The following is a 126061-nucleotide window of genomic DNA, read 5'->3' as shown; positions in this document are numbered from 1 at the left end:
TCACTGTAGGAATAAGTGTAAGCAAGAGCCTTTCTCCATCCCAGTCCCACGCAGTAACTGTAAACATCAGGTGTTATCACTGCCAGTAGCACACACGGTCTGCAAAAACATGCTGTGAACTTCAGAAAGTGCAGCCTTTTAGAAGAAACTAAACTGGAAAGTAAAAATCACTAAACAGAATTGGGTTTTTTAGCTAAACCCAGCACAATCCCAAATCTGAAACAAAGTCTGAAGCAAAACCTGGAAAACTGCTTCACTTGTGTATGTTTGTTCCAATGCTGCAGTTGTTTCCTGTGTATCTTTTAAGAGTTTCACAGATTTCCTGGTCAAACAGAAGTTTGCCTACAAAGAGTTACTCCTTAGACAACCTTGATGCTAGTAGATGAATTTTTTCATAAGTCATGAATAAAACCTTTGTTTTCAAGAGAAGTTCCCTTGCTTTTTTAATGTGCTTTGGCTTCAGAAATCTACAGACAAATGAGGGATATGCCAGAGAGCTGCTTTGTTGAGTGAATATTTTGTGTTTCTTCAGGCTGAATGAGGAATTTTGTGCTGTTTGTGGCCAAATACCTGATTCTAGTCACCTCTGCCCGTTGTGCTTTAATATCTAAGCAGGTGCTGAATTTTGAGCTCTTGGACATGCAGGTATTGGGATCCTTATGCATGGTCTAGAGTGGTTGCCTCCTATAAACAATCACCACAATGATTTTACCTTCTGCTCATTTTCTTCTCCGCTTGGGCACTTAATACTTACTCTGTAAGCATGAGTAGTTCGACTTGAGAGCTCACATTTACAGCTTTCTCAGCACACCGATATGCAAACTGGCTGCAACACAACGGGCTTTTCTGGAGATGGAGCAGTGAGAAGCGCTGAAATGCTGCTCGGAGGTCCCGCCTTTGGCACATCAATGGACACTTGTAGTGATGACAGTACCTGGAGGAAAAGCTTGCAAACCTTCTTTTCTGACAGCAGTTGTGGAGTCTTGTCAGAAAGTTTTACTTGGCTAGCCTGCTTTAACAGTTTATTAAAAAATGCAGTGTTGAACCTGGAACTTCAACATTTTGCTGTTTTTCACTCGCTAAATGTTTCTCTACTAAAGGTACTTTTGTCTCCCTTTTTGTATGAAAAGCTACTGGTTGGTTTGTTTATAGCAAAGCTGAAATAAGAAGGTGGTTTTACTCTTACAAATATGTCTTACCATTCCATTTCACTGCTAGTTTTCAATGCTGCCGAAACCGTAATTTGTTTGTCTTCTTGTCTTTTCTCCTCCAGTTCTTTTAAGACTTGGAGCTCTCCTCAGACCTCAAATATTTTCACGTTGGAAAAAGAAAGTGTTACATTGTTTGAGCTAAGCTACAAAAAATAATAAAAATATGTGACTGAAACACAGTCACACCCTTGAGGAGAGGATGAGATGTTGTCTTTCAATAAACTCTTCCTCATCAGCAGTTCACTGAATTTACTTTGTTTCTTTTTAAAAAAACATTTTCAGTTATTAATGGACTACGAAACTTTTAGGACAGTTTTCTTTTGTCAAGAATGTCTTGAAGTTCTTCAAAGCCAATTTGTAAGTTACTGTAGGGATTAAACAGACTCATGTTGACATAACTAGGCTTTTCTGTTTATTAGGTTTTATTGTAGACATCAAAAATGTGTATGTGCATATGCCTCTGCATGTTTTATTATAGTGCTGCAGGACCATGAGGAGAAAGATGTTGCAACACTAAGTTTTTTGTTCAAAGCATGAGCTGATCTGCTGCCAGCAGGCACTCAAAAGCTGTCATGCAACGCCTTGCTGAAGGAGAAATTGGATGTGGTTTCCTTAGTGCAGCTTTTTATTGACACATGCCAGCCCTGAAACAACAGAGGTGGTAACAAATACCTGCAGAGTTAATGCTTTCCAAAAATGTTCAGCACAGCGCTATTACCAATATCTTCAGGAGCAGCATGTATTTATATACAGCTAAGCATTACTGTTCAGTTTGAGGCATTTCAATTTCTGCAAGCAGCCGCCGCAACCCTTGGTCCAGGATCAAAAACTTGCTCCCAGGAAAAACAATATCTCTGCTGGCACCTTCCTGGGGAAGGTGTGGCTCAGGCAATGTCCTGTAGGGCAGCTTCATTCATGCAGTGGTTTGATATGGCCTGAGCCATCTCCTATCTGGTAGCACTGCAAAAAATGGTATTTGCTAGGTTATGCTTGATTTGACTGTGAAAACTAACCTGGTTTGTGTGTTTTCAAGCCCCTTCCCTCACTGGGGTCTCAAATGAGAAGAACTGAGTTTCGTTGTCAAATTAAGTACCACTTAGACCAAATTAAGTACTACTTAGAAATGAGTACTAAGTACTACTTAGAAATTAGTTTCTATTTATATAATAGTTATATTAACTATCTATAACTATATTTTATAATGTAGTAGTTGTATTCTACACACCTGCTGAAAGCACAGTGTTTGTTATCTACCACGTGAAGCAGCAGTGGTCTGCAATGTTCCAGTTCTTCGTGCAATGTTTTCTCGTTGCCCTTTAACGTGCAGTTTGGGTGCAGGTAGTGCCATTGCAATAGGACAGCCTGTCCCTCGTCCTGCTGGACCCGGGTTTCTGTGCAGCATGACACGTGCACGACATGGGTACAGACATCCCAACCCTCCAGGCACAGCACTGGCCCCCTCCTTCCCCCGTCTCTTCTGATCTCTTGCATTTTCTTGTATTGCTGCCTGAGGCTGGCCCTAGAAAAGCACCCAAGCCCCTCGGGTTTTTTGCTAGGTGTACTTCAGGTGGGTACACAGATGCTTTTCTTACTTCTGCGTCAGAAGGCGGCTGTTGTGCACATTTGGAAAGCAGTGGAGGCTGAAGCTGTAAATTAGACGGCGAGTCTGTAAATCTCAGTTAAGTTCAGTTGCTCGCTCAGTTTGTTTCACTTATTCACTGTGTTACCTCTGTTCAATCTGAGACCCTTTGTGGAGTGCCTGTGGCATTTTTCACTGCACATCCAGATTTGGGGGAATCATTAAATAAATCCCACAGCTCTTAATGCTAGAGCCATGGCCCTCTGCCTGTCTGCTCTGTTTCACCAGAGCACTGGAGATGAAACTAAAGGTTCATTATAAAGCCGAGCTGTAACATAATCTATAGGCAGTGTAATAAAGTGACGTGCTGGCTCGATGTGCTGTGGTTTTAAATAACCTGCATTCATCTCCCCTGAGTACTAGATGAATGTTTAGACCCTTGCTGAGCAGCCCATGCCACAGTTGGAGCTTGCTGTTCAGCACGTAGGCTCTGGGGTGCCTGTGTCCATTTTGGAGGCTTCCCCCTATCACTTGCCATTCCATTTCTTTTTTTAGTCAGACTTTTGTTTTTTTTAAAAGCAAATTCAAGTGACAACTCTGGAGAGAAAGCTCTCGTTTCCTATACCATAGCTGTCTGTAGATAAATGATTGTAAGCCTTTTCATTTCCTTACTGCCCTACTGTCTTTGGTAGCGCTAAATTGGGCTAGAGTGATTTTATTTTTACTTCCAGATGTTTCCTATAGGAGGAACAGAGTTTGACCAAAGTTTTTTGACCAACCAGATGTCTTAACTGTATGATATTTAAAAATTGAAAACAGTATTTAAAAGTATTTATTTGTGCATGATTAAACCAGAAGACTTTTATGCCAGTAAAATTCTTGTTCCATCAACCAAAAAAGATTTGATTAGTTGAAAAAAATAATGTTTTTCTTTGGGGAACATTGTCGATGAGCTGTGTGACTAGTACTAATTCATCAGGTGATGTATTCCAGAAACAAAGAGGAACTTGCTTGAGGTTGCCTTTATAACAATGTGGATTTATGTGGTTCACGTTACTCAAAATTCTTTTCTGATCTTGTTTCTTCTGGCATTGCAAGTTTTGTCTTTGTGGTTCAGTGAGCTCCTCAGCCCCATCTCCAATAACTTTCAGTAGGAAGACACACTTAAGTCAGTATTGCCTCAAACCTGCCGTTCTCTTGACCCTTTTTACCACCCTCAGCCCATATGCTATCATCACTGTTCATCCATTTGTGTGCTGTGCTAAAAGAGCAGAAAAATATACTTTTTTTTTCCATTTTTGATGAGTAATACTATCAGCTTTTCAGTTCGTGTTAAGAGATGTGTATCCTAAAATCTTAGTTTTCAGAACTGCTTGTAACTGCAGGGCATTATTAAAGTGTCAAGTTTAATTTACAGAAACTGGAAATTAGAGGGCATTCTTGTTTTGTTTTGGTGAGGTTTGCCTAATCCAACCCCAGGGACATGAGTTTACCCACCTGTGCTGGGAAATTAACTTTCACTTTTTTACTGACCTATGTTAGATTCTGTGATGTAAAGGGAGATGCAGCTTATCTGACAGGTTACACTTCACTTAAAGAATATTTATTTCCATCAATATATTCTTTATCTTCTTGTGCACCCTTTAGATCTGCGTAGTCTTCTTCTCTAAGCTGTAATTAGCAGACTCTGAAGAATGTGACGAGTTACTTTGTTTTCCAGCAGATTGAACTTGATCGCTGTTGTTCCAACCTGCCTTGTCTGCTGCTGAGTTGCTACCTCAGTCTTGTACTCCTCAGGGTGATGAAAACCAGCCTGCCTGTGTCTTCTCTGCATGAGGGGGAGGACTGACAGCTATTATGTTCAGCGAGCACCATGGTTAGTGTTTAGGAAGCATATGTGACAGTAACAGAGAAGCGGGGAGGTCTGGGGTAACCTCAGGCAGGTTAATCATGGTGATCATTCAGATGTCGACATTTGAATGCAAACTTTCATCTGCCTGGTATTTCTTTTTTATATTTTGTTTGCAGTAGTATCTTCGTCTAGGCTGAAAGAAGAGAGAAAGATCATGTCCTGCTTTAGGCTTTGTTTATTCAGAAAAGGCTTTTCTTTATAATTTTTTTCCCTTCAATTTAAAAAGAATGTGGAAGAAACTCTTTCTCCCCTGGTATAAATCTAGTGCTGCAATAACTTTTATTTGAATTTTATATGCTTTCAATTCTCAAAGGCTTAGGCTCACTCATTCTACTTAAGCACTGTGGGTTGAAGAATTGAATTCTGTCTGCTTGCGCATCTGAAGGGCTTGAAATGTCACTTCTTCAGCAGCTGACGTAGTGGTATCATGATTGTATCGAGTTTGCATGGCCAGGTTTTGGTAGTGGGGAGGCTATAAGGGCAACTTCTGCGAAGAGCTGCTAGAAGCTTCTCCTAGGTCCTACAGAGCCAATGCCAGCTGGCTCAGAATATGGACCAGCCACTGGCCAACGTCAACACCTATGTGGTAACATATTTAGGAAGCAGGGAAAAACTACTGCATTTGGAGAGAAGGAGAAGAGCTAGAATGTGAAGACACCAAGGTGGGTGAAGAAGGAGGAGGACGAAGTGTTCCAGGTGCCAGAGCAGAGATTCCCCTGAGTTGTGGTGAAAACCATGGTGAGGCAGGCTGTCCCCGCGCAGCCTGTAGAGGTGATGGGGCTGTAGATGTCCACCTGTGGCCTGTGGAGGACACCAAACTGGAGCAGGTGGATACTGTGGAAAGCCTGTCCTGGAGCAGGATTCTGACAGGGCCCATGGAGAGAGGAGCCCACATGGGAGCAGGTTTGCTGGCAGAAATTGAGACCACGTGGTGGGCTCATGTTGGAGCAGTCAGTTCTTGAAGGACTTGCACTCCATGGAAAGGATTTACATTGGGGCAATTTGTGAAGAATGGTCTCTTACTAGAAAGACTTATGTTGGAGAAAGTTTGTAAAGAATGGTCTCCCATGGGAGGGACCCCAGGTTGGAACAGAGGAAGAGTGAGGAGTCTTCCCACTGAGGAAGAAGGAGCAGCAGAGACAACATCAAATGAACTGACCACAACCCCCATTTCTCATCCCCCTGCACTGCTCAGGGGGGAGGAGATGTGGGAGTCGGGAGTAAAGTTAAGCCCGGGAAGAAGGAGAGCTTGAGGGGAAGGTGTTATTTTTAAGATTTGCTTTTATTTCTCATTGCCCTTCTCTAATTTGGTAATAAATTCAGTTCATTTCCTCAAGTCGAGTCCATTTCGCCCATGATGGTAATTCTGAGTGATCTCCCTGTCCTTATCTTGACCTGTGAGCCCTTTGTTGTGTTTTCTCTCCCCTGTCTAGTTGAGAAGGGGGAGTGATAGAGCATCTGTGGTGGGCATCTGTCCTCCAGCCAGGGTCAAACCGCTACAATATTCTTCAATATGAGTCATTGTACAGTGCTGCCAGTGCTGGCCTTTCTGTTGGCACGTTTAGTTTGTTTAGTTAATGAGAGAAGCACTTCAGAGGTAAGTAAATGCTTTGTGAAGTTTATGTTAGTAAGAAGCTCCTACAAATGGGAGACTGAGGTCCTTCAGGTGCCCCAAGGCAGCAAAATACCCAGAGGCTCTGAGAGTTGCTGGGCTGTTGGCTCCCATGGACGAATGAGGGCCTGTCCTTTTGGGAAGGCTGCTCTCCTGAAGACACTATCCACATCTGGGAGATAGTGGTGCAAACATCTGGGATGGAGACTTTGAAGTCACTGGGTAAGCAGTCCTAATGTGAGATGGGAACTATCTTTGTGACTCTGACAGGGAGTTGCATTTGGCCAGTAAATTTTGTTTACACTAATGTATAATTTTTCACTGGTGCATAAGTAACTTCTTACACTAGTAATAATAGGGGAAACTCACACATATACACTTACAGACAAGGGAGGGTAGGACTGACACTGTTACTGCTGCTCCAGGCAATGAGCATCCTACTGAGAGTGCTGAAGTACTTTTATCTGCCATTCTCCGTGTCTGCTTACTGTGTTCATGTGTTTATTTGGAAACACTTGCAAGACTCTGATTTCTCCCCTCCCCATTCCCACAAGTCCTGGTTTGGATGCTGCTGTTTCCCAGTCTTTGGGAATATGTGCAGCAACATGCTGTGCTCAGTGTGTGGCCCTGGAGGAGACTGTGCTGCCTTCTGCTTTGCTGGTGTGAACACTGAGCCTTTTGTATTGAACTCTTTAGAAGCATGGTCAGTAATGCAGTCACTGTCTCTAGGCTACAGTGTGAGGTAAAAGGGTTTTGGAGGGGTCTTCCACACTGTGAGGGAGGATTAAGTATAAAATTAATTGGTTGATACAGGATCTGTAAGTGTATGTCGTCACCCAGCTGTTTTGCTAATAGCTGGCCCAAACTTTGCCGAGAACTCTAGCTGATGCTGTACAGAAATCTGCAGTTTGGTATCACAGCCTTGTGGAGGGTGCTCAGACCTGTGCACTCTGTGTTTCTGTAATGACTTACTCCCTCAAACAATTCCCTTGGAAAAGAGACTGCCAGCTGCGTGAGTTTTCTTGCGATAAGGAACTTCAGGGGAAAACTGCAAATGCCATGTCAGTTCGTGCTCCAAGGAATACACGTGTTTGTAAGAAGAAACTTCAATGTCTTCATTTGACCTAATCATCCTGCCAGGTCACAAGTATCCTGTGAATAGGAAAAGAAAAAAAACTGTAAAGCCATGCTAGCCTAGCATTCCCCTCACCTTGTTTGTAAGTGGGAATGAAAGTATGTTTCTGAGAAGATGTTTTAGTTCCAAGGTTTCCAGCTTCATTCATTTTCCTGCTTTGAATATGGTTGTTGTCCCCTCTCACTTGTATGATTTGCTTTTGTTCTTTATCTCTGCAGTCAACAAGCAGTGCAAGATGGTACTTCTGTAATCTACAAGAAGAATCGGATAACAAGTCTTTTCTGAGAGGGGCTGTATTTTATCTAAGGTGAAATACTGGCCCTGTTGAAATAATAAATACTAGCATTCTTAATTTTTTATCAAGAAGAGATTGTGGAAGGTGTTTGTCCTCCAGTTCTCTTGCCTATGTGACTGTTGTTTGAGGTGGTGACTTTTATCACACTGCACAGAGATCAGAATACTGTGGTGCACAAAAAGCTATTACCTTCTCCAGTTAGTGCCTGAAGAGATTTAAGGATGATCTTGTTGGAAACCTGGAGGAAAAAGTAGAGACATCTCCAGCAATATTGAGGCCCTCTCTTGTTTGGGATTCATTTCTTACTATAACCAATTGCAAGACTCGTACTGATATTAATAGAAGTTTAGCTTGCATGTGATTGTTCCAGGTCAATTTGGATTTTTTTATGTGAGTGAAGTGAGAATTCATGTATATTAAAATAATTTTAGTATCAGATTCAAGTAAGGATAGATATTAGTATTTTTAATAGCAATGGCAGTGGTAATGCTTTTCTTTGAAATTCTTATCATAATGTGCTCTTATTCTTATTTATGTATGAAAATGCTGTATTCTCAGCATACCTAAACATACTTTGGATGCTATAATTGTGCTAAGTTGCCATTTAAATCTAGCAGCTTAGAAGATAGAGAAGACATCCTTGTGCTCCCTGGAAAAGCAAACCTTTTAGTGGATTAGAGGTATGGGCTGAAACTGAATACTAGTGAGATGTATGAAACGCCTCCAGACTGTTCAGTCTCCAGAAGAGCTGCTCAGGGACATATGCTGTAAATCTAGGGCCTCCCCTTTGGTAGCTTGCGTAATTTTAAGATATCTGATGCCTTCTAGTAGGTGGCCCGAGAGGAATGTTATGAAGCTGTTAATTTCAGGAAAGGCATGATGAATGGCTGTGTGAAGAGCTCCGATCCTTCTGCAGCTTTTTCATTGTCCCACTGAACCCTTTTGGCTTTTAGAAACTGGTCGAATAAAAATAATGTATTTACAAGTAAAAAGCTTTTCCCTAAAAATGGTTTGTTAAGCAGGCAGTAAATATGCAAACGGTGCATTTTAAAATTGGGGGAACGTGAACTCCTGATGTCACCAGCTCATATGACATGAGGACATCGCTTGCCAAAGGTCACTGGCTGCACATTAAGTCTCACTTTCTGCTTTCATGTGTGTGGTTATTCCTGCCTTCCAACTGCAGAAGCAGGACCAGGGATGCTATTGCTCTTTGGTGATTTATGAAGTGTGCCTTGAATGGTGGTCTTGGGTTGGAAACCATCAGACCTTCTAGTTCTGGTGGCCAGCCTGATTATAATTCTACGATGGCCTTTGAATAACACATATTATCCTGCCTGGTGATGTTTTTGATGTTTGAGAGGGGAGAATGGACAGGACTGAACTGTTTCTACCTGTATTTATTTATTTATTTATCTATCTATTTATTTATTTATCCTCACAAAGTAAAGGTGGAGCATAAACTGTTTTGGAAACTATTTGCGTTCCCTGTCTCACCTCAGTATAAGGAGATGGTTTTGCTTGGTTGGGTTCTTCTACCATCCCAAGTTTTGCAGCCCAAAGTTGACTTCTTTAGGCTGGAAGACCGCAAACCTGCAATGCACCACTGCTCAACAAAACCCCGTGTCCCACTGAAGTGAGTTATACCGTTGTGTCTTGCTAAATTACGAGTTTAAACATTAGTCACAGCTGACGAGCGCATCTTGCTTTTAGTTGTGAGGAAGGAGTGGATGCTGTAGAGGCTTACAGTGAAGGCTTGCTCTGCCATCTCTCCCACCTTGAGCAGTAGGCACTGGCATCTCCTGTGTGGTGGCACTGGCCGTGCCAGCAGTCCCGGCTGTGGTAAGTCTCCAGGTGGGAAGAAGCATGAAGGCAGAGTCACCCTGCCAGGACAGTTCTCCTGCCCTACTTTCCAAGATGTTTCCTGGATATTCTCACTTCCTTTTTTGTTTGTTTCCTAGGTAGATGAAGAGATTTTCATTGCTTTCGAGAGGCTGTGTTAATTGCGTAATTTTTGTTGGATTCAGATTAGTATGGAGAATTTCTTTTGAGAATAAACTCTCGGCAGTGAGCATCCCTGACAATTTATTCAGAATACCTTTTCAATCTGAAAATACCTTTCTCATCTTTCTTCTGCCAAAGGGTGTATAATCACTCATGCTCCTAGCTTTCACAAGAGCCTTGCTCATGAGTGACCTACACAAACTTGAGGTATACAAAATTCAGCAATGTTCAGGGTAGTACAGTGACACAGAAAGAAAAATTCGTTGTGTCTGCTGCCAAAATAGTGGTCAAAAAGGGCATTATTATAAGGTCCAGAAACTTTACTCTTCATTTGGTGTAGTTGATGCAGAACTCAAGCAAAAGCAAGCTGAAAAAAACCAATTGGAGTACTGATTTTTATTTACTTATTTATAATACTCTTTCAAAGTGTTATTTCCAGCAGTTCTCTAGAAATTATTTGAAATCTAGCATGTGTCTTCCTACAGTAAATTTTGTTGTTGTTGTTGGATACTCAGTGAAAAAAAAAATGAAGTGACATGCTTAAAAAGAAATTGCGTGGATTTAGCAGGCATAAAATAGGGTTTAGCCTCACATTTATAAACAGCCTTCTGCTTCTGTGATGGTTGGACTTTTATTCTTAAATAGCTTCAGAGGCATTCAAGAGGCTGCATGTAAGTCTTTGAGGTTATGAGAAGAGTGTAAATCCCATGGTAAATGACTTATATTTTTATTTCCTTTAGATATAACAATGAAGTAGAGTTTACAATTAATATTTAAGGTATATTTCTTCTTCTGCATCTTAGCTTTGAAATGTCCTGGTTTTAGTTTTGGTAATATAGAGGTAAGAGATCATGACATCTAAATGGAGGAGGGAGGCAGGTAAAATAACACACTACACCCCACTACACCCCACTACACCCCACTACACCCCACTACACCCCACTACACCCCTACACCACTGCATGACTACCAGGCTTTATTTTACAGAATTCCTTCATGAGTCCAGGCCTTTAAAGGGCAGTTGCTTTCAGCTGCACAGTGATAGGCTGAAAGCAAGCAATACTGTTACAGAGAGTAAATCTGAAGGGCTGAATTCTCTTCATGGGTTTTTCAGAACTGTTTGAAAACCAACACAATTGTTTAGTTGTGTGTGTAACTTCTGGATTGCCAAATATCCAAGTAAGAAAAAACCCATGTTTCAGTGTAACTCAACTTTAGGTTGTTATGATGTGCAACCATCAGCAGCGAAGCTCAGAAGACTCTTTAAAACACAGCAGCAAGAAATTTAAGCAAAGTTCGCAGTAGCAACATGTATGCTAGTGTTTTCCTCTCTGGAGCTTTAGTAAGGAGGTTTTGCATGAGTTTATGCTGAGTCTTCAGTATCTGCAGTGCATTTGGCAATCAAACAGTAAGGAGAATTTGCTTAAAATAAGGGTCTTCATCCTGCAGTCAGTATTTGCCCTGAATAGCTTCCTATTTACTCTGGACGACTGCTTTTTGTCATGTGCTGCCTAGAAAAAAGAAAAAGCTGGTAATTTTCATGGGATCTTCTCACACAGGTCCCCAGCAGAGAGCATAAAGGCCTTTTTATTTATATAGATGTGTATGTGTATAAAATACTTTACACGTAAGTATTTACTTAAAGAATACATGTGTGTAACACCATCTGTAGTAATATATCTGATGTTTTACATACATATATAAATAAATGTGTATATATAAAAACACCACACCTGGAACTGTATAAACAAATCATGTAAAAGTGATGTATAAAGTCAAGTAAACTAGAACAGTGGTGTGTTTGTGTATGTGTGTATATATGTAATTTCAAAATAGAAAATTAAATTTGAAATTGTTATATGTTCTCATGAGCTTTATTAACCTGTGATCCAGATTTTTGTATTTTAGCTATAAACAGCTGGTATGAATTTATTCAACAATGTGCAACTCTTTAAAAATATGTTTCTTGTTTTCTGAGAGTGTTTTATTGGACTGTTTTCTTCAGTGTTTTATACTTTGGGGGTTTAGCCAATAAGTTTCTGCCTTAAATAAATGCCTGCTATAATATTCCCTTGACAAGATACCCACTAGGATTTACGGATGTCTCCTATTTCTGTTTTCTTTGTGCTAGAAGTCTGTACTGGACTAATCTTGATGAGTTCTCTCTCCAGTCACTTAAATAAATACACATATAAGATTGTGCTTTTGTTGATCTGGAGTAGATCTCAGCACCATCAGCATATTAGCCATAATTGGTTTAATTGTTACTTTCTATACACTTCTGAGTATGCTTATTTATTTGGAATGAGTAGTTGTCTTTCATTTATTCAAGGTTACCTTTTTCTTCCACATTACCAAAGGAAGGTGCAATAAGCATTACTACCTTAAATGTGAACTTAAAATATGAACCCTCTATTGATGTAGCATGGCTGAGGTGGAGAAGTTTCTGAACCTTTATGCTTCTCTTCTGCATTTTCTCCTTAGGTGCTGACCCGCATACTTAAAGGAGACCTGACAGAAATGTAGATCTGAGTGTCCAGCCTTTTCAAGCAGCTGGTCATAGTGCTGACAGAATTTACTCTTTTTTAAAATATATTTTATTTTTCTTGTAATATATAACTTGTAAATGTGGCAAAACTTTCTGTGCAGAGTTTCTGTGGTGGCTTTCATTGCTGTGCTTGGATTTCACCTAGAAAGTGGAATTCTACATGTTTTGCAGAGCACCAGTTTGGGATGGTGTCCAGGTGAGCTGTGCTCCCTGGACAGGCAATTGGTGCCAATAAGCAGTGCTTGCAGTGTCTGAACTTGCCTCCGTTTTCCTCATTACTTAATTGGTGCAGCTTATCATTATCTCGGTTCTTTGAAGCAAGCAGGTTGTGTCCTGCATGTTCATGCATGCCTGGTTTGTTTCTGGGTAGGAGAAAGTGAAACAAGGGCTAGTGTGTCATGAGGGATTCAATCTGTAGTTGTGTTTTCTTGCCACTGGCTGTTAGCTTTTGTCAGATGGGGTTTTGGTTCCTGGCTTCCCCCCTTTACTCTTTTTCTACTTTACTTTAGCATGTGGGATTGCTTCATTGGTTGCATTTCCTTCTCACTGCTGCCATGTACAAGGTTCTTCCTTTTTCCAGTGAGAGAGACTCCAGCAGAAAAAAAAATCAGAATATATTTAAATTGCACAGTATAACATATTATTCTATTTGTATTTCTAAATTGGAGGTTCTGGAAAGCATGGGGTGATTGCGTTATGTTTGATGCAGGAAAAATATAGCCCATTAAGAGCGACTAAATCATAGACCATGAAAACCTCATGAAAACAAGATGACACATATTGGGCTACTAAGGTTATTAAGAAGATGAATGTTCAGTTAGCTGAACTAATTTTATCATCTGTAAGTGAATAAAAAGAATCCAGCTTGGGAAGGGAGGGAGTTTACATTTTTATGCTCTGCAGACCTCTTCACATGTACGGAAGAAGCTGAGCTCAGTGCCTTTTTGCCAGGTCGTGCTTAAGCTCCTTTAGAGAAACTAACTCTGCTTTGTTTTGGTTTTGTTCAGGAGGCCCCAGCAATAAGACTTAGTGAGTAACTTTCCAAACTGTTTACTCCACACGAGGCAGGGACTCAACTTCTGTTCTGACACAAATCATGCAGCTCCTAAGGTGATGCCTAGTCAGCAGTCCCAAGTAATGGTAGGCTTTGGTTGTAGAGTTAATTTGTGTTGACCCTCCAAAAAACCAAAACACAACCCCACAACTCGGGGAGAGGCTACAGACTTGGAACTCCCAAAAGCTTAAGCAGTCATACAAAGTTATGCTACTTTTCTAGCTACATTTTCATTCTATTTCCTCTTTCTGTCTCTCCAAGAAATTAAGTAGTCTGTAATTTTTACCCACTGGCATATAGTCTCCCAGGGAGAAACCTGGATTAGTTCTGTAAACTCTCTGAATGGAAGAAAATCTTCAGAGATAAGACAGCCGGTTAAAATAAATAGGGCTCTAAGGCACACCGGCAGCATGAGAACATGACTGAGCTCCTTGAGAGAAGACTTAGTGAAAGCTACTAATTTAGGGTCTTAAATATCTGCAGACATTCTGGCACTTGACTGTAAATCATTTTCCATTCCTTAAGTATTTGGAAAGCATATGTTTTTTGGAATTGCCCACGTTCTTGCAGATATGTTTTTTTTGCTGTGATGTCTGAATTATTTTGTCTTGGTCCTTTCGGCACAGTGTCGTTATTTCTTCTCCAAATCAGAACATTACCCGTCTCCTGTTATTCAGGATGGTATTGCCTGTCCCATCTCGGTGACAATCTTTTCACCTCTTTGCTCTCCAAGTGTGCTGGAAAAGCAAGACCAGGCGCTTAGTCTTGTTAGATGCCAATAGAGCTACACTTGCCCAGCGTAGTTTCATTATTCCTTGTGCAAGGTGAATAGGAATTTTGACTTAGTTTAATAATCCTTTGAATTCTGATGGGTATACTTCCACATTAACACATACGTCAGCACCTGAATAAAATGTTCAAGCTGTGTGTAAAATACATGGACTGTACCAGAATTTATTGCTCTATGCATAGTTAACTGCTTCCCTTTCACACTGGCAAGTTCAAACGCAGGGATCAATCATCCTTTCTAATGACTGCTCCTGAACTTGCAGTAGTAGTGAGGTAGTGGTGTTCTGTCAAAAGCTGAAGGCACCCTTTGTGAAATTATTTCTGCTTCCTTCCATCCTGCAGCAGTTGGGCTGTCCTAAGGGAAGGGGCAGAGGTAACAAAGCTGAAGGCTGCTCGTAGAAGAGCAGTGCTGCAAAGAAGCTGTGATCAGTCAAGCCGTGACAAGTGAGAAAAGCTAATGATCCTTCTGGCGTCGGCAGGTGGAAACTGTTCCTGCTTATTAACAGCCTGCTCTGGGGCAAGCGGCAGAAGCTGGGGGCTGCTGCTTCTGCTTTGCCCCCTGGCATTCGAGTTGGTCAGTTTAGTGTTAGTTGATTGAAAACTAAAAAAAGCACACACCCCAAAGGCCTATGCACTGTGGTTATCCTGTTTTGTAAACCCAATTTATACTTTTGGTTCCTTTTCTGCATCAACCCAATTGTGTGTAAGAGTAATTTACACTGCGTGGGGCATCTTCTGTTTTTAACAGCTAACGTGTTCTTGTGCTCCTCTGTAGGTGTGTAGCTTATGTTAAGATAGGCTGTTGAAACCATTTGTCTTTTTGCTAAAATGTGAATCCACTGGCATGTTCAGACATATTTGTGCAGGGGGAACACTCAAACTTTGTGTTAGTTTTTGTTGGTTTTTGAATTTGGGACTACAGGGATACACAGCTTAATCACATTAAAATATAAGTTGTTGTCAGGGCTACTGCTGAGGATAAGTAGCAGAACTGAGAATGAAATGCAAGAGATGGTTTTGCAGGTTCTTTGCTGGCAAAATGGCTGAATGCCTGTGGGCTCACCCCATCCTTTTCCTGTGAGCTGTGATGAGTCGAAGAGCTGGTTTGGGTCTGCTTGAGCCAAGCCACTGCCGCATCACAGCGAGTGAGCCACTGTGTGTGGAGGGAAAGGGATGAAGCGAAGCTGGGAGGACAGACCAGGAGGTGTGGGTGGCCCTCTCTCCAGCACTGGGGTGTCTCCTACTGTTGGCATCCAGAGCTAGATCAAGAAGCACAGTTGGGAATTTGCCCTATACTTTTTTCCTTGCAATAATGATTATTGGTGTGCTGCGCTTTATAAATCAATCTAGAAGCACCTTCAAAGTTCCAGGAGGCATAAAGGAGGGTAAACAAAATGGGCAGAAGGAAAATGGAGTACAGCCTTGTGGCGTGAGGTGAGGGCTGGATTTCCTGGCAGTGATATATAGCAAAATTCTATGGTAACCAAAAGGATTTTTTGACCTCTGCTAATTTTGATCCCTGCTTGATTTGGGGAAAACCTTTAGCTTATTTGCAGAACTACTTCATAACTCCTTTTATAGCTCGTTGTGTCAGCGGTTTCCACTGCAAACCCTGCATTAGGGTTCTTATAACTCAGCTGTATAAATTTGATCTGGATTTTAAAATTGGCATGTACGTTCTTGATTTGGAAGCAAGTATCGAGGCTGGTTGGCTAATCTGTTGGCTATGCGAATAATATTGCTGTAGTAAAGGCTGTGAGGAATATGATACAGCTCTCAGTTTCCATTGAGTGCAGAGGAAGTTTATTTGCCACAAAGAGCAGGTGCTCCCATGGCTTCCCCACCTCCTCTTTCCATGTAGAAGTGGTAATCTGGACCCTAATTGTAGTGAACCTGTCAGGGGGGGGTCTGGAGTGTAAGTCGGGTTTTGCTTCCTTCACAGCAGGGAAGGAGGTGAGGAAGGGTTTTGGCGAGCTGCCCTATTACATGGGGCATGCTGGAGCACAGCAATACCCTATTTGTACTCCTGGTGTTGGGGTGTCAGACCCAGGTATGTTGAGCTGTTGCTCCTGTGGGTCCCATGGTGCTGGTGCCACCCACCAGGAGTCATGTTGGACATGTGAGTCAGGACCACCCATCAGGAGGCATGTTATGTGAGGGAGCTGGGGCAGCTACAGACCACGAGTGTGACCCCCTCTTCATGTTTTGGGGCAAGCTTGTGGTCTCCAGAAATACAGTAACGGAATCATCCTCTTGCAGCAATTCACTGAAGACGTGCTTTCTAGCACACTTTGAGCTTTCTGTATGTTTGAGAGCCTGCCATTAAAATGCTGGTGCAAGGTGGTACTTTGGTCAAGTGAAGCGAAGCTTAGGGATAAACAAGGTAATAACAGGTGATGACTGTTAATGTTAGCATAAAAAGAGTATTATAGTGGAGCAATAAAGCCCCTGTGGTTTGAATGCCTGTGCAGAGTATTACTTGATATAAGAGAAGTTGCTCGAATGCTTATTTTGTGATTCTGCAAAGTTCTCCTGTAATGTTCTTTCCGTATGCGGTTTTGTTGTGTTTTGTTTTTTTACTTATTTTAAAATTGTAAGGAAGGATGTAGGCTGAAAGAGAGACAAGAGTGGTAATGATACAAAGATTATTGTCTGGTTGATTTCTGCTTTGATTATGCATGTCTTTAAACTGAATTGCTATAGCCAGCCACGTATCAGAAATGCGCAAGGGCTAAAAATCAACCTGGAGGGGTGTCAGATAGCCCAGGGAGTCTTAAATTGGGAGCAATGAGTTACATTCTGACAGAAAGTTGCAGGTGACATTGATGGATGTTTTTGTGATGGGGGAACATTTATTTACTGTCAGACCATGAAATAGTTTCTTTGGGAAAGCAGTCGTGAGGCGCTGTCACGCAAGCTGGTTGCAGCTAGGATTGAGTCGAGGCAGGCAGTGTGGAAAAGATGAAAGGCAGCTTCCATCTCTAGTCACATTGACCTTTGTCTTATGAGTAACCAAATCTTGATAGTTCCGTTTATTACCGCATAAAAGCTAAATAACGACAGTTCAAAAAAGAGATGCTTGTCAAGTTTTCTTACTCGTATGAGGAAAAACAGGTGGTTATATGTTAATTAAGCTGTAAATTACATTGATTCAGAGATAGATGCACATGTATGTGCACACGTGCAACTTTCCTGGAAAGCATCTTCAAAATATCTTGTTAAAGATTGAAAGTGGAAAAGCTATTTTTCTTGCTAAAATTCTTACTGCAAAACAGAATAATAAAATGGCTAAAATTTAGCTGGAGAGAACAGTTGTATTCTAGTGTGTCTTGGGCTGCTTAATTCTAAAAACCTGAGGCATATGACTGTGCTGAAATCGCTTTTTGTAGTGTTGCTTTTGAAGTTCATCCTGGATGAAGAACTGCCTTTCTGTTTTATCTCCATTTGGAGTGTGTTTTAGGACAATATTTGCAGATGTTTGAAACAACAAGGACAACAACAGAATTTTATTTTTTAAAATTATTTTTGTCAAACAAAATTGAAATCTAATACTGGATGGGTGATTTCATTTATGTTTATTAGAAAGCGTCCGGAATATCTCTGGATGGCAGAGGCTGGCTTTTGGCCATGAAGCTGATTGCTGCCGAGGGGCTGAAAAGAGATTTTGCTGCTGGGGGCTGCGGCAGTGATTGCCCTCAGCAGGTGCCTGATCATGGAATGTCTCTCCCGCTTGCCTCCCCTTCTGTCTCCAAATGAGCTTTCCAGAGTACACAGACTTTGGACTTCGTAGGAGGAAACATATCTAGCTTGGCAATTTTGTAGCTCTACAGTCTGCTGTGTAACATTAAAAAAAGAAAAAAGGCAATTAAAAAGCCCCCTTTTTGTGGCTGTAATTCATGCCTGATTTTAAAAGCTGGCCTCATACTGTATATACAAAATTAAAACAGATCCATCAAGGATTTGAAGAATATTTGTGGTGCTTAGAAGTCAGTTTGATTCATAGGTAATGAGTTTTATAATTTTAATGCTGTACTCTTCTGTGCATATGTCTTGTTGCATGGATTCCATTTGTGTTACATGATGTACGTGTAATAAAAATATGTTTTAAGGATACGCTTTATTCCCCACTAGGAATTAAGCATTAGGTTTTTTTTACTCTTGTCTGTCAGTTTACTCTTCCTTTGGTATTTAAGCATAGATAATACTGTAGTTCACCAGTGACTGATGCCAGCTAATTTCACTAAGCCAAAGTTATATTTCCAGTTTAAGAATAAAATTGTAGTTCATCGGTGACTGATGCCAGCTAATTTTACGAAGCCAAGGTCAAATTTGCAGTTTAAGAATAAAATCACTCTTACAGAACAAAAAAAAAGAAGCAGCACAAAAGCAGTAATGATTCATAAATACCACTTCAAAATTACCTATATGTTAATGCCTGCATCTTTTCACGTCTTCTCTATCTGTTGAATTTTTCAAAATCTGGGAAAAAAAGTGAAATAAACAGAATTAGTTTCCACTGTGACATGGAATATGTGGAATGCTTCTTTTAGTTTTTAGCTTGAATATGTACACATTTTTGCATACATAATCCCCTATATGTATATGAATTTATTGTCTGTAGTGTGAATGCACAGTTACAGAGTCTAAGAAATATCAAACTGAGGCTCCTGGAGTATAGGTCTGCAGTCTGGAAGAGATCCTTAATTATTTAAGATATTTTAATTCCTCCTTTGTCCAGTGCAGATTTTTATTTTTATATACCTGCTCTTGTGGTAATATTCTTCTTGCATCGATGGTAAAACTCTGCCTTTGTACCTTCAGTCCCACTTCATTATAAGCCCTCCCCAAGCAGAGGATGCTGCCTGGTAGACTTGTGCCCTGACTGAGATTTTTCTAGAAGGATCAAGCTTGCCTTTCTTGGATAGTCACATCTCTTGTCTGCCATCAGTAGGTGTTACTTGAGAGCCTTATCTGCTGTATCTAGATGAGGAGATTGCTGCTCTGGCAATCCCTCTGCACGTGCGCTTCTTCACGCGTTTTTCCCGTAGCGTGTTCATTCAGACGTGTCTGTGACAGCCTCGCTTGGAAGGTGCGTTCAGTCCCCCGTCTGCACGGCACATCTCAGGGACATAGCCAGGTGCCCAGCAGGACTCTCAGGACCTGTCTGGTTTGTTCCTCATCTCCAGGGTGCACTTCCCACATGCATTTTAAAGGGATTTTCAGCCTGGGGTTTTGCTGAATTGATTTTATAGCTGTCTCCTGTGTGTGCTTAGAAAGAGTTTCGTCCCCAGTAGGCAACAGTTCTAAGAGTGAGCTCTTGAAAGTCAGGTGATTAATTGTGGGTTGTTGTGTGTTGGCCACCAGAATCAAACAAAAAGGTGGTGGCTGTATTTTTTGTTTTGCTTTTAAAATTTATTAAATATTTTACACTTCTGTGGATGGTAAGGCCCCCCACCCATCCATGAAAATAGTTACCTTGAAGCCTGCTTTTGAAGTCTTGCTGCTGGATGTGTGTAGGTTGCTTTTTTTTTTTTTCCCAGTCACAAATTACAACTTGTGAGCGTCATTCACATTTGCGTAGGTTTGGAGAAAGCTGGATTTTAGACACTTGGGGAGTCCAATCACAACACAGAGCAATCTGTTTGACCTTTATCTCTTAGTGCTTGTACGCTCCTTTCCCTTTTTCAGACATTGCTGACAAATGTCAGCGTGCTGTAATGTATCGGTTTAGGGATCTGTTTATGGCAGGTTCCACTCCTCGCCCAAAGGTTTGAGGAGCTTCCCTATAAATAGGTATGTTGGTCATAGCTTTCTATATGCTTGTGGAGTTCCCTGATCTGTGTTTTTTTAGTAACCAGGTCTCTTAGTTCGGAATTTGGCTATGAACACTGAATTTTAGCGGAATCTTGGCTTTTATATTGAAGCCTTCTGTAAAAGGATGCACTAAGCAAGTTGTAATGTTTATGAATTTAGCAAGACAAAAAGTTTTTCTGAAATCAGTGAATTACCTTTTTTTTTTTTTCCCTTCTATTTTTCTTCCTTGCATGGGGCTCGCTCTGCAAACTTCCCTTGTTAGCACCCTTAGATTTCAGCTTTCGGTAAAATCGCAGTGTTGACCCATAATGCTGAAAGACTGGCTGCTATTTTGAATCTGAAGAGATGACAAATTTTCCTACATCTCTGGCTTCTCCTTTCACTAGAATAATGTATTTGTTATCATAGGACTAACACCAAATGGAGGGATTTTTCTGGTTTTGTTTGGTTTTTTTAGCTACTGTTTTTAGCTGCTAAAGATTGCTACTGCAAGTGTCTGCGGGACACAGACTGATGTTGAAAAATGTCAGGTTTAATCTACTGACCATGAAATTTCCTGCTCTCAGTCCATATGTCCTCAAATGATACATTTTTTGGAGTATGACATTTGCATTTGTCTTGCACCATTAGGCAATGTGTTGGGTTTTGTAGGTTTTTTTTTGTCAGTCAAAGTGTTTGCCTTCTGATGCCGTCCAATACACGTGTCACAGCTGTCATGTATTACCGTCCCTGAGATTTTAGGAAAGCCTTAACCACATAAGGCTGATGGAACACATATTTTTCCACAGGTTTACCTGGCAGGTGACTGTTCACACACAAATGCAAAGACTGAGTCCCTAGTATTTCATGTGTTACTACCCCTTTGCCACAGACAGTTTTTAAGACCTAGCTTCACTTCTCCTGTGGGACAAGTGAATGATATGGAGACTGGTGCCTGTACTTTGTGGTTGATTGTCCAAAGGAACCAAAACTTCTTGGTCCTTAAGAAGGGACTGAATGCACTAAACTAGAGGTAGTTAAAAAACAATAGAGGTGAAAGCCTTCCTTCTGCCTCCCTTTGAGAAGTCACTTGCTGAACTGCAATTGTGGCCCAAGGTGAACTGCACTTTTGGAAGTAAAGATGAAGTAATTCTGCTTTTTGCAGCACCTCCGTAAAAACAACAGTCTCTTCAAGGAACAGACTCATTCTTGGCAGGGAGAGGAAAGAGTTGTGAAGCTTTGCATGCATAGCATAAGCAGCTGCAACTTCTGTGCTGTAAGGTAGGAAATCTATGGAAATAAAAGCGAATTTGCACCAGCCAGGACTGTTCTTTGCAGCCAGCTATAAAATGATAAGCAGACTGAGGACCAGGGTTATAAATCAGTGCGTAGATCTTGCCATGTGTTGCTTTATTTCTGTTTCTATTCTTGGGAATGAAGCTAGTTGAAATTTGGTGGCATCAGATGAAAAGATGAATTTATTGTTCAATCGGGGTCCATAATGTGAACTTTACAAAGGTTTCCGTCACAAGACTGTTTCATTCAAGTGGACTGAAGGCAGTTGAGCTGAACTTTGGCAGTGACCTTGATCAAAGAGGCAGACTGCTCAAGAGGCCTTTCTTATTCTGGTCTGAATATCCTGTGGGTTTCTGGGGACTCTAAACCTACTGAGAGAGAGGCAAAACAAAGTCCGGTAACTGGTCTGTCTGTGATGTTGAACTTTTGACTTTCTAGTCGTTGAAGCTGGGGAAAAGTCAGCCTCACTATTAATGAAGTCTTCTATGCACGTGACTAGTCATTGACAAATACATAAACTTTGAAGAGATTGTTTAGATGAAAAATTTAGAATAGGAAAAGCTGGTTTACAGCCTTCCTCTCTCCACTTGTGAGAAAAAAAATTCATATATGAAGAGAGAAGAGGCTGGAACTCAGTATCTAGGAAACTGTGTGCCTGTCCCTGCTTGTGTTAATGAATGTGCTCAGCTTCCATGCAGTAAAGTAGAAGTGAGGTTTGATTTTGACAAATAGGCAATACTGTGCAATACTTTCCCTGTCATTCAGGCGAAATGAGAACAAGAACCTATAAACATTGCTTCACCAGAAATAAAGATAGTGCAGCAGCTTTCACAGAGGCATACTCGCAAAGAAGAAAAGAATTTTTTTTTTCTTTCTGTGAAGCAGGACTGTGAATAAGATACTGGGATCCTTTGTTCAGAGGATATAAACATAAACCATTCCTCATTTACCGTTCTTGTGATATTTTAGCTTAACGACGGTGGCAAGGCAGCCCAAGCACATGTGGGGATAGGCGATGTGGTTCTCACCATTGATGGGATAAGCACGGATGGGATGACTCATCTAGAAGCACAAAACAAGATCAAGGCATGTACAGGCAATTTGAACATGACTCTGCAAAGGTAAGTGGCCTATTTTTTTTTTTTTTAAAAAAGAGAATTAATCTTCAACTTAGCTCTTGTTCGGAGGATAAAACATGTAAGTGGTTGCACAGAGTTAAGTGGCCATGATTGAAAGATACGCTGCTGTAGCCTGAAATGCATCTTGGTTTATAACGTTTTAGAAAACTTAATTATGTGAGTCAACAAAGACTTTTCCAACATTCTGTTACCTTCTCTATATTGAATAAAGTCTAGTTCCTACTATTTGTGAGATTCAGTTTTGTTAACACGTGTTTAATTAAAAACAGGTCTTATCCAGGTTCTTTTTCCTTCCCCTGACTGAGTAAGGACAATTTTTTGTGTCAAGTCATGTTGTTAGCTCAAACCAGGACAATTGTCACTTTAAATCCACATCGTTTGCCAATAAAACTGTTAATCCCTGAGTTACACAGATGAAAATACTGCAGCTCAGCTCAGTATCTCTCTCAGGGAGAGATATTTTCCTAAGCCATACTACTGTTTCAAAAAGTAGCAGCTTCCCTTTCCTAATTGTGTGTCTACTCTGAAAGTTACAGCTCGGTCCAGTCTCATTCCTCATGAAATACGCAGTTCATTGAATCTCAGCATACCTCTGTTTGCCTGGGACTATTTTTTGGGATTGGCTGGAAGAAGGGAGCAGAATGCTCACATGCACGTTATTGGAACTGAAGCAGGCAGAGCAGCAGCACAAGCAAGAAATTCCTTCAGGCTCTCAAAAGTCTCCCAGGGCTAAGTACTGGCTTTTACTGAAAGACTGCTATTTTTATTTAATGATGTGAGTGAGCATCTTGGAGGAGGATTGGCCTCTGAAGCCATCACATAATGAGAACCATCTTTCCTTGTTATCAAAGAAAACAATGTGATTACTGTTCATGCCTTCCTTCAGCTGTGCAGGATTCCTCTGTTGGTTGAGGTCCACAACAGTATCTCTTCACCACTTGCTACCTTTTTTGTCAAATTATCCTGCCCTTAACTAAAGTATCACCTCTCTCTAAGAGTTCATTGGTGTGAGAATAAGAGATGGTATGGTTGTAGGTGTGACAGTGTCCAGCTCCCCATGGTGGTGGTGCAGCCCTAAGTCACATGGAGTTGGAATGGTTGTGTGAGGACCTTCTTCTCTAAGAGCCTACACTTCAGCCCTAGTTGCTTTGTAGTTTCTTGTTTTTCCTTTTGTCCTTCTGTACTTTTGTCCTTAGCTACCTTTAAGGGATTCGTTTTGTTCAGTCTCAGAGGAAAGGGAGCATCTTGTGGTGTGGTTCATGCCTAGGGCATCTTCTCAAGTGAAACTGGTAGAGGTGACATTAAAAAAGTCTTGATTAAATAAAGGCATTATATCAGCTTATCAGAAGAATCACGTGTTGTATCTCATGTGTCACTTGCTTTTCTGTCTTCCAACAAGCCAGGCAGGTCATTTAGAAATGTACTTTCCAGGAGCTACCTGAGTCACTGAAGCAGGCAGCTAGGAGTGTGGGGGTTTGGTCCACTTTCTCCAATCACCATAAATTGATGGGCAGGGTTAATATCAGATATAGGAAAGGAAAAGCAGGTGTGTCTCAGTCAGGCAATAACTTGTCTGAGGCTGCTTCTGGTTGGGTGCAGGGATGAGTAGTTTGAAAATCAAATTAATCGTGAGTAAGCCCAGTCCCCTCCCGTTCTCACCCTTCCTACCCAGTGTAGCATCTGACTCATCAGCCATCTGCTACCTCACAGCTGAAGGCTAAGCCAGGATCAGACTAGCAGAGATCAAAGGAGCAGCCTCTGTCCCATCATCTGGGGCTGGGACAGATGACCTCTCTTGCAGGTCTGCAGTCCCATGGCCTCAGCTGTTTCACATTCTGCCTGGATCTGGTGAAACCAAAGCCATAGACAGTGCTCTCCCAGCTCCTCTGCCTGTGAAAACTTCCTTGCTCGGTTTAGCAGGAAATTTGCTTTAGTGGTTTATTTGTTTTTTATAGCCTGGAAGAAAGTGCTTTTGGGAGTCAGACTGGCTAGCTGCAAATGCTGACTGCCCGTGGGTTGGGAGTAAAAAAAGGGTGCCGATATAAGCCGTTTTAATATTGATGGATCTCCATAATGATATTCTTCTGTTCCTGCCTCTTCTCTCAAAACAAAGCTAAGCTAAATAAAATATTTTGAGCTGTTACTGTTCACGTGCAAAATTAAAGAGAGTCAATGTGAAACAATGTTGACTGTCAAAATATGAGTTGGTGCCACAGATAGGAAAATCTAAGACATATCTTAATTAAAAGAAGTAAACCCAAAATATCTTCAGGGGTTTTTACATGCCTCTGAGCTTTTATCTACTTCCATGTAGACTGCTGATAGTTTGAACTACAATGCAAGAATGTTGAGGTTAGTGTTGAAAGAGCGTATAAATTCTTAGATACTGCCCTAGTTTGCTGCTGCTTTAAAAGAACACAATGATCAGTTGGTTAGTGGTGTTACTTTGAGGTCCAAGCGTATTGGAAGAGCATTAGAGCTTGAGCCAATGGCTTTTGCACCATGAGAATGTCCATGTGGTGTTTTGTGAAAGATGTGAAAAAACTCAGTTTGATCAAATTAGTCATAGGAACAAGAATATATTTTCTGAGTTCAGTTTGATACTCTTCTGGTGGTAGCACCAAGTGACCTTTATTCATGATAACTTGTAAGGAGTACTGTGCACTCGTTTGTGGATGCCTGCTTTACTCTCGATCAGTTATGTTTTGAAAGAGATTTGCCTGGAATATGTGGAAATTAGTACAATGGTGCAGACTCAGGTGTAATGTAGGAAAACAGCAAGATGGAGTAAAAACGACTGGATGTGCCACCAGCCAGTACGGATGACCCTACTCTTTGCTAGGGAGGGACTAAGCACAGTAATCAGTAGTTTTTTGAAAGAGAAGCCAGTGTTTTGCTCTGGCTTTTCAGGGACTTTGTGTGTGTGTGTGTTATGAGGATCAAAATTACAGCTGGTAGAAGAAGCAGTGATACACCCTAGGTATTAGTAGGCTGGTGAACCCTAGTGGGTCACATCTGAGGTTGGTGGGATTCAGCATCCCAGTTTGCACGGTGGCTGGGGCATGGTGACAGCTTGTCTTTTAAAAGCTATGAAGGAAGATTTGTGAGTCTATGTGGGAAAAGTGAGAGGAAATTCTTTATGATCAGGTGCTTTATCGCAGATATTTTAACTGGATATGCTTTTGTACTGCTGGCCAGGCTTTCACTTGATTTCCTCTACACTTGATGTGTAGAGTGGAAAACCACAAAATTAAGAGAAACAAAATAAGGAACAAGAAGTAGTTTTCATAGGAGGTTGGAAGGGATATTTAAAGCATTGCCTTTTGAAACTTTATTTACAAATTTAAAGCAGTCTATCAATGGAGGCAAATATGCATGTACTTCTTGTGGGAAAATAATTTAGAAGTTTTAATGTTGTGAATGAATGTTGGCAAAATATTTGAAGGGACAGTAAAAGCTCCCTTTTCTCCCCGTGTAGTGCAATATCACAGCTTATTTTTTTTTGAATATGGAATTGTTCTGTGCCTCTGAAAGGAACTGGAATTGCAGCTGTCACAGCTGCAAGTCTGCTTGGAGATTGCTTGAATACAGATAGGTAAAACTGTGCTTGGCAGCCTTTTACAGTATTAGGTGCCAAACATTGACATGTGTTGGCAAGTATTTTCAGGTGTGTGCCTTTAAAACTAATTAGTTCTGTAAACAAGTCTCTCTTCATAGTGTGACGTTTATATTTTTTTTTAAACTGTGAAATAAAATCCTAATTATTCATATTATTTGCTCATTTTTCATACTAGATATGGTTTAAAAATATAGGGTGTGTTTTTCTTTTTTCATTTTCATTTTGTGATCTGTAGTTTTAGCTTCTCAATAGGTTTTGTGGTTTTCTTTTTGTAGGTTATTTAAGTTGTAACTGTCTCTCCCTTCCTGAGATCTTGCTCTTTTGTACCCCAATATTTTATTTAGAGTTAAAGCTCTTTCCTGGTTCCCATGAGAACAGATGGAAACCAGATGCTTGCTTTTTTGGATATATTTTCAAGTTCAGTAACTTAGCATGGACTTCCATAAATAAATCTCTTAAGTTGCAGAACAGCTAAGAGTCACCACCTATTTTTTAAATATTATTTTCTCCAGATTCCTGCCTTAATGATTTTCTGGAAGCATGAAAGATAAAGAACTGTATGTTTCTACTTTTGTGCGAGATCATTATACACATGAAACTTCTGGAAACAGTGTTAGTGAGAAATACAAGGATTAAAATAATACAGAAAAGCCTGGACAGTTTGGGGTTTGTTTTTTTGGGGAGGGGCGGGGGTGGGGTTTTTTTTTTTGCTTTTATAACAAAGAACTTATTTACCTCTCTATGATGTAAAATGGATTTGCACACCTATCATGTGCTTTGCACAGGAATTTCTTTCACCTCTAGCTATGAATTTAGTCATTTAGGTCAAAAGGCATTGGGGTTGCTTGGCTTGGGAAGTGAAAGCAGTATTCTCAAGGTTTACCCCTCCCTTGCTATATTACAATGCTTCAGAAATCTTTTTGGATATAGTAGGTCAGCAGTGAGCTGTTACTACAGTTCTGCTTCCAGTTCTTCGATGGATGACTTGGTTTTGGGGGAGTTCTTTGCTGGTTTCCCCCCCCCCCCAAATGAACATGGGTGCTAGAAAGGAAAAGATGAATTTCAGTGATGGCTGTGTTTTCTTTTTTTCCCGTTAACCTTTTAAAACCACAGGGTTGTTCAAGTGTCACAGGTGAGACTAGGGCCTGCTGGGTGTTTCTGATGTCCATGTTGACAGAACTCGGAGCTAAAATTCAGAAGAGTCTTAAACCTGAGTTCTGCGGTTATTGAACTGAAGTGTTAAAACCTGTGGCACTTACTTTATCTGCCTGCTCAAGTATTAATCTGTACCATACCATTCTGCCTCATCTTTTCAGTTTTTCATTCAGGAAACATGAAGTCTAGACTTCCAGCTTAAGAACAGCTGAAATTCGCATGATTTGAGGTGGGGTAACAGGGAAAAAATGTTATGGACCATTCGATTTCTATTTTCTAAGGTCATTTTTTAAGTTATCCAAATCAGAGAGGGTTTTCTGCAGTCAGACAAGCTCAGTATGCTTTTTACTTACTGTTTTTATTATTCCCAGTCTTGCTTTTATTAGAAAACAATATAATGATATTACCATTTATTGTGTTGAGAGTCCTGCTCCGCTTTGGAAATGTGGAAGAATAACAGCATTTTGCTGTTCTGACAAACTATATGGACAAAACGGATGCTCTTGTTCCAATTCTGAAGATGAGGAAGTGAAGTACCTTGATGTAGACCAGGTTTTAAGAGACTTGAGTCCTTATTCACCTAGTATAGGTTAGCTCTAATCTATTCAAATTTCTCAAAAATGAAATCCAGTGGTGTGAGGAATTGCACTGTGAGTCTTTAACAAGGGTATCTGAAGTCCTAAATTTTTTAAAGTTTAAATTGTCTCTGAAGAAAGGTGAGACAATAGCATAACCCCTAAATCAAGTGACAGGAGAGGCTATTATAATAAAAATGAAAGAAAAGGAGCAAGGAGAGGAGTATGATTATAGAAAGGATTTCAAATTATTAACAATACAGGCTTCTCATTAGATGATGGTTAAAAGTCGTGCTTTCAGGTTCATGAGTCATGGGTTCCTCGGGGTGAATCTTTTGTTTCCTTAAACCATATAAGGATGAGCTTTAAGAAAGTTATGACAAGAATGTATTCGGAAGTCTTGTTTTTCTCCAACTTTGGTTTACTAGTCATCATCATTTCCCTTACATAGGCATTTTGATTCTAGTTTTGTTTTTCAGTGATTTGCTTTTTTAGCATATAGTAGAAGATTGTTTGTCCTGTGCCAATTGAGCAGAGGCAATAAATTTTCTGAAAGCGTCACAACTTCTAGGTATTTTTTTCTAAACCTGAAAGCAGTTTTCTACTGGAAATCTTCTTTTTCTGTAACATTAATTCCTGCATATCTCTCCTTTCAGGGATGCCAAAACTGAGTGTCGGATAATTAAGGAAATAAGCACCATTATCTCTTTTTAAATAAGAAAGTTGAGACACAGAAAAATTACAACATTGTAGAGGTCATACAGTTAGAAATATATAACCAAACTGTATATTTACAGTTCAGCTGCCAGTCAAAACCTTAGGCAACTTCTTTGTCCATCCTGGTTTGTTACCCTCAATCTTTAATACTAGTTTTCAGTATTTAGGCCTGAAAATAAACTGGCTGAAAAATAGTGCCTCCCAAACAGAGGTTCACTTCTCTTATTTAGTCATGCCACTAAGCTTTGAGGTGGTGTTTATTCTAGATAGCTCACTCAGTGGAGCCTCCTTACGGCCCTGCAAGGCTTTAAACATTCGTTTTGAACTTTCTGATACTCACCACAGACTTTCCAGAAAGTTTCAGTAGACAATGCTTAACCTATTTATGATCTGTTGCTGAGGTCATGGCCTCCACCCTGCCAAATACCGGCATTTCAGTGACCTGAAGCCTTAAAGCTTTCTCATGAGCTTCTTTTAGGAAAAAAAAAGAACCAGTCATCAATGTTTTTCCATAGTCTGTGAGCTCAAAGCAGTAGAGGTTTAGATAATGAATCTGACCCGCTTAGTGATGCAGGTACGGAACTGCCTTGCTCTGTGTATTAAAATTCCCAAGTCTCTTTGGTTTATTTTATCATACTGTTTTTATGGAATTGAGTGTTTCCAAAGAAGCATTCAAGTTACAGATCTTAGGTATGCAGAAATGGGGAAATGTGGTAATAGAAGAGTCTCCATTAAAACACAAGCATGTTACTTAGGGCTGCAGAAGAGGATCTGCATGACCTGGCAAGAAAAGTAATAAGGCAGAGGAGGTAATACAGCCTTCAGAGTTTATTGGTTAAAAGTATCTGGGCTTTTTCTGTAGTCCCTCTTGTGATCTCTCAATTCTCTATTTCTTCAGCACTCAACTCACGTGTTTTCATAAGTTTTTTTTGAGGAGGTGAAAGGGGAGGAGAGCTGTGCCAGCAGGGCTGTAGCAGTGGGGTCAGCCTGGAAGGCCAGTGGACACGAATATTGTATGAGCTGCTGGCACTGGTTTTTGGGAGCGGTTTTCATCATGGAAGTTTAAAGAACCACATGTGCACATGGCATGCCACTGCCCGGCCTGCCAGGCCCTTGTCCTGCCCGCTCCGGGGTTGGCTCCGTGGCGCGGGGCTGAGGAGAAATGCGGTGCAGGGCTGGGGCTTGCCCAGAGTGCCGCTGAGCCGACAGACATGTCCGGTGCTTGGAGGCAAACTGAGGTTATGTTCCTCGCAGGACGAACATCGCTGAGTGCTTTTTGTCAGCCTGACATTTGGGACTGGAAGTAACCTGACCTGCAGGACCACGGCTGGTGTGGGTGCAACTGGGTGGGCGCCGCCAAGAAAGTGGCTTTTAATCTTCAAATTCCGAGCTGATGTGTTGTTGAAGTAAATCGCGTGAGCTCTGTGCAGGCTCTTCAAATGCCTGTGAGCTCTGTAAAGGCCAGCTTTGGGGCTTGGAGGTGAGGTGTTGCTGGTCCAGAGGCTGGTGGTTTTCACCTCTCTCTCAGCACGGCTGGTGGTGTCTTCTTGAGGATTTTTTCTCCCTTCAGAGCCTGGGCTGGTGCCTACAGACCACATCTGAGGCTGCAGGGGCTGGTACGTGCCCAAGGTACCTTTCAGTCTCATACCCTTCTTGCATCTTAAACAGGAGATTTTTCTAAAGCTGGAAGGGTTTTGTGTGCAGTTTTTTGCATGGAATACTGCAGCATGAGAAACTGAGCCATCTTAAGTCCTCCCGTTTTATCTGGAGTTGAAATTAAGCCATGATGGGTGAAACACTCTCCAAAGAACTCAAAGCTAATGAATGATGCTGGTTTCTTCTTTGCATACAAAGATGCCTTGGTGTGTAAGTATATAAGCTTTTTTTTTTTTTTTTTAAATGGAGGCAAAGTAGAAAGTTTTTGCTCCTAATTTAGCAGCGGAACAGGTTTTGCTAGCTAAACCATGCCTTTAGAAATCCTGCCCACAAACTAAATAAATGGAAGGGTACAACTCTTGCTTCTAGCGGGAATTAAAGATCTTTTGTGTGCGCAGCACTTTGCTGCATGTCAGCTAGCAATTAAGTGAACCACAAAACACGGTGCAGCTGAGTGAACCTGACAAACTAAAGGCTTGCCTAGAAGTTCAAAGGAGAGTTGCTGGGAAGAAAACGGAAGGTTGCAGGGTGAAAATGGAGTTGAGTGATTTTGCAGGATTGTACCTACCCATCTGCCAGAATGGCAGGGAGCGAGGGCTAGTTAAGCAGTAGCAGCCTTCCTCACATTGTGTGTTTCAGAGCCTTCCGAGGAATCTTTGGAGCTGCAAGAGATCAGGATTTCTAAAGTCTGTTTGGCTTCTTGAGGTTGTGGCATAGGACCATAAATACGGGAGTAAATATAGGTAGTAGCGATGGCAGGTGCTGAAGGTAGATCATGATTTACTGAACATCAAAATATTTCCTTTAAACTTAGAGACATTTTTTTTACTTTAATTGGAGTCACATCTACTTCCCTCCAATTAATACCACCATAGAAAAAAAATAAGTCAAAATGAAGCAAAGGAGCAGCCCTGGAATTAAACATTTAATTTGGTGAGTGAAGAAGAAATTCATTTTTTTTTTGTTGTTGTTCTATTTTTAGTCTGCCCCTAGGGAAATGCAGAATATCACCTCTGAGTTGCAGCGAATTTACCATTATGCTTTTGGGGTTTTGTCTACATATTGCATCATGGTGGGCTGAACCAGAGGGCAGTCAGACTAGGAGGATATTTTGGAACTCTACCTTCATTTGTATGAAAATAAGGAGGCCATCATCAAGTAATTGTCTCTCACAAGCTGGGAGCCTGTAAGTTCAATTTGGGATAAATTTTCAAAATTCCTACCCTCATAGTCAGTCCTTGAAGGAATAAGGGTTGATCAGTTGAGAGGGCTGCTTGGGAGGATAGCTCAGATGTTAAAATCAGCAGGGCCTTATAAGCAGCTGGGTGGGAAATGAGTTGGGGCATCACTCTTTAAAGGGTAGTAAAAGGCTTGTGGGAGGAGATTTGCAAGTCTTGTGTAATCTGAGAGTCCCTTGCTGAAAATGGAGGGAGAAGGTGTTGGATCCCAGAAGTTCCCACCTGTTTTCAGTGGATCAAGTGGTAACTAAAAGGCTTTAATGGGTGGTCTTGGGGTTTTTTTTATTTCCTTACCCAGTGAGAAATGTCTGTGCCTTTGCTTTTTGCAAGTTGTTGTATAGCACAGACGTCTGACAAGTAATGCAAAACCTAATTTTGAACTTTGTCTCTTAACTTCTTCCAAAAAATTTGCTTGTTTTCAGAAAGGGAAGTCAAATTCTGGGTTTGGTTGGTGGTTGGGTTGTTTTTTTTCTGTGCATGTGTTTTATTTTTATAGTGATGAAGTAATTTTGTTGACCCTATAGATATTTGTTGTAAGGTCCAAAACTGCATATCCTTCAGATTTGTTGGGACTAGCCAAAGAATATATGTTTATTACCTTGTTTTATATGGGCTGTAATCCTTGATTGCTAGATTTTTTACAGATATGAAAATAATTGCTTTCTGTTGTAGTTCCACTATAGGTATTAAACCACTCTCATGTAAAACGATATGAAACTTTTTTAAAAACAAAGATTCAGTTGCACAAACAAACAAAAAATTGTACAGGGCTAAAGATTATGTGAGTTTCAAAAGTGGTTTTAAACAAGCATATCATTAGGAAAGTAATAGTTTTGGCTACAGTACAGTAGTTTAGACACCTATTTCACTCTATTTTAAAACTAAACTAAATCTGTATTATAGCAATAATGATATGTTCAAATGTGTTTTACCCAAAATAGTGTACTTGACTAAGAAATATCCAGAAAGTAGATCATCTTACTTGCTCTTGGCATGTGCTGGACGGCCAGTACACCTCAGTGCCTGAGGTGAGGACCAGTTTGCAGCAGTCTGCCTAGTGGATAAAAGACAAGTTAATGACAAACTACTGCTTGTGATTTAAAATAACTTTCTATAACACTAATAGCTTGCTTCTGTCTTTCAGAATTCAAAAAAACATTGAGTTGAGGAAGTATCTTTGTGTGCAGCAGGGAATCACTTCATGCTACTCCATGTGGTTTAATTTATACACTCTTACTGTAAGCAAGAACAATTTGCAAACTGAAATTTAATACAGAAAAGAGGTCTGAGTGGTAACTAGCAGTGGTAACTAGTGTTACTGGGGAATCTGACCACTGCCTAATAGCAAAGTATTGCTTGTCTTTTAAGTTGATTTAAGTTCCTGGTGTTGAAAAGCCTTTTCATTGCTGTTGAAGGGTGGAAGAGCAACATGCAATACACGCTTTTTCCTGCTTTGAAGACGTGCAGCTCTTCCTAAGTAATCTTAAATAGCATAGATGCTTCTAAGTAGTAGATTGAATTTATTTCTGAAACATTAAATACCTTTATTTTAGTAATACAAGAAGAAAACTAAGCTAATCTTCCTTATGGAAGTCTAAAAAAAAAACCTTGAGAATTACAGGAGATAATTTTGCTGACTACTGCTATCTACATGACAGGCAATAAAGCTTCTGTTTAATAGGTAGAGTTGCCAACTTCCTACATGCATCTGACAATGCAAATCAGCCTTTCTGTAATCATTATATCCCAGGTGCTGTGGGCTACACCACTATTTTCAGGACCTTTAGTGCCTGTATAATTTTCCTTATCTCTTCTCCTCACACAGATGATACTTGGAAGTGTGTGGCTGTGTTTTGTGTGTTGTTGTTTCGTTGGTTTGGGTTTGGGGTTTTTTTTAGGAGGGAAGTTGGAAAGAATTGGTTTTGAGGTTTGATTTGAGTTTGTTTCAGAGAAAGGCAGAAATCGAGGCATGGAATAGTTCAGATTCTGATGGCTGATAGGCAAGCATTGTTGTTTGCTCTTAATATGATATTAAGTCCCACATTTTAGTTACTCTGCAGAAAAGGTTCACAGCTGTGTTTCAAGAAGCTCTTTTGGTAACTGTTTTCCTCACATTTATAAATAATCCTCAGAAGGGGAGCGTAGGATTGTTTTGTTTTCCCTTTAGTGAGTTTCAGCAAGCCATCAGAAAAGTGATATTGTTATTATACTTTGTATCATTTGAAGTGATCTTTGTGGAGTATTATTCTCCAGGAGGCCTGTGATGCAATTCAGGATTCTATTTCCTTATTTTCTAATAGACTTCTGTGGTATTCACGGTGCCAGTCACTGATACTCCATAAGCACTGCAGCATAATGTAGCAAAACATTTTTTTGTTTCTCTAGTAATATTACCTACTGTGTGTGGCAGCTAATTACAGATTTTTAAAGGTGCTGTATTACTGGCAAAATATTTTCCATTAATGATCTTGATATTTCAGGTGTTATTTTATTTGTCAGAAATGATTTAGTGGTTAAGCCTAGGTTTTAAATTCATGATATCCAGTTTCATTTCTGGATTTGCAGCAGACTTGGTTTGGTTTGTATCTTTTACTTCCTAAAACTAGAAGTTTCCACTTTTTTTCCTTTATCTTTCACACGGTCAATATGATTTTACGTGATTGATAGCTGTTGAGGCTGTGAGGACTTCAACAGAAAATACTAAGAAAAATAAAATATCGCGATGCCATTAAATAAGGGATGGCTATCACTGGTCATTTTTTTTGTTCACTGTGAATGAGAGTGTTTGTTCTCCTTGTAAATATTCTCTTGTTGTTAAGGGCCCTATAGGCAAATATTGATTGTTACACTTATTTGTACATGTTGGTGATGATGTAAATGTGCTTTGAACTGTTAAATACTATTCAGGTTTTGGAGTGTACACAGGTTTTGCTTCCTGAACGGAAGTTTTCCACAACAAAATAAAATGAGAAGGATGTGATCTTGGACGTTCTGGTGCGAAACACACTGTAGAGTTTCATTGCCCTGGGAAAGAGACCTGAGGGTTTCATCTCTTAATGCTGCTGGTAGCTCAATAGTAGAAGTAAAATCCATTTTCTCCTGGTGGTTAAATAACGAAGAGCTGCGTATATACTGATTTTTACGTTCCCGCCACTGCCTCACATTTTCCGATGGGATGTATTTTGACCTGACAATGAATAGGATGTTTCAGTGGATGTGTTCTGGTCTGAATACCTAGCCTGAAAAATAAGAACAGAATTGAAAATCCATAGTGATGGCTTTGTCTTAGAGGAATATATTGGATCAGTGAGCCTGTTAGTCTGGTATCCAGACCCGTTGGGACTGGTTTCTGATGATTCAGCAGCAGAGGGAGATGATAAGTAAACTGTGCCTTTGTAACCCCTGCATGGTGAAAACCTGGGTGCTTACACAAGAGATATGGGTGTGATTGTCATAAACACTTGTAACTAATAATTAAATTGGGGTCTTATGGGTGTTATTTCGTACCTCTATTAACATAAGTCTTGTCCCAGATTGGCTAACAACATGAAGGTGTTTGTAATGTGTGCAGATGCAAAGTATTTTCTCACATTGATTATATTGTTTGAATTGTACTTTCCTCCAGCTTTGTGCTTGGTGTATCCTCACTTTCATCTAATGCACAAGGAGTTGTTCAGAAAAAAAAGTCAATTTTTACCTACTTTTATGCACCTTTTTCTGCTTTTAGCAGAGTCTGCATGAGATCTGAGCAACTTTGTGGTTCGAGACTTAAAATAGGAAGTCTTGAGGATTCATCTGACACTTCAGTTTAGTTACAGCTGAATACTAATTTACACCAGAGGGGGGAAAAAAAAAGAAAGAAAAAGGGCACTTTGTCTTTGTATTTGCTTATGTGCATGTTCCTTCATTCATGAAGATGCAGCAATTTCTGGTCTTAAAAGGACTTTGGTTCCCAGCTGGGGCAGAGCCCCAGGGGACGTTTTCCTCCTGACCTCATGGTGCTCCTGGTGGAGCCGTGCTGTGTTTGAGCCTCTACCCACAAAATGCCTTAAAAGAAAAATTTCCCTCCCTTCCTGTGGTGAGTAAGGAGTTTTGAGAGACCCTACCTCAACTTTATAAAGATTTTGAACTGCCCTTTTAACCTGCAGCATCTGTTCGGTGTTTGGTCCGCAATCCTCTTCCGTCTTGAGCATGACCTGATGCCACCAGCTGCTGTGGAGATGTCAGATCCTTGCTCTCCCCAGCCCTGAGGTGACTGATCAGCACAAGGGAAGTGCTTGATGCGACCGATTTTGAGGAGCTCTGAAAAGTGGGAATTTAGATAGAGGCTATAAAGAGGGGACAGAGCAAAAGAGAAACTATTATCAGAAAGAATATTATGTTTCAAAGAATAAGGAAGATTTTAAAGAAAAGTAATGTGACATAGCAGAAGAAGGAGAAGAAATGGCAAATGTGAGGAAAAAATAAAAGCGAAAATGCTGTGACACATCCTCAGCATGGAGATGTTGGCTCACATCGCTGAATGACTGTCTCTTCTGCAGAAATACAAGATAACAAAGACTTGCCTTTGCTTCTGATCCCTAAGAGTTTAAGAACAAAAGTAGTAGCAATAAATATATAGAGATGAAATGGAAAAAGTTACTGGAAATACCTCAAGAACAGTTTGGGTAGGAATCTGCCCATTTAAAAATTTGGCCAAGTTTGCTCACTTGCCTTAGATACTCAAAAGGGAACTCATGCAGCTACAGTGGGGCAGTTGTGCCTGACTGAACCAGAATGGAACCTGGATTTATGTAAGTTTAGGCTTTAGCTTTTTTCAGTGTTTAGTGGACTGTGTAAGCTGAGCGGAGTCTACCTGTTAAAATGAAATTTGCAAAGGATTTCAGTCTCTCTTACATTTAAATTCATAACAGATTTATAGCCTTTTTTTTTAAGCTTAGAATGTCTGCTGAGTGTTTTCCACCACAGTTCTGGCAAACTTGCATTCCCTAACATTTCCAACTCATGCTAAGATACAGTTAAAATATTACTTAAAAAAATCCAACAAAACAAACAAATGGAAAACCATGGAGTTTTGATAAGTGATTTTTATGTGACATTTGAGAAGTTATAAGCCATTGTTTGAGAGACCCACAAGACTTTACAGAGAATTTATGTCAGCAGGTGACACTGTTTGAAGCTGGTGTTTAGTGTTTCTTTCTGTCTGTAATAAAGTCTTTACCAGGCAATTAAATGGTTTTTCTGAGAGGTAGTTGTTTTGGAGTGGCTTGCTTTTTTGACCTAGTCTGTTTTTTGCATTTAAGCTGTGACCGACTGCTGTTGTGCAAGAGAGAACATTGTGGGAGAAGGGAATGGATTATGGAAATATAGTGAGCTTTGCCAGAGGGGACTTTTAACACTCGCTTAATGTTTTTTGGAGCAAAAATGACCAAACCCAGTGTACTTAGTCTGTTGACCATACAGTATCTTTTCTAATTACTAAGCTTCTATGCGACAAATGGAATGTAGAATACATTCTTAAAATGCATTGCAAAGTTTAGGAAGCCAAAGTTTTAATGAACATGGTGGCCTCAGAGATAACTAACGCTTCTTGATTACTAACAGATTATTTTTCCTTTACAAAGCCACTCCACATGAGCAGACTATAAGTTTCAGTGACATGTGGAGTCACTAAAATATACATACTGGGCTTGGTAAAATGTGTAACAGTTTTTTGCAAGCTCAAAAAATGAGTAATATTTTCCATTTGAGGCCTCTCAAGTACTGAAATTTATAAGTGTGCCTGTTGTCAATAGTGATCTTGGGGTCCCTCAGCCAAAAAAGTTGCTGTTTATCTCCTTTCCAAGTTCTGAAAGGAAGATGGTGGCTTGACAAGTCAGTTTCCAAAAAATCTTGTTAACTCTTACAGAGACCACCCCATTAACATGATAATTAAGTGAATGCTGGGACTAATATTTCTGTGTTAAATCTATAGGAGCTGCCTACAAAGTGCAAAATCTCTTCCTGCACTTCTTAGCTACTTTTGTGAAAAGCTGTTAGGGTTGGGTATTTTTTAGGATCCGGATAAATTTCAGAACTAATATCTTGAACTAATAAATAAAATCTATGAGTCACTTTATGATTATTTTTTAAAATAAAAACAATAGTCCTTACTTTACATTAGCTGTTAATTATTGTAGTGACACATGATGTATTTGTTACTAGTAGTAGAGAACAAATACCACTTACACATTCTGTTGTGCAGAATATATAGAGATGAGTGGAAGTAGCTCACCAGTAGCTAAAATTAATAATATATCAATTCAGTTTTACTGTTATCATTTCAAAGGGGGAGGGGAAGGCTGGAGAAAGCAGAGCTACATTTTATGTAATCATAAGGGGCAGGGAGGATGGATTCCTAATTTATATGTGTGTGTTTATACTAGAAACAACAAATTTTTGGAATAAAATACAGTTATAAAGTTTTGAATTTCTTTTGATGTAGAGAAAAAAAAAGAGTTCTTTGTTTAATGAGAAGGACTTCATCTGCTGTTTAAGATAATGGAGCCTGAGGCATTTCGCAGCCTTCCTGGAGAAACTTAATACCTTGCAGGGCTGGACCTGAACTGTTTCTGCCATAAGCCAGTAATTAGCAGACACAGCACATCTTTGATCAAGATCTGAGTAAAGGACACTGACACTATTCCTTTTGTTTTTCCTTTTCTTTCTTTTCGAAAGCGAAGTGGAGAAGGTTGTAGCTTGCTATGTGGCTTTGTCTGAGGACGTAATTTTAAAGGCTGGTTTTGCCATAATCTTGATCATGGATATTTTTCTTGGCTGAGATGGGTTTTTCACCTTTTTTTTTTTTTCTCCTCCAGTACATTAGCACTAGAGAATGTCTGCTTGTTAAGATGAGATATCGTGAATAGCTGCACACTGTGGGTGAGGCCAAAAGGAAGTACGGGGGTGAGCTGGAGTAATTGCAAACATTAGATATTTGCTCTTCTCTTCCCTATTCATTGTATAATTCGCCCAAATGACTTGAGTCTTTAAAAATGCTAAGAATTCGTCTGATCTTTCTCATGATGCACCATGTTTCTGCTGGTTGGTTTTATGGGTTTTTTTTAAATGCCATGGAATACTCCTCTCGTGGTGAGTCACCAAATTGTTACTGCTTGACATTTTCAGCATTTTTACATTTTTATCTGTCTAGCAATCTGAGTGGACTTTCTTTGCTTGGGACAGAAGGACTTCCCCCCCCCTCCCCCGTCATTTTTAAAATTCCTTTTTCTAAAGAGGATCTGTCAGAGTTCATTGCGACTGATTTAGGTAAAAATGTGGAAATGAAGATACGGTATATGCCATTAATGGTCTCATACTATTCCCTGATTTACATTACAGTAGATTGTTAATAGTCAGGTGGGGACACAAAAGGAAAAACGGGTAGAAGTGGGCAGAAACTTGCAGAAATGGGCAGGGTCCAGATGATGATTGGATTTCTGTGATGGTAGATGTGGATTTTTTGACTGTGGGATTAGGGAGCTTTTGTCGTCACAATCATTTCAAACTCTCTGCACCTCTGGGGACTGATCATGCCTGTAGGAAAGGCTTGGGTAGGCCAGGACCAGCCTTGGTGAGATCTCTGTGAAAATCAGCCTTTGTGCATGTGGCTGCTTGAGTGAAGACGACTGTGGAATATCATGTATGGAGACTAGAAGGTGTCAGCACTACCTCGTTGTTTTCCAGTCCGTGGTATCCAACTCAAGTTGTATGTAACTACACAGAAGAATGCTTACTCATTTTTTGCATGAGACTGCAGCCTTCCATGGATCAGGGGCATATTTTTTTCTTCTTTTTTGTGGATGTTTCCTCTTGGAGATAAGTTGACCCAAGAAAAATAATAGTGGTTCTTGATCTCTTTAACATAAATGCATTAAGAGAAGATGTCTGGACAACTGAGCTTTTCATCTTTGTCCAAAGACGTCACTCAAGAAGTGCAGCTTAAAGATTGGAGACCAATGTTGCACATCATGTATTTCCTAGCTCCAAGTCAAATGCGTGCCTGAAAACTGTTGTAGGAAGCAGCCAAGACCCATGTTGTTGGTTGTTTTTTTTTTCTTTTCCCCCCTGAAAAAATACCTTTAAGTAGTACACTATGGAGTTGCATTCCTCACAATGGCTTACCAGCGTAGTATCTTTTAGTAAGACAGCATCCATATAATTTGCAGGATCGAATTAGCATACGGCTGTTTGTAATGAATATTTTCTGCAGTCAGGGAGCCAAAGCTGTCAAAGTTCTTGTATTTCAGGTAAATAATTTAAATATTCTCCCCAGCTTAGCTCTCAAATAGCAGTTTTTCTTGCTAATACTTTTTTAAAGAGTGTGTAGGTTCCTCCAGTATGACTAGTGGCGATTTGCCATTTGTGGTCTCAGAACTTCTCTACTCGTTTCTGGTTTGACCTCTGCAACCCATCCAGTATCTTTTAAAAAGTTCAGGGGCCTGTAAGCCAGAATGTAAATTGTCATGCTATTGACCTTGCACATTTATTTTAAGCTGTGTCTGTAGTTATTGAGTGAAAGATTTAAGGAAACAATGTGAAGTTGGCTACGGTTTTATCTTCACTTCTTAAAATAACAGAGATACCTCAGAGAGTGGCATGATCTTTAGTGACATTTTAATTCTGCTGGCACACTTGGAAATAGCCAGCTGGGGCATCACAGGCAGACTTCAGTTTTGAAGCCTTGCAGATAGCATCTAAATGCCAAACTTTTGAGTAGTAAAGTAATACGTTTATATATAGATTAAACATGGTGTAATCAGAAGTGTCTCACAACGCATGTCAGTAATTGTGAACAGCTGCTTTAGAACAATGCAGCCGTTTAAAACTCCTCTGTGCCCTAGAATATGTGTACTTGTCATGTCCAAGTATTAGTCATGAGTGTATCTGTGTGATTTTTTTTTTTTTTTTTTTTGAGAATACAGAGAATCTTCTGGGATGCTTTCATTTGAGGAAATCAGTCCTTGGTTATAGTCTCTCAAGGGAGTGGAAAGTATAAGCAGATTCAGACATTTAAAAGAATAATCCAACCTCATTCTGCAGAACAGCATCTTGTCCTGTGGATCTTTGTTTTGGTGTCTGAAAATAAGCATTGCTGTAAGGAAGTTGTATAGTGTTTGTATGCATGGTGTATCTAATAAGTTGCAGCAATACCTTCTCACAGGCTCTAGCTGTATCTGCAGAATACAGTGTTGCTTGCAGAAATACCTAATCCTCTGTTTCAGCTTATTTACTGTTCTTTGTGTACTGTGTTTGGCTGCTCATTACTTTAAAGGGGGAAAAAAAATGCCTGGCTGAATCTTGAGCCAGTTTACAAGGGAGCAGGTGAGAGTATCAAAGGACAGGGCACTTGGATGTGTCAACGTAAGCTGTCCATCTCCATGTGTCAGGACAACCTCTCTGAGGACTTTACCATGAAGTCATTAATCTTGGCTCTGTGAGGCATTTGTTAAAAGAGGTAATGATAAGTTTAGATATGGAAGATTTTTTTATTTATTTTTCTTTTCTTGGGAGAATTTCTTCTCTCTTAGTAGGTAAGAAATTACTTCTTAACTTTTGCCGACTCTGTTTTTATGCCAGCTATGGTCACTGAGTTAGAGCTAGCCTGGCTTTTGTGGGCAGTATGAAAATGTCGCATTTATTTCACTGAAAACATGAAACCTTTTAAGTTGCATCTACCAGCAATTTAATCAAGCAACTGGACAGCATTTTATGTGGTATGAGGGTATGAAAGACTTGAAGCCCTCCTGTCCAAGCTGTTGAATCCAAGGTTGAGAGGTATCGATTCTTAACTGCAAAATCTTTTTAGTGTCTTGGGTGGCATGTTTTTGTTAAGAGAAACTTAGCCTTACTGCCTGCATAAAGCACGTCAAATTTGTCATATGACTGTGATGACAGAGGAAGTTTAATTGATCTCTTTCTCAGTGTGTTTGTTTTCCTGCAAACTGCCTCATTTTACATTTATTTTCATATACCCAGAGGTATTTCATACTTGTAACTTTAATTAAAAACAGAGATGAGAAAATTGAAGGTGAATTAATCATTATTCCATAACAAACCAGTAGCAAAATGGAGACAAGAACCCTGGGGGTGCTACAGTCTCTTCTAGCATGCCAATGTGTGGCTGTAAAAGTAGTTGGTAGTAACAGCTAATGTTGTTATGTGGCTCTAACTGAGGCACGTTTTGTGCTAGTGGGTGTTTAAGGACTGGAACATAAAGTTGAAGAAATTCTTTCACCATGATGGAAATTAGTTTTGTCATCATCTGTCATTCTGCTATCTATGTCTTCTTTTTCCCCATGGGGTTTTTATTAGAGGAAGCCTTCTGATTCAGCTGCAGAAAGTTATGTCATACAAAGGAGACCAAGAGTGAAGCTGTCATGGTCTCACGTTAGGAAATACAGGGGAAGCCTGTGCTTCGGTATGAGGAGCTTTACGTTGGAAGCCTGATGTGCATCATGTGTACTGTATTTTTCTAAGGAATACAGCAGCACAGGTCTGATTTTACTGTGTTACCAATTTACAAAGAGCTTGATTAAAAACTTCTTGAGGCTCTCATGACCATACTGTTTGTAGTGCTTTGGGATGCTGATCAATATACTTTTTCTTCTCCCATACAATAGTTATGCAAAATTATGCAAAAAAGGTGTTAATAAGAAGATACCACAAAGTCAAGAAAGCCATGACTGTCTCCAAATATTAGGCAAAACTTGCTTGCTGCTGCTTTTGAGTCTTCAATGCTAGTGTTAAATCAAATGTCCATTGAATTAAATAGTTTAATGAGACTGCCAGAAGGACAGCGAGCTTGAAGAATAGCTGTTTGACCCAGGTCCAAAAGTTTTCTGATCAAAAAGTTTCTGAAGCCCTGTTGGTTTACTTCCCAGCACCTGAAGTATTTGGCAGTCGCCTCAGCAGTCACGCATGAGCAATGGTGCTTCCTGCAGTCCTGGCCAAGTCTAGATAAATGGAAAAGCTTGCGTCTTGGAAAGCCGAAATATTCTTCGAATACGACTCTCCTCACCTGTGGATTTGAATAGGATGTGAATATATTTGAGAGTGAAACTTCTGTCCCCTTTTTCAGAAAATATGTATTTGATATATTATCTGGATTGTGTGCTTAATGACAGTGATTTCAAATGTTCTTTTGAAAATTGACCTGACCTTGCTCCTATTATTCCAACATTAAGAATGGGAAAAGAGTAATGTTCACTGTTCTCTCTACTATGGCTTCCCTATGGCTCAAAATCTGGTAATATACAGGCCGTTTATCTGACCCAATGAGTCAATCCTACCTCAGACTACGATGTAATCTGTGTCATCTTTTCCTTCATAAACACTATCTCATTGTTTGGGTGCCACAAGTGATGTTGCTTGTCTCTATTTACACTTTTGTTTTTCAAATACAGAATATGCCCAACACCTGTTGTTTTCCTTTGAAAACCACATCTCTCCGACATGCACAGTTTAGGATGCTAACTTGCAGGCATTCTTTAATTATAAAAGGATATATGATGATCTGTCAAGGGACAGTTGTCTCTAAATGGATTAAAAGAAGCTTACACAGTTTAAATATGGGCTGTGCCCTTCATGTGCTGAAAATAGTTCCAGTTAGCTTGAACTGGCTGAATAGTGTCAGTATTCAGTACCTATGCAGGTAACTGTTTAATTTCTTGATTTCAGATAGGCAATTTTGCACATCTGTGAATTTGCGATGTAGAGAATAGGAAAAGAACTAAGTTAAATTTGTGGAAAAAAGAATAAGTTAAATATGTGAACCGGCCAGTATTGTTAGATAAACTGTTCCTAAGCATCAGTCCACAGGAAAAAGTGAGACACTGTTTAAATAAAACCTGTCCTCTGCCATGCAAGATCATCTCTCAGCTGTTGAGAATCAAAATTGTAGTGTCCTGACTCATCAATAGGGCCCTTACTCTAGTACAGAATGCAGTGAGAACAGATTATTGATTTGCGGATGGAAAAATAAATGTGTTCCTGAAAGACAGCGGTAGCATCATGAAAGTGTAACAGCGTAAGAAGGATGGGATTTGGGGTAAGGCTGGGAAAAGCAGGCAGGTTTTCAGGTATACAGGATTTTCTAAGGTCTGAAACAAAGCTAAATATAAGTTGAGAGCCACCACTGCAAGTTTAACTAGACAATAAGGCCAATAGGCAACTAAGTAATAGGTTGCACCACCTAATAGAAAGGTAAGTGGTAGCTGCAGAGTTGAGCATCTGTCAATAGCTGAGTTGCACAGCTGTGCTGTTCCAGGGGCTTTTTTTTCATCCAGTTTTTGAAATATTACTGCCTTTGAAAAATTCTAGGGTATTGTCAGTAGAAAGTCATGTCTGCGGCACAGAACCACAAAACCCCACGAGGTAATAAAAACACATATTGTGACTCTCAGATGTTGCTCCCTTGCTTTCATCTTGCCTTATAGCTGAAGTAGTGTTTGCACCGTTGTGAAAAATCTCCACAGGTTTTGTGACTGTGATTAGTGGCCCACAAAAGCAGTTAATTGCTTCATATGCTGTGAATGTGCTGTGAATGTTATCCCCTAAGTTTTTTTGAGCTGAGAAGAATAAAAGCTACTTTTTCTAAAACTAGACTGCAGGAAGGGAAAACTTTTTAGTTTGCTGAATCATTTGGAGTCAGATGGGATTATTAATTTTTCTCTTCTTTCACAGTTGTTGCAAACAGAAGAATTTAAGCCCTCTGCTTTATGCACCTTTACTTATTCAGTTTCCAGTATAATTGGTTTCTTGGCCAGTATATTGACTACAGGAATTAACTATACGAGATCATTGCTGCTTTTTGATTTTTCTTGCTTAACTTTTGCAGTAAACAAAGTAATTTCCAGCGACAGCTGGTACTCTGACAGTTGCTCTTTGACTTTCCTTTCGCTTAAAGGTGTGATGAGACCTGTCAGCCAGGCTAACCTGAGGTCTTTTAGTTGAAATAGTTGTAAGTTTCCACATAAGACTTATTTAAAATTGAAGTTGTTAGATACCTAAAGCTGTACTTGTCAGTCATGCTGAGGCACAAGCAGCTTTTCTCAGCATGTTAGACCTGCAATACATGCTGCTAAGCCAATGACCTTAAATATAGAAACATATAAACAATACATGGAAATGATAAAGGGTAACAAAAGCGAGGACCTGTGGAAAAGTTAGCTTCCTCTGCCAAGTGCATGTTCATTAAATGGATCCCGTAAGAATTCAGTAATGTGGTTTATAGTGCTGCAGCTTTGCTGTCCACAGCCAGCAGTAGCGGTGATGGTGGTCCCTTTGTGGAAAGCCTGGGGAGCCCCTCGAAACACACCCACTGCAATGAAGAGGGATGCAGGGATGTGCAGGCTGCAGTGACCTCGAGGTGGAAAGGCCTCTTGGTCATCCTTGTGGCAGTTTGCCAGCCAGGCCCTGGGCTCGTGCACCTCGAGAGTGAGTGTTCATGCCTTGCTGTTGGGGTGGCACAGGAAGGAGGCAGGAGGTGTCTGAGAGGCTGGATGGGAAAAGAAAATTTGCTCGTTTGGTGGTGGGTAATACTTAAAGGTGTTCCTGACCTTGATTGGAAAGAATTTAAATTGTGGCATATCCTATTTAAACTGACTAATTCATCATTTTTAATAAATTTAGCATCATGTTTCTTTACTGGTGACTTCTGCCATGTCCCTGGCTCTTCTAGGCCAGCTCCAGGCTCAGTGGTGTTCCTGACAGCCATGCTGTTGCAGCAGGTTCTTTGCATCTCCATGTGCTTGAGACGTTGTACAGCTCCAAACACCACAGATGGAAATTCAGGAGCTGTAGTATTAGCTTGCTCATGTTGTTCCCATATCATTATAAATTGATGAGAAGCAGGAGGTGGGAGGAAGAAGCTGGGATTTGGCCAAAGATGCCTGGATAGTGGTTCTGGGGTCTGGGTGGGTGACACCACTTCCAATGCTGGTGACCTAATGAAGGACATCGATCGTCTTTGTTCATGCTGCCTGGCATCCCAGAAACAGTCTTCGTCTCATTTGGTTAATTATGCTTACACTACATTTCCCAGTTTTTGTTGAAGCTATGGATAGGTGAGCTGCTTTGTAGAGGAGAGATGTACTTAGCTCCTATAAGAAGTAAAATATACTAATCTGATGACTCTCCTAATTGCCAGATTCTTCATTTGAGAGAAAAAAAAATAGTGATGTAAATTCTCATTCCCAAGCATGCACTTAAGGGGAAAAAATAAAAATCCCAAATAAGCATATGTTGGGGACTGGGGAGCAGTTTGTCGTGAATTTCCAGTTAAAATAGATGGGACTGCACTTTCAAGATTATTTGGGCTGTGTTTGGGACAAAGGAAGTAGTTTAAACATTAGTCACCATATTGTGGAAAGCCCTGGAAAAAATAATTTAGTATTTTGTTTTGGATCTCCTAAATTATAACCTAGATTTGATGACGGACTGAAGTCAGCATGAAGTTGAGCGTTTTTTTTGGTTTTTTTGTTTTTTTCTTGGAGGACTGACTAGGTCTGCAAGTCATTTAGACCTATGCTTTTCATTAAGCTGGCTATTTTTAAAAGGTAGCTTGCTGCATGAGAATTAGTATTTAATAAGCACTTCTAAAGAAAATCAAGTGTTTAAATTCCCCTTTATTAAAAGCCTGGGTATAGTTGATTTATCTTGTTATTTGCACTTAACTGTCATGTGGATACTGTTACTTGGCCAAACAGCTTTAGGAAAGCTTAAAGAAAAGAAAAAAAAAATCAATTTATAACAAGGCATAACCACCATCACTGAAGTTGGTGTATATTATTATGTATAGGTCATATATATAGTCCATTAATTTTTCTACTGCTTGCAAGTGGTGAAGCGGTGACAAGATGGGATTCCTGCCCTCTAAACTCAATCGTTTAGACACGCTGTGCTACGATGTGTATATAGGCTACTTTATAACATTCGTAGGACAACTGTCAATGATTTGCCATAAAGGATTGTAAGACACCAGCCATACTTGGTGCTTTACCTTTTTGGGCTCTGCTGAGAGGAGCTATGGGAAGGTACAGGCAGATGTGCTTCTAGTCCAGTGATGGTCACACACAAGGACTTTCCACGTTTCTAAACATTTTGCGTTCATGGAAGCGAGAAGCATGTTTTTAAAAGGCTGTGGCAGTCAGAAGGTAAGTGAGATAAATTCCACTGTGGGTTTTTTTTGTTAGCTTTTTGTTTGATTTTTGGTTTTTGCTTTAATAGAATAAAATATTATCTGCCTACACTTAAACTCTCTTTACAAATGCATTCGGTAGGGTTGCCACAGGCCACAGGAATGAGACTATGAGTGGTGGTTGCCTTTGGGAGGTCTTGAAAACAACCAATCCTTTGTGGGTAGGAATACCAAAGCAGAAGGCAACTTGTGTCTCTCCTAAAACGTCAGCACTGTTTATTGTAACACATAATGATGAAATCCCAAACCTTAATTAAATCTAAGAGGGGACCTACGTTTGATTCGACAAACTATAAAATAGTTGGTAAAGCTAGAACATAATTTTTCTTGCTTTTACCTGACCTTGTGCTTCATCATAATCTGGTGTGCTGGGAGAGTGCACTGTGTGAGGATTGAAAATATTATGTAGTGTATATCCTATATAAAATGCTGACATTTACATTATATTAATTCTCCTCCCTTAAACTTACTGAAAATGCACAGCCTGTTGTGAGCTGATATTCCCAGGCTAAATATAACGAAGTAAGGTGTTAAGTATTATCTTGAGATACTGTTCTGTCAAGAAGTAAAAACTTATTTTTCTCAGCATATTTCATTTAATATACCTCATCAAAGGTCGTGAAGTCCAGAAGTTAAAAGCTATTTGGAGTAGTTCATGTCACTGAAGAAATCCTTCTCTGAGATTTTACATAAAAAAGGGAGCATCCACAGAAACTCTTTTCGATGTTTTTGTTAATGTAGAGACAATTGCGTCTCATGCTGTTTGCATTTTAATGTTTGATTTGTCACAAGTTTACAGCCTGTATTTTGTACATCAAGAGGAGAAAGAATGCATTTTTAATGCAAGAACTAGTTTTCAGAATATGTTCATACCAAGACTCCTAGAGATGTATGGTAGCCCATTATGTATCCCATCTTCCCTCTCCTGTGTCACTGGTTTGAAGTTGCCATTTGCTCCCTAAAGCAGGCGGTCAGTCTGCATTGCTTGATTGTAATTAACATTCCCATATTTGTCATAACTTGATATGTTCAACCAAATGAAAACTGACATAATAAACTAGAACAAAGAGAATGACTTAAGAAAGAAAATGTTGTTGACAGCCATCTGTTGGTATGCCAGCAAACATGATGACCAGAATATAGACTTGAAAACATTACTGTGTTTCTTAGGAGACTATTTCTTCATCATTTTCTGCAATGACTGCAACACCTTCCAGTTCTTATTGAGTAGTACTTAAGGATAATTTTGCTGCCTCTCTTTTGCCATGTGTTGGGATGTGCACAAGTTTGCACTCTCAAGGCCACATGTGCTGGGGATGGTGAAATTGCAGAAACACTGGTTACTGACTGATGTTGCCCGAGGTGGTGTTTATGTTTCTATAAAACTGTGGGAAACAGTTTTATACTATGTTAGTGCATGTAAGACAACCATTTCTGAGGGTGCATGGGTTGCAACAAGAAACAAGCTTAAGAATGTTTTTGCTTTTCCATTGCTGTGAGCCAGAGTGAGGTTAGTAAGAAATTAATTATGTCTCTGGCAGAGAAGGAGTTTGGGTCTAATGAAAAAAGAAATATATTTGGATTGTTCTTTTCTTGGTGCTTTAAATTACATCTGGATTTGTTTTCATTCAGATAACCCCTAGTGAAAGGCATGGCTTATTATATATGTTAAACATTTTCTGCTTGTCGTCTTTTTTTTGTGAGTTGGCTTATATTTGAAAAGCAAACACATTTAGCTTCCTGCCCTGTCAGCTGCTCTCTAGAAATAAAAAGCAGCAAATGAACAGAACTACAGACTGCAATGGCAAAACCACTAAAAAGAGCAGGTTTTTGGAAGGAAGATCTGACCAATTGCTTTTCAGGGATGTAGTATTGGCTGCCAAAAACTGTATCCTGACTGATCAGCTAGTAAGTTTTGATAATGAGAGAGGTGGGAAAAATTCCTTCCTTTCTTCCTTTCTCCTCTTAGAAAGGTTCGGTTCAGAACAACGAGTAGAATTTTGCAGAAAATTTTCCAGCCTTTCGTTAATTTCAGCAATGAAGGTTTTGCAGCTGCTTCTTGTGTTTCACACCAGAGTTTATGGGCAATCCGTTAAGTTACAGAGATACAAAAAAACCTGAGCACAATACCTATGTTGATACTGGTATAGAGTTTTTTCTTTGTTTATAGAGGGGCTCATAAGCACCTTTAACTTCTTGTGATTTTTCCATTGAGTTTGGCATCTGCTTTTTAAGGTATGACTATAATATAGTGCCTTTACTAAGGGGCTTTGCATTGAATTTACTTCCATAATATTAATTACTGAGATTGGCGACTTATCAATTGTACTTATTGAAGAAGCATGAAATATCGTACTATTTCCCAGATAACAGCAATTATGGAAGTATTCTATTACTGCTGGGTTGTTTTTTTTTTTCTTTTATGAGTGAAATACTTGGAAAGGCAATGGATAAAAAGAGAATTTAAAGAATGAATAGTTTTCGCTGGACATATTGTGCACAGTGAAGAGCAGACTAATGCATTTTCCTAATAAGGCTAAGCTGGAAGCTGGAATGCTTTGAATTGCATTAAATGTCACAAAAGAATTCATCAGAGAGAAATGACTTGTGGTATGTTTAGAGAGCAAATTTGATCATGTTTGGTCAAAATGACCTGTTTACATAAGCTAAATATAGTTTGGGTTGGTTTTTTTCTGAAAGAACAAATGACTTGGATGAAGAAGCCTGTGCAAAAACCTCATGCACTTTCATTTTCAGTATTAAGCTGTCAGTAACTGATGGCTGCTGCTTTTATTTTCATTGTCTATAATAAATTCATAAGAAGCTCAAAACTGTAACCTTTTGCCAAGGCCTTCTGTGTGAGTTGTTTATCATAAACATTTATACCAAGCTTTTATGTCTTTGCTTTGTTTGTATGCTACTGAAAAGATTGCATAAACTAATATACTGAACTGCTAGTATTAAATCATTCAGAAAATATCCTGCTTCAAGCCATTCTGCTTTTCTAGTAAGTAGTAACAGGGCAAGTATGTAATTTCATTATGAAAGCCTTTATCATCACTTAGTCATACACTCAACGTGACCAAAGCAGAATAAAGTCATAATGTGTTTTAATTGCTAAGTGGCAAGCGAAGTGCTAAGAAAATGTACAGGATTCTGCAGCTTCATTATTATTATTATTATTTTTTTACTACGCAATTTGGTATTATCTGTCAAATCCCTAAGAGAAGTATTCTCTTAAATGCATGTGTTGGACATATTTTGGTTTTCAGCTTGAAGTGTGCATTTCCTTTTTGCTGTCTTGTCTGACCACTGTGCATTTTTCACATTCAGATCTTGGTGGCTCAGTTTGCTGGCTGAGCATTTGTGGTGTATGATACTGGATAAATCACAGATTCTAGGCTGATTCTGGTCTGAAGTCAACAAGGCCAAGTTAAACTGTTTCAAGTATGTCTGGGAAACACAAATTTATGTCCTTGATTCAAGTGTGTTTGGGGGAAATAAAGTAATGTTATGCTGTCTGACTCTAGTGTTAACTGAAAAGTTCCCAATGTTCTTTTATCAAGCTTTTTTATCATACTTTTTTCTTCCTACTGTTTGTGTGACAATTTTGTTAGGCTATGTCTTCAGATCATCTGGAAATAGTGGTTGGAAATAGTTTTTTGCTCGGTGCTGCATTGATGAACACAGAGCAATCTCATGCATTGCAAACTCAGATTTGACTATTTTGTAAAAACAAAAAAAAAATTAAGTATGTTCCTTTTATGAGACTGAAACTTTAAGGTCCAGCATTACAAAGAGAAGTTTTTTCTCAAGCGTGAAATATGATAGTTGACTTGAATAATGTCTTTCTACTTCTTACTGTTAATCAGCTTACTAAGCCCACAAAACATTCCAAACTACCTTTTATTAAAAATCCGTTTGCTTAAGATATGAGGTGAGGTGCGTGCTTCCTTCTAACTCTGGTTCTAAAAAAGAAACATTGCTGTATGTGTTGGCATTTTTCTTCTTCTTCGTGTTGCTTTTGTTGCTGCAAATTGACAACTCTGCAATTAGGAGTGATTAGTGAAGCACCCCAGTGCTCTGGAGGGCTGAGGTCAACCTTCTCATAGGCTGCGCACTCTGTGGGAAACGGGAGAAGGGACCTGTTCCTCGGAGCGGACAAAACCCTCTCTCTGTTGAGAACTACTGTTGATGTGGACATAATGTGTGTCAGCAGCGATGCACAAATGGTGAAGGCCAAGTGCAGAAGATCATCTTCTCATGCAAATTTTTTTTTTCTTTATTTTTTCCTGCCAATATAGTGTGTGGATTATATGTATCTCCCTTTATGCAGCAGGATTGCTGGTTTGCTGGTGCTGGTATCTGATGAGCCCTTAGGGTGAAATGGCTTCAAGGAGTAAACATTTTGAATGTAATTAGTGGAAAAGAAAAATAAAAGAAAAGGGGAGGGAGTGGGAAGAAAAGAGATGGAAAAAAAAAGGCATAAAAAAAGAAAAATTAAAAAGAAAAGTTGTTAAATGGACCATGTGTGCCTAATTCCGATTTAGCTCTTAGTGTTTTCCTGGTAGAAAGAGAAAAGCTGGTTTATACAATAGAGGCCTTTTAAATTGTAGCCTCTGTTATCTGATTTCCAGTTAAATGAAACTTTGTGTCTCCCCAGCAAATTATCTTTTGGAAATGACAATCCAGCTTCAGTTCTTCAAAACCCTCTTTAGAAGATTTATGTGTGATTTCAGGCAGGATATAGTTGCTGATTCCTGGATCATTAAGGATGCCAGCTTTTCTGAGGAGCTACCAAATATGGCCAGAAATGTTTTAAAATGTGGCAAGAAGCCACTTTTCTACCAGAAGAGCATGAAAGGACTCAAGTGTGTCGGCAGCAATGTTTGCAGACAAAATGTTAGTGTGTCAGATTTTGTGCTGGAGTTTTTGTGTTGTTGTTTTCTTTGTGTGTGTGAGTGTATTTTTCACATAAAAATATATGCAAATCTGGAAAAGAAACAAGTGAGATGCCTTTAGCTAGCATGCTGCCAATTCACTTTAGGTGTAACAAAATCTGTCAGTTCCTTATCTTCTTAATCCTTTCCATTATGATACTTCCTTTCCTTTCCATCACTCAGAGTCTTCTAACTGCAACCATTGTTTTGAAAAAAAAAATATAATTGACTGTTGGAAATTTTTTGTGTGTTGTTTAACTTCCTAAGTCTGTCAGAAGAAATTTTGTTGTTCTTGTTCTAAAGGGAAGTTTTCTGTTTTAAGCCTGAGTAAAAGTAATGTGCTATTTAAAATGCAATTTTTCTGACCAGAGCTTTTGAGCTGTGTGACATACTCATGAAAAGATGGAAAACAACAAGAAAAATGGAGGTGAAGTTTTTTACTGGTGGTATGGTATTATGAATTTACAAATCAAGTAGTATGTGATGATAAAAGCTGGAGTTCCTAATGTTATATCTGGATAAACTAATCCAGTTTGGTTTTCCCTTTTCCTTGTGTTAACAATGATGTTGTAGGTTTAACTTGTATATTTGTTCTTTCCTTTGGAGGAAAGAAAATGGAATATTTTATATATCTGTGTGTGGACATGGTGAGTTAGAAGAAGGAAATACTTGAGTGTTGAATAACCTGGTTTTACAGTTATGTGTGTGTTTTTCCTCTTCCAGAGTGGCTTCTGTAACAAAACCCGATCTTATTCATGTACCAAAGGTATGTTCATCATCATCACAACCGAGCATGTGGCACTAACTGTTACCCATCTGTCAAACCCTGACACTGATAAGCACTGTCATTCTAATTTTCCTTTCAATGTAACATGCTTGACTGCCATGTATTACTTTAAGGCTATAGCAGCATTTGAATCTTTGAGTGTTTTGGGTTTTTTTTCCCCCATATGAAACAATTGAGACCTGACAAATTATTGTTATTAAAAAAAAAGTGAATAAATGTTATCTTCCAACTCTCAGAACATTTTTTCAGAAAGGTATTGCTGAAGTTTTTCCTCTATCCCAGTGAGAGAAACAATGCTAGGATTTTTTAGTGGTGGGGTTTGTTTTTATTTTTTTCCGTTGTATTTGAAAGAAGCTTATCTAAATATTAGAATTCCTGAGAACAATCCCCCTGACTTTCCTTAGAACCCTGGGGAATTATTTTTTCTCAAGTATTTAATTTTTTGTTCTCAAGCAATAGTTTCAAACCCTCCTTTTTGATAAGAAGGCTGTTTGCAAATCTGAAAAGCCTCTAGAAATGTCCTGTACATGAAAATCCTCTGCAGTGGTCGTAAATAATGTATAGTGTATGACTGTTCTGTTCACTATGATTTGAAAGGCCACAGTTTGAGAACCACCATGTGAAAACATAGCTCCAAGCAGGGGGGAAAGAATAAAATCACTTTTTGGGGAGGGTTTTGGTCTGACAAGGGTATATGCAGATGCTGGGGCATATCGATGGAGTGCAATTGGAAAAGCTCACTGAGTCTCAAAGCATATGCCTCTAAATAAATGAGCTCTGGGGCTCTGGTTCTACTCTTGAGGGCCATATCAGTAAATCAATATACACAGTGTGCATGTACACATGCACATGCCATTCGTTTATGGGGAACATGCATATCTCGAATTGGGTTTGAGAGGTGAAACATGGATTTTTATAAAAAAGCACTGATTTTTTCCACATGAGTTACCCGCTGGGTTTTTCACTAGATTGATTCTTCAGTTTCTCTGAAATTTGATTTGTGGGGTGCCTGTTTTGGATATTATGAGAGGAGTTAACATTGTGGGATTTCATATTGATTGTGCATGCTTGGATCATTCCCTTTCCGGAAAGTCATGGCTTGTTTTTTTTCCCCACGCATTTCATGCCTGCAGCTTTGGTAAAGCTTGCTTCTGTGCTTCTTCGTTTCACGCTAGGCAGGTTTTCTCCCCTGAGAGCAACGAAAATCCCTGCTGAGGAATGTGCATGCGTTTGGTTTTGTGTGTTTTGTTTTGTTTTGTTTTGTTTTTTTCCACCTTGCATAGGGAGAACCTACAGAAGTAGTTAAGCCTGTGCCCATTGCCTCTGCTGTTGCACCCAAAGTCACTGCCACGGCAAGCGTGGCTTACAATAAAACACCGAGGCCATTTGGAGCCGTAACCTCCTCCAAAGTCACCTCCATCCCGTCACCGTCCTCCGCCTTCACCCCAGCCCAGGCGGCGGCTGTCGCCCCAGCCCCGTTTGCTGCTCCCGGACTGCATGTTAACGCCAAGCCTAACGCTGAGCAGCGGTCGCCTGCGCCCAGCGCTGCTAAACCTGCAGTTAATGTCCCACGGCAGCCCGACCCGAGCCCCTCTGCCGGCGACGGCGCCCAGGATCTAGCCGAGGGGCCGCGACGAGGATTCAGAGAAAACCAGGGGGAGAGTAAACAGCAAAATGGGTAGGTGGGATTTTTTTTTTGCTGTGAGGGTCTTTCCTCGCAGGAAAAAAGCTGGGCTTGTGTAAGGGCTTTAAGTTACAACACAGGTTGGAGGAGTCGGTTAATCGTCGGAAGCGAATCTCTGAGGAAGGGCTTGCATCTTCAAAGCGGTGCATCGAAGGGTCAAGCTAGACTGTTGGTGATGATTTTTCTCAGGAACAACATATCGCTTTATAGAGTGTCACAGCTAAATTGAATCAGGACCACAGAATGCTTCACATAATGGGTTGTATGTGTTCTGGGCCTAATCGTCGGAAGCGAATTAGTTTTGATATCGAATTAGTTTTGATATCTGTGTCTCACTATGTATTTTGACTCCTGGTACGGTGACTGAAAGCAGCAGGCACTCAAAAAATGCAGCAGTCTGTCAAGAAGGTTCAGTGGGTGCTGTGACATCCAGGGATGAGATGCTCTGAAAGAGCAACCCTGGCTCCAGCAGGACCAGCAGAGAAAGATCCCAAAAGGTACAGTCATACTGCTTCTCTGCCTCACACACCAGAAACTTTTAAGATGTGTTCAAGGATGCTGTCAGGGTTGAAGGTTGCAGGTTGAAGGAAGCCTGCAGGTTTTTTGCAGCATTATAATGTATATACCTCAACTTTAACTGCTGCCTTTACCCTAAAATGCAACACCATTTTAAAATTTGAGTAGCTTTCCTCTTCAAAAAATGGTTTGTGTTAAGGTGGATATTGGAAACCTGACGTTTAAGGGACTGTAAGGCTACACAAAAGGCTTGTCCTGTATCTGATGTACTGTCTAGGCTAGTAAACAATAGATTAGTAAATTAAACTGAGCCCAGCAGCAATCCTGGGCACTCAGACCTGCGCTGCTGCCCTGTTTTGTCAGCATAATTTTGGCCAGGGCTGATTTGGGCTCTCCCAGAAATGCCTGGGCAGGACTGGGAGCTGCAGGACCCTGGCTGCTGTGTCGCCGGGAGAGGAGAAGAAGGAGGCTGGGTGCGAGTGGTCCCTTGCCAGCCGGACTCCCTGCCCAGCAGCAGCGTCTGGCAGATTGAATTGAGTAATAAAAAGGACAGGAGGGGAACTGTAGGTTTCAATCTTAAGAACGTAAAACCTGTGCTTAAAAACTAAAAGCTGGGTTTACTGTTTCACATCCCTTAAAGGAAAAGGGCTGGAGGAGTAGGGCTGTTGCCTCTCTCCTCTGATGTTTGCTCAGTATGCCAAGGATCCTACAGAAAGGTAAACATCCACATCAACTAAAATACAAAATAAGATGCAATTTCAGCTGAGCTTCTCATGGGGGTGAAAGACTTCTTTAGGTACCTATTCCCTTTATATTGCAGTACCAATATTTTTCATATGTGGACTCATATAATGCAGTCTGTATGCGTTTCATATCACACAGCTGTCATGGTAACTTCCAGCCCTTTCTTAAAAGAGCTGACAAGCAAGACTCCACACTGCATATACAAGTGAGATGAAATTGGGAGATCTCAAGGACTTGCTTGATGCTGGTAGACTGGTTGAATATGCTTTGGCAAACCCCTCTCTTATCTTTCCAGGCATGCTGTTGTAGCAAATAACTGTGCAAGGAGTATCCAAGAGCAGCAATTAGTGCTGAAAAAGAGGAACAATAGCAACAAAATTAAGTCTCCTGGAAGGAAGTGCTGCAGGGGTAGAGTAAACACTTGACAATCAAGATGGGAGGACTGCGTGAGCGCTGTTAGTGCCCTACCTTAGGGTTAGGAGATGAATAATACCGACTAAGGAGTATCATAGCTGACAGGTGAAGAAATCACTGTCTTGCTGCCAACTTCGCAGCTCTAGTTTGGGAAAGCTTCAAAACATTTAGAGCTGTAAAAACCTACTTTGTTTTGCCATCTTTCTTAGAATAGCATATTTGGGCTGTCTAACTGTCTTGCAGTCCTGAGGCAGAAAACACAAACAAACAAAACCGCCTAAAGTGATTATGTTGGTTTTCTGCTACACTATCGTTTTAATTTTACTGAAGATAGCTAATTACTGTAGAAAAGTAATTTATCTCCCCATTTAAAATGGAATCAATGAAATTTGTGAAATATCACAAACATTGAAGTTTGGAATAATTGATCAGCTGGCAATAAATTCCATTTTGCTTGTTTTGTATTATTTGTTTTCTCAAAAAAAAACACCAAAAAACCCACAACCAAAAAAAGAGGCAGCTTGTATCTTGTTCATAGATAGCACTGCTGAGCAAATGCAATTCTTCAGACCTTGCCGTACTCTGAATTTCCTCCCTTTGTCCTGGCTGCCTTCAAACCACATTCAGGATATAAACTATTTGCCTTCACTTCAGGATGGGGAAGGAAGTTTTGTTTCCCTTGTTTAGTCCTGGCTTATAAAGAAAGCAGTTTGCCTTTACGAGGCTGAGTGCAATTATACTTTTATCAAGAACTTCTTGCCAACTCTTGCATGAAAATGTGCCTGCTGCTTCAAACAGGTAAGTTGTCCACTCAGTTGAAGCTCAGCTGGGCTAAATTTTTCCTTTATAGGTTCTCTTGGTGATTGTAGGTGTGACTTACATGATATATGGCTTTACCAGAGCTTGAATGTGGAAACTCCTGTAATATTTTAAAAAGCAAAGAATGTATTAACACATCAAATACTTTTTTTCCCTTGCAGATAACAACAATGACAAAGTTAGTATCAACAGCACTGGAGTTGAGCTATGGTCGTTTTTCCTGTTGGAATAACCAGCATGTATTCTTGTTTTGCAAAATTATAGCCCTTAGAGTTTTATATTTAAATTTTGCAAAACAGCTTCAGCTTTTCATAGTGATTTCTTGGTGTAGTAAATGGTTTTGTCTGCATCGGACATGATGTGATCTTGCTTTTTGCTGTGTTACATTTGCAGCTTTTTTTTTTTTAATTCCACAAAACATTTGTGTGGTGTTTGTGTGTGTTGATAAATTCTTGTATGACTAATTGCTGTTGGTAATAAAACTAGTAAATGGTGAAATACAGTATAAAAACCAAAGTGATTTGATGACTATGGAATGAAGGGTCGGATGCTGAATTCATACAACAAACATAAGAGTAACATCCGTATACTGTGACTTGTACATATTAGGGATGTGAAATACAGTTGAGAATTTATGATCTTGTCTTTCTTTCGTTGCGTCAAGACTGAGTTAAGACAGAGCTGGTCTCATTGGATTTTCCTTTGTCTCTGGCACCACCTTGTTGCCTCAATAGGTCATTGCTAGTACACTTAAGCCTTAAAAAAAGGACCAGCAGGAGGATCCACAAGAGGAGGCAGCGGGGATATATTGCTTATAATACCACTTTCAACAAAAATGACAGACTACTTATTTCACTCTGGTAGTTGCTAGAATGCAGTCATTTGCATGTAAATAATTACTTTTTCATTAAGTCATGCACCTTTAATTATGGTTTTAATTTTCTGATTTTATTCTTGCTATTAACTGTTTTGAAGCTCTACTTTATTTTTCTCTGTACTACTTGTACTCCATCCTTGAAATGCTACTGTCTTTGCTTCTATACCTCTTCCTCTTTTAGTAGGTGTGATACATGATAGAGGTACTTCATTAACACTGTTTCAATATTCAATCTTTTGATGTAATTCTATATGATAGGTTTCACATCATTCTTTCAAGTATCGTTTTAATCTTAACTATTTACTAATGCTTTCCATTGAATGAGCCTAATTATTACTTGTTGACAATTAATAATTTACATTATTATTATTATTCTTCATATTTTCCACCTTTCTTCACCAGAAATACTCTAGACATTAAATGTACAGTGGGGAACTAGTGGCAAAAATAAAAGTGACTTTTAAAGTTGGGGATTTTTTGTTGTTTTGTTGGGACTTTTTATTACTAGATTTGTTATGTCTTAGGAGCTACTTTTGCACAGTTAATGTGTAAATTATGTCAAAATAAATGTACTTTTAAAGAGTATTAAAGATTAATGCTTTGGGATAACAAATATAGAATTTGGGAGTAATATATATAATGCATCACCTGTTCCCTTTTCCTAAACTGATCAATGCCATTACGTGTTCCTCTCATTAGTTAATGAAAGCAAAGCTTTACAATCCTGTATTCTTGCAGGTCTGCCAGTGCAGGGATTGATAATAGCATGTAGGTTACTGTGAGGAAAACCTCCAGATGAAATTATCACCCCGCTTTTTTGACTTTCAGAGAAGGCATCAAGCATCAGTATCTTCACATTGTGCTCCAGAACATTGCTATCTAAATTTTGAATGGTCTGGTTCTGATCTAGGCTTTGCAGAGCACAGAAGACCTGGCGTGTCCTGGTTGGCCCTTGCACACAGATAGTGTTTTGCCTCTTGTGAACCAAGGGTAGAATTTGCCGAGGGACGCCTGATCTGAACTAAGTAGACTACCTTGCTTTACCAGAACAAATTTCCCTCTCATCCCTGTAAGGAAATCACTTTGAGTTTAAATATGGGAGTTATGTGCTGTGATTTTGGTAGTAGAATGCGAGTATCTCTATTAATGGGGTTTCAGTTCTCTTTCCCACAAAACTAGTTCAGTAGAATAATTGACTGTGTTTCTGTTTCAACTTTCTGACTATTTCTTGTTTCTTTTTTTCTCCTTTTCCTGTTTCTGCTGGGAAAACTTTCTCTTGCTGTCTTACTCTGTCATCTCCAAGGAAAAACCCACCCAAACGGTAAAGGTTTAAACGTGGAAATGTCTTGATAATACTGTATTTTACTGTTTCAAATATTCCAGCAGTGAAACAAGGAAAAATATATCAGTCAGGTTAGAATGATTATAAATCTGTTGGTTCAGAGAACTGAATCTGTGTTCAGGTGTGCCTGTAGAACTCACTGCTGCCCATCCACATCCAAATGCAGAAGCTGACTTCAAAAGCTGCCAAAAGTCACATTTCTGCCCATGTCTTTGTAGTTACAGGTGATCTTTGAAGCTTTTCTCTCACTGCTCTCTCCTCTCCTTGACACAGCCCCCCACGGAAGCACATTGTGGATACCTATACAGAGTTTTACCACACACCCACCCACAGCGATGCCAGCAAGAAGCGGCTGATTGAGGACACTGAAGACTGGCACCCCCGGACAGGCACCACCCAGTCCCGCTCCTTCCGCATCCTTGCCCAGATCACGGGCACTGATCATAGTGAGTTGATTGGTGTGAACAAAACCAAAGTAATGGCTTTGGACATTCAGGTCATTTTTAAAAGCTGAGGGACATAGTAAAAGGATTCAGCAACACCTCTTGCATTTTTTTTCTTGGATAATACATCCAGTAGGAAGAATTTTGGTGAGCTCTTCAGAAGAATAAAAGCTTGAGAAGACTACAGTAGGATGATATTTTTCTAAAACTTCTGCAATTGCTAAGTATCTCAGGACATATACATTACCGGACATTATTCTTGACTGAGTTGAATTATTAATGCGTTCCAGATAAATCCTAAAACTTCCATTGCTACTCCCAAACACACTGCCAGATATATATTTCTTGTTTCTTTCCCCTCTTGTATCACTAAAGTGGTGACATTCCTGTTCAGATTTTATGCTCCAGGAAAATGAAAGTGTTTTCAGGAATATAGATAATCTTTGGCAGTCAAACAAAGGTATGTGATCTGCAATGATTTAACCAATTAGAAGCATAAATCCATAGCTCCTCAGTGCATTCCCAAGTCCTATTTCCATCCTCTGCTTATGCAATGGGGTGATTACGTGTACTATGGACTGGAACAGATGGTTCAGAGAAAGTCATTCCCCGTCATATAATTTTACAGTAAAACTTCAATTTCATATTATGCTGTCAGTTGTTAATAATTGGCTGAGATCTGTAATGTTGTGTAAAAGCCATCAGAAGTGCCACCAGGAGGTTTGACCTCAGTGATGTTCAGACTAGGGGCAGCTGATGTAGAGGTGATTCTTTCATTCTTCTGCTTTTCACAGCTAGTGATATAATAAAGAATGCAGTGAGAAAATCAGGCCCCTTCCCTGGGGGCACATTTGATTAAATCTACTAGGGGTTCTTTGGCAGAATATTTCTAGAAGCCAATGACAACATCTCCCTAGATAAGAATTATTGTCCATGTGTGGTAAATATTCTTAACTTCAACAGTTACCTGGTTGTTCTGTGATCCTGCCTTTTAACAGATTGCTGTCTGTTTTTGGATTCTCTTCGTTAATTCTTGTAAGGGCAGAATATGAGACCTGACCACCAAATAACGCATCATCCAGTATTGATGAATTAATCACACTGACAGATGCTGTGAGAAGGTGACTACAACTGGATTGCCACTTAATCAGGTCTGGGAGTTTGCATTATCCCACATGCACTCCTCTAGTACCTTGATGGTTCACAGCTTGGCTGCAAGCAGACACTTGGATTATCACCTAGTATTAACCCCCTGGATGTTCGTCCGAAAGAAATGCTTCCCAATTGCCATTTATTTTACCCTTTTCAACTCACCTTTCTCTATACCAATGTGGAGAGCAGGCCAAGGGCAAGGGCAGAGACCAGAAGAGCCACCTGTCAGCAGTCCTGCTGGCAAAGGGGCTCCTGAAGTTTATAGATATACCTCATTTCCATTGATGCATATTTAGAATGGAGGGATCCTGACGAGCCTTGTTGTAATTTCTTGCTGTGGTGAATGCATTGGCATAGGAAACAGTATCAGTGTAGGATAATACAATTCCTTTAGTGCCTTAGAAAATAAAAATGTTCTGTTTTCTTGCAGTGAAGGAACCAGAACATGAAGCTGGAAAGAAGACTAAGTGAGTTGATGCTTTACATTTTTATTACTTTAATACTTCGCATGTCTTAATTCTTAACCAATACTGTTTTGTGCATTTGTGTGATGTCTGGGTGTTTTTAAAATGTTGCTTTTTTTTTTTTTTTTTGCCTTCTACTTAAGCATGTGAAAGTCAATATCTTTTTTTCTGTGGAGACAAACCTTTCCAAATCTGTTGGTGCAGTCCAGTATTAATGTTTATGCAGGAGTTTGAGATTTTTCCATAAACTTGGACTGATTTGGTTTTTCTGTATGAGGTCAGCTTGTCGACGTGTTTTCCTAAATCTAACCAGGGATTTTTGATTTGTGAATGTGGATCAGATGGCAAGACATAGCTGGAAAACATTACTGTTCTGGACTGTGAACAAGGGTCAGCTGTCTCTTTGCTTTGGGATAAGTTTTGCGCAAAACGAGGACAAACCAGTGGCTAAATGTAACGTTTTTTGCCATCAGTGGGATTTTTTCTACTGACTTTACCTAACACTGGATCCAAGTTTTTCACACGAAGGATGTGCGGATAGGAATAGTGCATGGAGATTGCATGCTCGCTTGTCAAACTGCTTAAGACAAACTTTCTTTCTTTCTTTTATTCTTCTTTTCTTTCTTATTTTTCTTCTGTCACTTCTTTCCACAGGGAAAAGGTTCCCATCCACGCCCTTAGCCCCAAATATACAAAATTACGTGACTGGCACCATGAAGTCTCAGCACGTGCTCTTAATGTCCAGTGATTTTACCCAAGTTGCAAAAGCAAAATACAAACACTTCTTTCCTTTTTTCTTTTCCATCTGCTTTGCAAAAAAAAAAAAGAAAAAAAGGGAAAAAAAAAAGTATTTCACTAGCTTTACCGCGACAGAAATTCTAGCCTTTTCTATACTTTTCTAACACTTTCCTACTGATGTGTAAAAAATGAGATGAAAATGTTTTGTGCTAATTGCTAGTTGAGGAAAAAAAAAAAAGTATTTTAAAACAGAACAACTTGGGTGACTGAATCTCCCATCGTGGGGAGGAGATGGCTGTTGCAGTTCTTTTTTTGCCTTAAGGGAGTCATTTGCGTTGCTGAGTTTGAGTTACTGTAGGTTGCTAGAAAGCAGAAAATTATGAACGAAAGAATAAGAAATTATATTACTTTGATTTTGGGGCTGGAGAAAGAAGATGAAGAGGGACTGTATGCACTTATTTCAAGCTATGGTACTGACCAGGATGATTGCCTTGGATTTCACTATATTTTCAGCAGGTCACTTTTAGAGTGGTTGTAAATGTTTTACAAAGTACAGCAAGAAGACAGACTGCTTTTAAGCCAATAAAAAGTAAATTAAAAAAAAAATCCAACGTTGCAAATCAAAGTGCAAGCTCTATATAAAGATTCTGCTGCTTAAGCTAGTAATATGTTCATATTGTGGAAAAGTAGAAAAAAGAACAGAGAGCAGAATGTTGTTGTGTACCTTTAAGAGCTTCAACATATCATCTAACAAGAACAAGATAAGGTGACAGTATTTATTTATTACAGAGTGAAGCTCATAAGCTTTCTTGTGTTTATAAAAGCTTCGTGGCCCTATGGTTCTCTTGTAAAATAATGTATTATAGTAGCTACACATTCATTAATTTATGCTTTCTGAAGCTTGAAGAGTATTTTAATAAAAGTTGCTTTTATCTTAGCTCTGTCTCTTTTTCTTTCGAGTCTCTCTGACTCCTTGAATAATCTTCTCACGCATGGAGCTGTAATTTCATTGCACCGTCACAGATTATAGCAAGAGAAACAATGAAGTCCCTGCTGAGTAGTCAAAACAATCTGAACTGTACAAAACTATCACAGTAGTAGAGTTCCTGATCACGTTAAACAGGGCATGTGTTTGTATTGTCAAAATCAACACAAGATTTGCAGAAATCAATAAAGTGATTGACCTTGAGGGGAGCTACAGAAAAATCCTATGATGTAAAACTCCCTCATGGCTCTTGAGATGCTTACTGAATCAGAACTAAGTTTCAAACCCCAAAGGTGAATTTTAAAACACATATAAAAGCCCAATCTGACATAATTGCTTAATGCGAACCATTGCAACTGGCTTCTAGTTTGCGCAGCTGACCAACATGCTTTTCTGATGGAATTGGTCCTGTGAAATGCTTCTGCAGGCTTGGGGAGTAGTTTTTTTCATCGCACAACTTGGGAAACTGAAAGAAATAGAGCCTTTGGAAGCATTTTAAGCTGATGTGTCCTTTTCAGATGGTTTATGCTGCTATACAGTAAAGCAGTAGCTTATGGTATTTGTCATTTTATCTTTAGGAAAAGCCAAACAGAAAATGAAGACTTCAGGTAATAGACAAGTTATCTAACACTAACAGTCACTGATGTGGATGCCTAACAAAACACAGTATAAAGCACAGTTAGACTTGCACTGGCAATGATGGACCAAGGCATATCGCATTTTACACACCCTTTGGGTTAACTCCTTAGGGACAGGAGGGGAAAATACTCACTTCAATAATTTGACTAAGGACTGTTTTGTTGAGAAGTGTCAATCAACTTGATTTTCCCTTCCTATCGTGTAAACTCATTAGTAAGTACTGTGTTACTAAACCCAAGTGTGTTACTGAGTGCACAAACACCACAAGATAATGGAATTCTATGTATTAAAGTAGGAATGTGTGAAATAGTGTATTTAACTTGCTTTGTTGGGTTTAAAGAATTTTTTATGAATGGAAAGGAACCACAGGAGTTTCAGAGAGTGTCAATGCAATGGAAACTATGAAAAGTTGGCACTTAGACTCTGTAAATTTTTCTTCATAAAAAAGGAATGGTATGACCTTCCAAGTATTTTTGTGGTTTGGAGATGTCCCTAGATAATGAGAGAATCTTCAAGTTTGTATTTACATTACATTTACCTTTCTTACCAGCTCTTATCCCTTTGAACAATGAGTTGCTCTAGCAAGAAATGGAAGAAAAAGCCTTTCTGTAGTCGGAGTCTATTGAGGATATGAGAATAGTTTGACAGAGGCTGCAAAAATTATTACCTTCCTATAAATTCATAGTAAAAAATTACTCGTTCCAAAATTGATTTATGAGTGTGTGAAATGAATTTCATTTGCTGCTTTAAAAGTATCACCTCTTCATCCAATGTCTCCACTGCACACTTATTGATGTGAAATTTTGCGCTTTGATACTGTTTCCAAAACAATGGACTTCTTTTATATTTGCATGTGGATAACCTCTTTAAAAAAGGATTGTGAGTGGTTTTGTTTTGATTTGTTATTTTAATATACATGAGTAAATTTACATTTAAGAGATCTCCTAGAGGGATGAATCTGACAAACGATGAAATTTAATAATACTCAGGTAGGTATTGTCCACGACAAATGCTCTGGAGATTTTTTTACTATTGTTTGTCCCTAAATTGTTAACCCACTAGGGATTTTTGTGTGAATAAAATAGGTTCTTCTCTTCAGCAACTGGAAGGACAGGAAATAGAAAACCCTCACTGAAATTTGTAAATTGAAACTCTTAAACCAGTTTCTTAAGGCTTAGAAAGGCAAAGTCAAGCCTTATGTAATGTTTATGTATGTGTTTTAGTAACTGATTAGTCCTGATTCTGCAGCAGCCTATTTCCAAGTATGTTTTAAATGTTCACTTTTAACCATCTTCTTCTGAGCAAACAGATTTGCTTTTGGCCTTAAACTGTAGAGCTAGCTCATTGTCCTGAGTAAAGATGTGTCTGGATTTTCCAGATTTGTAGTTTAGCTTATCCATAACCACTGGACAATATTTGTCCCCTTCTTGGTCAGTCCTGAAACAACTTATTTTCTTTCCCACCATGTCCTAAATATCTGTAAAGTGTACCTGCAGATCTACCCAATGGAGCAGAAGCCCAGGATACCTGTATTAATCTGAATAAAAGCTCCGTAGCTACCCAGACTTTGGAGATGCCACCTGTATCAGGATTTCTATCCACCCCTTTACCGCTTATGAGGTCTGCTTCCTAGTCATTCATAAGTGTGTTCAGTAATTTTCAACACTTAAGGCTCTCTGCTTTATTAAGACACTTAATTCTGCATGCTAATATAAGGAGAAAAAGAAAAAGACAGCAATGGCAACTCCTGTGACTAATTTAGTCTGCTCAAAACTTGTGTTTGTGATTGCTCATAGTTTACTTTTATTTTTGTGTTTTACAGTGAGATGTTTGATGGGTGCTTTTCTTCAAGTAGAGGACTTTAAGATGACATTTTCTTAGATTTTTTTTTTTCCTATCACAGCTGAAAAAAAGAATATGAAAAAAACATTGAAAACTATGTAACCAAATTTTCACAAAACTAACTCCCTAAAAAATTTGCAGCCGAAAGTGTGTAAAACTTTGGGAGTGAATCCCACTAGCACATGTGTCTGTTTTTTTCCCCAGTGTTTTCTAAAAGTTTTCCATGACATAATATTAATTATTTGTATTCCATCTTTGTAAATGTAAAATACTGCTTGGCTTTCTCAGTTTATAAGCAGCAAAACACTTCTAAGCCTTCGCTAAAAGCATGGCACACTTTAAGTGTAGTGTGCTTTGGTTTTTCCACTATTTGTATTTTCCTGTAAACTCTAGGAGTTTGGGATTTATTCTTCGTCTTTCTTTTTCTTCTTTATTTCCCTTGGGTTTTTAATTTTTTTCTGTTTTTCCTTTTTCTTTTTTGTCCTCCTTCCTCCTCCCTTTTTCCTCCTCCCTTTTTCCTCCTCCCTTTTTTTTTCCTCCTCCCTTTTTTTTTCCTCCTCCCTTTTTCCTCCTCCCTTTTTCCTCCTCCCTTTTTCCTCCTCCTTTTCTTCTCCTCCCTTTTTCCTCCTCCCTTTTTCCTCCTCCCTTTTTCCTCCTCCCTTTTTCCTCCTCCCTTTTTCCTCCTCCCTTTTTCCTCCTCCCTTTTTCCTCCTCCCTTTTTCTTTTCCCCTCAATTTGCTAACACCTTCATGCACAGTATGTCCTGTTCAGCATACTACTTCAATCTGAATTAAAAATCTCTTTCTCTGTGTGTCTCCATTTGGTTTTATTAAAGTGAATGTAGTGAAAACGATGCTAGACCAGAACCTGCAGCTGCTCTATTGCCTACAGCACAGTCCTCCCCTGGAAACGCTCCCTCCCCTCGACTTGCTGCAGCAGCTCCTGGGAGGTAAATCATTTAGAAGAGGTTCCAGTTCAGTTAGTGATCTTATCTGTAGGTTGTTCTAGCCTAGAATTGTCTGTCCTGGTGGAGAGAGGATTGTCTGTCATTCACTTAAAAGTTATTAATCTGACTAGGGATTTTCCTGGAAATGGCAGGAGGGGGAAGGCAAAGAGAAATGAAATAAAGCTGAGCAGCTCCCTGAACGCTTTTGTGGATAGCAGTTAAAATTAGACACAAAATTTAGTGTACGTTGGTACGTTGTCAGTGGGTGTCCACCCTCTCACCTGTTTTCAGTGATCTCAACTCAAAAGTGAATTTGGTTTTTTTTCAGCACACAGAAAAGTGCATTTAAATTATAAAAACCTTTTTTTTTTTTTTTAAGAAGAGGACTGTTTCATTTGTAACACTGTGCTCTGCTATGATGCAATCAGAGAAAACAAGGTGATTATCTGGGAAATTTCTTGTCATTGGCCTTGGATAGCTTCACCAACATTTATCTTGGCAGATTGGTGATGTTTTGGAGGTCATCAAATGGTACTAGACAACAACAGTAATTTTGGATATAAGAGAGCAACAATAATTTGAAGGATTATGATGCTGTCGAAGGTCAATAACACTTTCCGACGGTTTGTGTTTCATAGTGAAGGAGTGTCTTTTAATTCCAAGTGACTAGCATTCATTACACGTCTTCAAGCACAAGATTCTAACATGAAAGAGATCTCCTTTAAAAATGAGAATTGAATGAACAGTGTCTGGTTCTGCAAGGCTTCTAGACAGAGATTCATCCTTGTGAAAAGCGTACAGGAATATACTATCGCCTGTGCCCATGGGGACTTTCTGCAACTATAAATCTAATACTAGGATTTGGGATTGATGTTTTCCCCTTTAAAGCAATAATGCGAGAGATGAGGCAAAATGTCACAATAAAATACGTCAAACGTGGTTTGTTGCAATGTCATTTCAAGGCTTTTTTGATGTCTAGGAAAAGAGGGGTACATTCATGAGCTAACAGGAGATTAGTCTGAAAGGGAGGGTGGATGATGACAGAGTTTTGCTTGGAGAGCAGTCCGGTACCTTTATGGTAATGTTTGGTTTGAGCCGATACAGTAAAGATTTGGTTATGATGGTTTCAGGAGCGTGTTCTCTTAAATCCCAGGAACCAGAGGTAGTAAGTAGTTGTGTGTCACCAAATATAAAAAATACATGTAAAAAAATACATGGCAATACTCATGGGGATTTAGTGGTGGTTTTTTGTTTTATTTTTTTGTTTGATTGTTTTTTAAAGAGAAAAACCTGAGATGAAAAAGGCAGGGGGAAAGTACTACTTCAGTAATTGATTTTCATGTCTGCCAATGAAACTCTAGTAGGATTACACCTAGTGAGCTGCACATGCCTTGCAAACACTGCTATAACTACTGTGTTTGGAATACTGAGGACTTCAAAATCATAAAATCATAGATTACCGGATTGGAAGGGACCTCAGGGGTCATTTAGTCCAACCAACCCTTTAAGGTAAAGAATACAGTTTAAATGAGGTGGCCCAGTACCCTGTCAAGCTGAGCATTAAAACTATCTGAGGTTGGGGAATCCACTACTTCTCTTTGAAGACTATTCCAATGTCTCGTTGCTCTCATGGTAAAAAATTTTCCTCTGGAGACCAATCAGAATTTCCCCAGGAGCAACTTGTATCCATTACCGCTTGTTTTATCCATGTGACTCCTGGTAAAAAGGGAGTCTCTGTCTTCCTGGTAGCCACCCTTTGTGCACTGGTGCGTGGCAATAAGGTCTCCCCTCAGCCTTTTCTTCTCAGGGCTGAACAAACAGTTCTCTCTGCCTTTCTTCATATGGCAGGTCTTTTAGTCCTCTGGTCATCAAAAATCATAGCTCTGGATCTGTGTCCAGGGAAAGGAAGTTTAAATGTACTGTCACTTAAGACCTATGGCTCTAAGTTTATTATTTGGCAAAATTAACCTGGCAAAAGAGCAGCTTTAAAATGAACCATAGGAAATGGGAAAGGACAGCTATGTTCATGGTGGTTCGGGATGAGAGACAAAGCATGTATATAGTCAAAAGAAGTAGATGATGAATACTTTCTATGTGAGAAGGGCAGAAATCCAAGCAGCTTCTGCAGAGCTGTAGAAGGGAGGATTAGTATTCAGTGTGGGAAGGAGAACATATATTGACAAAGCTATGTAGTCTTGATTGTCTCCTGAAATGAGAGATCATCAGTGTGTAAAGTGTATTTGATGTTTATGTTTTGTCACTGGGCCAGTGCTGATGCTTTCTGTAACCTCTTTTACATGGGAAATATACCCAAAGCTGATCTCCAAACTCATTTTATTTTAGAAAATGTCAACTATCAGAAATCTGTATGGAGCAATTGGTGCACATTGTGTCAGACTTTTAGTAAAGCAGAATTGGGCCATCCATCCAAAGGCTTGCTTTTACCACTGACGCCTCACATTTGTTATCAATGACTGGCATAGGTCTTTATTTTCTGAATGGGCTCCATCTTTTCTTGACTGAAGCTCTGTGATTTGTGCCACCCACTACTAAACCACCAAGAAAGAAAGGGAGCTTGCTATGAAATGTATGAAGGATCTGGATTTGATTACTGGATTAAAGTTAGATTTGCTGCTTATAAGCAGACTTTATAATTTAAAGCATTATGCTTTTTTAACTGTAGTTTAAGTTCTTTACTGAAAGCCTGAACTAGTCATATGGCAATGTAGCCAACTACTGTAATTTATAGTGTGTTATTACTCAATCTCATGTATCCAAATGTCCTCCTATAAGCTTAACAGTAAAATATTGAATAGCAGTTACAGCCTTTCCACAAAGTTGCAAAAAGCCATCTTAAAAAGTTATCCTGGCAACTCCAGGCCATATAAACCATAGAATCTGACACTTCCTAAGAAAGATATAACTAATATAAAACAGATCTAGTGCCAGCAAGTCTTTAGATTGCTCTTTCATATGCATGTTTTTTACAGTCATATAGACTTACTTTTATCTTTTCTTTTAGTGGATTTATTCCTGGTAGTCATAAATACAAAGAGTTAGTATTAAATAGTAGATATTAATCCCAGTTCTTGGTGTGTACTTTCTGATTAGTGGGCAGCCAAGAATTTTTTCCACAGAAATTGTGATTTCTGAGAGTAATTTCTTACTCCTTTTCAAGCTACTGCCAAAGCAAGTGAAGATGGAAATACAATATGGGTGGATGGATGGATGGATGAATAAGGTTTGGAGGCAGCTTGCTCTGCCTGTGGAGCATATGCCCAGCCTGATTTATTCCCATTCTCACATTCTTCAAGGCCTTTTTTTATGACTTACAAAGCTTCACAAAGATGCTGTATGAAGCATTGCAAAACTTGAGGGCCGCTCTAGGAAAGGGTATAATCTACGCATACCCGTTCCTTTGTGAATTGTTGTAATTGCTGCTGTATCTTACTCAACTCGGTCAGATCTGCTTTTTGTCAGGTTTATCATTACTGCATCAGTTTTCCTAAATGGCTTTTCTCTGTTGTAGTCATCATGAGAAAGTGAATTTGGAAAGACAGGAGCTGCTCATGTAATTGGAAAATGAGCATCAGGTTGGGAAGAAGAGGAGATCTCAGACTGACTCAATTAAAACTGTTAGATCCTTTATGGTTGTCTTGGTTTTGGTGACAAGCAAGAGGAAGTAAAATGTGGAGGAAAAATATTGCTTTCCTGTGGTGAGTGCTACTTGCCCTTTGCCCTTCTGTTTTTTGGGTTTTTTTTAAAGAGCTTTTCTTTGAGAACCGTTTGGAATCCTTACCCCAGTGCACACCTCATCATCCTGCAATATTTCAGATTTTAAATACCAGCAACCAAGTCACCACAAGTGTCTAAAGTGTTGTCAACTTACAGTAGGTATAGTTTCCAATATACTGGTTGTGATCTCATTCAAGTTAGTTTTATACTTTTTGAGTAACTGCCTTAAACCACCCTAGTGTGACCAGCAGGTTGAGGGAGGTAATTCTCCCCCTCTACTCTGCTCTCATGAGACCCCACCTGCAGTACTGTGCTCAGCAATGGGGCCCCCAGGGTAAGAAGGATATGGACCTGTTGGAGCAAGTCTGGGGGAGGGCACAAAGGTGATCAGGGAGTCAGAGCACCTCCTCTATGAGGACAGGCTGAGAGAGTTGGAGTTGCTCAGCCTGGAAAAGAGAAGGCTCCAGGGAGACCTTGTAGAAGCCTTTCCATTCTTGAAGGGGGCCTACGGGGAAAAAAGGGGGCGTACTCTTGTTCCGGTTGTGTAGTGATACAACGTGATCTAATATGGAAAGTGTCCATGCCTGTGACAGGGGCATTGGAACCAGATGATCCTTAAGGTCCCTTCCAACCCCAAACATTTTATGATTCTATGAAATAGTTTGGCTTTGTGGTTAAACAAGCTTGGTTCTAAAGTCTCAAACTTCAGCTGTAAAAATGCCCCAAAGGGCATCAGCATGATCTGATTCCCAGGGCACGAGTATTTGGTTCCTAGGGAAGAAAAATAAACCCCCTCACATGCTAGTCATTTGTTCTTACAAAAGGTGCCAGAACACCAGCTAGAAAGAGTTGTCCATTACTCTTTGATATTTTTAACCAAATAAGAGATTTCTTCTCCATCTGCTCTCTAGTTACAATAACTTGTGAAATTGTGTATTTTTTAATTGTCCAGTAGCTTGAAGGTTTTGGAGGAGAATACAAGCATTAATTTGTGTAGTGACAGGACAGCCAGAGTATAGTGTTTAGCAATAGGGAAGGAAAGTGCTTCCTTCAATATTTAACACTCTGGGCATAAATTTTATTTATTTACTATTTATTTATTTATTATGGGTAAGAAGGAATTTTAAAAATCCTTAAATGAACTCCTGAGCCAGAGGTGTAATAAATGTTTGATTAATGACTTTTCTTCTCTTGCTGCTTTTGGGCAGGCATGAAGCATCTCTGTCTACTTGCGAAACAAATTCTTTCAATAAAGTCTCAAGCTGTCAGTCTAACTCATCTCTAAGTCATACAAGGTAAAGCTTTTGAGGTATATCTACAGCACACAACAGCAATGTTTTCAGTCAGTGTTTTTGCATTTAAATCTAACTGCTATAAAGTATAGTTTTGTAAGGGTTCCGTGTGTGTTGTTGGTTTCTGAGATGTTTTAAAAAATACACAGTAGTTCTGTGGATAATCCTGGCATTTTAAAGTAAGAGCCTGGGTCACAGATTCACCACTGTAGGAATTATTTTGGAGCCCATCTGTTTTTTCAGTTTTTCTTTTTTGTCTGTTCATATTCCTCCCAACTCAGATAATAAGTAAGGAAAATGAAAAGAAGATGAGGAGTATGTTGAATCAGTAAAGATGGCTGAAAATAGACCTACTGAAGTTATATCAGCAAATATTCCAAAGTTTTCCATGTTTATTATTTGTTACAAAAAAAGAGAGAAGCTAAATGATCTTTAGGGCTCTTTCTGTCAGCACTATGGGGACTTAGATGAATCCACATGGAGCATCTTGGCCCCTGGTTCAGTGGGAATGACCCAGGGAGGCAAGGTAGAGTTTGGGATGGGGAATTTGAAGGCTGATAGATGCTGAGTGCTGTCTTGGTGAGGGGGAAGTTTTATATGTAAGTGAAATCAAAATTGCTCTTCTGTACATTAGTATTTTAGTGGCTAATACGTTGCCCGATGTCTCTGTGGGCGGAGGACCTACAATAGCTTAATTTTCTAATGGTTAATGCAGTCTGGTATTGTACTGTATCTCTGTCAAACTTTTCCTATTTTGTTGTTTTCTTCTCTGTTGGATCAAAGCTTCTGTGCTAGAGAAGTACTGCTGGAAAGTCGTTTGGGAATTCTGCCCAAGTTTGGATCCACTTCTCTTCCTGTTCTTTCTCCCTTCAAGCAGAGCTCAAAAATTAAGAGCATGGCTGCTGCTGCCGTGTCTGCTGCTATTGCTGTCCGGGCCAGGTAGACATCAACTTTAAAACACTTTATAGCCTGATATAAGAAAATTCAGGTGCAGACAAGAGCAATCGGGCCCTGGCAGGGTTGTGAAATCAACTCTTTGACAGTAGCATGGTGGGCAAGTCATTAGAATATATCCAAGGCTCCCATGCCCTGTTTTTACCTTAGCTTGAGACTGCTGCTCTGGAACTTGGTGAGTAATTCAACTTTTGTGATCCTCATAGTATGGTTCAGTTGGTAAACTAAAAGTAAATAACGATTGTGTTAAATGGGTGACTCTGCATCTTTGAGTAACTTTTGGATGCTTGAAGACAATAAGTCTCTTGAGTTCCATCTAAATTTTTACTGCATTGCTTTTTATAAAGACTTACTTAGACCAGTGGTCTCAAGTTTTCTGCTAATGCATTCATATCAGTAAAAAATTTTTGAGCATGCAATATATGTGTATTTATGTAATTCTAAATTATATAGTCTAATATACTAATATATTATGAACATTGTAAAACATACACAAAACCAGAAGTTAAAAAAGGATGAAAAAAAGATGAAATAAACACTAATTTAAAAATATTTTCTATTTTACTTTGTCGATGGTAAAAATAAAATAAATTTATTCTCACACCCCAATGGATTGTCTGGTGCACCCCATGGGCTGTGCGACCTCCAATTTGGCAACAGCTTATTTGACGTAATTTCTACATCAGTTATCCTGGGTTGAATTTCTCCATCCTGCTGCAGAACTTAAAAGGCTTTTCATGAGGTTTTTTGGGTTTTACGTGGTCCCAGCCAACTGGAACTTTGTTTGATCACCTAGTTTGTTTACATGGTCTTTTTAAATGATTGCTAGACTCTCCGAACCTAATGTCTACCGCTCACTCTTGGATGCCCTGCTCATCACGCCTGTCGCTAAGCCTCCTCCTCAGGCCATCAGGCCCTCCAGGAAATCCATGGGCTCTCTGGAGTTGCAGAAGAGCAAGAGGTATTGTCTGGTCGTGGTGCATGGTTGGCGCTTACGACTCACAAAAACTGGCCTCTCCTTCAAGAACCCATTTCTGTTGTCTGCATGCTTGAAGCAGTCTGCCTTTTGTGGTCTTTGGCACAAGGTCACCCAACCACAGATCCTACTGATTTTCACCTCTTTGCAGAACTAATCTGCACCCTAGTGATGGTGTTTGTACAGGTCCACGGTACTAAAGCGCAGGTTTCCTCATTGACATTGGGTGCCCGTCCGAGATGAGCCGCACAGTGCTGTTCGTGGTGTTGTGTTGCAAACCTCCAAGGGAGACATCATCATGAAATAGCTGACTGGAGAAAAAACATGATATTCTGGCTTGAAACCTCTATACAGATGAATTATTTGTAACAGTTCCTTGAGCAAGTAAGCGCCCTCTAGGCCATAAAGGTGCTCCAGGAACAAAGAGCTGCTATTTTTCAAAGCTCACTTTTAAGGTATAAAATCAAATAACTGGCACTCAGTGCAGCAAATAACTATTAAAAAGATATTTGCTGTCTAAGCCTTTTGTTCCAGCATTGATTCTGTTCACTGCACAGAACTTTTTGTTCTTGTTTCCTGACCACAGCTATGTTAACGCTCACTTTGGTGGAAAGCTGCTTTTATGTAACTTACTTCAACCTCAAAGGTGGAAATCTATTTGTTTATTTTACAGGACAGTATGTGTTGAAGTGTGCTAAGGAAGAAATAATTTGTGGGTTTGCACGTACTTATTTATATTTACGCAAAGGTAAAGCCCTTCTAGAGATAAGGCCTGATTACTAGTAGAGCTGAGATCCACTTGAGGTAGAAACTTTGGTTAAGTAAGCAGCATTAGATCTTTCCCTGCTGTTTCAAGGCTTCCAAGGTGACCTCAGTCACTAGAAAAGGCTAAAATAGCTCTAATCTTTGGGAGGGGAAATGGTAGTTATTAGATGCAGACAATCTTAAGTCATATCAAAATTTCTAATGTTGTGTCATATCCACTTTAAAAAGAAAAAACAAATTAACAGAATTATAGCCGTATAACACAATCTTAGATACTAATTTTCTTTTTGCCATTGAATGATACTTATTAGGAAATATTTTACGTATGCATCCAAAAGGAAAACCTCTCCAGGAGTTCTTGTACCTGTGCATGACAATGAAGTCCAGGACATGCTGCCAGCAAGACTTTATTCTTTAGCTGTGGTGTTTGTTTGCTGATACTTTAGTAGAGCCAGTGATGGTGGTGAAAATGAATTCCCTGACTTGCCTTTTCTCGTTTTCTTCCCTCACTGCTGTGCATTGTTTATGGCATAAGCTGCAAATGAGGATAGGTTCTTGTAAGAATGAAACATTCTCATTCCTCACACTGAAACTGGCTCATCCATTTGCTCACCATATGGGGAGGAACTCTCCTCGTTTTGAAGGTGTATTTTTGGAAATGCAAACACTTCTGCCAGAAGCTGAGATTCCTAAACTCCATTTGGTGTCTTACAAGTCCCTTATGAGTACACGGGACTGTCTGTGGGAAAGGGAGCAAGCAATAGAGACCTTTTTTCATCCTGCCATAGTTAAAGTGCAGTTTTGGAGGGTTTTCTCTGTTTTGCTTTTCTAATTGGCAGAGCTGGAGAGAGGTGTGCTGGGAAGCCAGAAAGTATATTGGGAGTACAGAGACCATTTAAGCCTGCCTAGAGGGCTTTATCAGATTTTTAAAAAGATAAAAGATTTTTTAAAAGACAAAAGATTTTATCATGATCCAGGCAGAATGACTTGAAGTGAACATTGTAGATTATTAGGGGGTTTTGAATGTTATTTCTAAACTTGTGAAAAATTAATTTTCTCTCTAACCATTGCAATAACCAGGTTGTCCTGGTAGGTTGCTGTGTGCAGTCCGTAGTGTAAGGTCATACAAGGAGGCACATGGTTTCCAGGCTGTTGGGGATATCCCAAATAAGATATGACTTAAAACGTGGGAAATGTGACGTACCAGTCCCATTAGTCTGAGAACATTATGCACAAACCACATTTTTGAAACATTTTTTTCCCCAAATAACTGGTGTTGATCTGAAGATGTCATACAATGTACCAGGCTAATGATTTCAGTCTTCCTTGTTGTCATCCTAAGCTGCTGGCATCAGTAAGGAGGAGGAGGCTGCCAACAGGTGAAACTGTAGAAATGAGACTTTGTGCTGCCTCATCCCAACGAAAAAAAGGAGCACAGCTTTATTATATGGCTTGAGAAACTTGTAGGAAAAGGAGATAAAAGAAGATGAATTATACTTATAATTTACTGTCAGTAAGTACATATTCTCAGTTAAGTTTAATGAAGATTAAGCAAAATGAATCAATTATGTCAGAAAAAAAGATAAAATATAGAAGATTTGAGAGAAATGGACCCAATAAGCATGAGAAACTAGGTATTAAAGTATTGTTGCATTACTGCCCATCTAATGGCAGACTGTAATATGTGCACAATGTAATGTTGAAAAATTATTTTAAATGGCGGCTCCCTTCATCCCACAACACAACAGTTGATAAGAGAGCTGAAATGTTATGTCCCATAACTAAAGGTGCAAGTATGTGACATCACATAGTAGAATAACTTCTTCAAGGAGTTCTGTCTTGTATAACTTTCATGAAAAGGTAATGGATTCTGTTTTACCAGGGTAGCTTAGGCTTCTTTGCATTATCTCTGGGGAAACACTCAGGAAGGTTGTACCTGTAACAAAAAGTAGGGTTTTGATTTTGTTCTGCAGTAGGCTTGCTTCAAAAATATTTCCCTTTTATCCCTCTTACTTCTCTGTCCAAAAAGCTGCCTGTCTCAAGCTGCTCTGTACTGGGTATCTGCCAGAGAATGTGACCTTTTTCTGCCTTAATATCTGCTATTAACTGGCCTGAAGGTGTTCTTCCCCTACTAGACTCCTCAGAAATGGCCTTTTTTTGGTATAACAGCAATGCTGTGTTTCACTAAGCTAAGTGTTCATCCTCATGGCAATGAAGATAGCCATAAGTTTATAAAGGTTTGTGGTTTTTAACAAATTATATACTCAGCAAAGGAAACAATGTATTTAATGTCTTGCATTTCCAAGAACTGGAACTCTGTCCTAAAATCAAATCACAGGGCAAAAATGCTGTGAAATTTGGGAGATGCTAGCAAGAATGGGTGTTGACACGGCATTTGCTTTATCTACATGACACTGTGCCACGTACAATTCCTTGAAAAGAGGATAATCTGTCCTTGTGAGATAAACACTGATGTTGACTCCGAGTGATTATTTATTCTGGGAGATGCTTTGAATTGTTTCTCTGTAGAGCATTGCTTGTGGAACAGTTACATACTCCCTCACTGTAACTTGATAGGGAAATGCCTCCACCCGCATGACTTCTTCTACTCTTCCTTTCTATTATTTTGCATTTCCTTCTTGCATGTTATTGGAACGCTGCTAGGTTAACATGAAACATAAACAGCACTTTAAAAAGTTGACTGAGACCATGGATTTGCAGTAGCAATGGAAACAAGGTCAGCGCTCAGTATTTCTTATCTTCTGTCTCTCTATTACAGCAAAAAACTCTTCCAAAAAGGCATATGTATGTCCCTCATTCACAGGGTTTTGTCATCATTCTCATACCTTTTTTTTTTTTTCTGCTTTCCTATATATGTCTTCAGGTAACAGGTATTTTGATACTGAAAAAAATACATCTGATGTGTATGACTTAATTAGCTTAAAACAAGAAAATTATATCCGAGATTCAGGTTTTGTCTCAACTGTGCTAATACTTTGTTGTAAAACTTTGTAGTAGCATCTGTGTAGCAGTTCACTTGGTCTTACTGGAGACAAATCGTTCTTTCCTTACTGTGAAGCTGTATAGTTTCTTTAATATAAATTTTTCAGAAAGTTCATATTATTTTTTTTTCCTCATTCAGTGCTATATCAAGCACTGTGTGTACATTTTTAGAAACCATTTATTCAGGTTTCTGCAATGTGCCTGGTGCTTTTGTGGTTTTAACAGACAACCAACAGGCAGCAATGTGCAAGGCAAGGGAAGTCTTACTTTTTGTTAAAGTATTCTGATTTTAGAAGCCATAAAGCAGAATAAAGGCAATCATATGACATTTCACTTATTTGTGCCAGAAACCAAGAAGAGTGATTTGATCGCATATTTTCCTTTTTTTGTCTTGTTTTTTTTCTTTAAAGTTTTAGTGTTCTAAAGGGAAAATAGCTTCACAGAATTCCTGGCCATCTGAAGGAAGCATTTACGGACTATCTCTTAGATACTACATGGCCTCTCCTGTGAGAAACCTTCCTCAGACCACAAGGGAGTTGTTCTTGACTCGTGGAGTCATTCTGGACAACAGATGGGATTTTAAATATTATTTATAATCCAGAGAACTATTAGGAAAGTACTAATGTAGGAGACTGAGCTTGAAACTCAAGTGATGATGTTTATATGCAGATAACCTGATGTCTTGGACTTGCATGAGTAGAAGGTCCACCCAGACCCCTTGAACCTCCTTGAGAACGTCAGAGAGTCTTGGACTTTGTTGCTGTTCTAGTGGTGTTAGATGTTACACAACAGCAAGCTGTATTTCATTTTTAATTAGGACCATAGCTTCCCCTTTGGCTAATAACGACATGATATGTATTTCTCTACAGTGTATGTGAGGAAATTCTAGGCAGCATTATATAGGAATTTCCATGGAAGGATGGAGGGAGGTGTAGGTGTCTATAGTTCTGGACCATGTGTTTTTCTTGTCTTGGATTTTGGGTGCAAGGGGCAATGTCTAAAGCTCTAAATACATTCAGAAGGATGTTCCAGTGCAAATTTCTTAAAATGCCTCTGAAATGTGGTCAGCCTTTCTTGGTGCGCACCAGATTGTGAAAAGCAAGGGGATGTGATGTGGATGCAAATATCCCACAGTGGTCTCTTAAAAACTGATGCTCAATTCATGTGTGACCTGGACCTGCTTCCTCCCCGACAAGTTCTTTGCCCATCATCTCTCTGTAGCATCCAAGAAGCTCTCAATACCACGTTCAGGGATGAGACGGTCACCTGGCAAATGCCTTTTTCTCTCTGTCCTCCCAGGAAACAGACTGTAATGCAGTGTTTGGTATTTGGGGAGGAAGAGAAGGAGAAATAGCAGAAGAATTATTAGTTGATCTTTAGTCTATTTTGCCTATTTCCAGGTTGCTTTTGTTGGGAAAGTCTGAGGAGCCTGTTGTGAACTCTGAATAAAGTTGACAGTGGTGCTGGAGCATGTGTGTCCCCAAGTCTCAGACTGGCCTCCAGAAAGTTCTTTCTTTTACATACATGTACTTACTTTGATAAAGTAGGGCTCCACTGTGTGAGAGGAGTTGTTGTCCATGGAAATTCAGGAGAGTACGTCATGTACACACCAGCATGTATCAAGGATAGAGAGGTGTCTGCAGCTTTCTTTGTTGGACATTTTTGTTGGACTGTTTTCCTTTGCAACACAATTCTGGGATTATTTTCGTTGGTTGCTCCATAATTTATTAATTAAACACATCATGGATTTTCAGGATGCAAGACTATATGTGACTCTTGGTTGCATTAGATTTCATCATGGAAAACTTTCATTTTTGCTGTAAGTATACGTCAGGTGGATCAGGGGTCATTCAAGAGTTAAAAGGTCAAAGCTAGAGTTAGGAGGTGGGCTTGTCATTAATAACAGTACAAGTGTTTTGACATCCAAATGTGCTTGACCTGATCCCGACCCATGAGTCATCTGGGAAGTCTGAGAAAGGTACTCATGTAGAACTGGGTAAATATATCAGGTTTATCATTCCTCCTTCTGTATTTTAGTGGTGACACTGAAAAGCAGATGGGAGCTCTCCTCCACAGCCTATTTATTTTCTTGAGTTTCTGTCTATAGTTTTGTCTTTTCAAACCATGTATTTTGCAGGTAATCAATCTTGGGTTGTCATTATATGATAACTTAGTGAGTTACAAAATAGTAGTAGGGGTAATTGTGGGTATTGTACAGCCACATTGTAGAAGGTAAGTGTGCTTCTGAAAAGACACATAGCTATATTTATAAAGACAGATGAAAATAATTGGAGTTTGAGTGTTTCTTATTGTAGAAGAACACAAAGTAAAATCTTGAGGAATTAATTCTGAAGCACAAATTTGAAGGAGCTTAGCATTTAAAAGGTTGAATGTTTCCAGGGTGCAGTACTGCTTTTAAAGTGAGACAAAGATGGATCTGTCTTTGTCTCTATGGAGGAAGCTGCACGTGCGCTCCCAGGCAACTGTGTGATTAGAGGATGTAATTCAGGAAAATGAGTGCGTGCGCTGCTTCTCAAAGCCCACCATAAGTAGGCAATATCACACTGGAGAGATTTGCCAAGCTGCAGCAGCAGCCTGCCTGTTAAATTACCAGGCTGTAGTGCTGGATTGTTTATTCGACTCTTCCTTGGAAGAACCAGGCACAAAGTACAAAAAGTGACCTCTCAAAAGTTTTGCTCTGAGGCCAAGATGATCCCCTCTATCAGAGTGATGGCTTGAACCTTTTCTCTTGGGAAGCTTCTCTCTAGCATAGTCTCCTGGCACATAAACCACCAGAGGTCATAAAAAGAAAATACAGGTAATTTTATAGCTGGATTTATCATTGTCTTTTATTTTGAGGTCATTAGGATTCGCCTAACTTCCAAATGAAAGCTGGAGTGTCTCCAATAATCTGTTGCTTCAGGAAGTAGCATACCACGTCATGCACAAGCCTCAGAATTAAACCATGCAAATGGCAATGGTGGAGGTACCGAACAGCACTACAGCTAGCCTAGTAGCTATGCATCAGTGTCTGCTTCCTCACCTATATCTGCAATAAGACTGCAGCACACCTCGGCCATTTCCACATTTTTCTATCCTCCTTCTGCCTGAAGGACACCCTTTTTGCTTGTCTTGCATCCATTTTTGCTTGTTGAGCAGCCTCATCTGTGTAAAGACAGCTGCTTACTCATCAGGGGTTTCTTATTTATGACAGACGATTTATATTTGATTTATATGTTCTAGACGAAGGCAGTAAAGAGGTGCTAGGCTTGCAAACTGAATTGGCAAGTAGTGATGAGCTTTTTGGATGGAGAAGGAGGAAAATTTCCTTTTTTAGGACTAAGGGTGTTTTGAGGAACCCTTAAAATTGTAATGGAGCTCTGGCCTGGAGCAGATTTCATGGGTTATGTGTGAAACGTACTGAGTGCTGTAGAAGGACGTTTCTGTGACACTGAAGTTGCAAATGCACTTTTTTCATAGCAGAAGCCATTCCTACACCACTTTGTCATCTTCAACCACTGAGCTGCTAATACATGTCAGAGGATGCCATCAGATCCTATACTTTCAGCCTGCCAAAGCGCTTTTGTGCTGTATCTCTGCTGCCTCAAAATCTGTTGTTAAAAAGACTTGTGTACTAAGCCTTTAAGGAGTCTAATCTCTAACTGCCTCTGTTTGCACTATACAAATGTCCATAAATACGGTTTAACATTTGAACATAATAAAAGATCTCAGCTCTGTGCTTCACTGGACTTGTGCACACTGCATGTAGCAAATCCATCAGTGTCAGTTTGGCACCGCTACCACTCAGCCAAAGCCTACAAATGTAATAGCTGTTACTTATTAAGTTGAGCGTTCAGATATATTATCTTAACTGTGAATCATATTTTTTTTATTTTATCCTTTACTCAGAAAAAGGTTCTAAATACATCAGGTATTCACCCTGTAAATGTAGAGACAAAAAGATCAAGGTCATGAACTTGCATTTCAGCTTCATGGTGTGTTCAAGTTTTGGCGTGTCGTATGGCCAAGGAGACACTGTGTGTGTGCAATACGTGTGAAGTAAAAATAGCTCAAGGATTTTTGCTTTACAAACTTGGCAAAATCTATAATTCTATGACTGACCCTGGTGAAATATGCATGGTGCATGTGTGCTGTAAATTTGTTTTTCTTCAATAGAGGGAAGAATACAAGCCTTCTAACGTGGTAACTGATGGGTTTCCAGAGTGCGCAAAATACCTATCAGTAATTGTTTTGGCTGTATTTTGCAATGTTGTTGCGTTTGTTTCCTATTTTTCTGATCTTCTTAGTTTGTAAATGACTTTTGTTTGTTATTACTCCTCGGCTCTGAAGATTTTTAGTGAAAATATTTATTTTCATCTTCCTGAATGTAAATATCCATTATACAAATACTGTTACACTGCATAAAAATATCATTGTTATGATAACTTTCTCGTTCTTGAACAGCCTCTCGAAATGAGAAATGAAAAATTTTCGTGCTGGCAAATGTAATTAGTAACTTCTTACATTCAACAGGAATTGTGATTAAGTGCAGTTTTCATTACACGTGTTTTTAAATAACTGGGAGTTCTGCTAACCGTTAAAATACAAAAGCAGTTGCCCATAGAAGAAAATTGCATTTAATTCAGTCACTTCTAGATTGATGTTTTTTGTTAACATTTACAAGTCTAATCTGACTATAAGAACATTTGTCTACTCTCCAAGAAAAAAAAGATACTGAAAAAATATGGGAGCATACCAAACTTACAGTAAGAGTTCTGCCCTAACCTGTGTCATGTTAGGGCTTAAATTATTTTAAATGGAAATTGTGAAGGGAGTTAGTTGTCCATATTGACTTTTGGCAGAAATTCCTCAAGTGTCCAGTTCTTAAAAAACAGCTTGAATGTATAACTTCCACAGTGCTCTCCTAGGGTGATCACCCCAGCATTGGTGATAACAGAGCAGTGGGTGTTGCTCTGTTGCACCTGGGTGCAGGGATGTCACTCCACATCTCCGCAGATTCATTTGTTCCGGCAAGAAGGGCATTTAAATTTTTTTTCCCTTCCTTGTTTCCGAACAGTGATTCCCTGGAGGCTACCCAGCCTGCTGCTTTTACGGCCACCTCAGCCAGGAGCATGCCCGCCTGCCCAGAAAACGCAGACCTAAGACCTGCTCCCACCATCACCGCGTCTGCTCCAGCCCTCAAGCCAACGGGACCCTCTGGCGCTGCCAAGTACTCGGGCTGGCAGCCTGCAAACCAAGCAGGTAACTTACCTGTGAGGAGTTTTCTTGTTCGTTTAAAAGACCTTTGGATAGCTCAGGAAAACATACTTTGCCGTGTGGTGTGAAAAAACAGCAGCCTTCAAACGGCTGTTTGTGTGGTTTGAGTACAGACTAGGTGGTTTAGAAAAGAGAAGAAAAACGGATTTAGAAGGGTTTAGTAAAGCTGTAGCCCTTTGTAAGTAGCCTCATAGATGTAACTGGTCTCACAGACAAGCAAAATCAGATGTCCTTAACCTCTTTTAAAAGCATATATACCTATCAAATATATATGTATATACACACACATATGTATATACAACTCGTGGTTTCAATTTGGCACTTGTTGTGTGACTGGAAATTCAGCAGAGCATATTCCATGCTATTTCAGGGATGGGAATATCAACGGACACAGGTTTTGCTGTTTTTTCTGAAAATGTTAATTTGAGGGGGAAAAAAAAGACTAAACCATTAGAATGGTTACGTATTAGACATTTGTAGGCTTTATTTGAGCAGTGTGCCAGAGTATTGCATAAATTTCTGATATGGAGATTTGTTTAATGGAGATTTGCAACAATTTACATAGCTACTACCTTTGAATGTAGCTTGGTGATTCTTAGCCCTTTAAACCTACATCAAGATGTCTTATGTCTGGAAAGCATGCCACTTATGAACACTCCTGTGTTATAACCGTATCTCTGTTAAGACACATAATATGTGTAAATGCGTACCTATATTTTTATCACATGCAGTTATTTGCAGTAATCTTTTATTGTAATTTTTTTTTAAGCTGAATCAGTCTTCGGTGCTGAACTAAACTTGAATAGTAATTTCAAAGGATATAGGAAAACTGTATTACTAATGAAGCTTTAACTTCAGATATTTCTTGTAAGAATGAAATTAATATTCTTACTTCTCTTTCTGACAAGATCTAAGATGTAAATAGTTGTTTCGGGGTTTTTTTGGTTTGTTTTTAATTTTTTTATACTTTTGCTGTTAAGGATTTTCCTTCTTTAAAAGTATATCCAGTCCAGGAAACGAGCTACAGAGGCCCTGGCATAAAAATAAAGATAAAACATATGATGTATTAGTGCTGCGTGTTTTATACTGGCTTTGGCACATCCAGCTAAATTACTGTTGTGCCTAGTAACAAACAGGTATTTTGGTTCGGACGTGCAGTTCTGCCATTAAGCCTCAAGATGGCAATACACCATCATTTCTGTTCTTACCTGTAAAAAATACGAGTATGTTCTTAAGAAAAGATAAAGACTTATTTAGAGGTAGATAGGTTTAACTCTAGGGTTGTTTTGCTTCTTTGAATTAGTTATCATTATAGTTAAAACGACAAAAAACCCCCCCGCAAACCAAAACCCACCCAACCAAAACCAAATCCCACCCAAACACAAAACCCAACTCTTTTAAAAAGTACGGTTTTGGTAGCATGTGTACTTATGGCAAATGTTTGTGGGAATATGTTAAACTGGCGTTTTTGTACTAATTGTGCTCCATGTCTGAAGTAGCTCTCTTTCTATTTCACGTAGTGATAAATTTATTTCATTTGCACAGAAACCACCTGTCAGCTCAGGGTTTTAGTAGTACCACACCCATTTTCAGTGTGTTTGTAGATGTTTCAATGCTAAATTCTACTGGCATGTTTTAGTATTAATACAAGTCTTATGTTTGTTTGGGGTTTTGGAGGGGGGGGTTGTTTTGTTTTTTTAAAATGATGTACACATGAAGGAGAAAGATTTAGAAGGATCAATTAAATTATACTTGGTTCCATACTTCTCTGACAATCTGTACCAATACTCTTGGATAATGTGAAAATGTATTTCTTTCACGTTAGAGGTACCAAGCAGGCAGGTGAGGAGGAAAGCCAGATGGGGAATTTTTGGTCGTTACATTCCAGGATAGCTTACGAAAAATTTAAAAACTTCATGCAGATAAGAGAAGCTGGTGGAAGGTGATGGTTGTGAGAATGTCAGGTCTGTGCTGCCTTGCTTATAGCGCCATGAGATGGATTGTGTAGCTCCCAAAGAAGCAAAGTCATTTCCTCTTCCAAACATATACTGGGGATCCAGAAATTAGAACTGTAGTAGAAAGAGGCATTGAATCAAAGTTTCCAAAAATGGGCAAGTGCAAGGAGGAAAATCCAGCAGTGTGAATGGCAGCTGCCTGGGAGTTAACAGGGACGGGAGATACCAGGTGCTGGAGGAGCTTCAGTTAACGGGGAACTGGTCAGGCTTGTCTCCCTTAGCTGGAGCTGCTCGTTGAAATGGTGAGGACTATTTGGAGATGTCCAAGTGCTCTTGAGTTTTGTTCATTTTCTACATTATCTGGCTTTATCAGTCTGGAAGGTACTTTCATCTTACAAGCAGTCTGCAAAGGAACTAAGAAGCAACATACCTAGTGTGCCCACTAGCCTCAACTCCGAGTTGAAAGGAAGCTTTTTATGACTTGATTGAAATTCCAACAGTTGTCAAGGTGCCAGAGGCTTATCCAGAGATTGTCTGACAGGTTCCACTGCACGTCTGCCCTACAATCCTGCCCTAGGCCCGTTGCATAGGTTTTACGTGTGCCATGCATTGCCCAGGTTCAAGAAGTCAGTAACGCAAAACTGGCAGATAGGACAGACCTAAGCAGGGTTACAGCAGAAGCAGGATCGGCATCTTCTCAGGCCTACATTTTACAAAAATAAAAATATCCAAGGTTTTGCTGCACCTGAGCTTACTCGATAAGGCTGAAGCCAGCAGTCTGACAGGTGAAACTGTTTCAGTAGTTGAGTGTTTTGATAAAATTAGTCAGATTCTGAAGAAAGACTATCACTGTTTCAAGTATATCTGGAGTTCAGTTAATAATTCTGCTGTTTGTTTGCAGTCTATGGGCATAGTTTTCTTTAAAGTAAAATTGCCAGCGCTTCGCAGGCCAAACAAAATTTGGCCGTGTAGGTCATAGACAAAATTTTAAACTAACAAAATCTCCCTTGATTTTGTAGTTGATCTTACAAAATAGTTAGAAGGACATAATCTTATGTAGGTGTGTATATCAGTATGCTATTAACGGCAGAAATTTATTTGGAGTACTGTTTTGTAACTCTAATAATGCTCGTCCTTCTAAGGAATATTGTGTATAACACCAAGTTGTTTCCATAGCGAAGCAGGCACGTCACAGAATTTTGTGTTTGAGGAAGATGTAATCTGCTGTTTGATGGAGTGGCATGAATATTGCTAGTCACTTTATATATGAAGATGTCTGATAATTCATTTGGTCAGACAGCATCTTTTTGTTTATTAGCTGAAGTCTTACTTTCTTTGATAGGCCACCAGAGAGTATCCTTATATATATTTTTTTGTTATTATTAAGAATAGCATGGTTACAGTTTTGGTTTACGGTTTGCAGGTTTTTTTCCAGTTGTTTATTTGTTCCTTTTGAGATAGTGCAGAGATACCTAAATGTGTCAGAGAGGTTTTTGTTGGAAATGAGGGATGAGCTCTATAGATCTCTACTTCACAACCTGGCAAGGAAAAGGCATGGAGAAAAAACATGGTCTTACATGAATGGCTGAGATATTGAACCTGGATTTTCTTTGGGCACTGGATTTCTCTGTATAGAAATCACTCAAGATCTGGAAGATGGCACCACTGGAGCTGAACTATCATCATCTGCTGTTGGGGGGCACTCATGGGGTACCCACAAATGTTACCACCTAGGTCACCCACCCACTGTGAAGGTAACAGAGGTTTTATTCTCCTTTGGAATAAAATCCTGATATTACAGGATTCCTCAGCGGTTTGGTGGAGGAAATGAGGGATGGCTGCCTCATGCTTTCTTGTAAGGTGTGGATAAGACACTGGATAAGTAGGATGAAAGCCTGTCTTGTCAAACATAAAAATGAAAGTCTCATCTTGCCACACTGGGTGCACAAGGAGTTGGAGGTGAGGCATGCACACAGTGCAGCAGTGGCATTTGCCTAGACAGTTGTTTCCAAATAATGAATTTGCTATTGGCCTCTCTTGTCTGCATTGTACATTTTTTTTTCAACTGCTGAAATCAGTTAAATTGTTACTGTGTGTTAAGCATACAGGCTAGAATTTATAATAGTTCTCACTTCATTTTTGTTGAGCTATGATGTTCTGTTCACCCACCAGAGGGAGTTTTTTACAGGATTACATTAAATTTCAAAATAAATTACCCAGAACATCCTAACTACATCACAGTGAGTTATTCTAGCATTTGATAGCTAACTGTTACCCGGTGCTTAAGTAGTATTGCTCACTCCCAAGGAACCCCACAACATTTTTCAGTCCTGGTGCCATATGCAAGTATACGATGCACGCACAGGAACGACTTTCACCCACCACCACCACCATGCAGTCGCTTCTTGAGTGAAACATAACAGCTGCTTGTCAGCATGCTGTAACACTCCACGGCATCTTGAAAGGAAGTGAATAGCACCGTGGCAAATCGCAACTGCTGGGACAATTTAAGAAAGTATAATCACCCAGTAAGTGCAGCTACACAAACTGGAGTTTAGCCAGGAGACGATCTGTTCTTGCAGAGAGCGCAGCAGGATCTATGATGGTCAGAAGCAGTCAGGAATTCCAACGTTAAGGTTTCTCACACCAAATTGCCTCCTCTTTCCCAGCATGTTCAAAATGCTGGTGTTGGAGGGTGAGCTGCTTGGCACAGTGGGGACCGGACAGGCTGGGGGCCAGGCACAGCGCTGCCAGCACCGCTTCCCGCCCTCCCAGGCAGCATTGGGCAGGCAGCATCCTGCTCCACTTGCGGGGGTCCGGCGGGACCGCTGGGGTCCTATGGTGAGCTGGTACAGCTGCTGGCCAGAAAAGCTGGTTTGCTGCTTAGAGAGGAGGGTTTCGTTACAATCGATGACCTTTGTTTGTCCTGGGCTCGTCAGCTGGGTATGAGAATGGGATGGGGGGAGGGTTTGTGATAGGAATGTCCAAATCTTGCAGTTTTAAGTGACCAGTTACCCACGTGTGCCAGTTGCCTTATTCCCAGGGCGTCTTCAGCCTGGTACCACTGGGATATATAATTCCCTTCCAGTATAGCTGCTTGGGAATGTCAGCATATTCTGCAATACCCACAACTGTCAGTTGCCTAATCCCGAGCCAGCACATGTGTTAAGCACATGCTTCCTTCAGCAGAGGGAACACACTTGGAAGCTAACTGTGAGCATAGAAAAATTGCTCCCCAGGCAACTTTGTTTGAAAAATTCTGCTGTTTCCTTGCAGTTGCTTTTATGTGTTTGATAGACTTGCATTTACCATCTCTGGTGTTATCCTTAGCATGTTGTCTTGTACTGTTTTTCTTTTTCCTATTTCCTATTCCCTCGATAATATTAGGACTTTAAAAGCAGCAGAAAACACAAGCCTGCTCCTAGGTGTGATTTGACATCCTGTCTGGCATATACTGACATTTTGGGTCTTGATCTCCTTCTTCGCAACTTATTCTGTAGAGGTTTGCTAAGGGAAATGGGGTAAAAATCTGGACCGTATCAGACTGGGGAGTTTGGACGTAAGGCCAAGTGGTATGAAGCTGGAGAGAGGGAGGGAGGCACCAAGCCTTAGCTGTGCTACTGCAAAACGCCTGTCCTGCCACTGCGGCCTTGCTCAAGGTCCGTAAAGGGATGGATTGCAGCACTTTCTGTCTTTGTCACCTTGTTTTTGCTGCGTTTCATTTGTAATTACCCCAGCCCCTATCTCTGTTCTGTTGACCTTACAGGCTCCGCTTACTGGGTAAGTTAAGTTGATGGCCCTTTGGTTTTGGGAATACCTTTGCATGCAAAAGGCAATCAGGCTGTTGTGTCAGCATCACCGTGTTCATGAAATTCTGCAATTTTCGTTTTAGGCCCATCTCATCCCAGTTTGTTTCCTTTGTAGAATAGGAAATTAAAGGCAGGAGTAATTATTATACAGGTTATTATACCTGTGTGCCCATTGAGGACCATGGTTTGAACTTGGAGAAGAAACTTGATTAACACTACAAGTTGTTAAAGAAACCCCTTATATTACTGTTAAGGCCTCTGCTAGAAACAGTCCCAAAACATAAGCAGTTTCAATATTTTTCACTGAAAAATATTGTTAAAGATCATTCCTCCACCATTCATAAAAAGAGAAAGCCTTGTCCATAAAAGTGGTATGATTGACAGGTCAAAACACAAAAGCTTCCTGATCATGATGTACAGAATATTATTCTTATTAATTTTTCATGTAATCTAAATTATTATATCGTCATGTGACAGCAAACCACAAGAATTTATTCTTACAAGTTAAGTAATGTGAAGCCGGTTAGCCAAGCAAAACCATTGTGAAACCAGAGTAATTTATAAATGTCAAGCTTAATTTGATGGTAATATAAAATTGTAACTCCTGCAGACATGGTGAAAAAATGAATATGTTTCTGAAACTTGAATGTTTATATTTAAGAAGGGGTGGATCATAGTAATTATGCAGAAATGGACCACCTGCTTGTTGGAGGCAGAATGACCTGGTGTACCTCACTACAGGATCTGCTGAACAGAAATTCAGATTTCTGTTACAAATACGACCTTTGGCAACTCTCCCATGATTCGATGTTGCTAAATTCATGTGCTGTTGCACCAAACTGTGCACTTAAACTAATTGCATACATAAATCAGAGAGATGCATGGTGTTTTCTCTAGTCATTTAAACACAGGTGAAGAGACTATTTGTCTCCGTGGTTATTTCATACCCATCGAGTGGGAACATCCACCAGCTTTCAAAATTAGATACTCATTGTCTTTGACTTCTTAAAAACTAACTGGCCTCTTGTCAAGGACTGGCTCGCTGGATCAGTTCCCCTTCATTCGCTCAGAGCTGTGATGTGTCCTGTTCAGATGTACAGAAGTAGAACAACCAAGAAATATGCCTAATATGCCTCCGGTAAATGCATGTTTGTCACTATTCAACATTAAACATCAGCTCCATGAAACTGACAGCTGATCTGTGTGCACGTGAGACTGGATAGTCGTGCTCTCTGCAGGCACAGTCAAGCTGTTGAGGTTAGAACAGGAGCTAAAAACAAGGGAGGTGAAACTTTATCTGCGGAAAGCTACCGAATGGGTTTCTGAACTGTCACTCCAGAGGAATGAAACGCAGGTCTTCGTTTTCTCTGGAGAAATGAAACATACAGGTCTTCATCTTCTCTTTCTCCTTGAGGCACATTTTTGCTAAAAGCGACGCCAGTTGTGTCAAATTTGTGACAGTGTGTGATGTAACAAATCATAAGGAGACAGGCTGAGCAAGCCAAAACCACCATACTCATTTTAATTAAGATGCTTTGCAGCTAATTTAGCCTTAGCCTTTCCAGTTGAAAGGCTGGTTGCTAGCTGAGGAACTAGCCCCTCCAGTTGCAGGGTTTGTTGAAACTGGGCCAGGGTGACACCTGTTGTGATTTTCCACGGGGCACATACCAGCCTTCACCATCATTTAAAGACATGATAATGGTTTAATCCTTCCTGTCCTGCCTTTAATCAGTGGCAGGGGTTTAGCCCTGACTTTGCTTCCAAGACTCTGAAGGGAAGGAAATGAAAAGAGAAGTGCTGAACACAGAGTTTGGGGTTTTGTTTTCATTTTTAATGTGGGTTTGTTGTTTTTTTTTTTTTCTTTCCCTTCTCTCTTGCTTGTCCTGTAGCTTTCTTCATTGAACTTGGGCGATTTCACGCAGGCCCAGGAGTGGATGGGGTGTTATATATGGTTAATGTAACGAGCTGACAGCAGAGCTTTTCAGACACGTTGCTTCATCCGGCCATCTGTTTGGTTTGGAGGGGAGGAACAGGAAGATTTCCTACTGTACAAATATATTAAGAAAAGCCAGAAATTTGGACATATGAAGCTTTATATTTTCCATTTATAATACAGTAGTTTGATAGCAGCGTATAAATCACTGAGTTAGAACACTTTAAAATGAAGTTCTGGCACTCCCACCGCTTAAAGTAGCATTGTTATTTATAGATATTACATGAAGTCTGATGTTATGTTTAAATGAGCATTAAACAGTTCAGGCTGTTGTATCGTTGCTACGCACCGGAGAACCTCTGTCAAAGTGACTTTGGCACCACCGCGTATCCGCCTTTCTCCCTTTGTCTTCCAAACCTTTCGCCAGTGTTTGCAGTTATCCATGTGCTCAGCAATGGAACAGCTTATTGTTAGTCTTAACGAGGGCAAAGTCACATTGGGATTTCTGAAAATGAAAAAAAAAAGGCCACTTCTTTACCTTGCCTGAAACTTTGTTAAACATTAAACTAGCCGTACTAAGGAGTTTAGTGAAAGCAAACACCGAGGGTTTGCTGAAGTTAAATCTAATAAAGTAGAAAGTTAATAGTCAGGTACAGAGTGTTTTCTGGTTTAGAAAAGACAACTATGACAATACACAAGCACAAATTAGCAGTATTTTAAAAGGTTTAATTAAAAAGAGAGTGAAGGTGAGGTGAAGCCTACAAAACACCAAAATTTGGCCACAGAAATTGTTTTGTGACTTGTAGAGAATCCAAACCTCTCTGCCACTCTGGGTAGATTAGCTCCTGATGGGGGTGTATATATTCTTATAAATTATTTCTTTTATTTTTTTTATTGTATTTACATACCGTAATTTATAATTCTTTTGAGCACCCATGAAAGTTGCTGCTCTCTGTCCCGTTTCAAGCAACAGAGGTGACACCCAGAAAATACCTGGTGAAACTGTGTCCTGAGGTAGCTGGAGTGGTGCGTTCACCTGGTCAGATCTTGGGTACCAGAGCACGTCCCTGGCACTCTTTGAGGACAGAGCTGCTGACGGGATCCGAAATCATATGTGTAAAATGTAAAAAGCAAAGAATAAAGCATAAACCACTGGAGAGCTCAGACTGATTGGCAGGAGTTGAGAGGTCTTCGCTTAGATTGAGTGTAATAATGTGTACCTACCTTGTTATTGCTGGTGTGCCCTGGTAAAAGCCTCTCATTGCAAGAAAACACCTGGATGAGTTTTCCAGGCCCCATGTTTTTCTTTACATCATGTGGTTGTGTTTCAATCTAAAAGGTTTCCAAAGAAATAGGGAGGAGAATGCGAGAACTCTGAGTGTCCCTTTCCTCTCTGCTTGCAGAAAAAATATCTTGTCCAGTACAGGAGTGTTAAACTTGTGGTGTAAGTAGAAGGAATATTTGGGAAACACCAGTGTTCACTCTAAACAAGAAAACAGACCTAATATTTAAAATTTTATAGTTACAAGACATGGAATATTGTTGGAAAAAAATACTGAGAAATTATAAGGGTCTTTAGTGAACTAAGAGTGTTTTGGTTTTTATGTGTTTTTTTTTAAATAAAAAAACCTAACCAAACAACAATGCTGTCACCAGCAAAAAATTGCCCCATGAGTTGCAGTGAAAGTAATGAATCTTTGGTAAAATTACTGGAGTGTTAAAAAGCATGTTTGTGGACTACAGAAAGACTCAAGTGGTCAATAAAATCTGTCCTCTGACTGGTGTTCAAATAGTAATGAGGAAGATGAAAGACTGAGGCAAATCAAGCGATGAGAAAGGGAGAATGATCTATGGTGGAAAAAAAAAATCTAGCAGAACAACTGTAGAAAGTTCACAAAGAAAACAGTATAATAAGTGTGGTGAAATAGCTATTACTGTACTTTACTGGTATATTTTCTTTAATAAAAGCATGCATGTAAAAGAAGCAGACTTACTCCTCTTTAGGATGAAAAATCTGAACTGAAAGAAACTTGAGTCCACAACAGGTATAGAAAGGAATAATATTGTGCGAGATCAGCAAGGCCTTAATGGGAATAAGAGGAAAATACTTGAGAGAATGCTGTGGGACACATTGTGGGCATGGGCAGGGAGCTTCCTGGCTTTCCCAGTTTAAAGAGATGAAAGAGAGTGTTTAATGAAATGCTTTCAGTTCTTGCTTTTCAAGGATTTTAGAACAGAAGGCAACCTGTTCTGTCTTGGTTCTCAGGTGCTGATGACATCTGTGGTGATCAATTAGATATTGTTCCTGTCACAGGACTTAAGGTTTTATCCAGTATCCAAAATATTCTGGCAAATATGGAAGTATCTGCAGACTTAGCGCTTATTTGTTATTCCCCTTATCCTGTCTGCATCAAGGACACGATGTCATGGGAGTCCCATGTCTGCTGAAGCTCTAGGCGCTGAACTTGAGTTCAGCGATTTCAGTGGAAGTGGAGCAGGTCCATTTGCCTTCTCTAGTCCTCAATGCTACGTGCTCAGCTTGTTTTTGCTTAGGCCACAGCTCTTGATTAACACAGTACTAATTTGTGTGATTTGTACTGTGGTTTACTTAAAAGAGAGTTGTTTTAGCGTAGTCGTTAGTAGACCAAAGTTATTTCCCAAACTAATGGACTATCTCCTTCGCTCTTTTTAGTGCTTTGAATAACTCAAAAGTTACTGATTTGTCTAACATCTCTGTAGAGAAAGTTTATGTGGACAAATTATGTTCCTGGTCAGCAGTAACTTTAAAGTTGGCTAGTGTTTGGAAAGGTGTAATTCATAAAAGAAGCATTAATGAAAGCTGTAATAAGACCAAAGAAAAGGCAGTAATTGTGATGTTTGCACTTTTTTTTTCCCCTTTAAGCAAGCAGAAGGACTTTTTTAAACTACACAGTGCAAACAAGAGCTAGCTGATGTGTCTAAATGGGTTTTGAGATTTTGCAGAGAACTTAAACAGAAATTAGTGATATACTGGAAGCTGCATTGCAGTTTGATTTATGGCAAAACAGTCTTCAAACAGACTTGATTTTAGTGTGTATTTTTGTCTTCTCATGAATTGGAACCTGAAAATTAGAAAAAGCCATGTAGGATGGCAGAGGAGGAAAGTGCTATTAATCAAACCCACTTTTGTTCACGTCTTCAAAGCCTTTCTACCGACTTTTCCATTTTTATCTGTTCCTATGTTTTCAGTTTAGCAGGCATTTATAATCTAAAATGAACTACAGTAGCAAATTGACTTGTAAAAGAGCGGTGAGGCATTAGAACAGGCTGTCCAGGGAAGTGGTGGAGTCGCTATCCCACAAGGTGTTTGAAAAATGTGTAGACGTGTCACTTCAGGATATGGGTTAATGTTGGGTTGACAGTTGGACTAGATGATCTTAGAATCATTAAAGTTCGAAAAGACTGCTATGATTCAAGATAATGTGTTTCTGTTTCTAAAGACTTTCTAACCATGAATGCTGAATATTTCTAGAATCAAGATGTTATTTTTTCAAGATATTGTGAGTTAATTATACATTAAATATACACAGTAGTCTTATATTTAAAAAAAACACCCAAACAACAAAACAACAAACCAACAACAAAAAAAACCCAACAACCTCCCCAATATATATCGTATTTATATACGGTATAAATTTTGTTACTTCAGATACTGAGAAGGATTCAAAAATATGTCAATCTTGAGGTGACCCTATTTGAGAAAGTTTGATGAACCAACCAGTTAGACAAAAAAGGATGTGTGACTTCATTATCTCTTCATACAGAGAAAGAGTAAGCAAAAGTAGGTATTAAGCCCGTATTGGTGGATTACTACCAGGCATAATTATACTACAAAAATATTGGTGTTAAAAAGAGATTTTTCTTCCAGCTGTATTGTCTAAGCCTACAAATACATATGAGTAGGGGGGGGATTTGTTAACTTAAGTTCCCTGTATTGCTTTGATCAAATTGTGTAGCATCTGGCCATCTTCTGTAAAGATCAAGGCATTGGCTTTTCAGTTGAATTTTCTGTGTATTCAGTGCCACTTAAATTTATTTTCTCTGTGAATTTGAGCAGGGAATGCAATGTTTTACCTGAAAAGTAATTTGACAACTTTTCTGTGGGGTGGAGACTGATAGCATTTCATTAAGGGAGGTCATGATAAACAGATTTTCATCTTTTCCCAGGAAGATGATATCAGAGGCACAGTAGCACAAGGATTAATGGCTCCACAAATTAATTGGGGTCTTTTTGTGTTTTTTTTTTTCCAAAGCTACATACTGATGACCTGACCTTAGGTTGGTGAACTAGGTCATTACAATAGAAGCATCATCCTGTGCTGTCTGATGTCTCCATCATGAGTTTCCACTCAGATGGTAATTTTGCTTTTAAATTTACAAGGTTTAGTATGGCTGCACTAAAGCCAGGACATTAAGTAAATGCTCATGGTTTCTCTTGCCTGTGGATGCAAACAAAAGGCCATGGAAATGTGGGGGGCTTTTAGCGTACTTGAAAAAGAAAAAGAGTTCTCCACTTGACAGAAATAACTGCTCCCATAAACTCGTGTTGCTGTAGCTTGCACGTTACCATGGTACGTGTATCAATAGAGGAGAAAGAAAAGCAGAGGACTGTTTGTTTCTTCATTACCCTTGGCAACAGTATTGTCTGTGCTTTTCATTTTTGTAAATGCGTTTTTTGTACTTCATAAAAGCTTATGTCTGTTGTACAACTCTTAAAAACTTGAGCACACATGGAAGTATGTGGATGTATACATTTATGAAAACGTCGGGGTTTTATTTGTGTCGTAACTTTCTATAAAGAGGATGTGAACGAGGGTTTTGGAGTGCTTCAGATTGGCAGCATCTAGAGATGTCGACTAGTGTTTAATTTCGATTTAGAAATATGATTTCTTTGTACAGTAGTGTATTTTAAGTTCCTGTACATGTTGTGTTGAATTTGTACTCTTGTTTAATCTGTTAGCAATGACATATGAGCTATTGCACTCCCTGTAAAATGTTTTGAGTAGGTATGTCGTATTCTCCTGTCTCTCTTCATACGCTGATATTCTTGGCTTCAGCTTTTGTATCTAAAGCAAAATAATGCCTTCACAGGTTGCATACTCTTTCGCCTAAATTCTTTAGTATGTTGAAATTGTCCACTACTCTTAAGCTAGCCAAAACCATTCTGTGTTACTTCACAGACATTTCATAAAGTTGATAGAACTTGGTGGGGGAGGAGGGGAAAATAAGTGCTTTTAAATTTGTTCCTTTAAGTAGGCAGGTATAAATTGGACAGATGTTAGGCAAATATTGCTGGTTGCCTATATTTCAAGATAATTTACTTGGTACTGAAAGACGGTCTTCTAAATTCTTTTGGCACTCTTCCCCCACCTCCTGCCAGTGGATGGACATCAAACAGTATTAAACCACCTGGAACAACTCCTCCGAGTGAAAAATCTGCAACAGCACCTCAGCTAAATGAGCAAGACACGTTGGTTCAGAGGGCAGAGCACATTCCAGCAGGAAAGCGTACTCCCATGTGTGCGCACTGTAATCAAGTCATTAGGTTTGTATCTATTTGCTGGGAGAAAAACTGGCTGGATGGCCGGGCCCAAAGAGTGGTGGTGAGTGGAGTTAAATCCAGTTGGCAGCTGGTCATAAACAGTGTTCCCCAGGGCTCAGTACTGGGACCAGTTTTGTTTAACATCTTTATCAGTGATCTGGATGGAGGGGATTGAGTGCACCCTCAGCAAGTGTGCAGATGACACCAAGCGAGGCAGGTGCATTGATCTGCTTGAGGGTAGGAAGGCTCTGCAGAGTGATCTGGACATGCATGATCGATGGGCCAAGGCCAATTTTATGAGGTTTAATAAGGCCAAGTGCTGAGAAAAACTGGGGTTGTTTAGCCTGGAGAAAAGGAGGGTCAGGAGAGACCTTATTGCTCTCTACAACTATCTGAAAGGAGGTTGTAGTTAGGTGGGTGCTGGTCTTCTCTCCGAAGTAACAAGTGAAAGCGTGAGAGGAAATGGGATCAAGTTGCACCAGGGGAGATTTAGATTGGACATTAGGAAAATATTCTTCACTGAAAGTGTTGTCAGGCACTGCAACAGGATGCCCGGGGAAGTGATGGAGTCACCATGTGGTGCTTAGGGACATGGTTTTAGTGGTGGACTTGGCAGCACAAGTTTAACTGTCGAACTTACTGATCTTAAATGTCTTTTACATCCTAACCAACTGTATGATTCTGTTTACTGTGCAGGCTCACTGACAGCAGGACTTTGTTTTGCTTTTGTGGCTTTTGACTGCTTGGTCACAAGTATCTTAAGGCTTAATTTCAGTAATGCAGAACACTGTTTTCATGCGTGGTTTATCTAAAAAAACAGTACTGATGGAGGAAACACATTGTGAACTGCTAACAGTCACAGCCTTACACCTGTTTTATAGAGAACCAGAAAGCAGGGTGGAGTAGAGCAGAAAACCCAAAGGAAAGTAAGCAAGTTAGTTTTCACTTACACACCCATTCCAATAAGATGAAGATGATTAGCTAGTTGGAAAACAATCAGAGAGTATAGTCGTACAAAGACTAACTTGCCACAAATGTTGATTTATAAACCAGAATTTCTAGTCGAGAAGGAAAATATTAAGGTTCATTCATATAAAAAAAAGGCAAGGAATGGTGGTTTAACAAAGACTGGATTAATAGTAATTTCCTGCAATTTTAGATTTCAAGCTCTTTGGTGTGCTCTCTGGTCTTTGGGTATTATGGTAGCTAGCATTTTTGACTTGTATGGCATGGGTAGAAAAGATTAAGCAACACAAACACAAGTTTGCCAAATGAGATTGACTAGAATGAATTTTGCTTAGCACTATGATATCCTATTGTTAGCCAGAATTACATATGGAGGAACTGAACTGAGTTGCATCGTTTGGTCAACAATTTCTGACAATTAGTCATGATTGTCTCATTCAGGGAGTTGTAATCACTTCTCACATCAATGTGCAAATCATCCTGATTTTCATCTACCTTGCATTTTATTTCTTCCCTAAAATAGAGTTTTCCTGGGACTGTTGGAAGAAATGTATTCTTTTAAAATGTTTCCTTCTTGCTTGTGCAGTCATCTGTGTTGTTGAACTACAAGGGAAAAGTAATGCATTGTAGTTTTTCTTCTGTATTCTTTTATGTCCCATGTTTTCAGTAAACAAAATAGGAGAGTCTGCACTATGTTTCACCATGGTTAAAGAGAGTAGTTTGATTAGAAAACATGAGTTCTGAAAAATTAAGAGCTCTGAACTGCATAAATTATGTTCTGTATAATAGAAAATCAGGCTTTCATTATGGCTTTTTTGCAGCCTCTTGAGCCCTGGCTTGGATTCTGCATCGGAAGATGCAGCTTACTCAAATTGCTCCATCTCTAGGAGTCAGTTGAGTCCAGCTTGTTTACTTCCATTAGATTTCTGTTCTGATAGTTAACATTAGGTTAGTTTTAGAGGACTTAGATATCTGTCATGTTTTGGAGGATTTTTTCCTACTTCCATTGTCTATGTCAAAGAAATAAAAATATTTGATCTGAATCCCTTTGAAGTAATAGGAGAAAGCTTATTCGAATTCCTGGAAATCCAGGTTTTTTGCTTCATTGCAGAATGGAAGATTAATATCAAAAAGGTCTACATACTTTTGGGATGAGATTCATCTGATTTGCTGACCAGTTTGGCCTTCTGTCTGTCTTTAGTATGCTGACCTTTTCATTCCCTAGGCATTACATTTGTGTCTAGTAAATAATCATAGAATCATAGAATGGCCTAGGCTGGAAGGCACCTTAGAGATCATCTAATCCAACCTCCCTGTCATGGGCAGGGACACCTCTCAACTCGATCAGGCTACTCAAGGCTCCATCCACCTTGGCCTTGAACACCTCCAGGGAGGAGGCAGCCACAACATCTCTGGGCAATTTATTCAAAAGTCTTGCCACCCTCGTACTGAAGAATTTCTTCCTAAAATCTAATCTAAATCTATTCTCCTTCAACTTAAACCCATTTTCCCTTGTCCTATCAGTGGACACTCTTGTAAAAAGTCCCTCCCCAGCCTTCCTGTAGGTTCCCTTCAGTTACTGGAAGGAAGTTATAAGGTCTCCCTGGAGTCTTCTCTTTTCCAGACTGAACAGTCTCAGCTCCCACAGCCTGTCCTCGTAGCAGAGGTGCTCCAGCCCCTGGCTCATCCTTGTGGCCCTCCTCTGAACATGCTCCAACAGATCCATGTCCCTCTTACGGTGGGGGCACCAAAACTGGATGCAGTATTTGAGGTGGGGTCTCACAAGAGCAGAGTAAAGGGGGAGAATCCCCTCTCTTGACCTGCTGACCACGCTTCTCTTGATACATCCCAGGATGGGGTTGGCCTTCTGGGCTGCATGAGCGCACTGCCGGCTCATGTTGAGCTTCTTGTCTATTAAATAATGCACAAGCAACCATACACTTTCCTTTTTGTTACTGTCATTTCAGTTTAAAACCGAACATACTAAGTCCACTATATTCTGCATCTTTCATGCAAGAAGCTTCGGTGCCTTTTACAGCTCCTGTGCTTTAGCAGGGTTCATTGATGCTCAGGGCTGTGGGGTCTTGTAGCACAGTTCACAGATCACTCTTGAGCAGCCAACCTCTCCTCTGGGCCCTCAAATCACTGCTACTCCCTGCTTTCCTGCTCTGATGACCATTTAAAAGGAGATGAGCTGCCACCCTATAAGTAGACAAGTGTGTCGGTCTATGGAGCAGCCTTTAGTACTTAGTGAATGCATGAGGAGAAACTGCAGAGCCCTACTTGACAGTACTTAAGCCATTGTCACCTCTTGTAAGTGAGACCTCTTCATGAATATTAACTGATACCCACATCTAACTTCCTTGTAATTTGCTGGTGGTGTTTAAATCCTTATATTTCTTCATATGTTAAATGCCACCTCAATTATTTAAAAGCAAGCATTGTTTCATTTGGGCATCAGTTAATGTGCATTAATCAATGCCAAATACGCCTCATTTTCACAGCATACAGGGGATTTGAAAGATTGCAATGGCATTTTAAATTCAAGTTTTAACATAATTACAGCTCATGCCCTTAGTGGTAGCATTACCTATGAAAAGGTAGGAGAAGGATCAAGTGGCATTGCATTGTACATCTGTTTTGAAGCCAAAATGCGTTGTGGGTTTGGTTACTTTACACTCAGGCATAGAATAACCATGGCTGGTTGAGCCAAAACCATTTCTTAGAGACATCTTATAACTTTTTAATATATCTTTAATTATTCATGCAGCAATTGTCTTAAGATTCCAGGTTTTCCCAAAGCTTCATTAAGTTAGCTTTCATTTCTGTGTCTTAAAGAGTCAAAGCTAACTAAATTTCCCGTGATCTACTTGTGATGTTCTGAAAAACTTCTGACATTTCGTGACAAATAGTTCTGGTTCCTAAGCAGTCTTACTGAGTGCTGCAGTGTGGAGTTGGCTCTTCCTTGCAAATCCAAATGTATTTTCCCTGGATCTGCAATGAGAACGTACTCTTTTGTGTGTCTGCCTGTCAAAGATGATTTTGCTTTCTCACCTTTTCATACTGCTTGGTTTTTAAAGGCAAAAGGATAAAAGTATGCATCATGCTTCCCTTCAGCATATTCTATACAAAAATTATATATTGTTACATTTTCATGCAAGGAGAAAAAGAAACTGCCTAGAGTTGTAGACTGCTGTATGGTTAACTGTAAAGTTACTGGCCTACTTAGCAGATGTCGAAATGCTTTTGATCTCTCTACCACCAAATTTCAGTTACGGCTTGCTATCATAATAAAAGCCACATGAAAAGCTAGATTATTGGCACACTAATATGTCATGACATGCTGATGAAGGTAGAAGTTAGAAATGTAAAGATGGTGAAATTGTGATTATATTTCCTTTGTGTTAATTCTTCCAGTTTGCCCCTATATCATTCCTACAGGCAGAATCTGGATGTTTTAGGTGGCTACCAAATTTATGTACCTGGTGATCCTTTAGGCTATAAGATTCTGTAAATACTTCGGTAAATACATCAGAACCCCTTAAAAATAAAAAAAAAATAAAATAACTACTATTTGCCCTCCATCTGTGAAGTTTGGTTCATGAGGTCTAGATGGTGATGCCAGCAATGTGTTCAGAAATGCTTAGCATGTCAAAGTAGCCTGAGACAGAGGCGCATTCATAGCCAGCTGTTGCCAGCTGGATTGTCCCGTATCTTTGGATGGAAGGAATGTGAGTTTTTAGCACCACCTTTAAAAATACATTCTAGTTGACAGAGGCATGTGGGATTTTTTAAATTGTTTTTTATTTCTAAATGAGGAAGAGAGGATGAAGCCAACTGCAGCTGTCTTCCTAGCATTTCATGCCTAGCTACTTCCCTTCAGGTTGCGTGAGTGTGGGTGTGTGGCCCCCTTACTCAAATTTGGGCTATAAACTCCTTTTCAAATGAATACAACAAATAAATGCCTTTCATTACTGGAAGCTGTAATTTCAATTGCAAAAATATTGCAGAGACCAGGAACACCTCCAAGTTCTGAATATCAGCTTTTAGTGTATTTTACATGGCAGGTGTTTATTATTTTTCTTGTTCTTCCACGTACTTTGGGGCGGCTTTTAAGTCGCTGGTATCATTAAGCTACAGCGTCAGCTTGACATGTTTAAACTATGGCCTGATTAAAAGTAAAATTATATTTAGAAAAAGTTCTTCTGGACACATGTGTGCGGGGAGCCAGCCCGCTAATGGAACACCTTGGAGACATTGTGCAGGGCATGGCCACAGCTGTCTGGGGACTTTGGGAAAGAAACTCGGTAGATGCACTCTCAGGCTGTTCCCCATCCGTCTGGGTTCCTGCGCGCTGTCCTGAATGGCTAACCTCAATGTGCCAGAGCTGTAAACTCTGGAGCGCTAAATGCAGCAGATGTTGTAAAAATTTCTTCCCCTCTGGTCGCTAGCGTACGTGCTTTCCATTGCAGAGCTCACCGAGCCTATCATTTCGGTGCAGATGGCCAGAAACTCAATCCTACCTGGAGCCAGGAGAGAGCCTCTTTGGTGTCAGCCCCAAGTTAATGAATCTGTTAAATTAGCCGGTGCTGACACGGCGCGCTGAGAGCACTTTGCTGTACATAAGGGCTTGTATTGTTTGATCAGTACATAACTGAAAGGGCATTGATGTAAAAAGGTGCTTGTAGAGCAGGGGGAGGGTATCGGGTTAGAGCAGTGTTTGCACTGCTCAGGCATCCGCTGGGAGCAAGGGCCAGAGATCTGCCCTCAACGCCCTCCTTAAAGGGCTACGAGCTGCTGTCCAGGAGCCGTATTTCTCTCCGATAATCAGAGGTGAAGGAGTTGTTTCAGATTAAATACATTTACCATCTCAGAAGGTGTGTGAGTTGTCCTAAATCTCTTCAAGTCCCTTATCTTTGACTTCTCATCCTGTTGAAAATAGGGAGCATCTCTAGAGAAAATGTAGAAGTGGAATGAAAATAATTGCCCCACTACTCTCAATGAAGTTGCCCTCTGTCCTCTGCCCACATATATTTCTGTCTTAGAGTCAGTATAACCCTGGAAGCCAATTCCAAGGGGTTTTTTATTTTTCTCCTCTACTGCTTTGTTCACATGAAAATCTTATATTACACAAAAATGTTCTCATATCTTACTCAATTTCATCTAGATCAGAAAAAGGTGATGTATTACTGAAAGAATGGCATCTCAATGTCTTAAAAAACCAGGAAATCTGATGAGGGAGATGAATTTGAACCATAAAGTTCAGCTGAAATCCAAATTCTGGAATATTGAGTATCAGTGGCATCAGCATCAAATTAAATATGTTTGTAAAAGAAATTTGCATGCTGAATATGTTTTCGAATGACTAGAGATATGATGGTATATGCCTGGGATTTACGAATTACAAACTGAGAATTTTTTTGTTGACTGAGAAATGGGCATGTTTATCTTGTCTATTGACATTGTTGCATTAGCCAGACAAATGCTAGTAAAAGCATCTTTTCTGTGTGTTTGCCAATAATAATAAAGGAGGCTCCACAATTTGGAGAAAATGATCCTATTCTAACTTGCTCCTGAAGGAAAAAAACAAAACAAAATCACACTGCCATGCCCACAGCTCCCCCCAAATAAATAAAATTCCCCAACAACTGGGACAGGTTATCCTGTAACGAACTTGCTGAATAAGGACAGTGATTGAATTTTAGTCTCACAAGAAACCGATGTTACTAGCTCTTAATGGAGTCCAGCCTACTTGACCATTTGTGGCCTCAGTACAAATGCACACTGAACAAGAGCAGATTGTATCATTGAGTCAAATATCTCTTTTTCAATAGATGGTAATAATTTGAAGCATGGGGAACATCCGTCTTTTTCTCTTCCCTAGCAGCCACTCAACACTATATTTACTGTAGGTTTACAATAAGATTTCTGAAATGCAATGAAGCAAAGAGAATTAGTATTTGTCATGGTTGGGTGTTTCTGGGAGATAGCTCATTCAGTGGAAATGGATACAGCCAACGTTTGATGCTTTCTTAGAGCGTGTATGATGAAAGAGGGATGGAGCCGTATGTTTGTCAACGGTGTAGTAATGGCACAGAGGTATTGTAGGTTAAGCCTATTAATAGCTTTTGAAGGAGCCAACCCAGGAGCATTTGCTGACCAAATCTCTTTTTTCTAATCAGAGGACCCTTCTTGGTGGCTTTGGGGAAGTCGTGGCATCCAGAGGAGTTTAACTGTGCTCATTGCAAAGCTTCCATGGCTTACATTGGATTTGTGGAAGAGAAAGGGGCGCTGTATTGTGAGGTCTGCTATGAGAAGTTCTTTGCCCCTGAGTGTTCAAAGTGCCAGAGGAAAATCCTTGGGGTAAGTGACCAGCAAGGGGCCTGTTTTTCAGTGGTAGCAATAACTACCATATTCAATGCTTCTATGTAATCAAATTCCCTTTTATCTGGCCCAGTTTGTATTCTTCAAAACATACTCTTGACATACCTTTTCAGCTCCCATCACATACAGAATGTGTTTTTGTCTCTGCTAATATTGAGCCCTTTCAGTCTCCTTGAGAAGAGGTGCTGTAGTCTCCTTGGCTCTTCCCAGTTAGCTCCTGTTTTCAGGAAGCGTTCTGTAGCTGCTGTGATTACTAGATTTTCTTGAGCAAAATGCTTTAATTGGCAGCTTTGTACAGAATTGGGTGGGGGGAGAAATAAAATAAATAATCCTCCTTAGCTAAGCTGAGCACTGAGAAACATACTGGTTGGCTAGATGTGAAGTACTGAAATATTCCCAGTGGTAATGTAGGTAGGAAGACACATTATCCTGTTCAGCTCTAATATTGCTAATTTGAGCCTGCCGGCTGATCGTCCGCTGCTTTACTGCAGACAGCACTGTGTCTGGACTCTTGTGTAACTGGGGTCATGCAGGGCTCTGGCAGCGCAGCTCTCAAGTGATATTTGGCACTACAGCATCTTGCAGAACATCCACAGAGCAGTCATAATTTTTTGTGGGATGTCTTCTGATTAACTGTTCACAGCCTTGAGGAGACATTGGAGATACTGTTTTTATTATTCCAGGGCACCATCATGAGTGAGATCCTAGTTAAAATGGAAGAGGCGAACAAATGAGTTGTAAAATCTGTCCAGCTCTTGAATAAACCTTCCAAAAAAAAGAAAAATTACTTATGGTAAATAAGGAGACGTACTGTAAATAAAGCACCTCATTAGGTTTAACATCAGCAGAAACTGCGTGCACAACCCATTTTCAACATAGAAGACAAAGTATACTTTAAATGAATCAAGTGTGGAGGCATGGTCACGGCAATCTAGTCATCACATCAAAATAATGTGTTAATAACACTTTTTCTAATCCCCACAGGAAGTAATAAATGCTTTGAAACAAACTTGGCACGTTTCCTGCTTCGTGTGTGTGGCCTGTCATAACCCCATCCGCAATAATGTCTTCCACTTAGAAGATGGGGATCCCTACTGTGAGACGGGTAAGGAACAACACAAGCAAAGTTCAGTGCAGTTGTGCAGGGAAGCAGAGCTTAATAAGGTTGGAATTACTTTTTAATTCTTTTTTCTCAAGCTTCACTTCAGAGGAAGTGTCCCAGCAAAATAATGTAACTGATATGTCAATTCGAAGTGGCAACAAATACTCTAGACACGATAAGTTGGCTGCAGCAGGAGCAGACTTCTTGTCACTGGTTTTACTTGTTCCCACTATGCCCTCAGCTGTAGATAACAGTGATACAGCAAAGTGTTAAATTTAGGGTAATTCACTGGTTGGCTTTAAAATAATCTGGGGTTTATGTAAATCTGCATATTTACAAAACAAGCGAATGTAAGTAGACTAATGTGTTTTACTCTGAATGGCCTTATTCACATCTGGGAGGGACTTCCAAGAGTAAGCAGTCTGTCCAAGAAGGATTTTTTCAGAATCAGGGATAACATCTGTTGAACATAAGCTTGGGATAAAAATACAGGCTGTCAGAAGAAAAATACAGTGATACAGTTATGGCACTTGAAAGCCTTACGAGCAGTGTTACATGAAAGATGCAGCTCAGAAGTTCAGAGGGATTCTGGTTTGGTTTTTAGCACTTCCAGCTAAATGGTATCTTTTTATTAATATGAACAGGTTTTATTTGTGTTGATTTCCTAGTTTGCTTAAAACTTCCTGTGTACCCTTCTGGGCTAGGAAAGAAATAGTACTTGTAAAACAGTTCCCCCAAAAATGGGAAAATGTATCAAAAGTGTCTATTTTTACATTGTATGCTGTCTGCATCCATGTTAGAACCATCAGTTGAACCCTTTCTATGATTTTCCTTCTATGGTAAGGAGCATTGGAATTTAACTAGAGGTGCAAATGGACTGACTAGGAAAAGATTTAGCATGAAATCCTACTGACCTGTTTGGGTCTGGGTTGCTCCCACAGTTGTTTGCAGTGGGTGCTGTGGAGAGTGCTGAAAGGCTGAGGAAAGCAGTCAAAATTTATCCAAAATTTCTCTGTCAGAGCAGCTTTAGTGAGGTGTTGGCAGATACAAAAGGATGCAGTAGGTTATTGCTACCTCAGTGACACAAGTAGGGTAACGTGTTGCTCCTATTGAATTTGTGGAGCAGCAGAGGAAACGGATATAAAAGCAGCACCCTCCAGTGTTGACAGAACGGTGAAATTTCATCCTGAAGCAATCTGAAGCCCCGAATCTTGGAACCATTTGATGATTCAAAAATAGTACTGGAGGAATCGATAACTCCCCTTTGGGTGGAAAGCTTGTGACCAGTTTTTTTCTGCTAATATTGAATTCTACTGCTAATATTGAATTCTTGTTCCTGCCACCCATATGACCCATAGGTTGTGTGGTGCATTGATTTGTGCTACTGTAACAACTCGTGTGCACAAATCCTTACTTTTCTATACTGTGAGCAGGAAGCACTGGGATAAAATGTCAAGAATACTACACTTCTTACAAAGTTTATTTCTGAGATAGAAAGTTGCTAGCACAAATTAATGTAGGCACATTCTCTGAGGTGTTACTGGCAGTGATACGTTGCAATGGCTCTAGATGTTAATTTGAGATATATTAATTCTTCAAAGACTTTCAATCCAGCTGGAGTTAAGAGGCTATGACTAATTTTAAAGAACTAAGGAGTAAATGTCATTGCTATCTTTCCTTCTTCCTAGTGCAAAAGAGGGTTCTAATTTTAAATCTGTATTTGAAATTACAACAGCATCAGCTATTAGTATTAAGGGCTTTTAATCTGCATCTTTCGGATGCCAATGCTAAAATTAAATCAAAAGTGGAGATATCTACAACTTTGAATTATTTTAAGTGTAGAGTTAGTAACTCAGTTTTGAAAATGCTGTGTGCAGGAGGCATTGATATGTGACTGTATGAGAAATCTGCCTCGGAAGGCTTCTGTGGTATCGCAATTCAAGCACGCAAAAGAAAACTGATGCCCTTCATTCTGCCTTATCTATTGCCCTTTCTTCAGAAGAAAAGCCAATAAACTTATCAACACAAACCACAAGCCAACTTACAAAAGGCTTTAACTACTGGCACCAGGAAAATACCGGTGAAAGATTCTGAATGAACATGAATGCAAAGAGCTGAAACAGTATGGTCATGAGATCATGTCCTTTAGGGGTTTTGCACGTTTGACATTTTTATTGTCTTTCTTCTGCTTAAATACTACAATTTGCAAATTGTAGTATGGATTAATGAAGGCAACAGGCGAAGCTGTTTCTTGCCACTGGCAGCCATCAAGGACTTTGCTTTTCCCGAGCACTTGTGTTCCCCATCCTGCTGAGATGCCCCCTACAATGATGCTTTTTGAGGTCATCATAGAAAACACTAAACCAAAAATACTAAAAATACTAAAAATACTAAACCAAAACAGGACTTTTCTCCTGGGCTTGACCCATGTGATAAGCCTCTGTTGGCTCTGCTGCAGTAAGCACTAGAGCTTCGGCAGATCTGTATAATCTAGTAGAGAAACAAAATCTCCTTCTACCCCACTTTCCACTCCTTATAAGTCTCCTTGAAAACAACCCCTGGCATCTAATTTCCCTGTCAGAGGCAGAGTGTTACTATTAAGGATGGAGTCCATAGCTTCATTATGGTTGTCACCCTGTCATTCGTCTTATGAAGATGTAATCTTGCATGACATAGTTTTTGCCGTGGTAGTATGCTGATCCCAAATTCTCTCATGTTAGAGCGCTGACAATGTTGTCTTCTGCACAAGAAAAAAAACAACAACACTCAACACATTTCCTTCTTATAGGGTGTTTGAGAATTGAGATGAGTGGAAAAGATCAGGCAACCTGGGGTGGGCTGAAATTTAGGTCTGCACAGGGTGGGCAGCAAATGCCTATGTGACTTGTAGCCCCTGAGATGGCTCTCTGCTCTGAGAAGTGAGTGTCATGCACCAAGGCTGTGGGGATGGAGGTGAGTGTCAGTGCCTCCCGCCCAAGTTTATATGTGTATTTTTTCCTGCTAGTGTGCCCTGATTTCTCATTTTCAAGCTCTATAGCTGATTTGGAATGTGAATGGTTTGGTGCCCTTCATTTCAGTCCATGCTCTTTGAAACTGCTGGAGGAGCTTTTCTCTGCTGACTCCAGGGCAGCCTCCAGAGGCACCAAGTCTACAAATTAATGGTGCAAATACCCTTCAGTGATTCCAGTCACTAATAACTATCCTGATGACCTACTGATACTTTTTGTTAAATTTATTAGTATATTGCCCAAGGCATCTGGCTTGGATTTGGTGTTTTGTGGGTGGGTTTTTTGGGTTTGGGTTTTTTTAAAGCCAGGTAATAAACTCCAGTGACTAGAAAGCAATTTTGACGTGATCCAAATTGCTAGACTTCTGGGGCAAATATTGTGCCAGAATGTACACAGGAGCTTGTTACTTGCTGGGGAGGTTTGTCATGTGAACAGCCAGCGTATGCTTTCAAGGTAGAGCTGGAGAAGAATGTAAGGAGCACAGTAGAGCCCACGCCAGTGCTCTGCCAAGGTGTGCATTTCCCCCCGCCAAGCACACTATTGATCTCAAGGAAATGAAACGCTAGAAAGATGGAAGCATTGCTCACTTGAAAGGGTAAGGAAGGGGATGAGAACTGAATTACCGAGGAAAGGAGGGCACCCTGTTTTCTCCGTCTAGGAGCTCTTTATTCAGTGTACCCAGTGTTATAAAACTTGACAAATGCAAACCCACTGGCCTTTAAAGAAAAACATAAAGGTTTCAAAAGGTCAGTCTCGCTTTCCTGTATATGCTTCGTCTTTAAAATCTGTTTTCATTTGTTTGCAGATTACTATGCCCTCTTTGGTACAATGTGCCACGGCTGTGAATTCCCCATTGAAGCTGGAGACAGGTTTCTTGAAGCTCTGGGCCACACTTGGCACGACACTTGCTTTGTATGCTCAGTAAGTAAAGCTAGTCCGTGTTTTAAACAAACCCGTGGCAGCAGGGCTTGTGCTAACCTGGCTGATACAGGAGTTAACAGCTATGACTTCTTTCAGTCCTCTGAGCCCAAACAGAAAGCTCTTTCCCAGTTATTTGGAAGGTGTGTTGCTATTGTGAGCCTTTGGCACAGATCCAGAGCAGTTGGCCTGGAGTGCAGCCATGTATCCTAGCGTTTAACCCTTCATGTTTACTTCCTTGGAGCAAGCGCTGAAGGCCACCCAGGAACAGGCTGTATTTCTGAAGTAGCAAGGGTACTTTTGGCATAAAGACACCATAGCCAAAGTATTGCCTGCTAATATTGTATGACCAAAGAAATAAAGCTCCAGTCCTAATGGCTGGATATTATTTTTTTAAATCCTGACCTAATTCTGCTCCCAGTTAAGAACCTGCTGACTTAAAGAAAGGAAGGTTATGCTTACATCAACCATTAGTATTACATCAAAAAGAGTATTCCTAAGAAAAAGGTAATGAATCTTATTCTGTGTAGGTATTTGTGCATAGAACAATGCCATGATTCGACATTCTGAATAACATATGGTGTAATTCATCCATCTGAACTGGGTGATCTTTTTATTTAATTTTTTTTAATCCCATTTCAGGTATGTAGTGACAGTTTGGAGGGTCAGACTTTCTTCTCCAAGAAGGACAAGCCACTGTGCAAGAAACATGCTCACTCTATCAACATCTGATGCTTGGAGCTCGTCTTATGTAACAAATGTACTGAGCAGAAAGAAAGGTTAAAATGTTCGTGTTCAATAATTGCTTAAAATTATTTAGATATTATTTTCTAGAATGGAAATGTGGAAATTTGTGAAGGAGGTTGTACACTAATTTTTAGAGCATTTATCATTTAGGATTTTACTTTATAAAAAGATAGGAATCAGGAGTTGCATCCAAACCAATTAATTATAGTGCCTTTACCTCTACACTCAGCACACTATTGTATTGGCTTCATGATTTTATGACCACATTTATATCTGCTTCACTATGAGAAGTGAAACACCTATAAAAATAAAAACCTGGTATTAGAAGTCTTGGTTTTGCTGCTGCTCAACAAATAAAAGGAGATTGGCTTCAGTGATCCAGATCACTTTATTGCACTGTTGTGTTTTAAAGTGAGTTTGCAAGTATTGCAGCTAAACTCCATTAAAAGGAGCCCAAAGCAAAGATAATTACATGGATTATATTGTTTGACAACTGATATTTTATCTGACACTCATGTACATGAAGCCTCGTGCATAGTTACATGTACCTGTGCATTTGCAGTTAAGTCTCTGATGGGTCTGCAAAGGACAGAGATTTTTACATAGCAGTTACGTAAGGTAATGGTGAACAAAAATAGTTTAGAAGATATCACTTAGAAGAAAACATAAATGGGACACTCTTCCTTAACTCACATACTACCAGAACACTAGCCAAAAAAGTCCTGCCAGTGAAGGTGTGTTTGACAGGATGGAAATGTCAGATCAGATCTTAAAAGCAAGAGAACAGGGCTACCCTCTTATGTTTGCAGTTCAGGTTTTAGATAGTTTCAAGTGCCTTGGAAAGGAGAAATTGCACTGAATCTGCAGGTGACAGTGTTTTATATCCAGAATGTGGAACTCTGGTGTTGAATGAGAACTGCTGAAGTGCAACTGAGGACATTGTTTTTCTCTTAGTACATTCTTTACTGTGTAGCTCATGAATATGTATATTGGTGGTGTGCCAGGTAGTGTACCGAAAACCTAGTTTCTTGCTCAGCTGTTAAAGATTTTTATTAGTTTAGGTTATATTTCTCTCTTTCCCACCAGATGTTGGGAATATATTGTTGAATAATATAATATTGAGTTAAGCAGCACAGCATCTCTCCGTCCTTGCAAGGGAGTGGGGAACCAGCGCTGTCATTACGCATTTGCTGCAAGCTGGGAGATGTAGCCAATTCTGTGGCTCAGTGTGAATTTTGCCTCCACACAGCGAGTCAGTGCAAGACCTGTGCGCCAGCTAAGTCAGTCCCGTTTCACTTCAGATAGGGCTTATGTGGTATGGAGCAACTGGAGGCAGATAGGGAAGAGGTGGTGACCCTCTGCACGGAGCAAATTTCACTCTGACGGAGTTGCACAACAGAGAAGGGGACCCTCTCAGGGTCCGATCAGATTTCTGAAGGAAACAGAATTTACATGCTATTTAATTCAACTGGGATGTCAAAGGTGAATTGTTAGTCTTTAGTTCTCCTGCCAGTAGACATTAGAAGTAACTATTTACTGGTTTTGTTGTTGGATTTTGTTTGGGTGGTTTTTTACTGAGAAAGAGACAGGTTTATCCATAAAACCATGTGGAAAATCACAAAAAAGTGTCGTGGTTGAGTAAGGAACATCAACAACAGAGGAGGAAAGAAAATCAAAATTGCTGTACTGAAATATGAAAAGATATTTTGCTTTCTTATTAATTCAGTGAGACAGGTTCATGTTGTGGGGATGTTTCCCTTTATTTCCTGAAGCTGGTTTTCTTCAATACTACCGTTTCTTTTTTTTAAACTTCTGGTGGTACGGAAGAAATGGCATAAAGCTGTTTAAAATGTTTACACTCTTGCAGATGTACCCTTTTTGTGAGTTTGGCTGAAAATCAGAAGGGTAGAAACAAACTGGACATATGAGCCAGGTTGCTTCTGAAATTAGGTGGAATGTGGAGAAATGAGACCTAGAGACTGGGTTTCAGCAAAGCTATATTGCACACGCGTGGGGTAAAGAGGATGGGAATGCAGAGGATAAGGATTTGTGTAATTTCTGCAATGCAGACCTCGCTATTTTAAAGTAGGAGAGAAACTTTTCAGCTTGTCATTGTCCTTAAAATCAAATTGGATTTTATTTAGTTGCGTAATTTTCATTGGAATTATATTTCTTAATCCATATACTATAGGGTTTGAAATTTTGCAGTCATTAATGAATTTGAAGACAAAAGCCTGAAAGGCTTCAAATAGTACTGCTTCATTTAGCTGCTTGGCCTTTAGATTTCTGCTTCTATCTATTTTTTAAAATTTAAAAGGATGCATAGAGTCACAGATAGATAATGAATATTTAATGGCTCTACCAAATTATATAAATCAACTAAAAGGAACATAATTTTAATGGTTATTTTAATAAGTGAGATTTTAGTAGAGCACTTTATAATAATGCCATATATCTCACTGAATATTTATTACCTTTTTTTGTTTAGGACTATTTCATACTGGTATCTTTGTATTTTGTTTTATTTGTAAGCCTGCATATTTACCTCTGGAATCTTTTGGGGGGTGTGTGTATGTGTTTATGTATACTTCTCTATTCAAGCACACATATGGATGTGTATTGAGAGACTTACATATATATGCATATATACACGCGTGTATTTGATTGCAGACTCGACATAGCAAAAATCATCACTGTTCCATCATTGTTTGGGGATTTCATGAGATTCTCAACTGTTTTTCATACAGCACATGTATAGCATTCATGTTTTGAGAGAATGTTAGAAAGTCAGGAGATACGTGTTAGTAACCTAACTACTGTAGTTTTTTGCCGTGTATTTTCAGTCAGTAATTACTTTTCTTTCAAAATGGCCTGTAAGAGAATTGAGTTTAACTGTTTGAAGATAGAAGGTCTTTGAAAGTGAAGAATTGAATCATGATGACAGTTTCAGTATATTGTAACTAAATAAATCAGAATTATGTGTAAATATAAATGCTTAATATAACAATGCAATAAACTTAAAAGCAAAAGTTGAGTTGTCGTTCACTGTGTGTTGGTCTGTTCAGTTGTGTACCTGTTTCTTCATGGAACTACTTGCACCATCTAGCCATAGAGTGGTTTTGCAAATAAGAGCAAGAAGGGGAACTACATCAATTCACAGCTTACTTGTTTGAATTCTGTTGGGGTTTTTTTTCCTGTTTTTCATTGTTTTACACTAAACAAGGAGCTAGTAAGTCCTGGTGATTTCCTTGTTTGTTTTTAATAGCCTTTGGCACCCAATTTTGGCTGTTCACATTTGCAAATTTAATTATAATTAAAAATCAAGCAAATAAATGGAACACAACTCCCCAACTCTCTATCTGTCCTCAGTTGTTTTGTGATTGTTGCATGTTTTCTCTTTCTGAATCACAGTCAGTGAAAGTCTTGATTGTACACATGAATAGATATCATTTGAGTTGCTTGTTCTTAAGTTGTTTTGTTTTGGTTTTTTGATCAAATGGAGGCTTTCTTTACTGAAAAGGATCTGGGAGTCCTGATGGACATCAAGTTGACCATAAGTCAGTGATGTCCTTTTTGTGACAAGAAAGACCACCAGCTTCTTGGGTCTATTAGGCAGACCATTGCCAGCAGACCGAGTGAGGTGATCTTTCTCTGTTTAGCCTTGGTGAGGCACATCTGGAGTGCTGAGTCCAGTGCTGGTGTCTTCAGTACAAGAGAGGCATGGGAGTAATGGAATGAAGAGCTAGGAAGATGATGACGTGCTTGGACCTTTTGTCATACAAGGAGAGGCTGAGAGAGCTGGTAATGTTCAGCCTGGAGAAGAGAGGTCTCAGGGAGATCTCATCCATGTGTACAGATACCTGGAGGGAGAAGTAAAGAATCATAGCTGGACTCTGCTCAGTGGAACATAGTGATAGGAAGACTGTGAGGATGGTCAAACACTGGTACAGGTTGTCCAGAGCGATTGTGGAGTCCCCGTCCTTGGAGATACTCAAAACCCAATTGGATGCAGCCCTTGGACTGGACAAAGTCCCTTCATCTCCAAAGGTCCCTTCCAATTCTGGTGAGTCTGTTTCTTTCCCCCTCCCCCCCCCTCAAGATGGACTGAAAGATGGAAATACGGTATCGAACACTGTAGAAAATGTAATGACATAAATGCAATGCTGGCCAATTACTGTTTATTTGCTATCTTTACTTCGTTCTGCTGCCCATCTAGAATACTTTGCAAGGCTTGTTTAGAAGTGTTTAATGTTTTTTCCTGAGTTGAGACTGTTGAGGGAAACACTGCCTGTTCTGGCAAGGATTATCTGATACTGTACTTAGCCCTGGAACACAGCAGTCTCCGCTTTCAGCGTGGGATACTTAACTGTCTACTGCAACATGGCCGATTACTTCATGATAACACCAGCCTGGTAAGACCCTCCATAGCTGAGTGTCTCTTAACGAGGCAAACGCACTGTTGTTTTCTACCTTTATTTACACAAGCAAAGGAAAACACTGCACACAGCTCGGTAAAATTTAGGCGCAACTTTGCAGAAAACTTGCCTCCCCTTCAGCGTTTAGGCTATGAACAAGACAAATGCAAGTCTATTTGCAAACAGCGTATTAAACTGCAGAAGCCAAACTTTTAAAGGCATCAAACCTGCATTTGACGTTTTAATGGCAAAGGTTTGGTTTCTATCAATCACAACGTCATGTAACACTAAAATGCACCGACAGAAAAAAAGAAATCTGTCATTCATTCATTAAAACACTGTAATCCAGTGTAAGATTTATAGGCTTAAAACTCAACGGTGTGTTTTCACAATAAATCCACTTTCACTGCTCAGCACAGAACAAATCTCTCTGTCGCTCAAAATGTTTGCTGGTCAAAATGCCCTGTATGAGATCTTCAAAGGGTTTCTCACAAAATTGCATATAAATCTTTTTACCAGCAAAGGCTTAATTTAGGTTCAAGTTTTACTTTCTTGGGACATTGGTTAATATCTTGCACTCAGACAAGATCTTGGTTATATCAGAAACACATAGGGCCTAATTTATTATTAGCAATCTGGTGTTAATTAGGGGGAATTACCAGAAATAGTTTGCTTGATGGAAATTTATTATGGGATCACACTTTACTGATGGCAAAATAGGAGTCACTGAAAGAGTGCAGCTCCTTCTCATAACCAACTAATTAATAAGGTGCCAAAATTCCTCTGAGAAGGGTTTGGTCCTAACTATGGGAACCTCACAGAGCAAATGGTTCCTATGCAGTCTTTAAAATTTAAAAGAGGAAAAGAGAGAGGAGAAAAAGCTGCTCAGCAGAAGTCTCAAAAGTGGTATGGCTTTTTCTTGAATTTATGAAAGCAAATATTTAGCTATGTTTCCAAGCTCATTAAAGAATTGCTTTTCCCAGACAGGAAAACAACAGCTAGTTTATAATCTTGTTTTGGTATGCTTGAACTTGGTTTTCAGTTTTACTGGTGCATACTGCATGCTATAGCTTGTAATTTTATGAATTGGGCTTATAATGAGCTTTTATATTGCTTCTATTGCTTTACCTAAAGGTTATTTTCATTATCATTGGCTGTGAAAGTGGACACGAAGCTTGGGTTGATGACTGAAAAACAGAGCAAAGTATTCACATGTCTGATAAGCCCAAATCTAGTGTGTGTGTGGCAGTTTGGGGATAGAAAATCACCATCTGTTGTTACGGGTTTCCAGAAAGTTTTATTTGTGTCAGAATGGCATGTTACAGTACTACGGAGTGCTAGCAAAAGTGCCTTTAAAGAAATTTCAAATCACCATGCTAAAATTTACACATGGCTGATTTGGAAAAATATTTTCCATAAGACCTTTTTTTCAAAAATACTTTAAGATGGTACGGTATGCAAGTTAAAATAAAGCGCTTTTGTATTTGCACTGGAAATACTTTAAACTTTTAAAAAATATCCAGTGTTTTGGGTATGTTTTAAAAGGTTTCTCCTATACTGTGAAACTAAGGATTGTGTCATTGTGCTCTGAGTAATATTCACACTTTCCACAGGATCACAGTTATTTCCTTTTTGGTATTGATGCCTTCATTTCACTTTTTCTTACTGGTGGGCAGTGCCTTTGTTTGTTTTAAACGAAGATAATCCTGTCAGGTGTGTGTCCCTTGTTTCCCTTTGTGATGCATCAATGAAATGTCAAATGTTCCTTTGGTAAATATAAACTTTCACTAAATTTTGGCACACTTTCTGGAGTGTTAAGTTTTCCCACCCAGAAGTTTCTGCTGGAAAAATAATTCAGGATACTAGACCAAAGTTGTAATTATATCCCACACAAACTTTCTTTTCCTTGAAATCCATCAAGCAAAAGGGAAACACATGAAAACAAGCTGAAAGGGCTGTAATCATAACCTAAGCAGATACAGCCTCACTGATTTCAAATTATTCCCCTCCGAATTAAAAATTACAGGTATTAAAACTGCATTACTGATTTGATTACTTTTGCCTAATCAGAATTAAACTAAGAATCTGGCCCCTTGGTTTTAGCAGGACCTATTTGAAGGAATGCTCTTGTTTGGTAGATGACAATACAGTTGAGTAACATTCTACCCAGAGACAGGAACATTACTACAAGAAACGACACTGCTTCCTAACCGTATATTTCATTTCTCAGATGTTCAGTGTCTGATTCAATGAAATTTAAATGAATTGTTACACACTTCCACTCAAAAGGAACATGAAGTTCTTGTACTCATCCTGTGCTGGGATCAATATTCTCTGGGAGTAAAAGGGATGGTGAAGTCATAAATAATTTGGTTCTTTATGAAAGATGAACTACTGGTATTTGCGCCAAACTGAGATAGTCACAGAACCGCAGAATTGCCTCAAATGGAAAAGACCTTTAAGATCATCAAATCCAATCATTAACCTAACACTGACAAGTCCTTGACTAAATCCTACGCCTAAGCACCATGTCTACAGGACTCTTAAATGTCTCCAGGGACAGGGACTCTGCCGCTGCCTTGGGCAACCTGTTCCAATGTCTGATAACCCTTTCAATAAAGAAAGTCTTCCTAGTATCCAATCTAAACTTCCCTTGTGACAAGTTGAGGCTATTTCCTCTTGTCCTGTCACTTGTTACTTGGTTGAATGGACCAATCCCCACCTCTCTGCAACCTCCTTTAAGGTAGTTGTAGAGGGCGATGGGGTATCCCCAGTTCTCAGCTGCTTCTTATAAGAATTTTCTCCCTGTGTAGCCTCACAACATCTTTGTAGTCATCATGTGTGGCCTGGCCCTTCTTCCAAAGGCCATAAACCCTCCTTTTTTCCCTAAGATGCAGCCAAATCTCCCTGTTCAGCCAGGCTGATCTTTGCTGCCAGCATGTCTTACGGCACATGGGGACAGCCTGCTCCTGTGCCTTTAAGATTTCCTTCTTAAAGAGTGTCCAGCCTTCCTGCACCCCTCTGCCCTTCAGGACTGCCTTCTAAGGGACTCTGTCAAGCAGTCTCCTAAAAAAGTCAAAGTCTGCCCTTCAGAAGTCCAAGGTGGCAGTTCTGCTGCCCCCTCTCCTTAATTCTGTAGTCTTTTCAGGTTTGTCCCCCATCAGAATTCTTCAGCTTTTCTTGCCATTTATGTTGTCACAGTAGTATGTACACTTAAAAGTGAGAATTAGTCAGCTCTCCTAAAAATTACTAGAGTATATAGCTCTTAAATTTACTTCCGTTATTGAAAGTGTTGACTGTGACATATAAAGAAATCACACTCTTCTGCTGTGTGCAAAGAATAAATAACATTTTATAGGATAGTATTTATTTCTTTAAATATAGAACCTACTTTTCTTTGTATGTCCTCAGCCATTGGAAGCAGGTAGGGTACAAAACAGAGCAATTTAATATTTATAGCACCTTGGGCCCAATCTTGGACTTGGCTTTAAACAACCCCGGTGAAGTTAAGCTGCTCCATGACCTTTTTTTCCACCATGTGGTACCCAGTGACAATCAGTAGAGGATTAATCGGAAATTCTGAGCAGTGATATCTGGATAAGAAGATAGGTTGGGCTGTCTCTGAGATAATTCAGTATGTATCAGTGGAAGTAAAATAATAGTGCAGTAAGGCTGCAAATTTGTCTTTAAATCTTGCGTATTCTTCCTTATTTATTTATATATTTTCCTAAGTATGTGGCTAATCCAGTGTTTTTAATAGCGTGCATCTCACAGTTGGCTAGAAGTTCCCTCTGCAAAATTTGGAGAGATTATATTATTTTTAATACTTTCCCTTTTCTGTGGTGTCTTGGTGGAGATCAGTTTCTGAGGACGCTCTAGTGAAGTCTAGGATACTGTCCCCCCCCAAAAAAAGAGCAATAGCATGTATTCTTGCTTAAAGTTTGTCTTTTACCTGGTCTCTAGAGCTTTGGCATAGGTTTCCTAATACCATATTAACCTTCTAGGCAGTTACATGATTATATTTTTCTTGTATTTTTCTGCTCAATGGCAATTAACATGTGAGGATTTTGGTGTATTGTGGGAACACTGGATTGCTAGTTCATAGAATCATAGAAACATTCAGGCTGGGAAAGACCCTTGGGATCAAGTCCAACCTATAACTCTACTCTACAGAGTCCACATCTAAACCATATCCCCTAACACTATATGTAAATGACTTTTAAACACCTCCAGGGAAGGTGATTCGACCACCTCCCTGGGCAGCCTGACTACTCTTTCTGTGAAAATTTTTTTCCTAACAGCCTAAATCTGCCTTGTTGCAGCTTGTTCTACTACCAGATTCCCGTGAGAAGAGACCAGCACCAACCTCTCTACAATGTCTTTCAGGTAGCTGTAGAGAGCAATGAGGTCTCCCCTCAGCCTCCTCTTCAAACTAAACAGCCCCAGCTCCTTCAGTTGCTCTTCATAAGATTTATTTTCTAGACCCTTCACCAGCTTTATTGCCCTCCTCTGTACTTGCTCCAGCACCTTGACATCCCTCTTGTATTGAGGTGCCCAGAACTGAACACAGTACTCAAGATGAGGCCTCACCAGTGCTGAGTACAGGGAGACAATCACCTTCCTACTTCTGCTGGTCACACTGTTTTTAATACAAGCCAAGATGCCATTGGTGGTCTTGGCCACCTTGACACACTGCTGGCTCATATTCAGACGCTTGTCTATTAGAATCCTCAGGTCCTTTTCTGCCAGAAAAGTTATACGATGTTACGGTACTACCATGACACCAAGAGTCATAATTTGGAACGCAATGGGATAGGTGTGGCAATCGTGCCTCTGCTACACAAAGGGTGCAAATCAACATGTATGGGAGCTGTGGATTACCACCTGCCTCCAGCTCCTTTCCTTGAATAGGTTCTTCCTCTGTGGAGATCTTGGCAGAAGCAGGCAGCCAGGCCAGCTCGTCCCAACAAATGGCCCTGTCTCGCTGCCTCTCTGCTGTCCATCTCCCGTCCTTCTGCTCAGCTTCACCCTGGTGACACTGAGCCTTTCCCACATCCAAAGAGCCAGAAATACGTCTTTGGAGGCTTAGTATAGGTTAGATTTTTAAATTAATTAATCACCGTTGAATGCAAGTGTGAGCTAACTCTGTCAATATACATATGAGTTAACGCGTTATTTGTTTTCAGGGAACAAGTTGAGGGAAGACTCTACCTTCTCCCCAACAGAAGTTTGCAAAATCAACCAAGATGAAAACTGGCACTCCAAATTTGTTTCTTCAAACAGTAATCGTGTTTGCTGTTCTGTCCTTCATGTCTTCCTGTGATAGGTGGTAAACTGCTGTCTCATTCCTGGAAGGAAGAAAATGCATGTCGGGCAGCAATTTTTAGTTGCCCTTTCAGTCACTGTAGAGACAAGAGGGAAAATTGAGCTGCAGTGGAGGCCAGGAGATGGGGCACAGTGATGGGAGGAAAGAGGAGGTGGCAGGACAAAAGCAGTTTGGTGTTTAGAAAAAGGGCAAGAGCTTGCAGGAGTACCACCATTTTGCCAGTTTGTTCTTGTCAGAGATTCATGAGAGAATGGTCTGAAAAAAGGAGGTGATTTGGGGAGAGCAAGGTAGAATGGCAGACAGGAGCTGAGGGTGCTCCTCATGGTGGGGACACAGACCTTGCCACCTCCTGGGAGGGGACTTTTATCCCCTCCCTATGCTACATTTATATTCTTCACCAAATTGTGTGCATTTTTCTTCTGCCAGCTTTCTTCTTTGAGGTCAAATAGCTTTTTCATCTTCATGATGTACTTGGGAGCACAAACAAATCCTTTTTTATCATCGGCTAATCCTGGGCTACCCAGAGGCTGAAGCAAGCATTGTTTAACATTAGCCGTGCTGGCTGCTGATTCAAATTACACCATCCCATCCTGTGCTGTCTGTAGGCAGAAAGCCTATCTCAAATTCCCTCACGGCTTTCCTTCTTTGAACTTCTTCCAGCTGCTGGCATGGCCGCCTCTGCTAAAGTCCAGATGTGGAGATTTTGCAGAGCAGGCATGTGGGTCTGTCAATGGGACATGCACCTTGAGCTGCTGCAGCCCTTGTGCACTACCATAGCTTGCAGGGGATGAAATGGACTGGAAAATCTCATCATTAAAATTAAGCATTTTACCTATCGACGTGTGCAAAGTTGGAGCGGCTGTTCCCCATGTGCTGTTTAAAACTCTGTGCGAGAGAGTGCTGAACGTCTGAGCTAACCTGTGCCACAGTGCAAGGGGGCTCTCAGCTGCTCTGGGAGCTGACAAATTTCTGGAAGCTCTTTCTTTGTCGCTCATGGTTAAACATATCCATAGCTCCTTCTAGTCTGTGGATTATGTACTTGTCCAGCACTGCCCCAGCACATAGATTTCATATCATCCTCCACGTCGGCTGGAGATAATTAACTGCATGAGGATCCACTGAGCTAATCCACAGGCTGATACCCAGCTTTGTCATTTTTGTCGATGCTGCCTTGTTTGGAGTTCCTATCCATCGGGAAGAGCTCCCTGGTCCTTCCTGCTTGCTACCAGCTCCAGAAGTATTTGCAGCAGGGCAGGCAGGGATGGGGAACCCAGAAAAACTGGGGTCCATGTGCCAGGAAGCGGCTTGTGCTGTGGCTGTTGATGGTGCTGCTGGGTACCAGCTGCAATTCAACTGAGTGATGGCTGGTTGATGAGGATGCTGGAGGAGTGAAACGACTCAACTCTCACAGTCCTGGGTGTCCTCCGCCTCAGCCACGCTGGTGCCTGGGAACACAGATGGAGGAAGCCTCCAGAAGCTTATGCCTTTCCCTCCTCGTCCAGGTTTCTTTCTGCTGGGGACTGCCCAGCCCCAGCTGGCTCTCACGGGGCAGGGTAGGGATGGTGTGCCAAAGAATATGTGGGCTGAGCCTGCAGCACGTTTTAATGTGCAAAGCCTTTTCAGTGTTTCGGGGGGTGAAAGACATAGTTTAGCCCAGAGAATTAGATTAAATCATAGAGGGGGGGAAAAAAAACCAAACACATTTAGCCATTAATGTGTTCTCCGTTACCCACAAATGAACTTGGTAACGCGCTTGTGTTAGATAAGCCCAACAGACCCCATGGTAAAGGCTGGCTTCTCTTTCTTAATATACATAGCTTGATGTTTACAAATAATAACTGAAAAAAAAATAATGCAAACAAATTTTCTAGGGGATTGTTCACGTGAGTCCCAGAATCATTGAAAATTAGGTGCTACATCTCAGCCGAAACATTCCATGTGGCAAGTGGGGGTGCTACCTTTAGGAGGTGCTGTCATTTCACTGCATTGAGCTGTGCCAAATGAGCACAGATTCCTATGGAAACCAGAGCATACTGTCAGGTAAGCAAGTGCTGTATCTAAAGAGGACTTAATCAGCACTATCTGCTTCTTAACTTTGGAGTCTTCAACTCTTCAATCTTACAGGTGTTCTTTTAATGGAATATAATCTGTACAGCAAGGCCTCACACTGGTGGGGTGTTTATATCAATCCTCTGGTCTGGTTCAAAGCTGAAACTATTCAGAGGTTTGGAGTGTGAAAACAAATCCAAGGGAAGATTTACTGTAGACAAGGGTCGGGCACAGCAGTCAGTGATGTGACCTGACTACTGCAATATCTGTATAGCTTGTGTGTGCAGTTACAGAAATGAAGGCCTCTATAGCAAAAGATACATTCAGCATCCTCTTAATTCCTTCCTCCGCCCACTCAGGAATAGACAATGCTGTTCAGCAAAGGCCATGTGAGGAAAAGGGCTTTGAATGTCTGGTCTACATAAGAAGAAATTAGTAAAAGGGCACATCAAGCTACTCTAATGAGCAGAAATGAAGTCGTTTTATATTCTATTAGAGATTTGGGCTTGCCCAAAATCTCTAATATTCACGTTTAAGACTTGATACACTAGGCAGAGATGCAAAAAGCTAGAGTAAAATTGCGTAGCTGAAGTGGAGGCTAATTGCACAGCCTTTCTTCCAAATGGAAAGTCTAAGTGAGGACTTAAATAATTTTCTGTTTAAAAAAAATCATCCTGATATGTTACTAGTCTCCTAACAGCTAGTCAGAAGAGAGGCGTGGAAGAGAGCAAATAATGATGGAAAAAGAATTGATGATACTGGAGAAGTGGTGCTGTCAGTTCAAGCTAAACAGGATCAAAGAGGGGATTGCTTTCAGGTGACGTAAGCTAAATATTTTGTTTGGGTTTTTTTTTCCCCCCTAATTTTCCCCCCCTACTGCTTAGATGGAAGCATTTGCTTCATTTTTTCTCATAAGATAAATTAGCCAGAGATATTAAGCAAACTGTTTATTTTGTATTCATTCCAATCAGTCTGGTTTTAATTATCTTTTGTTATGGATGTCATATGGACAATACTATGCAGACGTATGCAAAGAATAGAAAACCTTATGCTCTTAACTCACAAAGAAGTTGAACATAAAAGGCAACCTGCAGCCCTTCTCTTATACTTGGTCACTGGCTCCAGGCAGAGGAGCTTCGTTACAGCACTCTGTGCAGCCTTTTGACCTGGGACTTGGCCTCACGGAAATACCCACTGGAATAAGGCAGAGGCTGCAGGTAAAACAATCCTTGTTGCAAACATATTATTAAGTCCCTGGAACCCAGAAAAGTCCTCTGTGCTGCATGTGCTTCTTAGATATACAAGAAATCCCCTTGAAGATAACTACTTTATTAGGCTTTGACTTCAAGCAGTCTGTCACAGACATCTTTAAAATAATATTTGTAAGGCAAGCTTATCAATGTTTATAATCCTAGCCTTTTTTGAAAAAAAATATTATTGTTTGGAAATTGAACAGGCTACTTTCCTTCCGTGCAGACCTGCACAATATTCACATTTTCTAAGCACCTCACGTTTGTCACTGTATGTAGAGTGTGAGCTTTATCTGAATGACTCTTATTAAACTGCACGGCTGAATTTGTGGAAGGTAACAAGTTTAAATAATTTTGAATCAGTGCAACTACTTATGTGAGTCTAATTTCAGTGTGAATTTTCTCCTGAAAGTTACACCTGCTTAAGAAGCAGCAGTGGCAGTTTTTAACTCTGCACCAGTGACGTATTTAGTATTTGACATGTTATATGTTTGCATTGCTAAAAATAGCTGCAGTCATTGGGACTGGGTTGTCCTGCTGCTTTCCAGGTCCGTTACCTACATGATGGGCACCCGATGGCATAACAAATCTATCCTCAAGTCAGCAACGTCGACCTTTCAATTCTTTTGTGTGGATATCTGTCAAACCTAAACCACATCACTGATCTGGAAGCAGGCAGGTACAAGCTAAGGGAGAAGATTTATGCTGGATCTAGAGAACAAAAGAGATATTTAGAGATGCTATGAAAAGAGAAGAGGCCATCCGAAGCTGTGCAGGTTGGAGTTTGGTGCAGATACAGCAGCCAAGAGGGGAACTGTGCCCCATCAGTGTGGGGCTCCACAGGGCTCAGTGGCCATCGCTCCTGGGCTTGGCATAGGTAGCTGCAACTGATAACTACTGCACTTTCTTATGAGAAAGCAGCTGCTGTTTTTCCAGGGGATATTTTAAAGCAGCTTGTGTTTTGTCAGTATTTCCCCACTCGTGTTGGAGAGGGTTTCAGTGCATCGCGTCCTTGGCTTTGTTCATCAGTCTGCCTGTGGCAGAAATAGTTTCCCTTCTGCAGGGTCATGGAGGAGCCAAAAGCAGTGCCATGGAAAAGGGTCCAACAAAATGTCAAAATGAGTTGTATGCGGGTAGTGCCAAGCAGCCACTCACCTGGTGGGAATTACAGCTAGTAGACCACCTTCTTGTGGGAGAGTTGGCTTTAACTTTTAAAACTCTGTGTGAGAATTGCACTGTGTGCAAGAAACACGTCACCTGCCGTTTTACAAGTGAGTTTCAGGTGCCCCCAATACACCAGAGCACAATAAGAAATAAAAGCTTTGCGGAGAAATTTAATTCAGTGGCAAATAACTCTAACAAAACAGATATCCCAGAGCTTGTGGGGATGACTTGCCAACTTCAGCATAAAAACTTTGCAATAAGGCCAAGAAGGTTCTGCGATGAAGCTAAGTTCTGTAGCTGTGGTTCCTAATTCATGTCCACCCAAAGTAGGACCAGCCCCAACACATTTGTTGCACTCTTCTGTTTCAGGGGTGGTTCAGGCTGCCTTTGCTTCTTCGTGGGGCTCCCGGCTTTCCTTCCCCCTGGGAAAGGTGCAAGGAAGATGCACGTGGTGCCCTGTAAATGGGAGACAGTAAAGGTCTGCATCATTATACAGCTGGCATTAGAGGTGCTGCCCAAGCCTTCCAAACTCCTCTTCAGAAACGAGAGTGTTACAGTGCATTTGCACAGGTAATACCTAGGAAGAACTGAAGCGAAATTATGTAATTGTAAAGGCCGGAAACATTAAAAAAAGAACCCAAACAGCAAAACCAAATGAAAGCCGTAGAACTGACAGAGGTTTGATGATTTGTTCCTTTTGAAGAGACTGTGGACAAAATTGCTATATAAAATTATATTCTATTACTTTTGCTCAGAATTTGGATTCTCTCTAATATATACCACCTGTGTAACTCATAAATGTCAGAGCCCTTCCCAGAAGATTTCACCTGTAATATATTTAATGTATGGCACTTACGCATAGCCAAAATTACCCTTCCTAAATAACTTTCAGCAGGGATTTACAGCCCTTGTTACAAGAATAGTTCACGCTGGCATGTGGTGTGAGTTTACCCAAGTGGACTGAGATGAAGGGTAGCGTTACTTCAGATCTTGATATGATTATTTGCCCATCTGTGTAGTCCGTCTTTGAATATTGCCAGGATAGGAAATATAAAATGACTCTGAAATGTCAAAGTCTTTAATTAAAAAGTAAACAAACCAGTGAAACCTGAAGCTAATATTACACGGGGAAATAAAAATATGAACGAAAGTATAGGTAAGGATTTGATATGATTAGTCAAATGCCAGTGAAGCCAAAACTCAAGATCTGCAGGTATTTCATGGAAAGCAGTTAAAGTGCTCACTGCACTGCTTCATTGCTGAGTGCTGGGAGTGTCAGCAGGGCTAGGATTGGTTTGGGACTTTTTCTGAAACAGTAAAATGGAGAAGCTGGAATGAGATGGCTGCTGGGATGTGCACAGCAGCTCCTGGGGCTCCCTATCTGCTTGTCCTCGGCAGAAAAGGAGCAAAAAGGGAGCACATCCCCTCCTTACCACAGCCTGCCCAGGCAACTGAAAACAAAATTTCCTGTGTTGTATTGCTGGTGTATTCCCACCCTCTCCGAGCATTACGAACTATGGGAGCAGAGCAGATGGGAGAAGCCTGTTTCTGGTTGCTGGACATTTCAGTGCCCGTGTCTGGGGCTGCCGAGGCCAGGTAGAAGCCAGCTCTCCACCCCCTGCACCCACCACTGCCTCCCGCACCTTGCACCAGGGCAGCTGTCCCTGCCTGCAGCCCCAGGCCAAGGAAAATATGCCCCAAAAAGCAGCAAGATTAGCTCATCTGTTGCTTGTAGCCTGCGGTCTTTGTTCATGACAGCCACTATATTGGGAGTTTTCTTGGAATACGTAGTTATAAAGGGTAATGGTAGTTCTCAGAAATATCAGTTCAACTCCCTGCACTTGTGACAGATGCCAGCGCATTTGGGCTCTGATCGCAGTTTCCAGCCTTGCCCTCATCTCTGAGGCACTCTGCTTCCTTCCTCCCTCCCAGGCAAAAGATGTTGGGCTATAAAATGCAAAGGACAACGATCTGGCAGAAGGATGAGGTTTGTCATACACGTTTCAACACTTGTCACCTCTCCCAGAAGATGCTCGTTAGCCAACTTGAAGTGACTGCGTTTTCATGCAATGCTAGAGGACAAACGTGTCCTTGAAGTGATCAGCCTGCAAACATTCAGAGAAAGGATTAATTTATTTTTTTTTTTTTCCCTGTAGAGAATGGAAAGTAAAATGGATCTGGTGGCAGTTTTTCTGAAAGCAAACCAATTAACAGAGAAAATGTTCTTTATTTAGCAAATATTGCTAGCTATTTGAGAATAGAAAAAATGGGAGCTGAAAGGGATAGCATACTTCAATTTTAACCAGCAGTTAGCAGTCACTTTCCTTGGATATCCTCTTCGCTAGCTGATGTTTCCTCTGATCTATTCTACTGCAAAAGTGGATCATTTCAGTGAGTTTTATGGAAGTCCACTTGGCTGTTTTACAGTTTTCTACATGCTTCAATATATTCCAGTGTTAAAAATTTTAAAAGTAGGTGGGGAAAGAGGAAATTTCTGGTTACTATATAACAATTTCTGAAGTCAATGTGCCTGGACTCAATTTTTCAGGGCATTTTTCCAGACATCTAATGATGCCAGAAAATAAAAATAGCCAGCTAGTAGGATCTTTTCTACAAACCCCTCTGCAACCCAGCAGAAGTTTTAAGACCCTAATCAGGTCCTTTTCTACTGTTAGTGGGGAGAAACTGAAAAAACTATCATAGCACACAGAACAAAACAGAAGTGCTGTATAAAACTGCTATAGATGACTAAGTCTATGATAGCAGAATAAGTTGAAATGAATATGTGATCTTTTGGTAACATCAGTACAATCGTGGTTGACCGAGTGGTCAAACTGAGCTTTGCTTTTGAGAATACTGGAAACTTCAGGTGAGCATTTGTGTTCATTTACAGTTGGCCCCAGGAAAGGCAGCAATCTCAGCACAGACTCCAGGCTGGTGCAGTTTTTATTGCCATTACACACGCTGTGGACAAACACAAATATGTCTGCAACCAGTGTATGAAATCCCAGGGGTTTCGGGTAAGTCCACGTCTAAATGATGAGAGACAAATTTTGGATTTGGAAAAAAAAAAAAGTCATTTTTGAACATGGTTGTTTTAGATCATAAATAAGAAAAGCCACACATTGATAATCTAGAGTCCAACTAATGAAAAATAAAGTGAGTGAAAAATGGAAATAGAAGACCTGGGATGGGAATCTTTTTCAGTTCTTTTTAATCCTCTGGCTTTGAGGAAATATAGCAAGAGGATGTATGTCTTAAAAAGAGTGCAACTTGTTGGTTTGCCCATGAGATGTATTTCATTGTATTTAAAGAATTTCTGTTTTATTGGGATATTTGGTTTCCCAGAGAGGTTGTGTACTCTCCACGCTTGAAGTTTTTATAGGCTCAACAGAATAAAATTCTGAGCAACTTGCTGTGACCTTATCTGCAGCACAAGGTTAGGCTAGAGACCTCCCCAGGTCCCTTCCAAACTGAATCATCCTGTGATTCTATCAAACAGACACAGAAGGATGATTCTTATTTGTCGTGAGTCGTCCCATGAAGGGCAATTCA

General features: G+C 39.9%; 1 protein-coding gene across 1 annotated transcript; it reads left to right on the top strand.

The window, feature by feature from the left end:
- Window positions 1-22197: 22197 nt before the first annotated feature.
- Window positions 22198-108428, top strand: PDLIM5 (PDZ and LIM domain 5; the record flags this gene model as incomplete). The annotated part of the gene is made up of 11 exons (XM_009872094.1): window positions 22198-22349; window positions 52229-52271; window positions 53576-53970; window positions 58962-59134; window positions 60714-60750; window positions 81700-81884; window positions 95006-95180; window positions 102326-102506; window positions 103512-103632; window positions 107443-107558; window positions 108198-108428. Coding segments are annotated over 11 exons (1668 nt in total), but the record flags the coding sequence as incomplete, so codon positions are not given.
- Window positions 108429-126061: the final 17633 nt, after the last annotated feature.

This window comes from Apaloderma vittatum, unplaced genomic scaffold, assembly GCF_000703405.1.
Source record: "Apaloderma vittatum isolate BGI_N311 unplaced genomic scaffold, ASM70340v1 scaffold9696, whole genome shotgun sequence".
Classification (NCBI taxonomy): Eukaryota; Metazoa; Chordata; class Aves; order Trogoniformes; family Trogonidae; genus Apaloderma; species Apaloderma vittatum.
The sequence above is the reverse complement of the archived record's forward strand: the minus strand, read 5'-3'. Positions and strand labels throughout refer to the sequence as shown.